At 54.0% G+C, this 138554-nt stretch overlaps 26 protein-coding genes across 26 annotated transcripts in view; 14 read left to right on the forward strand and 12 right to left on the reverse strand.

Annotated features, from left to right (window-relative positions):
- Positions 1-8037: 8037 nt before the first annotated feature.
- On the forward strand, positions 8038-9338 carry CkaCkLH20_12500 (uncharacterized protein; the record flags this gene model as incomplete). The annotated part of the gene is made up of 4 exons (XM_038895213.1): positions 8038-8328; positions 8391-8524; positions 8630-8748; positions 8887-9338. 4 exons carry the CDS (start codon positions 8038-8040, stop codon positions 9336-9338), a joined length of 996 nt encoding a protein of 331 aa, XP_038739481.1.
- A 4950-nt stretch (positions 9339-14288) lies between these two features.
- On the reverse strand, positions 14289-16624 carry CkaCkLH20_12501 (chromatin remodeling complex subunit; the record flags this gene model as incomplete). The annotated part of the gene is made up of 3 exons (XM_038895214.1): positions 14289-15166; positions 15227-16078; positions 16558-16624. 3 exons carry the CDS (start codon positions 16622-16624, stop codon positions 14289-14291), a joined length of 1797 nt encoding a protein of 598 aa, XP_038739482.1.
- A 13844-nt stretch (positions 16625-30468) lies between these two features.
- On the forward strand, positions 30469-33484 carry CkaCkLH20_12502 (uncharacterized protein; the record flags this gene model as incomplete). The annotated part of the gene is made up of 2 exons (XM_038895215.1): positions 30469-30664; positions 30726-33484. 2 exons carry the CDS (start codon positions 30469-30471, stop codon positions 33482-33484), a joined length of 2955 nt encoding a protein of 984 aa, XP_038739483.1.
- A 3598-nt stretch (positions 33485-37082) lies between these two features.
- CkaCkLH20_12503 (uncharacterized protein) lies at positions 37083-40068 on the forward strand (the record flags this gene model as incomplete). The annotated part of the gene is made up of 5 exons (XM_038895216.1): positions 37083-37268; positions 37331-38107; positions 38160-38878; positions 38928-39448; positions 39497-40068. The coding sequence occupies 5 exons, from the start codon at positions 37083-37085 to the stop codon at positions 40066-40068; spliced, it is 2775 nt and encodes a 924-aa protein (XP_038739484.1).
- A 280-nt stretch (positions 40069-40348) lies between these two features.
- On the reverse strand, positions 40349-42308 carry CkaCkLH20_12504 (uncharacterized protein; the record flags this gene model as incomplete). The annotated part of the gene is made up of 2 exons (XM_038895217.1): positions 40349-42075; positions 42131-42308. 2 exons carry the CDS (start codon positions 42306-42308, stop codon positions 40349-40351), a joined length of 1905 nt encoding a protein of 634 aa, XP_038739485.1.
- Positions 42309-42931: 623 nt separating this feature from the next.
- CkaCkLH20_12505 (FF domain-containing protein) lies at positions 42932-45685 on the forward strand (the record flags this gene model as incomplete). Its single annotated transcript, XM_038895218.1, has 7 exons — positions 42932-43075; positions 43138-43286; positions 43335-44430; positions 44481-44597; positions 44649-44976; positions 45037-45428; positions 45485-45685. 7 exons carry the CDS (start codon positions 42932-42934, stop codon positions 45683-45685), a joined length of 2427 nt encoding a protein of 808 aa, XP_038739486.1.
- Positions 45686-46455: 770 nt separating this feature from the next.
- CkaCkLH20_12506 (translation initiation factor rli1) lies at positions 46456-48385 on the reverse strand (the record flags this gene model as incomplete). Its single annotated transcript, XM_038895219.1, has 3 exons — positions 46456-46488; positions 46540-47870; positions 47926-48385. 3 exons carry the CDS (start codon positions 48383-48385, stop codon positions 46456-46458), a joined length of 1824 nt encoding a protein of 607 aa, XP_038739487.1.
- A 2698-nt stretch (positions 48386-51083) lies between these two features.
- On the forward strand, positions 51084-56138 carry CkaCkLH20_12507 (chromo domain-containing protein 1; the record flags this gene model as incomplete). The annotated part of the gene is made up of 5 exons (XM_038895220.1): positions 51084-51497; positions 51551-51577; positions 51635-51722; positions 51792-55926; positions 55976-56138. 5 exons carry the CDS (start codon positions 51084-51086, stop codon positions 56136-56138), a joined length of 4827 nt encoding a protein of 1608 aa, XP_038739488.1.
- Positions 56139-57532: 1394 nt separating this feature from the next.
- On the reverse strand, positions 57533-59596 carry CkaCkLH20_12508 (Sir2 family protein; the record flags this gene model as incomplete). The annotated part of the gene is made up of 1 exon (XM_038895221.1): positions 57533-59596. The coding sequence occupies one exon, from the start codon at positions 59594-59596 to the stop codon at positions 57533-57535; it is 2064 nt and encodes a 687-aa protein (XP_038739489.1).
- Positions 59597-62303: 2707 nt separating this feature from the next.
- CkaCkLH20_12509 (mediator of rna polymerase ii transcription subunit 16) lies at positions 62304-65624 on the forward strand (the record flags this gene model as incomplete). Its single annotated transcript, XM_038895222.1, has 8 exons — positions 62304-62485; positions 62546-62900; positions 62953-63202; positions 63255-63694; positions 63774-63993; positions 64046-64165; positions 64216-64329; positions 64378-65624. 8 exons carry the CDS (start codon positions 62304-62306, stop codon positions 65622-65624), a joined length of 2928 nt encoding a protein of 975 aa, XP_038739490.1.
- A 5272-nt stretch (positions 65625-70896) lies between these two features.
- Positions 70897-72597, forward strand: CkaCkLH20_12510 (ammonium transporter; the record flags this gene model as incomplete). Its single annotated transcript, XM_038895223.1, has 4 exons — positions 70897-71016; positions 71080-71144; positions 71199-71959; positions 72017-72597. 4 exons carry the CDS (start codon positions 70897-70899, stop codon positions 72595-72597), a joined length of 1527 nt encoding a protein of 508 aa, XP_038739491.1.
- A 1042-nt stretch (positions 72598-73639) lies between these two features.
- On the forward strand, positions 73640-76093 carry CkaCkLH20_12511 (DNA polymerase; the record flags this gene model as incomplete). The annotated part of the gene is made up of 1 exon (XM_038895224.1): positions 73640-76093. The coding sequence occupies one exon, from the start codon at positions 73640-73642 to the stop codon at positions 76091-76093; it is 2454 nt and encodes an 817-aa protein (XP_038739492.1).
- Positions 76094-76826: 733 nt separating this feature from the next.
- Positions 76827-78260, forward strand: CkaCkLH20_12512 (hnrnp arginine n-methyltransferase; the record flags this gene model as incomplete). Its single annotated transcript, XM_038895225.1, has 6 exons — positions 76827-76909; positions 76995-77008; positions 77077-77096; positions 77188-77297; positions 77374-77705; positions 77782-78260. The coding sequence occupies 6 exons, from the start codon at positions 76827-76829 to the stop codon at positions 78258-78260; spliced, it is 1038 nt and encodes a 345-aa protein (XP_038739493.1).
- A 1054-nt stretch (positions 78261-79314) lies between these two features.
- On the reverse strand, positions 79315-80685 carry CkaCkLH20_12513 (uncharacterized protein; the record flags this gene model as incomplete). Its single annotated transcript, XM_038895226.1, has 1 exon — positions 79315-80685. The coding sequence occupies one exon, from the start codon at positions 80683-80685 to the stop codon at positions 79315-79317; it is 1371 nt and encodes a 456-aa protein (XP_038739494.1).
- A 7007-nt stretch (positions 80686-87692) lies between these two features.
- CkaCkLH20_12514 (uncharacterized protein) lies at positions 87693-91118 on the forward strand (the record flags this gene model as incomplete). Its single annotated transcript, XM_038895227.1, has 2 exons — positions 87693-88162; positions 88280-91118. 2 exons carry the CDS (start codon positions 87693-87695, stop codon positions 91116-91118), a joined length of 3309 nt encoding a protein of 1102 aa, XP_038739495.1.
- Positions 91119-93274: 2156 nt separating this feature from the next.
- CkaCkLH20_12515 (uncharacterized protein) lies at positions 93275-94946 on the reverse strand (the record flags this gene model as incomplete). The annotated part of the gene is made up of 2 exons (XM_038895228.1): positions 93275-94135; positions 94182-94946. The coding sequence occupies 2 exons, from the start codon at positions 94944-94946 to the stop codon at positions 93275-93277; spliced, it is 1626 nt and encodes a 541-aa protein (XP_038739496.1).
- A 790-nt stretch (positions 94947-95736) lies between these two features.
- CkaCkLH20_12516 (uncharacterized protein) lies at positions 95737-97491 on the forward strand (the record flags this gene model as incomplete). Its single annotated transcript, XM_038895229.1, has 1 exon — positions 95737-97491. The coding sequence occupies one exon, from the start codon at positions 95737-95739 to the stop codon at positions 97489-97491; it is 1755 nt and encodes a 584-aa protein (XP_038739497.1).
- Positions 97492-97611: 120 nt separating this feature from the next.
- Positions 97612-98419, reverse strand: CkaCkLH20_12517 (riboflavin synthase; the record flags this gene model as incomplete). The annotated part of the gene is made up of 2 exons (XM_038895230.1): positions 97612-98282; positions 98365-98419. 2 exons carry the CDS (start codon positions 98417-98419, stop codon positions 97612-97614), a joined length of 726 nt encoding a protein of 241 aa, XP_038739498.1.
- A 4418-nt stretch (positions 98420-102837) lies between these two features.
- Positions 102838-104069, forward strand: CkaCkLH20_12518 (uncharacterized protein; the record flags this gene model as incomplete). The annotated part of the gene is made up of 4 exons (XM_038895231.1): positions 102838-102969; positions 103071-103119; positions 103199-103958; positions 104012-104069. The coding sequence occupies 4 exons, from the start codon at positions 102838-102840 to the stop codon at positions 104067-104069; spliced, it is 999 nt and encodes a 332-aa protein (XP_038739499.1).
- Positions 104070-104452: 383 nt separating this feature from the next.
- CkaCkLH20_12519 (uncharacterized protein) lies at positions 104453-105360 on the reverse strand (the record flags this gene model as incomplete). The annotated part of the gene is made up of 2 exons (XM_038895232.1): positions 104453-105091; positions 105298-105360. 2 exons carry the CDS (start codon positions 105358-105360, stop codon positions 104453-104455), a joined length of 702 nt encoding a protein of 233 aa, XP_038739500.1.
- A 976-nt stretch (positions 105361-106336) lies between these two features.
- On the reverse strand, positions 106337-107233 carry CkaCkLH20_12520 (uncharacterized protein; the record flags this gene model as incomplete). The annotated part of the gene is made up of 5 exons (XM_038895233.1): positions 106337-106601; positions 106665-106760; positions 106817-106954; positions 107006-107043; positions 107096-107233. 5 exons carry the CDS (start codon positions 107231-107233, stop codon positions 106337-106339), a joined length of 675 nt encoding a protein of 224 aa, XP_038739501.1.
- A 1489-nt stretch (positions 107234-108722) lies between these two features.
- Positions 108723-109846, forward strand: CkaCkLH20_12521 (uncharacterized protein; the record flags this gene model as incomplete). Its single annotated transcript, XM_038895234.1, has 4 exons — positions 108723-108789; positions 108842-109035; positions 109095-109159; positions 109210-109846. 4 exons carry the CDS (start codon positions 108723-108725, stop codon positions 109844-109846), a joined length of 963 nt encoding a protein of 320 aa, XP_038739502.1.
- A 1294-nt stretch (positions 109847-111140) lies between these two features.
- Positions 111141-112580, forward strand: CkaCkLH20_12522 (histidine acid phosphatase; the record flags this gene model as incomplete). Its single annotated transcript, XM_038895235.1, has 1 exon — positions 111141-112580. One exon carries the CDS (start codon positions 111141-111143, stop codon positions 112578-112580), a length of 1440 nt encoding a protein of 479 aa, XP_038739503.1.
- A 495-nt stretch (positions 112581-113075) lies between these two features.
- CkaCkLH20_12523 (uncharacterized protein) lies at positions 113076-114392 on the reverse strand (the record flags this gene model as incomplete). Its single annotated transcript, XM_038895236.1, has 5 exons — positions 113076-113119; positions 113175-113660; positions 113710-113763; positions 113823-114186; positions 114240-114392. 5 exons carry the CDS (start codon positions 114390-114392, stop codon positions 113076-113078), a joined length of 1101 nt encoding a protein of 366 aa, XP_038739504.1.
- Positions 114393-129412: 15020 nt separating this feature from the next.
- On the reverse strand, positions 129413-129938 carry CkaCkLH20_12524 (CFEM domain-containing protein; the record flags this gene model as incomplete). The annotated part of the gene is made up of 2 exons (XM_038895237.1): positions 129413-129769; positions 129864-129938. The coding sequence occupies 2 exons, from the start codon at positions 129936-129938 to the stop codon at positions 129413-129415; spliced, it is 432 nt and encodes a 143-aa protein (XP_038739505.1).
- An 8069-nt stretch (positions 129939-138007) lies between these two features.
- Positions 138008-138554, reverse strand: part of CkaCkLH20_12525 (major facilitator superfamily transporter) — a gene marked incomplete at both ends in the record, with an annotated part of 1877 nt that continues 1330 nt past the window's right edge. Inside the window, 2 exons of the mRNA XM_038895238.1 lie at positions 138008-138078; positions 138129-138554. The exon at positions 138129-138554 is cut by the window's right edge and continues 1048 nt beyond it. Coding sequence (XP_038739506.1) covers positions 138008-138078; positions 138129-138554 — 497 coding nt within the window. The remainder of the gene's footprint in view (positions 138079-138128) is intronic.

Here is a 138554-nt window from a genome sequence, read left to right on the forward strand (position 1 = left end):
TGATGGCTAAGATGTCGGAAACGGTCTTGGCCTAGATCACGGCCTGTGTTTTTGTAGCTGTTGCCAATCTCGCAAAACATGAGATTGTGTACCCGGGTTTCAACAAGAGGCCGGAGTCGATGCCAAGTGCAGGCCCAACACCTTATTCATTATTCAGGTGCAGCTGAAGGTGTCAACGAGAGAGCCAGAATTAGCATCATCCAATGCTCCCATCACCGGACCGAGCGGCACGCTGCAAGTTGGGATGCGGTTGCGTGGATGGACAGACGGATATGGATGTTCGTGCTGCACGTTGCATCTTGCTGCATGGCCTGCCCTGCTGCGATGCGTGGTAGAATATGCATGGGATCTACATTTTTCACGTTGCTGCCGGGGTAGTGACACGGGATTGAGTCTTTTCCGAGGGGCGCTGCAGTCAATTAGTTCATCATGAGGTGCTTCGAGGTAGGTAAGGAAGGTAAGGTATGGCGCTTTGGCTGATCCCGCGTATCCACTCTGGTTTCTTTTCTGCGCCAATATTTGTCTCTTTTGTGTTTCCTCGCAATCGGAGAGTTATGGAGACTGGAAATCATTTTGTTGCTAGGTGTAGGTGTCCTGGGCGGCCCGAGAAACGACCACGAACCCGCGGTCAGGAATCAACGCGAGACCACATGGCACCATTCAGACCGCGCAATCCAGACGGCGTTTTCCGGCTCGGGCAGCATCACACAGGAGGTCGACTTCACTTTGGTTTGCCGTCGATAAGAAGTTGGTCGTGTAAGATGAGGCTGCTTACCTCAGGCACTCGGTACGGCTTCTCTACTGGCTGTCAGGTACGACGCTCTAAGCCGGGATGGCAAACATGGTGCCTGGTCTTGGCTGCTGACGCTATGTACAAGGAGGAATAAAGCTCCGAGAGAAGCGAGAAGCCCCTCTCTTTGAGTGTTTCCCCTGGTTGACCCGAAGAAAGAGACCTGTCTCGCCTCCACGTCATGTTGAGCAACAATGGCGGCGATTGTTTCGATGGCCCTCGGTTGATTTCATGTCCATCTCGGGACTCGGAGCGGCGTCTGTGGTGAACTCTAGAATGATTCTTAAGTTGACTCGGGAGTCTTTCATCCATCTCGTTCTCGTCATCGGCATTCAGACGGCAGGTGTGTTGTGCAACCCAAACGCCAAACAGGCGACGGCAGGGAAGAAGACTCAATTACAGCCGAGCTGAGGGTTGCTGGCGGAGGGAGTGACGATACAGTCCCCGGTCCTTGTTCTTAGGGCTCTCTGTCCAGTTGTGCTATTAGTGTAAGACCTATGGTACGCAGGGTTGGGTGCTGTTGCTGTAAGGCCCTGTTCTTACGGGCTTCTCCCGATGCTGCCATGATCCTTCTCTTGTCACACGCACACACACCTCTTGAATGGCTATCGTCGTGTAAATAGGATTCAAACGTCCTTCAGAGAAGACCGTCTTTCCTAGTCCAGCCGGGGCCATTTGAGCCAAGTCAAAAATTAGAAACAGCACCCGTCCGCCAATGACCGCCCGCAACGAGCTCAGGTACGGCAAGACGCCATACGCCATCCCCTCTCACCCCCTCTTCTCCAATTCGTACCCCTGTTTGTGCCTGAGCCTGGGCCTGGGCCTGTGCCTGTGCCTGTGCCTGTGCCTGTGCCTGTGCCTGGCCACGAGTAAGTGACTGATTAGGTGAGTTGCTGTATCTGTGTCCGTACCCAAGGTAGGTAGGTGGTGAGTGAGTGATTGGAGAAGGGAAACCACACCCGAACCAAAACTTCCATTCCAGACCCAACACCAGACTTGGCTCCGCGCAGCTTAACACAGAATAGAAAGAATTAACCCCCCTGCCACCCCCTCCCCTCCTCTCTTCCGCCCCCGGCCGTGGACCCCGACACATCTCAACCTCCGAGGGTCCACTTGGATCCACGTCTCCACTGTCTTGAACTTGCTGCGTGCGCTTCGGTTCGTTCGTTTCTCACAACTGCACACCACAGACCACTTTCTATTCGACCACCTCACACTCACACTCACACTCACCCTCACACTCGCAGACACGACACAGGAACCCGCAACTGGCCACCATCTTTTTTCTCTCGCGACTCTCTCTTCTCCATTCTCTTCTCTCCGCCGCCGTCCCTCGCCGGGAGCTGAGCCAGTCTCTCGCTCTCCCATACAGATTCAGGCACACACTTTCAAATGCATTCTGGAACCATGCCACCCCTCGCTACCCTCCGTACCTTACCTTCCATACTATCTATCTATGTCCCCTGCGGGATTATTCACATGCCGTCTCCCCAAGCGCAAGCGGGTGCACGGTTGTACAGCTTATCCCTACAGAGCACACTACCATAACAGTAGTACATTCGGATGCTTTGTAAGGTGGTGTAGCGTACTGTGGTAGTGAGGTGTGTACTATGGTAGTCTGCACCCTGTTTCCCTCTCACTTCCATGGCTCCATCTGCAGCCAAAGGTGTGTGTGAACGTGTACAAGTGTACATCATACCGACTTGGATCGTTTGGATGGTTGGATGCATGGCTACCAAGTGGTCCAAGGTGCCACCACCCGCCGCCAATCTTTACATCGTTCCCATGTCACTGCTGCCGCAAGTGCCGCATCCAAGAAACATCTCTAGTGTACAGAGTCGTCGTACCTTACACAGTACCTTACCTTTCACACCTTTTCTACACCGCACTGCTGCGCTGCACTTCGTACATAACCTGCCTGCCTCTCTCCACCGCTTCCTTCTTTCCTCTGCGCGAGCCTCCTCTCTCGTCTCCAACCCTTTTCTTTTCCTTTCTCGTGAAGGTCTCCAGTATCAGGCGCCTCCCGACGTCAACCAACGAGTCGTGGAACCTGATCCTGTTCTGTCCTCTCTGCCAACTTGGCCCTGTCACGAGGTCACTTCCTAACCGTTTGTCTCCCATTTTCTTATAATATTTCCTTAGTATCTCTGTTACCCTAGTGGTGTTACCATATACGATATCGAACAGAATTCGACAGGCGCAAGTTGCCCATGGCGAAGGCGTGTACTTGACACCTGGTCCGTAATCTTGTGTGCAGTATTATCCAGAAACCAGACATTCTACCACTACCGGGCTGGCCCATTCAAGGAGGATCGAATCGTAATATCGGACAATGTCGAATAAGAAGGCACTCATGGCCGCGGCCTGGCTCTCGACCTGGTCGACTTACACCGAAGTCGTGGCACTGGGCGAAGAAAACGGAATCGACGGTATCGACAGTACCGATGACGGCGAGGATGGGCACTTTGGCAAAGGCAAGGGCAAAGGGAAAGGCAAGGGTAAGAACAGAGATCAAGGTCCCTCGTTCAACCCCGACTTCGTTGAGCCTCCACCCGCCGAACCCGGAAGAGTCGGCGCACCAATCGACGGAGTCAACAGCATCGGCATGGAAACAGCAAAGGGCGGACCAGGGCGAACAGAAGGTGTGATCTGGAAAAAGCACCCAGCACAGAGCACTCACATGAACGGCCCTATCACCTGTTTGAAATCGCCGTCACTTCATCAAGCAGTCTCTGAATACCTTCATCGACCATCTCACATCATCTCACTCGCAATATCGGGCCGTTCTGGACATTTCATTCCGTCTTAATCTCATCTCATCTACTTGTTTTGAACTTACATGCTAACTTTCTCCAAGGCGTGGCAGCTGAGGAACCACCTCCACCTCCACCGCCAGAGGAACCTCCTCATCAGGAGCCTCCCCCTCCGCCTCCCCCGCCTGAGGAGTTCCCACCACCGCCGCCGCCGCCTCCAACACCGCCGCCTCCTCCTCCAACACCACCACCACCTCCTCCTCCTCCGGAAACCACTCCCCCGGCACCCCCTACTACAACTTCTGTCGAGATCAGACCGTCTTCGACAACGTCTCTCTTTGTTCCCATACTTTCTACTTCAAGACCGGTGGCTTCCTTCGTTTCATCTATTTCAACTCCAAGTCTCCCACGTGCGACACTACCTCCGCCCAAATCTCTTGCTCCTCGCCCAAGCTCAGCACCCGTCTTCTCTGTACCGAGTTTTCCTCAACCACAACCGAAACCTCAGCCTAGTCTACCGCCTCCAAGACCTTCTCCGCAGAGCTCATCCGCCCCGACCTCGTCAGCTTCGGTTGCTGTTCCTATCGTGCCGCCGCCGCCGTCTTCTCCTCCTGCTTCTACTTCGAGTCCTCCCATCCAGACGCCGCCCCCGGTCCAGACAACTGATGCTGGCGGTCGACCACCAATCTCTCCAGCGCCAGCTGCACCGAGCTCGACGACTCTTCCGGTCCCACAACCCGTCATGACTGGCAACAATTCACAGGGCTTCGAGGGCGATCGGAGCCTGGTCATCGCCCTCAGCACTGTCCTCTCTGTTCTCGGCGTGGCGCTCATCGTCTTGACCATCTGTCTCTGCTACCGCTATCGGTATGGCCGTCTGCCGTTGGCAAATCGCTGGAGCCGCCGTGGGCCATTCAGTCAACGCGGTATCACTCCTATCGATGATGAGGAAATTGAGTCTTGGAAGGCCAACCGGACGATCGAGAAGTCAACTACCATTGTGGTCGACAAGCATGAATCTGCTCCCGCAGTTCGCAAGCCACCCAGCGTGATCGTCTATCAGAACCACAACTCGTACCAGTCTCGCACATCATCTGACGTATCACCGCGTTCACTGTACCACAAGCGCAGCATGGATAAGAAGAGTCTTGAGGTGCCGAATACCCCCGTCCTTGCTCGGGCGCCCAATGCCCGCCTCGGCCTCACCGACGACACGATAGAAGGAGACCTTGCTTTCCTTCCCTCACCAAAGCGGCAAAACTCGAGGCTATCGAAGCTGCCGCCGATGTCTCCTCGCCATGGCAGACACCGCAGCTCTCGAAGCAGCGCCAGCGTTGGCAGTTTGCGAGATCACTGGTTCGGCTACCAGACCGACGTCGAGCTTTCTCCCCGTACGTCTACCGATCCTTACGCACACATGCCCTCGTCTGCCCACTCGGACGGCAGGCACCAACGGATTTACTCGGACTCATCGAATCCCCCGCGGCTCTCACTCGACGAGGAGTACCGCATGGGTGGTCTCTCTCCCCGGCCCTACGTCCGGCAATCTGAGATTGGCCTTGCTGTTGGCTGAGGCTCCGATTTGCATTTCTGCCTTCGCCAAGGGTTTCCACCCCTGGCGCTGCGCCGTGTTTTACCACCTACTTTTTACGAACCCCTGCAGACGACATCGCACGCCCCCGCGGATGACAGCTTGCGTCACACGCAAAAACAACCACATTCGTTTCAGCCCTTGCGCTTCTCCCGCGGGTCTGGAAAGTGCGGGGTGCTATCTTGTCTTGTGGACATCTGTTTCACAAACCGATGGATGGGAGCTTATCACACTTCCCATGTGTCTTAACACCACCAACCAACCGCGACTGGTGTGAAGATGTGAACAGCGATCGCCTCCACTCAGAGCGGAAATCAGAGAGAACCATTTGTCACCGTCGACACTACCGAGTCTAGGTGTCTTGCTACAGCCTATGGCATAGCGTAACCGGAAGACTCGGCGAGTGCGCGGAACACCCACACACACAACACACACACAACACACACACAACTCCTCTTGCATATGTTCCTCTTTACTGAACGAGCATACATTATTCCGCCATGGATAGACTCCATGGTGTTGAAGTATCTTGATGTCTCAGATAGACATCTTATTTCCTTACTGTCTTATGGAAACACGGTCTTCGGAACACCACATGTTGGGTTGGAGACGGATATACCCCTATGATGAATGGACTTACCACAGCTGCAACGCAGCCCAGCTTTCTTTTTTTATTGTCAGCATATTCTTGGATACACCTTGGGCATACAGGTTGGATGAGCCCCATATCACAGAATACACCAATACAATCAATCTTGTTCAATCATGTGTCAGCGGCCTCGAGATGTTTGTGACCTCGGCGATGAGGATAGCTTCGGCCGACATTGACGAACGTCGCTTTTGAGTTCTAGCAAGCATGGAAGATCCAACAACAGCTCTCCCGGCGACCACAACATGCATGTCATAGGCTCGCCATATTAGGCACCTCTTGCGTAGGTGCGAGACGATGATTACCTGTCGTCCCAAGTCAGCACACGACTTTGGTACGTCAGCCTCTGTGCTGACACCGGCCGCTCCAGCATCGTTAGTGAAACAAACGTTGGAGGAGGGGGTGGAGCACGATATTGGCTTGTCGGACACTGCCCAGCGTTCGCCAGGAAGGCAATTTTCGATCGCGACCAAGGTTTCTGGAGGCGGCTTGCTCTTTTGGTGTTGGTCCCATGAGGGGAGAGGGGCGGCTAGCCACGCCTACGACAGATGCCATCCCAGCGTGATGGATGCGATGACGGGTGAGATGTGAAACACCGCGCTTCGCCGTCGGATGGGTGCGCGAATGACAGGTCAGAAGCGCGACGAATGACGGGCGGGGTAGACAAGGGTTCAGTTTCTGTCATCACAATCTCTCCGGAGTAAGTTCGCCAAGCTCCGTGAGCGGGATGAGTGAGACGGCGGCAGATCGTTTGCTCTAGTTCAAGGGGTGGGGGAGGAGGGGGGTGGTTGTCGAGCCAAGATTGTCAGGGAAAGTCAGTCGATCAAGTTGGTTCAACGCAGGTCCAGATCGGTCACATCGTCGTCGTCTCTCGTCGACAGGTGCCTCCGAGGTTGAGCTTGCTTTTTTGGCAGGTTTGGACTAGCCGTTTTGGCTTCACCTGACAGTTATTCTTGTTTCTTGGCATGGTCTCTTGACAGGATCTATTTTGACGTTGCCTCCTCACATGCGAGCCCGCGACTTGTTTGCATCTGTTGTTTTGCGACGACGGCGGGGTGCAAGGCCAACGAGCGGCTTCAGGTTGGTTCGTCGGGGAGAAGGTGACGAGTCATGGCTTGCGAGATGCGAGATGCGAGGGCCGCGGAGCGTGATGTGCAGATGTAGATGAGGGGCGAAAGGAGAGATTGCTCCCTCGGGGCCCGCGGCGGCTGTATTTCGCCGTTGTTCGCGGTGAGATGGCGTTGGATGGTATCTCGTTGTCGTTAAGTGCGACGGAGGGATGAGGCAAAGATGAGATGAGCGTCAGTGAGTGAGTGAGCTGATGAGACGTTATGTTATCTCCGAAGTCTCTGTGTTGATTGGGTGGTTCGCAAGTTCAATGAAATCGATCTTGCCTTACGAGGCGAACTGTATCGGCTATTGATAGAAGGAAAAGGGAAATCCGGATACCGAATGAAATTCGAAGTTGAGAAAGTCATGGTTGACTTGACATTGCATCAAGCAGATGAGATGAGTAATAAGACCGCAAGAGGCACTTTACGCGTTTTCCTGTCCGATAGTGGGGCACCAACTCCAAAAAGTCGCGTCCTCAGCGCACACGACGCGCTGTCGTTGGCCAGGTCCAAACGACAGCAGTGCAAGCGCAGTGACCTCTCTCTCTCAATCCTTCTTACCTCAGTCTCCACCGCCACGCTCCACGTCCTCTTAGTCTCACGAACAAGAGCCTCATTCCGCTCATCTCTGAGTGACATCTCACTCTTCAACGCGCTAGGTCGATCACGGAAGCGATATACATGCTTCATTTTTGGACGTCCTCGTTCCCGTAAACTCACATACCCACCTCCAAGACCCCGACTAGCTCACTCACGACAACGACGGCCCATCCCGCTGGGACACCCTTCTTCTCTCCCCTGAGGAGTGGCAGTGTGTGCGGTGGTGCGTGTGTGTGTGTGTGTGAGAGAGAGAGGGAGAAAATCTTCAACGTCTCACCTACGCCTACGCCATACCGCCTCAGCTCGACTACCTCTCACAAGGCGCAGGAACAAACCTCCCCGCATTCAATCGACGCCCCAGAAACTCAATCAACGACAGCCCAGACCGCTTTGGGCTTCCCACGTTACCTTTCCTGGTTCAATCTCAACCACGAAAAAAGCAAAGAAGAAAAAATCAGGGAACATATTCATCCACCGTACAACATCACCCAGAGCAGAAACTCAACCCACCCACACACACACAACACACAGACTGACACAAGATGCCTCCGCGCAAAAGCGACGCCAGCCGCAAGAGCAACGTCTCTACCGCCCGATTCGCCGTAATGGACGAGGAACCGGCCTCCACCCCGACGACCTCGGGACCGACGCCCGCGACTCCTGCCGCCGCCGCCGCCGCCGATACCGTCTCCGCCATGCCCTCCAGCGCGGCTGCGGCTGCGGAGCCGACGCCCGAAACCGGCAAGGCTTCGTCATCAACACCGCTGACCACGACGGAGAAGGCCGAGAAGGTTCACAAGGAGAAGGTCGAAAAGGATATCCTCACCATTGAAGTAAGTCTTCCTGCCCATACCCCTGATGAGGTGAACCAGGCTAAACGTCGGTCGGCCGGTAGGACCTCAACCTACCCAAGTCCATCATCACGAGGCTGGCCAAGGGCGTGCTTGCCCCTAACGCGCAGATCCAAGGCAATGCTGTCCTGGCAATGAGCAAGAGTGCTACGGTCTTTATTAACTACCTTGCATCACAGTGCGTCCTCCTGCTTCCTCGCTAGACATTTGGAAGAAATCCTCTTTTGCACCAAAGCCTAAGAGTCTGTGAAAGGGTATGAGGTATAAAGGCTGACTTCTACAGTGCTAACGAAAACACCATGCTGGCCAACAAGAAGACTGTCAGCGCTGAGGATGTCTTCAAGGCCCTTGATGATATTGAATTTGGCTTCCTGAAAGAGCCACTGCAGCAGGAATTTGCCAGTCAGTCCAGCCCTTCTTGTGATACTCAGCAAATATATGCCCTTCACAGCAACGCATTACTCTTGCGCCATTCTCAACTGCATTCCCATAAAGCCTTCATTCCACCTCCAAGGCTACATCACTGACATATGACCCCAGAGTTCAACCAAATCCAATCCGCAAAACGCTCATCCTACCGCCAAAAGGTGGCCGCGAAGAAGGGCGGCGCAGCAACGGGGGCCGCAGCAGGCGTCGCCGCCGGAGCTGTCGCCGGAGCTGTCGCCGGAGCAGCGGCAGCCTCTGCCGACGACAGCATCCTCACCACGACTTCGTCCGCCGATGGCGACGCACCCCGCACCAAGAAGGCCCGCATGGACGACTCCGCTATGGCCGTCGATGAGGAGGCTGATGATGCTGAGACGGAGCCCGAAGAGGAGGCCAATGAGGATGGAGAAGAAGAGGATGAAGGCGAGGAGGAAGAAGAAGACGACGAGGAAGACGAGGAGAGCGGCGAGAAGAGCGGCGATGAGACGCAGGACGCGCTCGAGGAAAAGGAGGGAGACGACGATGACGAAGTCGATGAGGCTCTCGACGGAGATGAGAGTGACTAGTGTCTCCGCATGCCACCAATAGAGCGGCGTCCAAACCGAGCGGCCTTTGTGAGTTGGTGTCGAGTCGTCATCATAAAACAGCTTCCGTGTTCGTGATCGGGGGACGAGCGTATGAAGGCGTCACGACGTCGAGTTTGTACATGATAGAAAGCAGCGCCCATACATAATAGTCGATATTCGATGTTTTAAAAAAAGGGGCTCTTTGGTCACGGCAGTTGATGCTAATGGTGCTCACGATAGATTGGTAGTGCTAATGATAGGGCAGCACCACCTATGCGTAACAGTCGATGTTCTATGATTTGGAATAAGGAGCTATCCGGCCTCGGTAGTTGATGTAAATCGCGCTCGTGATGGGAAAGTCTCATTCAGACGTAATGGAATAATCCATGTTTGATGTTGTAGGAAAAGGAAAAAGGGTCTCTCCGGTTCCTCCGGTCACGGCGATGATGTCAATTGTGTCCGTGATAGGAGAGCGAGCAGCCTTGTACCGGACATCAACAATGTCCTAGAAAAATAACCTCTGGTAGGGAGATCGAGTTCGTATTCAAGCTGCACATGAATTCCCCATGAGTGTCTTCGGTCTCGCTTCCCATCTGCGTCTGTTCGTCTGGGCCTAGCCACCAACCGAGCAGAGAAAAGCGATACCGAACGCCTGGGACGAAGTTTGGCTGAATAAACATTCACCAGGCGATCTCATCAACCACGTCACGCGTTTCCTCACACGCCCCTCCACCCTCAGTCTGCCTGCCGCATCACCATCACCACATGTCCCATCTCCATCTCCTCGGATATCACGACCAAAGACCGAATGACACGACGGCACTCCCATGCCAGTCCTGTATTAGTTCGTTGCCAAAAGAGCCCATACATACCGAAAATCAGACGCCGGTTTACAGCAAACTTCTCCGTGTGCCGTTCACGCAACTCTGCCGTGCCATGCTTTTGCAATGCGATATCCTTTCGCTACCCACCAGCTCGTGCCATCACCAAACTGAATGAACGAACGCACGCACGCACGCAGTTCAAATACGGCAAGTCGACTTATATAGAATCAAGTCAAAATCTCGGTTAGAAAGACGAAACGTCTCAAGGCCTACCCATGATATCACGACTTCTCCATGCACCAGTCCATCAAAGGAAATGTTGGCCGAATATTGGACAATCATATGGTCCAACACGAACTGGAAGTTCAGCTCTGTTTCCCTTGTTTATTTCGGTTTTTAGGTTCCCCCTCCTGCCTCCTGCCTCCCCCCCCACCTTGTCTGTCCTGTTTCCTCCGAACGTTGGAGAGTCCGTCTCAATCCATTGCAAACGCGGGTATCGCAAAGCGGAAACGATCGTTGTTGGGAAACATCTACTTTTAGCGCCTGTTCGAAGTGTACTACGTAGCACGGCGGCTTAAGCTTCTCCCCATCTGTTCCACCGACGCCACCGAACCGACAGCCGTAGGGCCGCAAAGATTGCACACTCCCTTTACACCAACCACCATTACACTGCTTGGGCAAAAGGGGCTACATGTCAGACACGAACGACATCATCACTCCTCTTCCTTTCTCTCCGCGTCTGACCCCCCAGTCTCGCCCTATTTTGACCCCTAATTTTGGGGGTTCAACAACCACAACATCCACCTCCACCTCCGCCTCCACCGTTGTTTAAGCGTAGTTTTCAGACGAGGCACTGTCCCTACGCCCTACGGCTCTCTGTCTGGATATGGAAACCGGTAACACCGTAAGGCGCGAACGGACTCGTGGACAACAAACTAATGGACAACAAGCTCGTGGACAGCAAACTTCCCCAGCGGAGTGAACGTTTTGACTCCGCGCGCGCCCTATATCGAGAAGCTCGCTTAGAGAAAAAGGGGGAGCAGAAAACACGAAATCAAGAATATGATTTCCGGTCGGATCCGAAGTCTGGACGGCCTCGGATCTAGAACCGAATCGCCCGTCTCATGATCGTCTCCTGTATAAACCACATCCCTAACAGGCCTTGACTCGATATTTGGCCCTTTTCCCCTAAAGCCTCCCCAAGAACCAGCCAGCGTACGTATGGGGACTTGACAAAAGCAGCAACAGTAACACCAAGCTCCTCCCACCGGCTCGGACTCGTTTGCCGGAACGCTCCAAGTCCCGTCTCGTCAACTATCTGAGAGAAGAAAGGGGAAAAATGACACACGGGTATTGACGTTTCTTTTACAGTTCCCTCCCGGGTCGCCGAGCCGCCGACCCAGGGGGAGTCAAAAGCCGGCCATGCCGATTCTCACGAGGTTTCGCGAGCTTTGATCTTCTGCCCGTGCAGACAGATATCCCGGAGATTCAGTCCGACGGACGAGTAAGAAAACAAGTTGAACAGGTCTGAATCATAAGCGATGGCCAAGACACCTCGAGTACATTGTCGTCCGATTCCGTTGCCTATTGGCGCCCCCCAGTCTCCCTCCACGCTCCCTCCATCCATCGCCCACATGCCCAACTCTCGCCTTCGTTTTCTCCTCCGCTTCCGGTTCGGCCTTCATGCTTCGGCCGAGTGTTTCGAAGGGGCACGTACGTAGAACAATACGCGGGTTAATAAAGCAGAGGACACCTGGACCACTTTTGAGCCCGAACACTTGCGAGACAAGAGGCGCCGCCCATGGACCGTCTTATTTCCTCAGTCGTGGACGAAAAGAGGGTGTGCCCCCCAACACGTTCGGGCCAGATATTGATAGAAGACAGAGGAGGAGGACGAGGAGAAGAAGAGGGGGGCCGGGGAGACGAAGGGGGAAAGCAGAAAGTGACGGGGGAAGCTTAACTGAATACCTTAATTTAACATGGTTTTCCGCCCCTTCTTTTGACTCTCCTCCCTCCCACTTCTACCTCCCCTCTCTCCCTCCCTCCCTCCCTCTTCCCACCAAGGCAAACAGAAAAGATTGGCCCAAAAGGCAAAAATAAAGTCCAAGAAGAAGACGAGAAGAAGGAATGGAGAACGCATAGACGGCCGTTTATTACACAGACCCCCACGGGGCCGGGCGCCTAACATAGCCATTCCTGCCACGAACGGACTTTTCGTCCCGATAACGAAGGAAGAAAACCATAAAAGCAAACACTCTCACAAGGACAAGCATTCCCTCTCTCTTATCTCTATTCCAACACCGTCCAGGGGTGAAAAGACGGAAACGAGATACTATGTGATAAACTATCACGACCAGATGGCACATGCGAGGGGAGAGGGAGTCAGAACTACAAGACGTCGGAACGAGTATGCTAATCCCGGGGGATGGCTGACCTTCTCACTACAACACGCATGAGAGTTTTGCGTAGCGCGTACAGTTTTGTATGCGTAGTTTGTTTCCTAAATTGGTGAAAACCAATCAATGAGCTTTTGGTTTCGTTTGGCTTCTCCCGGTTATGAACATGGAACTTGGGAAAGAAACCGTTGCACGTAAACCCAAGGCCACCGGAGTAAAGAAACCAATTCGTTTGCATTAAGTCAAGACTAAAACCATCATAATGGCGAAGGAGGTAGAGAGGGTCCGAGTCCCTCTTACCTCGTCTTTCGCACCCAGATACAGAAACGAACAAGTAAAGCAATGAACGGCCCACCCAGCTGTAGAAACGAGAAACATAAAAAGGTGTTCGATCGACAAGTGGCACGGTTCCCAATGCAACCTAAAAACAACTTCCCTCCGATTGTTCCCATGAAACCGTGTTTCCCCAAAACATGATCAAGAGAGGAAGAAAACCAAAAAAGAAACTTGAGGGAGGAAACAAAGAGAAACACAAACGATTCATACCCTGCCCGACATCAAAGCGCTTTCCCAAGTCAACATGAGGTAAGAACAACGACTACAACAAATAAACAGCAACCCCCGTTGGATGCTGCCGTGTCGGCCGATACAAAGATAAAACAAGGCCAAAATGAATTGGCCGCCAGTGTGCAGATAGGGAAGAGGTCCTCGTCCGTAGAGTGATGGGAAGGGGATTAAACCGTTCCCTTCCTGTCAGGTAGGGTGTATCCCAGGAACGTTTCCAAGGCTTAAACCATATCGTGACTTGTCGCACCCCTCCCCACGGTCCCTTCGCTTTCGTGACATCCTTGACTGATTCGGGGAAGTTCCCGGTCGTTGGCACGGGCCAAATTGATACCCCATACGGCAGGGAGCAAGCTCTTGTCCTCGAAATGTAGACGTCGCCTCGAAGTCGCTGAAGTCGATGAGTATCGCGGTTGGCATCGGAAGCGCCTATCAAGGGTGGATTGGCGCTGAGTGAGAGCGGCCGACGGAGCGGACGTGTAGTGACAGCTCGACTTCGTGGAGAGAAAGCTCGATAAGGCTGCTGAGTCAACCACCGCGAAGTCTGGTACGCGGCTGAGAGAAGGACGCGTGTGCGTAGTGTTCGTATGGTATCGTATTCGAGAGGACGTGGGGAGACTAACTAACACAGCGCGCGAAGCGAATCGGCGACAAAAAGACGATGGTATCAAATTGAAGTCGACAGTGTACGTGTGCCAACGGCGGGAAACAGCAAACGACAGAAGACTGAATGTAAAACATGTTGATGGGGTGTTTGGGACGGTGACGAGAAGGGTAGAAACGCAAACAACGTTGAAAAACAATGCATCCTCCCTGCAATGTCCAAGCCTGATGGAAATAGTAAACGCGATACAGTAATGAACCATTCCCCCCTCTTGGACCTGAGATGTGTTCATGGATCACCTGCGACTCCTCTATCCATCCGTTCTCGGCCAAAATGCTGTACGAAGACTGACAGGCCGGCGGCCCAAAAGCACATAGCCTCCACCTAACTGTATGCTTGGGTATCCTTTAAAAGGCAGCAGAAAGACTGCCAAACCGGCAAAAGCCAGGGAGTCGCCGACGCGTATATAGAAGAAATGAAACTGTAATTGCTGGCGAAGCGCTGCGAGAATGCAAAGTGCGGGAACAAACCAAGCCCTTGACGTCGTGGAATCCGTTCATGATCATTGAGGCTGGTTTGTCCACCACTGCGCCGGCGTCTGTTGGTTGGACCAGGCCTGTGTAACCGCCGGAGAGCCTTGGTTCGGCTGGGGCATGTACTGCCGAGGAGTCTGATCCGCGGAGTACATTCCTTGTCCAGCGTAACTTTGTCCCATACCAGGCATCCCAGAAAACTGCATCGCCGGCTGTACACCGCTCGAGGAGTGTCGAAGCTGAGGTGCTGGCGATTGTTGGTGCGATTGTTGGTTCTGCGTCGTGTACCCCGAGTAGTTATGTTGGGGGGTCTGCTGCTGCGGCTGCTGCTGCTGCTGCTGTTGCTGTTGGGGCCACATTTGGCCAGATGCAGGGTAGTGATAGCCCTGCTGGGCGCCTTGCGGCATGCTGCTCGCGCTCCCTGCTGCAGGCAAAGTCGTTGGCTTGTTGTTCTTTTGGGAAGATGGTTGGGCCATACCTCTCATCGGAGCCTGACTGATCGGGTTCTGCGCATGGATCGATTGGGAGTATGGAGGGGCCGTCATCATCATCTGGGGGCTTTGGTTTGGCACGATGCTGGTTTGCGGCATGCCGCTCGCTGTGGTGTGCGGTGACTGGGTCGCTCGCGTCGTCGGGACTGCAGCGTCACTCGTGGCAACGGCCTGTGTGAGGTTCGATGACTGAGGCTGCTCGTGCGGCCTCCTCCAGATGCCTTGAAGATAGTCACCGCGCATGTCGCGCTGTTGGTTAAGCGAACGGTTGTACTCGGCAGCGTGGTGCGCCTGAGCGTGAACTTCTCCAATCTGGGCGGGGCGTGTCTGGTCCTGGTAGGCCGGGCCGGTGATCTCCTGGCGAGGGCCGCCTTTGAGGATTCCGCTGTAGTCACGGGGTCGGTTGTCACTGAGCTCTGATCCTAGTGTTATCACGGGCATTCTTGTCGTGGTTCCGGTTGGCGCTCCAAGCATACCTGGTTGGACGATTTGAGGTTGAGGGGCGCCGGGGAATTGGCTGGGCGTGTTGCTGTAGACGATTTCTCCATGAGGACCTCCGAGGCCCATGACCTGGTTCTGCGCTTCGGCTTCGGCTGCTCTTTGCTTGGCCGCCCCAGGGCGTTTCTCACCAGCCAGATCGGCCTCGGTAAATCCCTGCTTGCGGGCCTTGGTCTCCCAGTAGTCGTCACGAACTCTTCGGCCGTTTGTGATAACGCGGCTGCCGAACTGACGGAACATGGATCGTGCCGTCACGATGGCAATCTGCCGTGATCGGTAGGAGAACGGCAGAATCTCTTGGCTGACGAGGTCGTCCTTCTCGGGCTGACTGGCGATAATCTTGAAAAGTGATCTGTTCTTGTTGAAGAGGAGGTAAGAGTCGCGGTATCCCAGAACCCTCGCGCATTCCGTAGCCAGCATGAAGAGTTTATCCCCACGGTTGGGAACCAGAAACGTCCGGCATTTGTACTCGCGGCCACCCAGGAGCTGGCCGTTCGGCATCACCTTCTTCTCTCCAAACTCATCGATTTCCCTCGGGAGGTATTCATCACCGGCGGCGTTGAGCTGATCGGTCGTGTGGTCTCTGACGGTCGGCAGGGCCTTCAGCGTGGTCTTGGTCGGGGTGGTCTTCGGCGGAGGAGACGCTTGCGTAGGCGCATACGCGACGGCCTGTCCTCCTGGCAGCGGCGCGGCCTGATTTTGGGGGGTTTGCGGTGGCGGGATAGTTTGAGGCATGTTGGGAACGGGGACCTGGCCGGCGGTCTCGGAGATGCTTCCGGGTGTTCTTCCCTTCAAAGGTTTTCCACGTTTTCTTGGGTTGTTGGAGTCGCCTGCCGAGGAAGCACCAAGTGTCAGCTTGTATCGCGTTGCGCACTGCGGCAAGGACGGAAGATGTGACACGCGCTTTTGCTGGACATGGAGAGCACAAGCACTCCGGGTCCAAAAGGATGAAAATGAGAAAACGTACCAGTATTACCTGCTAGAGCAGTCTCCTGGTAGTTGTCGGGGGATCGGCTTCTTTTGATACCGCGAGAGCTTGCGTTTAGTAGGTCTTATTAATAATCGCAACCGTCAGCACGATGGTCATTGCGAGACAGCAGTATCGAGACAAGCGCAGCCATGGTTCAAGACAAGGAGAGGCGTGAGCGACTGGGGCGGTATTGACTGATACCGCCAGACAAAACCTCGCAGTGGAATGCGATGACGGCTAGCGGACAGGCAGGTATTCGTAGGCAGGCAGGCTGAGGCTGGGCGGAAGGCGGGGGGTGAAAATGGGGAGGGGGGCATTAAGAGCAAATAAGCAACATACCAGAAGAGTTGAGGGCAGCCGGGTTGATTGTCGCACTATCAGCTCCGTTCGGCTGAGTGGAGTACATTGAGCGCGCAAAACGTAGTCTCCCAGCAGCAACGAGGACGATGAGAAGCGGTCCACGAAGACGTGTCTTGATATAGTTGGATTGGGTTTTGCCAGGTCGCGGTCGAGAGCGACGCTGGGTCTGGGGTGTGGTGCACTGGGCGACGCAGGGCAGGCTTATGCGTGCATATGGTTGGCGCAGAGCTCTGAAATGTCCCTGGCGGGAGATGTCGAGTAATAACTGGTAGGGGGAGCGACCTGGGAAGAAGTCGAATGGAAGCTTTCGTGCCTCTTCGTCTTTTTCGCTCTTCTCACCGCAGGGCAGCGAAGGGGGTACGGGGGTGTATGGTTAAGGAAACTCTGAAGTCTAGATGAAAATGCAAAGAGTTGAGTTGCAGCGCCGGTACAACCAAGCCGTAGAACTCAATAAAGTATGGGTAGGGTCTGTGTCCTGGTCCTGGGGTTCTGCGGCGGGAAGATTCCTTCGCCAAACGTCTCTGTGCGGCTGCTATGTAAGTATCAATGTGGTGGCGAGACTATCTTTTTCCCACCCTCCAAAGTGTTCGTCGCGTGGCGATGAATAAACCAGAGACGACGACGACGTCGTCGACGATGAGGAGGAGTAACGGACACAGGAAGAAGAGTAAGACTTGAGGAATGCCCCTCCAGTTGGCGAAGGCGCGAGAAAAGTGTGGTTGAAGAATGGAGAGGTCGTCGTTGGTGGTGGAGATGCGCGCGCGCGTGGTGGTGAAGGAGGGAAGATGACGGATGGTTGGCTGGCGTTCGCAAAGATGCTGCGTGGTAAGGATAAGGTAGATGATGGATGGACGGAGACAAGTGGGCGACTGAGGACGGTAAGGCAAGGTCGGCTTGGTAGCCTGTAGGGTAAGGTCGATGAGGTGTGCCTCCTCTGGTATCTGGCTGGAGGTGGTGCTTGAAGTACCGTAGACAAGTACCAATGTCCTTGTGTCGACGGGTGGAGTCCGTAAGTCCTAAGTACCTTGGGCCAGAGACGCCAGGGACGGTATTCGTAAGGCGGGCAGGCAGGCAGAACGGAGCAGCGGGGTCGGATGCTTGCGCTTGTCAACGTGCAGTTGTATGCCTCTCTGGATGTCTTGCCCAAAGAAGGGTTTGCGCGAGAGTGAGTTGAGCGGAGGGTGTGTGCGAAGAAATGCGACTCAGCAAATGAAATGTTGGAGTTTGAAGTCGATGGGTATCTCGCGAAACCTGTGAGCGAAATGATACGGTCGAGGGCGATGACGATGTGGTGAAGACGATGAATATCTCCGTTGGTGGCAGATGGTTGTTGGAGCTAAGAAGGTTGTCGCGAGGCGAAGCGATGCGACGCGATGGAATACGGGAGTGTCAAGTGAGTACCTAAGTGCTCAGGTATCCAAGGCCGTGGATCAGTTGGTGCAAGGTAGAAGAAACCTGAGATGGAAGCAAGCAGGGTTTTCCGATTTTTCCGAAGACGCGTATCTCTTTCAGTGTCCGCAGCAGTAGCAGTACCCGATAGCTCAAAGACGTGCGATATGCGGCAAACAGTGTCGTCGTTGTGTGTTGGAGTACAGATAGATCTCTGATTACTGAAGTTGGGCGAGACCTGAACGATGCTGGACCCCGCGATAGTCGAGATTCCAGGTTCCGTTGCTTGCGATTGGGAAATGCAGGCGTCGGATAGCGCGCAGCAAACAGGGTCACATCAGCAGGTTCGATGCGAGTTTTTTGGTGAAGGGCTGGAGCTGGCCGATGCTGATGCTGGAGCTAGAGACGCTAGGCCGGGCTGGGCAGGCTAGGTACTTGACCGGGCTGGAGCATGCGCAGAGGAGGTGCAGTTGCAGTTGCAGTTGCAGGCAGGTGCAGATGTCCCGGCGCAGAGCGACGCAGATGCTGAGGGGGAGGGAGGGAGGGGAGGGGAAGGAAAAGAGCTGGGAGAGAGAGGGAGTGGAATGGAATGGATGGATGGATGGATGGATGGGTGGATGAAAGATGATGGATGGATGGGGCCGGACTGGACTGGACCAGGTGGACTGGGACAGGGTCTGCTTGGGCTGGGATTGGAATTGGTGACCGGGACTGGGACTGGGACTGGGACTGGGACTGGGACTGGGAAAGTCTGGGACTGGTAGGAAGTGTGACTGTATGACGGCGACAGGGACAAGGACCAGACGAATCCAAATAGAAGAGAAAAAAAAATCGCAAAAGACCCAAAAGGTGATGATGGCGGCGGCGGCGGCGGCGGCGGACAGATGTTCCTTGAGTGTGGCGAGCAGGCTGCCCTTTTTTTTTTATGAATATTCGTATGTACAGGCCGGAGACGGAGGGTACGCGGAATTCGGCAGAAATCAGTCAAAAAAGGACAAGATAGGATAAGTCGATTAGTCGAAAACCAAAAACATAAGGATTAAATAAAAAATAATTCGATGGGAAAATGACTTTTTTCCCCCTCTTGAGTCTTGTATCTTGTATCCTCATGAAAGATGACAGGGAAGTGGGGAAGACGGACAGAAAAGAATGCTGGGGTATCCTGTCACACGGTTACGAGCACCCAAGGTAGGTACGTACCTGGTCATGACATTTCCCTATGTACGTACCTTGGGCACTCACTTCATCCAAGGTGCTGTCCATCATCGAAATCCAGGAGCATGTATTTTTATTTTATATGGTGGCTGTTGATATTCCTCGCTACCTATGTTCGGACACCTTACTGCGTATGTCAGAAGCGGGCTGCGACCACCTGCTGGTAATCTAAACGCTAGCAGGAGTCATCACTCGCAGAAGGCATGGAAGGTTTCCGGGTTCCATACCATACGGCACAGGCACAGCGAGAAGCAGGAGACAGGACTTCGGCTGGATTCCCGGTTAATAATAAGCCGTAATATATGCAGCCGGCGCAAAAAGATGGAAGACGAGTTGAAATATGGGTCTATCCATCTGGGCACGGGCACAGACACCACACGGACGACGATGGCACCTCAGGAAGGCATCGACACTACAGGACAGGACAGGACACCACAAGACAGGAGACAGGGGTGAAGGACGGCGGACAGTGTGCAAGTGCAGGTGCAGGTGCAGGTGATGCAAGCCCAGGTCGACGATGCTGGAGGCGGCTTCCATTTCCACCCCCCGCTGGTTTGGCGGAATTATTGCCAGTAGCCGCTAACACCGATCGGGCCCGGTCTGACGTTCACTCCTTCGTGACAACGACGGGACCTCACCTTCACCTACTCCTCAGTATACGGAGTAAATACAACATAACAAACGTACAAGTCGATACTTACAAGACCACAAGACCAACTGACATGGGTAGCTATCCGTTCTAGTCATCGTCGTCGCAATCGCACCTGCAGTCGCAGTCACAGTCATGGTTGAAGTCATCATCATCAACATCACCACCATCAGTCAACATCGAAAGTCCAGCCCAGCATTGCCTGCTCTCCTAACTCAACGCCCTGGAGCCTTGCCCGGGCTGCTCTTAACGCCCTGCCCGCCCAGCGCAACCAGGGTCATGATCGGAGACGGGGGAATGGCAGGCATCACCCACGCCGCAAACCATGCCACGGACAGACATCAGCGCCGACGACGAAACACATATCGCTATCCCCAACAGCGCGCAAACAAAGTCGCTCTTAGCTCTAGCTATCGTATGTACCTAACCAGCTAGGAGATTAGCAGAGATACTTTCATGGCTGCTGCATCTTACCTCACTTGGCATCTGCATCCTTACTGACCGGTCAACCTCGGGCTGCAATATGGCAAGAATGGAGTCGCGCCTGTGGTCTGCGGTCTGCGGTCTGCGGTCTGCGTGCCTGCCGTTCACTTTCACTTTCCAGGTTTACACGCGCAGAGTGGAGAACGAGCAACGGTAGGTGCAGCTCACTAACGGTGGCCGATGCAGATGGGCAGGAACGGAAAAGATACGTATCTTTTCTGTAAGTAAGGTAAGGTACCTCCACTTCCCAGGCAAGCACCGGGAAACGACGACCGTTCTTACTTCCATAGGTACGGAGAACCATGTGTTCGAATTTTGAGGTAGGTAGGTACGTGACGACAATCCTTATGCCGCAGTAATCAACACGAAATGACAGAAATCTCACCCATCATTTTGTAGCTAGAGGCAGCTACCTTACTTTTCAACAACACGACGTCCTCGTTTGATCAAATTTTCCAATGATTGTTAGAAATGCCGCCACCATCTTACTCATCCCTCGTGTTAGGCGAGGCTCTCGCTGCAACCGCGTCGTCACACAGCGCTCTTTCGGCCACTGATATCCGGAATCAACGACGACGTCTTCCAATTAAGAGTCCCATCAATGTCGCACTCAACACCGCCAAAGTACACGCGCCTGAAAGAGCCTTGTCAAATGAGCCACTTGCTTGCTTCAAGCCCCTCCGAATGGCCAAAAAGGTCTAGAATCCAGACTGCGCAAACACCTCCTGCATCGCCATATCAGACACTGGCACCAACACCCGGCGTCAATCCAGCGTCTTGGGTCTTGGCTCAACCGCACGTCTTTACTGGGCAACCTCCTCGGACCGCGAACACTTAACAGGCACTCTGTTAACAGCCGTCAGCAGCCTCTTTCCGAGTCCCCTGATCTCGAAGAGCTCGAAAAATTTTTACCGTTGCCCAGAATGACGGATACCGTATTTGCGCTTCTCGTCAACTTCCAGGCCGTCGGCGGAGATTCATTGCGGAGAAAGCTGCCTGCCTACCTGCTTCCCTACCTCCTTCGAGACTTCCGCCACGGCGATCCCGCATCTTGACTCCTGTTCATCTGCCTCATATGCTGCGGGCAAATACTACGTCGAACATCCCCGGAGAGATAGTTGCTGCAAAACAAGCCCAAAGTGGATTTTGCCCGATGACCGCAAATCTTGGATGACGCCAACCGAGGCCCGCTCGCGAAATCACACCTGGAGATTCGATACCAAGGTCGCGCGCCGCGCGACTCGACCATCCAGCGCGTGTCGTTCGTCGGCCACGGCGGAAATCTTGTCTCCAAGGCTCGCCTTGGTAGGTATTCACCACCTGCGGCCCGTCTGGAGTTCTGCCTAACCTAATCGGTCCTCCGACAGGGGCCTCGAGGAGAACCGTCCCCTGTTCCAGTCTCACGACGCTGCATGAGAAAAAGAAAGCGGACCACACTGCTGCGGCAGAGTGGCACCCCGGCTTGTGTAGATGAGGTGCGGGAACGATCACCTAACATTGAACCCCGTAGGAGCAACAGACAGGCGGCAGCGGCAGCGGCAGCGGGCCAAATACGCCCACCACTTCACCAATATGTCCACCACCGCCATCACCCGAAACTCACAACCTTGATCCCAAGCGGTATTCATACTGAGCCGAAGCAGGGTGCATGCTGTGGTGAGCTTCCACATTGTCATACCGGTGTGTGGCCGCCTGGTATGGAATCGAGAGTGGAAAACATTGAACGATGTCAGCCTCGTGGCCGACTTCGACAGAAAGCAAGGCCTCGCTTGATTCCAGAACAAAATTCAGTCCTACCAACGGGGCTACTAAAAGCGATAGGCGGTATTCGAGAATTATCCTTTGCTCCGGCCACTCCGGTATCTTAAGGTAGGCGATATGCGTCAATGGAATCTCAGGCTTCGTCGCCCACATATCCCTCGCCGCTTTTGTATCGGTGAGTGGACATCGGTTCAGATGAAGGCAAACTATGAGCAACCTGATACGACGACAAGGCTTCCTCAAGACAGAGGAATGGCCAGTGCTTTTCGCTGACCGTTACTAGATCACTCCGTGTTGAACCGATATCCCGCTATCCTCACATCTCGAAAAGATTTGGGCCCGAGTTCTCCTGCAGCACTAGTTTCGGCCTAAGAGTGCCTTCACACCTAGCATGAGGCAGTAAATGATTCACTTACCTCCTGATAGTCGACTGCTGTTGGACAGGCTCGACTCATTTGCACGTCGGCATGCAGGGCAATAGTTCGCGACGCCTTCGACCGGAATGCCGGCCTCATTCGGCCATAACTGCGTGTCTCATCGTCTCATCGATCCTTTCGAGGAGAAATGCAACAGACGGGAGACAAACAGAAATTGCAGCTTGACTGGACAAGTAGCAAGTACAGGGCCGAATGAGGAAACCACTGCAACGGGTGGAAACGGTCGATGGACGGTCGAGATCGGCTTACGCTTCTGTTCCCTTTGATGCTTGTCACGGCTTCTGCAAGGCTGCCGCCCTCTGGAGAGAACACACGACCATATCAAGAACATTACACTAGATCACCGAGTCTGTCAGTTCTAAAGCGGCGAGCGTCAACTGGGCTTTTCCGTCTCTGATGGGTTCCCTCTGACTACTGGCCATATCTTCGACACAAGCTTCACTGGACGGCGTGCTAGTCCCAGCAACGATTTCCTGACGTCCAACATCTCAAGAAGAAAGGCTTCGACGTCACGGCGGCAACAACATCCTTGATGAGCGAGATTGTCGTTGTCGTTCAGCTTCCTCCTCTCAGTCCATTTCAAACTCAAACCGGCTGAGATAAGAAGACGTGACGGCCAGTGGAGGCGGGAAAATTCCCGACAGTTTCTAGCCTGACTCGCTCACTAGGGCAGGCCCCGTCACTGTGGCTCTTGGGCCTTTTCTCGCACAGACACCGTTCTTGTCGGCGGGAAGCTGATCTACCAATCGCTCCAGCCAGACTGCTGCCACGGCGAATTGCCATCGGCTGGGACCCCAGCAATGGCGCACGCGCTATCGACGACAATCCCTGTCAACGATACGGTTGAAGGCGGGCGAAACGGACAGGATCAGGGAATGTCTCCGCCAAGCTGCTCTCACTAGGCACGCAGTAATAGCCGAACGTCGTGCGTGTCTGACTTCTGCAAGACGGCGGCCTCGTCCTCGCATATTATTACACGAATCTGGAATCGGCATGCGGTTCAGTCTCGACTCGTGTGTTTTCACTTGATCGCCACGGACGAAATACTAATTTAGACTCAAACCACTGCCTTGAGTTGTCAATAGAGACACAGGCATCGGCCAGGATGAGGACCTGTCGTTGGGGTACCAAACCCCAGGATCTATGACTATTATGCTACTGCAACGGCTTGTAGCTCAGCGAGAAATGTTCAACGGCTACGCCGGGCGACAGAAGAAGTCCAATAACGCACTTGGGGGGCAGTTGTCGTACATCGCTCTGACACAGATGAGGTCAGCCTGCAGCTCCTTTTTCCTCGATTATCCGCGCCTTCCTCTCGCCTAGTAGCAGAGCTCCTGCGGACCGGCCGCTAAACACCGTTCTGATAACATGAGGAATAATGGCCCCGTTTATCCCGTCACGCGCCACTTCAAGAGCGGCCCAAAAACGCCTAGGGTGGTTAGGCAAGAGACATTTCGTCATCCTACTGGCCTCCCGAAAAGATGCTTACCCAAGGCTATTCCCGGCGCTCACCACGTATCACGTATGGTGACTTTCGCCAATATTCAGCGACGGGGCACGTCAGCCCGTTTCTCCCGAGATATTTGCAAGCCCTCCAAAGTCAACTTCATGCCGGCCCGTTTGACCCCGTCACATGGAATATCACAATCTTCAGCAGTCATACAGGTGCAAAATGCGAAATATTAGTTAACCGGAAAGGTAAGGTGGGACAAAGACGATGCAGAACGCTGCAGCCAAGCAAATGAACACTGCTCATTCGCTCAAGCAGGGCCAGGGTCTCGTTGAACGAGAACTCCCTCCTAAGAATGTCCTCCCTCCAGCAGCGCCGCTTCTCGACCTGAGCATAATGGCTCTGCTTGTCACTGTGTGGTCTAGGAAGCAGCAGGGGGTTCAGCTCACTCTCTCCTGAATTCTGCTCTCTAGCTAACACGAGCGCTGAAGGCGAAGATTCGCAGAGTGGAGCGGATCTAGTCATGGGAAGTCACATTGTGTGCCTTCGATTGCCGAATGTGAAGGACCAGCGCGGATCCGACACCTTGGTGATGGCCACCCAACCTACTGCGGTGCGAGACGATCACAGACAGGACGAGGGGAGCTGGCTACACGGCTTATGAGTTGATCTTGCATTGGCCACAAAAGCTTTCTCGACATGCATCTTCTCTCATCAGGCGACAGCGGAGCATGCAGCTGGCAGGTCAAAAGCGCGTCTAGTCGTCGCATGGGTCTCCATCGCTGGATGGCCTCACAGACGTTTCTCAAGTCGACATGTGCGGAAGCTGATTGGTTCACCCGGAAAGATCCTAGCCTGGGCCATATAAGAGAATGCGCCACAGCTGAAACTCGGTGCTAACTGATTGCCCGTCATCGATGATGGCGGCGAGGGAAATGAACCATGTAGCTGACCAAGACCAGCGCTCGCTCTCAGCAAACCAACAGTAATGCCAGCATTGAGATCGCACGATGGCACTTGCACAAGGACGGTGCTTCATTAGCTTCGTCTCGGCCTCTGCTCAATGACAGTATGTTGAAAAGCAAGAGGCCAAAAAGGCTTCTATTAGTCGTGAAGCTTCCTATTACTCATGTCTCTGCAGCGCGCTGCTCCGAGGAAGGATACGTCGAAGGACGAATATGCGTTTCAGCCGACTCGAACTCGAACTGGGATGTGTCGTCCTACGCGAGGAAAATGAGGAGGATTCATTAAAGTGACTCCTCCAGTGCGGCCATGCCTCGGATTCAATTAAGCTACACGTCAGGCGCGAAAAGACGAAGCCATCCGCCTGGTTTCCCCGCTCGTTTCGTATTTGGTCATGACGACTATGCCCTCTCACCGATTCACCTGTCGTCGTCTCGAGCGCGTCGCATTCGCGCCTCGATTGTTTGGTATACGCCCCTGCTGTTAGCAGCCTCCTGCGGCAAAATCTGATTACAGTGCTGCAGCGAACAACGGGATCAAACCAAATGACTGGAGTTCGATATGGTGTCCGGGCCACCCATCTAATTCTGTTGAGCTAGGCACCCAGGGGAGCCAGACAGCACAAATTTGAAAGCCTTGAGCGGGAGGAGTGGAGGACAAACGTGGTCACGACCACGTACTAGGTAAGTTACCAGAGAAAGATGGTGTGCAACTATGAGCTTAGCTTGCAAGACTCGCAAATGGAGGAGCTGTGTGGACACGAATGGACGATGGCAGATGGGTGGCGGCGAAGCTGGGGGGAAGGCGTCGTCAACGGAACAGAACGGAGGACATCTTGGCAGTTGGTTCCCCGAAACGACACGGGCGATTGGTCTCTACCGTCACATCAAGACGAGGGCAACGGTCAGACTGTTAATCATGGGTTTAACGGAGACCCACCCTGGATTTGTGCTGCTTCATGTTCACGCATAGCATGAGCATGGCATGGCCCTGCGGTTGGTCAATCAGGGTGCTGGCCCAGCCCATCTTGGTGATAGAAGAGGTGCCGGTGTGGGCGGCGGCGACGGTAAGGATGAGTCGGGCTCCTTGTCCGCGTTGTTGGGATGACTTGTGACTAACCTCGTTGAGCAGCGTTGTAGGATGGGGAAAGAGGCAGGCGGAAGAGGGTTTCCACACTCGAGACAAGGGACGAAGAGAGTTGGGTATGAGATGGAGGTGTGGTGTACGGATAGGTACGTGCACGCGCCTACAACACCATGTTTCTCTCCGAACGAGCCGTGCCAGACCAAGGTGCAGCCATGGACGGATATTCGGTCGGTTTGAGCAGCGTCTTGGAGGAAGAGCCGCAATCGTTGCTTCGCTGTGCGGATAGGATTCAGCTGCCTGCGTATTCTTGGTATCCGACTGTGGGTACGACGATGGTTGTGCATGGCGCCCTGGACTGAACGACCCGTTTCGTCTTGTCCTATGTACACTTTCCCGGCTGGCCCTTGCGTCCGAGGGCGTTGGGAACAGATGGCCATGTTGCTGGTGAAGGTGGTGGGTGTCCAGTCTATGCCGCCCGCTACTAGCTGTGAAGGGTGGCTGTCAGTCGAAAGGATGCCGCCGCAGCGGCACCCAATGGTCTGAAGGAGAGGAAAGACGACGAGGGGGAAGAGGGGGAGCGCCCTACTCCTTCAGGCAGTAAGAGCTGCCACTGTTGACGTTGAACCGCGGCCGCTACACCTACTCGCAGACGTTAGCCGGCCTAACATAGGTCGGAAGCCCACGTTTTGTCGTGTTCGACAGTTGTTTATTTGCGCTCTCAGAGTCCGTGTGTGGCCGCCCGTGTATGCCATATCCGGCTCTTCGGTTCAGGTTTCGACTATCTGATCGGCTGGGAACGACAGCCACGATGGAGGCTGCCTGCAATAAGACACACAAACGGTCGGGAATGGCTCTAGAACAGACGACGAGTTTGTGGGCGAGGATGAAAGAAGCCCGGGGAGCGACGATCAAGGTCGAACATGAGGCCGAGGGTGTTGTAAGACCACCGGCATGGGAACACCCAGGAAGACGAGTGAGTCTTCACATACATGGGGCGCGGCTACGGATACCTACCTACCTACCGAAGTACTGAAATCTAGATGTTCAGTACCGCGCGCTGGTTGCTGCTGTCCGTACGCAGTCACGCGGTGATTGACTGGGAAGCAGAAGGGGTTTGTCTGTCTGTCTTCACAGGTGAGGAAAAGGAAAAGAAAAGAAAGCTGGGGTTCTTTTTTGGCGATGCGGGAGCTACCCTGGAATCCTTGCTACCCGCTCGTGCAGCAAACCAAACGCTCATCCATTCCCCATTTCCCTTCGCCTTCCCCATACCAAACCATGCCATGCCATGCCATGCCATGCTATGCCCATGTCTGGCTCTAGGGGACACCTGGAACCCTTCCACACTTCACACTTCCCACCCCTTGGATCCCCCCCTCCACACTCCATCTTTCAATCACTGGCCCGCCCTCTATCCACTCCCATCCCCCCCCCCCAGCTTGCAGAAGGCCATCGTCCATCTCGTTTCTTTTTAGGAACCCGTCCAAGACCAGGCCCTTCCGATCTCAGTCGCTTCTCGTTCGCAGCAGCCGCCCGCCGCAGCAGCTAATGTACACTGGCGCGTGTCTTGCCGCTGTGGAGCCGCGGCCAAAGGACCACCACCACCACCACCACCACCAACACCACCACCATCATCGCCGACCACCACCACCACCATCTGGCACCACCCAAGGACCCCCAGCCGGCCCAGCATATTCCTACATATGTAAGTCATTCACAGATCCGCCCCTTACTTGCAATTTGTTCATCGTCCGCGGCCGTGGCCAACAGGATGTCCGGATATAATATGGACTTCTTGTCGTGGGGTTGATTGGTTAATCGGGTGGCTAGTTGTTTAGCTAACCAACTCCTTCGTTTTCATTTATTTGCTCGTTCAACCATGCTCGGATTGTTTGTACCGCACTCTGATACATTCTTCCAGATTCCATGTAACCAAATCTACAACATCACTCACACTCGACGTCATCCATCTATGTCAATGTCTTGCTTCAAAGTCGCTTCTCCTCAGTCACATCACTTGTAGCGCTTCCTTCTTCCGTTGCCTGGTCCTACGGGAGGCCACATGGTCATGCAGCCAGCCGCCCCGGACGTTGCTGTTGGAATCGCTGCCACCCAGCCGGATTCTCTTTCGACCACCCAAATGCCGACCAGTGGCCAGCTATTCGGGACAGGTGGCATGTCTTGGATCCTACTTACACGACACGATGGTAGTCGGAACGACAGATGATTGAACAAGTTGTCGCCTTCCTCGGCACTTAGATACCTGCAATGCCCGTGCAACTCACCACCGACCGACGAGATACCACCTGACGACCACGACCACGACGAAGACATACGTTTCGAAAGCCACATAACACCACAATCGCCGTTGTCGCAGTAAGCCGTCAGTGGTACATTCTTTGAGAATACCCGATAGAGACGAAGTAAAACAAGCAACATCGACTAGCCCTCGAGATTTAGCTCCCGCCTCCGCACAGATGCTCTTGGGTTGTGGCCAAGCCTATGCCTATCCTGACCTGTCTTCGCCCTTCTCACTTGGACCTTATTCGGACGACGGGCACTGCGGGGGCGGCCTTGCAACGCAACGCAGCTAGTTCTTTATGCGCTGACTCGGATGCGGCGAATGCAACGGCTCTCGAGCCTCCCGTCACCTCCTCGACTGATGTTAGTCTTCTGTTGTTAGTCCTCGGGACTGCAGAAAGGTGATATGTCCAAACTTTTAAGGGTCTCCAGTCAGCCACAAACCCCGGTTTTGGCTCTGCAATGCATCGAGTCCGGCTTTCCGGCCGAGAGTGACGCCAGGAGGTTTAATGGCCAAAATGCTATCTGCTTCACGGCCAACGTAGCTTTCCCATGTCGCCGAGTTTCCAGCCCACTGAGAAGTCATGTTTGGACTGACGTCTCATCTCCCCTGCAGCTGGAACACTTATTCCCCTGGATGATGAGAATTTATTTTATTTCCTTTACCTTCCAAACAGGAAACACCTATCTTGTGCCTACCATGTAGACGTAGCCTGATCTCGGGCGGAACGTTCGCTTCTGCTTGTAAGATCTGGAGGAACGGACCACAAGATGCTGCGACGCTGACATGAGAGAGTGCCACTGTTCCCGACAGGCATGGCCTGCTTGCGGCCACCTGGGGCCACGGCATCGGAGGGCGGCCGATCCAGGCCAAGCTCGCTTCAAACAGCAAAATGAGCCGGGCGAAATTCTCATTGCAGATCATGCAATGGGCAGATACCCGATTAATAAGAAGCGGCTGATGATGGGTAAGCAGCAGCTGGAAGAGTATTGAACTGAACTCCTGTATCCGTGGTCAGATTTTTTTTATCCGTCGCCACAGTCCACTGTTTTCCCCTTGGCTGGAACACGGGCACTCTACAGTACCTTGTACGGGCTGCATACCGCGTACGGACGGACTCTGGGGTGGGGGTTCTGCGAAACGGGAGGTTGTTTCTCGATGTGATGGGATGAAGCAAGCCCTTCTTTCTTTTTTCGTTGTTTCCTTTGTGCGACGGGTGAGGTTCCTCTGGGGTAGCACGCGCTCTTCCGCGAGGCGCAGGACGGGAACCGGGGAGAAGGGAGAAACAGATGTTCGGGAACGATGCCGTGCGACGGTACTGGTCGGGGGATAGGGCAGGCAACTTCGGGATCCGGCGAATTCTCGAGTTGCCTTTGGGGTTTGCTTTGGTTACTTTGGCCTTGACGTTAAGGCTTGCTCTGGATGACACTGCGACTTGTCTCGTCTTTTTGGTCTGCAAGGAAGCGATTCCGAGGCAGATGAGATTTCGATGTCCGGCGATCGGGTGTTGAGTGATCCCGTGGCAGCTTCTGCTCACGGGCGAGGATGTGCTTTGTTTGGAAACACGGAGCCGAAGCAAGGCTAGACCGTCAGCGTATTTTCAATATTGATGATGAGGACGGTCTTGGCTGCCTGATCTATAGGAGTATTCGGACCAGCCACACCCGAGGCTCTTGTTCAAATCACAAGATTTCTTTTTTTTTGGTCCCCATGAGGTTGTCATCGCCGAGGAGGTAGCCTTGTTGAGACCATTGTACGTACCAGAATAGTCTCGGTCTCGCACCAAGCTACTGCTGGAAGGCGCACAACGATATTAATTTTTTTTTTGGGATACACGACATGAAGCACAATTCGGGATGGAAAGCAGCTGGAAGTCCGATAGATACGTAGACACTTCAATGTCTCGGCCGCGTGCCGTCGTCATTGGGGTCTTGTTATCGATAAGAGATAAGCAAGACAGAAGAGTTCCGATAAGAAATGCAAGCGCCACAATGGAACGGACGCCTCTGATTCGTTTGTCAGCCGCCCCGCGCCTCACTCAGACCAATTTTCATCATCGAGAAGGGCTTTCTGAAGGGATCTCGACGACAAAGATTCATCGCCCGCAACGCCAATTCACCTTTGCGAATACGGCGATAAGTCGACACGCGAGAACAGAATGACGAGTCTCAAACGCTCGCTCGAGGCGGACCCCTTCGCCGCCAATATCTCGAGCAAAGTCTACGTCCGGTCCACCAGGAAGGGCAAGGTCCAGAAGATTGTGAGAGAGGTCTACCTGCGTCAAGACATCCCCTGCTCGTCCAAGCTATGCCGGAGCTGCCTGCAGACGGCCCCCCGAGATGCGGCCAACAACGGTACGTGACGCACGTCTCGCTTTTTGACAGGAGTCAACGTTCGCTGATAAGATCTGAATAGTCCAACCATTCGTCCTCTCGGACAAGCCCGCCGGAACCAAGGCGTTCCCTCAGGGGCACTATATCGTCCCCGACACCAACGCGCTTTTGAACGCCATGGACCTTTTTGAGCAGAGCACGGCCTTCTACGATGTTGTCATCCTGCAGACGGTGCTCGAGGAGCTCAGAAACCGCTCGTTGCCGCTGTACAACCGCCTCGTCGGCCTGACCAAGAGCGAGGACAAGCGCTTCTACGTCTTCTTCAACGACTTCCGCCTCGAGACGTACGTCAACCGCGAGGCCAACGAGACGGTCAACGACCGCAATGACCGTGCCGTCCGCAAGGCCGTCAAGTGGTACGCGGATCACCTGGCGCAGACCAAGTCCAAGAAGGTCCCTGCCGTCGTCATGCTCAGCGATGACCAGGATTGTCTGAGGAAGGCCAAGGCTGAAGGCGTGGCTGCCATGTCACTTTCCGAGTACGTCGGCGGTCTCGAAGACGGCGAGAGGTTGCTGGACATGGTTGCCGAGTCGAGGAGCTCGGGTTTCTCCAAGAAGCCCGCCGGCCCTCTGTACCCCGAGTACTACACCATGTCCAAGATGATGACTGGCGTCAAGGCCGGTCTGTTGCATCAGGGAAACTTCAACGTCTCTCCGTACAACTATTTGGAAGGCTCCATCAACGTTCCTGCGTTTCCCAAGCCCTTGATCGTTCTTGGAAGAGAGAACATCAACCGTGCCGTCAGCGGTGACGTCGTCGTTGTCGAGGTTCTGCCCAAGGACCAGTGGAAGGAGCCGTCTACGAAGATCATTGAAGAGGAAGCCATCACGCGTGACGAGAACGCTGATGAGGTCGAGGAGACCCAGGATTTCGTATCGGAAAAGGAGCGCAAGGCGCTGCAGGAAGAAGTCAAGAAGACTCAGAGCAAGAGCACCGAAGGTCGCGCGCAACCAACAGCGAAGGTCGTCGGTATCATCAAGCGCAACTGGAGACAGTACGTTGGGCACATCGATCCTTCGTCAGCAAGCAAGGCCGGCGGTCAGGGCCGCAAACAGGACAATGTCTTCCTTATCCCGATGGACAAGCGTATTCCCAAGATCAAACTGCGTTCCAGGCAAGTCTCAGAGCTTCTCGGCAAGCGACTGCTGGTCACTATCGATGCGTGGGAGCGCGACTCCAGGCATCCCGTCGGCCACTTTGTTCGCTCGCTGGGAGAGCTCGAGACCAAGGCGGCGGAGACGGAGGCTCTGCTGCTGGAGTACGATGTGCAGTACCGGCCATTCCCTAAGACTGTACTAGACTGCCTGCCTAAGGAGGGCCATGACTGGAGAGTACCACAAAGCTTGGAAGACCCAGGCTGGAGGGACAGAGAGGATCTTCGCAAGCTCCTCATTTGCAGTATCGACCCCATCGGTTGCCAAGATATCGACGATGCTCTTCACGCAAGGCCACTTCCCAACGGCAACTTTGAGGTCGGTGTTCATATCGCAGACGTGTCTCACTTCGTCAAGCCTGCAAATGCCATGGATCTGGAGGCCAGTCTGCGTGGTACCACTGTCTACCTCGTTGACAAGCGTATTGACATGTTGCCCATGCTGTTGGGTACAGACCTGTGTTCGCTCAAGCCTTACGTTGAGCGCTACGCCTTCTCTTGCATCTGGGAGATGAACGCGGACGCGGACATCGTCAGCGTGCGCTTCACCAAATCTGTCATCCAGTCCAAGGAGGCCTTCAGCTACGAGGCTGCGCAGCTTCGTGTCGACGATGATTCTCAACAGGACGAGCTTACGACCGGCATCAGAACGCTGCTTGCGCTGTCCAAGAAGCTCAAGCAGAAGCGCATGGACGCCGGTGCTCTCAGCCTGTCGTCTCCCGAAGTCAAGGTCCAGATGGAGTCGGAAACATCAGATCCCATCGACGTCAAGACGAAGCAGCACCTCGACACCATGTCCCTGGTCGAAGAGTTCATGTTGCTCGCCAACGTCAGCGTGGCAACGAAGATTTACGAGGCCTTCCCTCAAACCGCCATCCTCCGTCGCCACGGCGCACCCCCCAAGACCAACTTTGACGAGCTCGCGGACCAGCTGCGCGTCAAGAAGGGCCTAGAGCTCCGCGTCGACTCCAGCAAGGCCCTCGCCGACTCCCTCGACACCTGCGTGGACCCCGCCAACCCCTTCTTCAACACCCTCGTCCGCATCATGGCCACCCGCTGCATGATGTCGGCTGAGTACTTCTGCTCCGGCACCCAGGCGTACCCGGAGTTCCGCCACTATGGTCTCGCCTCCGAGATATATACCCACTTCACCTCCCCGATCCGTCGCTACGCCGATCTGGTCGCCCATCGCCAGCTCGCCGCCGCCATCGGCTACGAGGCCATCCATCCGGCGGTCCGCAGTCGCGGCCGCCTGGAGGCCGTGTGCAAGAACATCAACGTGCGGCACCGCAACGCCCAGCTCGCGGGCCGCGCGAGCATCGCGTACTACGTCGGCCAGGCCCTCAAGGGCAAGGTGGCCGAGGAGGAGGCGTTCGTTATGAAGGTCTTCAGCAACGGCTTCGTCGTGCTTGTGCCGAGGTTCGGTATCGAGGGACTCATCCGCCTGCGCGACCTCGCCGAGACGGAGCCCGATAGCGTCTACGACGCGGAGAGCTACACCCTCACGACGACCGGCAGCCGCAAGCTCAAGGTCGAGCTGTTCCAGAAGGTCAAGGTCAAGGTTACGGATGAGAAGGACGAGGCGACTGGCAAGAGAGGTGTCAAGATGGAGCTCGTCAGCGCTTAGGCTGGGACGGAAGGAAAAGGGTGATTAGGTTATCTGGGATTGTTATTCGTAAAATCTGGCATGCATGAGCCATTGGTAGAGGCTCTATACAAAAGGTTTCTTATTTGATATGAAGTTCTGGAGCATGTGTGCGGGTTGGTGACATGGGTTGAATCGTTTATTGACAATAAAAGGAAGCTCTCCTGGAAGCTGAGTGGTTTCCCTCAACGTTACATGCCTTCTTTGTCCCTATGCCATGCTCCGGAAGCCCACCACGGAAACCGACTCTCAGAGCAACCGGCCAAGCAAATGAAGGAATTGATAGAACACGAGAAATGTGAAGCAACGATCTTCGCATGCGACGGTTTCGAGTCGCAGTACCGAGGCTCTGCAATCCATACTGGGATTGTGTTTGCAGAAACCTCTACCCTTGTGTGTTTGGTTTGCAAGCGGTAGAGTAAGTCATGTTCTCGACCCCGGGTTTCTCCTGATCCTCCATGACCGTGGTCGTCTCCCTCTGGCTTCCAGAACCGCGAGCGTCGTGCGACATGACTGACTGTGTTGAAGCTTAACTCGCGGCTTGTCGGCGGCCATCGCGGTTACAAGGAGCACATATTGCATCGTGGGTTAAAACTCGGTATTTCTTCGAGGACGTGGCGGGTTATCGCGTGGTCAGGTCGACGGGCTGCCTCAGGCCTCTGACGAACGCCGGGTCTGGGGCATTTTGAGGCTACCTAGGGTTCATGTCATATCTGGGGTAGTTTCTCTTGCTGCTCAATTGGTTTTCGGAGAAGGAGGCATCGAGAGCAGAGCTGGGGACTTGCCCTCGACACGACTCAGAATGTTACAGGGCGCCTTCTTAAGATGTTGCGGAACTTGTCAACTGCTTCGCCTTTTCAGATGATATAACTTCAGCGTTGACTTCTGATGTTTGATCTGCCGTCAGGGTCTGCAGTTACGTGATCCAATCCAAGGTCTCCGAAGGAGATGCGGACGGACCGTATCGTTCAAGCCCAACCTCTGCGACATCCTTCGTCGTCAGAGAGTCACTCATTGTGAATTAGTGAAATATTTTGGTGAGCTTCCCCGGAGGGACATGGAAACTTCGATCCTCTAATTCAGGGTTTGTCTTCATGTCGCGTATGCGCGCAGTTGGTACCTTTAGACAGGCAAAATGAAGCCATCGTGACCCACTCAAACGGGCGTGGAACCAGCAAAAAACATACAACACCAGGTATTCGCTGGTCGTCACCGACCCAACTACTAATCCGGCCCTCATTGGCTTATCTATGGGAGAGCGGACGGGATCCCGAGTTTTCCAATGGGTATGGTCGTATGTGGCAGATTACCATGGCGAAGCTGTCCTTGTAGGTACGTGGCAAAGGGCGGGGAGCTACGACCGCCCCAAATCTCGTGATGCTTATAATCTATTGCTGGATTGACAGGTTCATCTCGCACCCGCTGTTGTATATCGCATTTTGCTCATTTTCTGCACACTTGACTCTAAGTTTCAGCGCCGCTTAAGACTCACAAGGGCTTGACGCCTGTTGTCCCCCGAATTGAGGATCTTAACAAGAGATAAAGCAAATATGAGACACATGCTAGGTCGAAGCATGGGTCTCTTGTGATTTATCAAATCCTGCCATGTAGGCATCTGTCTTTTACTATGTCCGTTACTCTTTACTGTTGTGTGCTGCCCAGACTTCAGGCAGAAGTACCTGATAGATGGTCAACTGGACATTATGGATAAGAGCCGGGGAAAGGACGGCTAGAATCTTTAGCTATCAAAAGCTCCATTGAATCATAATGGAGTGAGAAAGCACTGAGCTATCTGAGCAACTCCATTTTCTTTAAAATATCTAAACTCACATGACCATAATGACATTAAGGCGGGAGAAAGGTAGATAAAATGAACAAAATTTTATATCTTAGAGGTAATAACCCGCTCCTATTGAAGCTCCTGTAGAGTATAGACAGACTTTAACCGTTTGTCAAAGGCGAATTCTTATCCAATAAGTATAGCATTGGCATTAGGTCTATGTCTTTCTCAGCAGTGGGATGTATTGTATAGCGTATCGTCACTTAAATATCTACTAACTCAGTAAGCCGTCGTTCTATTTTATTCATGTAGCAGTTTCTAATGATATATATATGACCGGGACGCTACTGGGTGAAATACCACATTATGGTTTTTTGGAGTTATACAATTCATGAGATAGAGATCCATCAGCCCATCAGAAATTAACATAATCTCAGCAACTTCTTGCTGTACCTAACAGATGACCTCACCGGCTTTGCCAATGGGCCTCAGCTATAAAACATGCGTGTTGCACGAGCTTGTCAATTCCTCCTAGCAAATTAAATGTTGCTGTTCCTTTAGGTTCTCTAAGACAATGCCCAGCCCCCCTGTTCTTATAGAAATTGGATTGAACTACTTTACATGAGTGTGCGTACTCGTGACGTTTATGTCTGCCCAAATTTTGATGTTCCTGTTGTTCAATTTCACATAGAAGCTATATTGAAAAGAACCACATACTGTGCAAGACGACTTCCCTCATCACGCAACAAAAGGCAGACATTTGGAGCTAGATTTTCCTTCTTCACTGTTCATGGAGTACATGGGACGAGAAATTAGTGGACTGAGTTTCTTGAGTAGCATGTGGAAAAGGCCTGAATCCCTTGGGTAAAGGCTCATCACTGATTTATCGCCACGTTGAGCTCATTAAGGGATCGGGACGCCAAGCAGGCCTCTAATCACAGGTTTCCCTTACAAACGTAATGCAACGCCACGGTTAGGTATCAACGCGAGAAAATAAGATCCATTAAATGGGCAATGTACTAGTGCCGTATGAAGAATCTCCTGGGCCAATCACCTCTTGTTTAGCTTAGGAAGCAGTTACGTCAAAGATGCGAGCATTCACCTAAGTGTGGGCCACGAAAGTCCAGCCCTCATAAGAAACCTCCCGTCCGGTGACCTTCAACGACGAGCAAGGCCACTGGTGAAGACGGTCTAGGGGTGGAATCGTATGCCTAGGTTGGGCAAAGCTCGAGGGTTTGAGTTCGGTGATCCTGCATAATTCTCAAGGCAGCTCGTTGTTATTTTTTGGCCTTTCTTTTTCTTTTTTCAGAAGGACATCACGACTGCTGGGGACATGCTGTTCGCTCCAGTTAGCGTGTGATATGGTACCAATCCGACATTAAAAAGACATAAAGGCAAATCATGGCGCGAGATTACTTGAGTAATACTTGCAAAGCAACGTCTAAAGATGGTGATCGTGAAGTGTCGGCCTACGTTCCATGATTTTAGGTTGGTGTTGTTGTTGGTGGGACCGGGCCGGCCCCTCCAAAATTCTAGCCGCTCCTGGGGTGACACGCTGAAGACCTGGATGACCCCTACCGCGCTGATCCTGGCATTGCAGTGACGCGTGACGCCACACAAGCATTTTCCCATGGAAGTGAAATCACACCTAGGTCTACATCCCACTCCAACCCAACAAACATTACGCTGCATTTCCACCTACTCCCTCCGATATCAGTGCAATGGACTCTGTTTGAGCTTATTGTCATCTTAGAAGAGTACCCTTTCAAGTTTTACCTTTAATTCACCTCCCATGATTACATGTCTTCCTCCAAATTGTTCCCGCCCTCAGACGCGTCGCGTCAAAGATCGGGAATCCTCACCCCTAGTTCCGATGGCTCTCTAAACTCCAAAAATGCGACGCCGCTACCCGAGCCCAGCATGCACAGGAGGCGGAGCGGCTCTCATGCGTTGGTAGACTTGCTTAGGTTTCCAATTGTTGTCAAGGTAAGTCTTTCCTGCACTCGTCGCGTTGTGGAGGTTGGAATTCATCACTTACTGTCGCGTAGGCGTATCCCCCGAGCATGACGGCGAGGCCATGCACCCTGCAACCGCTCATGCTGCTCCCCCGCGAAGACCTCTCCCTCTCCTACCTCGACCTCGGCACGCCCCATAGCGACCTACCCTCCAGCCGCTTCTACGACTCACACATCAAGATTCTCGACCTCGAAGATCGCGTAGCGGACAAGCCGAGCCTCCTCCTCGCACGCAACGAAGCCTCGAAGACACTTTACGCAATCGAACGCGCTGCTGGCTCCCAAAAATCCCTCTATGCCGTTTGTAAACTCGGCTCCTGGGTAGATTTGCTGGAGCTGGCCGAGAAGGCCACTGTCACCGGCAAACATGTCGCGCGCATCAGGCAAGCTGAAGAGATGCGGGAGTTCCAACTTTTGGACAGCCAGCGAGAAAAGCCGCTTGTGACATTTGGACAGAACAAGGGACACACAGACAAGCGCATGGCGATCGAGGCGCTCCAGTCGATTGTGCGCAAAAGAGCGCGCTCCCAGTCGGTATCAACCTTTGACGATGCAGTCAGAGCGGAGAAGCGAACCAAGTCCGATGATGACAACGCTTCGCGCCCGCAGACACCTAGTGGGCTGAACCCCAGCGTCAATCCTGTTCAGACAATCGAGACGAAGCCTGAGCCGATGGAATGGATCGAGACACATCTGGACGCCGTCCAGGCTGCCCCGCAGCCGATTCGTGACCATAACGTCCAACAGACACCTGGTGAGATTATGGAAAACATCAGAACACAATATATGGAGGCGCTATACAAGTCGATGGTAATCCTTACTTGTCTGTTGCGGAAGAGAAAGTTGGCTAAGGCGTTCTCAGGGATCTCTGGCGTATTTTGCAAAAGGACCGCTATCTCGAGCGCGAGCTGCGTTCCATCTCGACTGCGACGGCACTATGAACATGGATGACCTTATCGAATTCCTCAAGAGTCTCGTTATGACCACCGTTCAGATCGACAAGAAATACCGCGAGACGGTACCCGATATAATTTCTAAAATGAAGACCCACGTGGACATCTCCGACGAAGGCAGCAAACTGAAGAAGAGGAAATCCAAGAAGATGAAGCTTGGAAAGGATGGCATGTATCCAGGTGAGGATGATCACGTCCGAAACTGGTGGGATACGAACAAGCCGGAGCTCCAGAACGATGATGTGACCATCACCCCGGCTCAGATCAAGTCTCATGTTTCGCTGCTCAGGACTCGTGAGACCCAGTTGCAAATGATTCTCATTCTAGAGATTCTTGCACTAGAGCCATTGCGGGCAGCTGATGCAGAGGGAGAGAGCCAACTGCCAGGTCTGCCAGTAGACGATGCCGAGAAGGCTTCTGAAATTCAGCCGAAGAAGCGTAGCAAGCATAACTTCCCTGTTCTAGTGGATGTGCACGCCGACCGGTTGTGTATCTGGCAGTCGACAGCTTCTGATGAAATGAGACTACTGGAGGATTCACAGGTGATAGCTCCGGCTGATGGAGGGCCTGCCCAGAAGGCATCGTCGGATCCTTTGAAGGACTTCTGCACCGACATTATCATGCCATTGTAAGTTCTGTTAAGGGCTCACTGCTGCTTCTCCTGCTAATGCAAACAGCTTTGCTGCTCGACTGTCCAAGATTTGCGACTCGATCAACCGCAAGCTTGGTGGCCCTGTTATCATTGCTCCGCCCAAACCCAGAGCGAAGCCTTCTTCCAGCAAGTCTGATTCGAAGCCCGGTGCCGCTGCAAAACGGCCTGCCGCTAAGCCTGCCGCTAAGCCTGCTTCAAGAAACATCGAGAAGGCTCTATTCAAGGAACAATCTCGTCGTAGTGTTTCCAGAGGCCCCGGCAATGCTATTGCATTATTGAGATCCGCAACATCAGCCAGTATCCCTGGGCTCAAGCGGGAGACCAGTGATCTTGATCGCAGGTCATCGGTGGACAGGACGAGCCTGCTCTCCAGGAGTAACAGCCTGACTGCTCTAGACGATGCTAAGGCGCAGAAGAAGGCCATGGTTGAGGCAGAATTGAAGAATGCCATCACGGCCCTGCGGAAGCCGAACCGTGAAATGGCGGGCAAAGCCATCGTTGAAGATGCTGAGAAACGAAGTTCTGGCGGTTTGTCTTCGATTAAGAGTGCGTCTCACTCCTGGTTATGTTCGACAATAGCTAACCTATATGCAGAATCCAAGAAACCGACGAGACACCCTCTCTTTGACCCAGTTCAGGTGAAGGTGACGCCAGCCAACCACCGCTTCCGCGATGCTCTGGCGGCGGAACCGAAGGCCTCTAGCAGTGATGTGATTCCGATGTCGAGCATTCCCCCTTCTAGTGCATCGAGAATACCATCGACCGGGCCACGTAGAGGTCATGTTGATATTGTTGGCCACACACCGTCCTCCGCTATTCAGGTTACACCTGTGAAGCGCAGCGGGCGGTTTGGAGGACCTTCCCCGGATAACGAGCCTGCCATTCCGCCTTCTTCTCCTCTGATGATGAGGAAACCTGCAATCACGCAGCAATTTAGTGTGCCTGCGAGCGTGGTTCGCGAACGGCCTCAGCCGGCACGATCAGTATCGCCAGACGTGGGTCTCCCGGCGACGCCATGCAAACAGAGAACTAGGGATACAATTGGAGATGAGGTTGCGGCCACACCGATGGCGAAGGCCACCCCGCCGCCGCCGCCGCCGCCGCAAGCGAAGCCCAAGTCGATTTACGAACAACTGGGATGGGATGACGACTTTGATGACTTGTAATGATGTGCGATTGCATTGTTAGGCGTGTATGGAATTACCGGCATACAGATACCAAGTGGCATTTTGAAACTTTCGGCAGGGTCATTGAAAGGATTAGGGCAGGAGGAACACACTTGACGAACATGACATACCACAGCACTGCGTGGAGCCTAGTTCTTTGCATCTGGGTAGCATTGCATTGCATTCCCCGAGAGGTTAGCACGTTACAACCAGGAGTAAATTAGGTTTATAAAAGAATAGGGAGCCGTTACACATCAAGCAGGTCCCATCTATTACGTCTTCATTCCGTCTTTTCCTCCTCGGGCCGTTGTCCTACAAACATGATGGGTAAGTCTCTCACATCTACATGCTCCTGAGACCCCAGATCGACCACTCTGATGGCCTCGATGTCTACGATTCCCGTCTTCAATGGCAGGAACCTGAGCTCCACAACATGGCAGGCTCCAGGAGCAAGAGGGCCAACTCTTGTGTCGGCGGTCAAGCAGACGACCTCGGTAGACTCAACAACGGAGTTGCGCTGCATAGCGTGCAGAACGTTATCGTCCAACACCGCGTCCGCAAGCTCCTTGCCATCGACAGCCTTCTTGCTCCTCCCACTCGTCGATGGCGGACGCATGAGGCGTACCTCGTTGCGTCTGCGTTTGGGGATTGCGACGAGGGCAAGCTTGCGCGGCGGCAGGGCTGGGACATTGGGCTTTTCGATGGCACGGTTCACGACGTATACCGTCCATGCGAAGATTTCGCCGGCGTAGATGGGCTCCTGGGGCCCACAGAAGGTCATGGTTATGCCCAACTCCGGCAGGGGCGCTTCGACTGTGCGCGTTGCCGCCTCGAGGGAAGGGAGGGAATCGGGCCTGCTGACTGCCGGCGCCACGAGAGACTGCGCTGCTTCAATACCGCTTATGGAGAGCTGGGAAGGGCGGTGAGAGCGCTGAATGGGCTGCATTGGTTGCATGGCCGCGTTGAAGCCCGGGTTGACAGGGAGTGTGAAATCGAGTGTTGTGGACCAGTTCATGGTCAGCCGAGGGGTGCATAGGCCTGGCTGTCTTTGGACTATAGCCTCGATGTGGATATCGAGATCGCGGCTGGGGTTCTTGGAGGAGGGCAGATCGGGTTGCTGCGGTGGAGAGAGGCGGTAGAGAAAGGTTACGTGATCATGGGGCACGCAGGACATGGGAAGGGAGAGCCCTGAGGATTCTGGTGCGTTGAGGTCTTCGACTAAACCACCGTCAGCGACGGAGAGACGGATACTGGTCAGCTCGACGGGACAGTCGAAGTATGACGTGAAGTCGACTTCGAGCAGGGCTATCAGGGCCGGTGAGGTCGGCATGGTGTTTGGCCGGGAGAAGCGCACGCGGGTGTGGACTGCCGGGAAAATGCGGACGCGGACGCTGTTGAGGGCGCGAAGGGGCCGCGTATGATCCTTGGGTTGGGTGACCGGAGCGACGCGAGAGACGCGCAGGGCAGAGAGACGGGGAGCGATACCTCCGAGTCCCGGGTCTTTGCTGAAAGGCTCCAGGAGGTTGAGGCCTGATGGCACGCCGGATTGGAGATAGCCTCCGCCATGCTTGCTGCGGCCGTTAATGCGTTCCGGGGTGGAGGTTCCGGACGCAGCTCTTGAGGCCGGCTTGAGACCGGCGGAGGCTGAGAAGACTGCAAAGGGCCCTTGAAGGCGAATACGGGGGCGAGCGAGGAACACAGGGAGCTTCCAGACTGCATAGATGTGGGCCGGTTTCTTCTTGATGGCGACGGCGGTCTCTGTCTCGCTCTCATCTTTGTTGCTATTCTCGCTTCCGTCATCGGGTTCGTCTACCACGATGAAGGGATCCGAGGTGTCTTCCACGGTGCCCTGGAAGACGATGTCTGTCGAAGGATGGTCTCGATCTGCGGCATGGCTGTTGACGATTTGGGTTTCTAGTGAGATGACCAGTCGGCTGAAATGTGAGCGCAGCGTCTTTTCATCGACAAGGGGTGCTCTCAAGACGAGAAGAACGTCGACAGTCTCATCTGCGTGTCGTTAACATTGCATAGCTTGGTAGAGTAAGATTACATGAGACTGTACCAAAAAACAGGTTTTCCCGTCGCTCGATGTTGTCAAAGTAGGCCTGCGTATCTTCGACATCTTTGAAGGCTTCCTCGAGGTCGAGGTTTGTTGCTTTCGGGATAATGTATGTGAGAAACGCGTGTTCTATGAAGTCCTCCACTTCGGCAGGCTCTCGTCTGTGCTCGTTTGTAGCCATTATGGGCTACCTGATTTGTTGTGTGATGTTGCGGCTCATGCTCAACTATGAGACTCAGTGAAAGGACAGTTTCACAACCGTGTCCCCTGTCGGCATAAGAGATTATACACCAACTGGTCTTAGGCGGCAATCTGAACTCATCAAATGCTTCAACGCTATGGTATCCGGAACAAAACGGGACAAAACGATAGAGGGACCCGACTGAAGTTGTTGTTCTCAATGGCGATGGATGTAGCGTGGTACAGCTCTCGGTGAGAGCTCCGATGGATTGAGGTGAGTTGCAGACAGTTTGGATTGCAGGGTTCAACGACGCTGGCACAGTGCGTTTGGTCTCCTGCGCGACTTACCTCAGCGGAAAATATCCGTAGCATCCATATGGCTTGACAAGAGAAATATGGGGCATCCCGCACGCTACCCCAGTCCGTGCACCCAAGCGCCAAATTGCTCATTCCGCAAATATTCGCAGCCTCTTCTCGCGTTCCTTGCGCGACGACTGCTCCATTCTCCAACTCGAGAGGTCGTCCACAGCATCTTGGGAGCCTCACCATTTTCGCCGCTGAAGCGCCAAACTACGAATTTCTAGTACTTATACGTCCGTACCATTTTCGATCGACGAATTCGCCATGAACGGTGCTGGTAGCCCATACGGCCAGCCGCCGGCGGCCTGGCAGGAGCACCGCACTCCTGATGGTCGAGCCTACTACTACAACCCTGCGACCAAGGTCACGCAATGGACCAAGCCGGAGGACATGATGTCTCCTGCTGAGGTATGAAACCCCTAAGAACATGCAAACAAAACGCTACAAACCAGATGCTAACTCATCCACAGAGAGCTCTTGCGAACCAGCCGTGGAAGGAGTACACCGCGGAAGGCGGCCGCAAGTACTGGTACAACACCGAGACGAAGACGAGCTCGTGGGAGATGCCGGAGGCGTACAAGGCAGCTTTGGGCGCCACCGGCGGCTCTGCAGCGCCTGCGTATGGATACCAATTCTCACCGTTTGCCGCTCCAGCTAACTGTCATAGTCCCGCATCATCCTACGACCGAGGCGGCCCCCCCGATAGGTATTCCAACTCTGGATACGACTCTTATCGCGGTGATCATCGCGATCGTGATCGTGACCGCGGCGACCGCGACCGCGACCGCGACCGTGATGTATACCCCGAGTCACGCCAGTTGACGTACGGCAACGACACGAATGCCAAGGCCTTCGTTCCTGCGAGCAACGACCCCGAATATGCTACACAGGAGGAGGCCGAGGCCGCTTTCGTCAAGCTTCTCAAACGCAGCGGCGTCCAGTCTGACTGGACTTGGGAGCAGGCGTTGCGTACCATCGCAAAGGATCCTCAGTACAGGGCCATCAAGGATCCGAAGGATCGCAAAGCGGCATTCGAGAAGTACTGTCATGACATGATCGTCCAAGACAAGGAGCGCGCCAAGGAGAGACTGACCAAGCTGCGTACTGACTTCGAGACCATGCTCAAGCGTCATCCTGAGATCAAGCACTACACCCGGTGGAAGACCGCTCGCCCCATGATCGAGGGCGAAACCATTTTCAGATCCACCAACAACGAAAACGAGCGCCGCCAGCTCTTCGAGGAGTACATCATTGAGCTGAAGAAAGCACACGTGGAAAACCAGGCAGCTATGCGCAAGACCGCCATGGACGGCTTGATCGACCTTCTGCCGAAGCTCAGCTTGGAGCCGTACACGCGCTGGTCTGATGCCCAGGGCCTCATTTCGTCCACGACGCCTTTCCAAAACGATGAGAAGTACAAGACCCTTAGCAAGTTTGACATCCTGATTGCATTCCAAAACCATATGAAGGCCTTGGAACGATCTTTCAACGACTCTAAGCAGGAGCAGAAGAACAAGAAGTTCCGCAAGGAGCGCAAGGCGCGCGACGCTTTCCTTTCGCTTCTGAACGAACTCAGAAAGGACGGAAAGATTAATGCCGGTACCAAATGGCGCCAAATCCACCCCCTTATCGAGAACGACGATCGATACAAGAACATGGCCGGCCAAGGTGGCTCAACGCCACAGGAGCTCTTCTGGGATCTCGTCGAGGAGGAAGAGAAGGCCATCCGTGGCCCTAGAAACGACGTTCTGGATGTTCTCGATGTATGTCAACCCAATCCTCATCAAACCACAGCATGCTGACCCAAACACAGGACGAACAGTTTGATGTCACCCCGAAGACAACGTTTGAGGAGTTCCACGCCGTTGTCAAAAAGAACCGACGAACTGCTAACATTGATCGTGACACACTTGTGGTTATCCTTGAACGCGTACGTATCTGGAGCTCGTGCGTATCGATATGAAAGCTAACACATGCGCAGATCAAGGAAAAGCGGTCGTCCAAGCGATCCGAAGACGAGCGACAATCTGAACGACAGCAGCGCAGAGCCGCTGATGATCTCCGTGCTTATTTGAAACGTATGGATCCCCCAATCACTCTGGATGACACGTACGAGAAGGTCAAATCTCGCTTGGCGGACATGCCTGCCTTCCAGGCTGTTACATCCGAAGACGCTCGCATCGCTGCCTTTGACAGACACATGAGGAGGCTACGCGAGAAGGAGGAAGAGGCCGACCGTGACCGTCGTCGCCGACGTGGCCGCGACTCAAGTGAACGCGACTTGTACCGCGAGAGACCCCGATCCAGAGGTGAGCGATCTCATCGTAGCAGTGGCCGTGCTACTAGGCGAAGTCGCAGCCCTGAGGTAGACGCGTACGAGGCGGACAGACGCAAGGCCATCGCCGAGCGTGAGCGCAATCATCGCAAATCGACTATGGCTGAAAGCCTCCTGTCCGAACGCGACCGCGACCGCGACCGCGACCGCCGTTTGTCGCCTCCCCCTCGTCGTGAGAGAGAGCGTGAGAGGGACAGAGACCGTGAGCGCGATCGTGACCGCGACTATGACCGTCATCGTTCCCGCCGCGACGATGATGGCCACTACGACCGCGAGAGGAGGGACAGGGAAGAGGAGCGTGAGCGACTTTATCGCCGGCGCATGGATTCTTATGACGAGCTTCCGTATGGGGATGAGCGTCCTTCTGGATCTCGCCGCCGCCGCGAGGAAGACGAGGATGACCGCCGGGATTCCAGGGACTCAAAGGTACGCCGCATCTCAAAAATCACCACCACCAACCCAGCATACTGACGACAGCGCAGAGAGTCAGAAGAGAGAGAACACCCCGTGAGCGCACCCCCCAACGTGAAACACGTACCAAAAATAGGACTCCTCCTCCCGTGGCAGCGACTGCGACTGCAACTACGACGACGACAACAACGGCGCCGCCGGCTGCCGAGAACAACAAAGACGACGCTGGTGTCCACTCAGGCTCTGAGGAGGGCGAGATTGAGGAAGACTAAGCCGTTTGTCAACTCCATTCACGGGACGGCAGCGGAGACTAGAGTGACTTTCGAGTACGTATCGGAATCACCAGCCGTCGCTGAGAGCATGATGACCGCTGCGCCTACAGAGACTACTGGTCCCATTCCTACATCTTCAGCGCTCTTGCATTCGGCAATATTCTTCACGGCCACTCCGGATGTGGTACCTGGGACCGCTTCGCCATCTGGCATTGCCGGTATCATCGGCTAGTATGTATCTCTCTCGTTTTACTCTAATTGTAGGTGCGTACATCGCAAGTAGTAGTATCGTATCAAGATAAAAAAAGTAGACTGTCTTTTGAACAACGGTCTTCTTCCTTCTTTCTCATTTTGTGATATATCTCGGGCATATTTCTAGTATATCTACGAGTCTTGCTGCAAAATTAGCAGCAAAGACTGACGGCAGTCACCCTGCTTGACCCATTGTCCCTCAATCTATAGAGTCGGGTTGTTCCAAAACCAAGTGTCGCCAAGCGAGAAACGGCCAGGCCCCAACCAGGAAATGTTGAGCTGCGAAAGCCTCCTCCCCGCTCCATAGGACCAGACAACAGGGGATAGACTGCCGTCGCCGTTGTTAACCATCGGCGTCGTCGTCCTCGGACGCGCCGTCCTCCTCTAAACCCAAACCTTGACCTTGACCGCCGGAAGCGCGCCTCCCCAGCTGCCGCTTATGCCCTTTTTGAACGCCCTTAACGCCTTTGTCGAATGCATCGTGACGCGGAGGGAAAACATCTGTATGGATGCCCTCTTTAACTCGTCTTATCGCTGTCGTCCAAGAAGAACTAAATTGCACGTTAAAGAGCTGCACTACAGATGTTTGCGGGAGAACTTACGTAGTTTCCATTCATCTTCTGTTCCTGGTCAAGCTGGGAGTTCAGCTTGTTGATACGAGGACGGTAGTTGGTGGGATCGCGACGGAAGGAGACGTCGAGGTTCTTCAGGAAGGAGTTGCAGCCGGTGAGCAGAGACTCGGGCTTGTTGGCGTGGGCGTCGATACCGGGCTTTCCGTCAAAGACGATGACACGGTCGGCGAGGTAGGTGGCCATGATGAAATCGTGCTCGACGATGAAAGCGGTCTTCTTGGCGTGCATGATGAAACGCTTGATGACGCGGGAAGCAATGATACGCTGTTCGGAGTCGAGGTAGGCGGAGGGCTCGTCGATGAGGTAGATGTCGGCAGGGATACCAAGGGCCAAGACGATGGCAACACGCTGCAATTCACCACCGGACAAGTTCTTGACCTCCTGGTCGATGAAGTCGTCGAGCTTCAAGGGCTTGACAACGTCGGTCTGGAACTGAGGGGACAGGAAAGCGGCCCTGATCTTCTTGAAGAAGAGTTGACGGACGGTACCCTCGAACTTGGGAGTGATGGTCTGAGGCTTCATGGAGATCTTCATCTCGGGAACCTGGGCCTTGCTGTCGGGCTTGAGGGCACCAGCAAGCATGCGGCAGAACGTGGTCTTTCCGGTTCCGTTCTCACCCATCATGACGATGATCTCGGAGTCGGTGAAGTCACCGGACTCGATGCTCAGCTTGAAGTTGCCAAGAGTCTTCTGCATCTTGGGGTACTTGAAGGCACGGCTCTTGTCGGCGTTGAACTCGTCCGCGGCCTCGGCAAGCTTGAAGGTCAAGGACTCGTCACGGAAACGCAGGTTCTCGGTAGGGATGTGACCGTCGAGGAAGATGTTGATACCTTCACGGACGGACTGGGGCAGTGTAACGACACCGTAAACCGCGGGCTGACCGTACAGGACGCAAATAAAGTCTGAGAGGTAGTCCAGGACTGACAAGTCGTGCTCGACGACAATGACGTAGTCGTCGTCGCGGAGGAGGGAGCGGATGATACGGGCGGCAGCCAACCTCTGCTTGACATCGAGGTAGGAGGAAGGCTCGTCGAACATGTACACGTCGGCCTTGCGGACACAAACAGTTCCGATGGCGAAGCGCTGCAGCTCGCCACCGGACAACAGGTTGATCTCACGATCCATGATGTGGTTGAGCTCCAGAACGTCGCAAACCTCCTTCTTGTTGCCGAGAGAGGACTGAGCGTCGATCAAAGCCTCCACGGACTTCATGGGGCCCTTGACGGCGCGGGGAATTTGGTCGACATACTGGGGCTTGACGACAGCCTTGAGGTCGTCCTCCAAGAGCTTGGTGAAGTAGTCTGGCAAAGGGGGGTTAATTGGGGCGAATAAAAGTCGATGTGTGGGAGTACTCACTCTGAAGTTCAGAGCCACGGAAGTACTTGATAACATCCTCCCAGTCAGGGGGGTTGTCGTAGCGACCCAAGTTGGGCTTGAGCTTTCCGGAAAGAATCTTCAGGGCGGTACTCTTTCCAATACCGTTGGTACCGACAAGACCCAGGACGTTACCAGGACGGGGCATAGGCAGACGGTGGAGCTTGAAGCTGTTGGCGGAATATCGGTGGGTGACCTGGGTCTCGAGGTTCGTGGGCAGGTTGATGATGGTAATGGCGCTGAAGGGGCACTTCTTGGGGCAGATACCACAACCGATGCATAGCGACTCGGACAAGAAGGCGATTCGGGACTCAGGGCTGACTTCGATGCAGAGCTTTCCGGAGCGAACGACAGGGCATGACTTCTTGCACTCCTGACGGCACTTCTTGGGCTTGCACTTATCGCTGTTCACGATAGCGACACGGGTGAGTTTGTCGGACATGTTGGTGATGGTGCCCGACTGATCGGGGCGGGGTTAACGATGGAAAGGATGGTGGGGCAGCTTTTTTTTCTGCGCGCGAAGGAAATAAAAATAAGAAAAGAGGAGGAGGGCGTAGCGAGGTAAGAGGAGTCGGTCGGTCGGTCGAGGTTTCGGAAACGAGGAGCGAAAAATTCGCAACAGGACCGGGCAAATCGGCGGAGGATTGTCGAGGCGTCACGACCTGGCCTTCTGGAGGTTGACGGAGGGAAAGGTTTTTGGTGTTTGTCTGAGACGGGAGACTACGGTGCGGCGGCGAAGTGCGCCGGTCATCCAATTTGTGTGCGCCGTCACTGGTTGTGAAATGCCCAGGTTTTGGCGGGGCATTTTCCAATACCCTACCGGCCACCTTACCCCTCCACAGGGCTGCTGGGTCTCGTCCAAGTAGTTATTCACACAAAACACGAGCGATTATACTTGGAAGCAACTTGCAGCACCTGACATCACAACCTGCCTTGTTCTTTTCTTGGTGAGGCCAAACACTTGGCCCTCAGTGGCCTGGAAGCGTCCGATGCCTAGGTATGCCGTCTTTTTGGACGATGCTGACCGCTTCTTGGTTGTCAATTATGAATCTGGGGTTTGAGACCAAAGGGCACTCTCCACTCTTTCCAATGACTTGCAGAATGCACCTTGGCTCGAGTCTCACTCTTGAATTCAGGCATCCGACAATTTTGTTTCGCTGTTGATGTTCTTCGACTGCACACTCGGAACGCTCTGATTCGTGTTCCATCTAGCTACTTGAAATTCAAACATGGACACTCCTCAGTCCAGCCTCCTGACAACTGCAAGATCATGGTCAATTTAATGGCAGCCAATTCTGTTGCCGTTGACGAATATGTTATGGATATTTGCATGGTTGTATTCTGGCTTCCTTCATTCAGTGAAGCGCACAACGGCTACTCAGACCGGTTTCACTCTTCTCCTCAAAGATTACCAGCTAACCCCGACGAACAACAGCCTTTATGCCGAGATCTCATAGTATTAAATGTGAGTCACTGGAATTTAGGGCTACATCCCAGATAAAGAAATATCGATATGTTGCCGACACAAACGCGAAACCAAACAGTATCTACTGAGCTCATCGAAAACCGGTAGACAAAGCACTTGGAACAGATGCAGACCCGTGCTGTTCAATATCTTCACCTCCATATCGTAGTAGACCGATAGTCCCCTACCGTTGGGGCATCTGCTTCATGGCCACATGCGCCTAGATGATGCAAGCCGACAACGAAATATACACGCTGACAATACTCGCAAGCTTGAAATGCGGTTGCCATGATAACCGCGTAGTTTGGGACATTTATCGCGCTTGGAATGGAAAACCACGCGGAGGGTAACTAGTCGGGGATTTACATGCCAGGAAAGGTGGACAGGCGCAAGAAAGAAACCACCATGTACTGCAAAATATTCAGAACTCTCTTGCATAGTTATCAAGCGAAGGGGGAGTATTGAAACCCAGGCGAATATCCGACGCCATGCATCAGAGTAAGGTCACAGCGTGGATCTGAACAAGCAATGTCCGTCGCGCCATTGAATGAAGAAAATGAATTCGCTATTCCGAGGCCTACTAACCGGAAAACAAAAGACAGACCGATTTCGTGCGTTCAATTATGTAATTCTTATGAATCAATTAAGAACTTCGAAATCCAACCATCAACGACCGTTTCCCGTGGCATCGTCGGAGTTGCTGTCGAAGGTGGAGAAACAAGACGGGAGCGGTCAACTCGCGGAGCTAGCGGGGTTCCGAGTCTCGGTGAATAATGGCCGCACGCGGCGGCGCGTGCACCTCACACAGCATCCTTGAGCTGATTGCCCCCACCATTCCTGACCTGACTCTGTCGCTTATTCGTCCATTCACCGGACTTTCCTCAGGGCAGGGCCAGGCCGGCCATCTGGGTGGGGTACGTACCGCCCGCGCGCCCGCGCGCCCTCGAAAGGTAGGCGGCTCGCTGCCTGAGGCCATCACGTGCGACCTCTTTCCTCTGGGGGTGATTCAGTGCGGCTAGCGCTACAACCACCTGTACCTCACCCGTGCATCCACCTCAATTCTTTCCTGCCTCTCCACCAGTACATTTTCCATCCACCACCACCCTTCACCCGCCAGGCTCTGGACAACCCACGCAACGTCACTTGTCCACATCCTTCTTCAATACCTCATCTGATCCTGATAAATGGTACTTGCTGCCTGGAGGCCATTCGTTAATGACTTGTGTAAGTTTCCTTCCTATCCTGCGAACTAGCCTTGCAAGGGCCAGGCCAAGTCTCTGTCGCGAGCCATCAAGTCAGCCTCGAGCTGTCGCGCTCGCAACTTGATTTCCATATCGGGCATGACCTCACCGATCCCTGGAATCGCACGAGCTGATGGAGACGGCTTCTCTGGATGATTCCGATGCTTGAGTGTCACGTCAGAGCGCACCTGCCTCTCCTGACCGACACAATGGCATCGCCATCAATTTTCAGCCTCGTCTCCATCAACCGCGTCCCCGCGATGCGACGAGGGCGATTCCTCCATCTATTTCGGGCGTGCTACCCTTCTTTTATGATGTTCCCAGTCGCCGGAGCTCGGTGGCTACGCGCTTTTGGTGTTGCTTCCTCCCACCTAGGTAATACTGGACTAACGTCGTTTCATCGATAGCAGGCAGCCTCGACTTAGACCATCGTCATGTCTAGCCCCCTCGAACCCGGTCCCACAAACGGGTATCGGTCGCCGCAGGGCGGTTCTCCCTCTCCCATAGTCGCCAGCGGTCACCAAAGCGATAGCGACCTGTCCGATATGCACGATAATGCCGCAGTCCCTGTTTCATCGTCGCCGTCGCCGGATCCCAACGACTCGGCCGCTTATGGCAATGGAGCACCCGACTTCCCCGAAAGCGAGAGTTCTGGTGATGATAACAATGCTTCCGATGATGCCGACTTTGATATGGACGATGACGTGGCATCTGTCGCCCAAAGCGACGGAGCGGCCGACGCCCATTCCAGTTCCAACGAATCTCAGCGTCCGTCCAAGCGAAAGGCTGCGGTCAGAGAGGATGACTACATCAAGGCTAACCCAGAGCTGTACGGACTGAGAAGAAGTGTACGTTCCTAAATACCCCACGAGGTAATACTGTTCACTGACCAAGCTCGCAGTCCCGTCCAACACAACAACGCAAAATGGTGAGCATCGCAAATCATTCATCTTGATGGCCCTGACTGACGATTTCGCGATGGTAGGTTGACTCCTCAGACGACTCGGACGATTCAGATGTTCCTACAAATCGGAGAATAGTGAAAAGGAGACGCGTCGAAACCTCAAGGCAATGTAAGATTCCACTGCTGCCCTCCTTCTTGATGTCCTCGGCGCGACCTATACTGATCTTCATCTCTTCAGCATCGAAAAGAGGCACACCTGCGCGACAGCCGTCGATTGATTCCGATTCCGACTCTGATAACTACGGCGGTGCGCGCGCGAAAAGCTTACAAAAGAAGGCACGCCGCCAGCGGGAAGCGCAGCCAAATGTTGCTCTCACCGAGAAGCGCTGGTCCAGCAGGCGCGCAGCCCAAGTCCAGCAAGGCGCCTATGAGGAGAGCGATGTCGATGACGAAGAGGACGGTTCCGAGCTCACACCCAATTACTACGCCGCAGACGTAGTTGACGATTCACCCTACATCGAGAAAGTACTGAAACACAAGCTGAGAGACGATGAAGACCTCGAACTCAGCCTCCTGTCCCGCAAAGACGACTTTCAATACTACATCAAGTGGCAAGGCAAGTCGCACTTGCACGACACATGGGAGACAATCGACACAATGCGTGGGGTACGAGGACATCGCAGAGTCGACAACTACCACAACAGGGTCGTGGAAAACGAGCTCTACATCCGATTCGGCGAGGATGTTGCACCAGAACTCAAGGAGCAGTTTTTCCTCGAGCGCGAACGGTCCGAAGAAGCATTGGAAGACTTCACCAAAGTTGACAGAGTCGTTGCAGTTCGAGACGGCGAAGAAGAGGACGAGTACCTCGTCAAGTGGAAGGGCTGCTACTACGACGAGTGTACATGGGAAGCTGCGTCTGCAATCAGCACCGAGTTTCAGGACAAGATTGACCAGTTTCTGGACCGCTCCTCTCGCTCCTGGGTGTCTGATCGCAAAGAATCGAACCCGGACACTCGTTCAAGAATGAAGAAGCTGGAGGCACAACCGGAATACATCAAGGGAGGCGAACTTCGTTCGTTCCAATTGAGAGGATTGAACTTCCTCTGTCTCAATTGGACTCGCGCCAACAACGTCATTCTCGCCGACGAAATGGGCCTCGGAAAGACAGTTCAGAGTGTTTCGTTCCTCAGCTGGCTTCGCAACGAACGAGAGCAAGAAGGCCCGTTCCTCATTGTCGCTCCTCTCAGTGTCATTCCCGCATGGGGGGATACCTTCGACAACTGGTCCCCTGACATGAACTATGTTGTATACCTCGGAAACGAGACAGCTCGCACTACCATTCGTGATAACGAACTGATGGTCAACGGCAACCCGAAGAAGCCCAAGTTCAACGCTCTCATCACCTCCTACGAGATGATTCTTCAAGATTGGCAGTTTCTCCAGACAATCAAATGGCAGGCTCTGCTAGTCGACGAAGCCCACCGTCTCAAGAATAAGGAGTCGCAATTGTACCAGAGACTTTTCAGTTTCGGAATTCCGTGCAAAATTTTGATCACCGGCACGCCCATTCAAAACAACCTTGCTGAGCTTTCAGCACTGATGGACTTCCTGAACCCCGGCAAAGTCGTCATCGATGAGGAACTCGAGAGCCTAGCTGGCAATGATGCCCAAGAGAAGTTGCAAGAACTGCATAAATCCATTGCACCGTTTATCCTGCGTCGCACCAAGGAGACAGTGGAATCCGACCTGCCGCCAAAGACTGAGAAGATCATTCGTGTTGAGCTGTCTGATGTGCAGCTGGAGTATTACAAGAATATTCTCACCAGAAACTATGCGGCACTCTCCGACGCGACTGGTCAGAAGAACTCCTTGTTGAATATCATGATGGAGTTGAAGAAAGTCAGCAACCACCCCTACATGTTCGCCGGTGCTGAAGATCGAGTACTAGCCGGCAGCAATCGTCGAGAAGACCAGATCAAAGGTCTGATCGCCAGCAGTGGAAAGATGATGCTTCTCGATCAACTCTTGACGAAACTCAAGAGAGACGGCCATAGAGTTCTCATCTTCAGTCAGATGGTGAAGATGCTTGACATCCTCAGCGACTACATGGCCCTGAGAGGCTACAAGTTCCAGCGCTTGGATGGTACAATTGCCGCAGGCCCCCGACGCATGGCGATTAACCATTTCAACGCCGAGGATAGCGATGATTTCTCCTTTCTTCTGTCCACGAGAGCAGGTGGTCTAGGCATCAACCTGATGACCGCCGATACTGTTGTTATTTTCGATTCCGATTGGAATCCCCAGGCTGACTTGCAAGCCATGGGTCGTGCCCATCGAATCGGTCAGAAGAAGCCAGTCAGCATCTATCGCCTCGTGTCAAAGGAGACCGTCGAGGAAGAAGTTTTGGAACGAGCTCGCAACAAGCTGCTTCTTGAGTATCTCACCATTCAAGCTGGCGTCACCGACGACGGCAAGGCTTTCCGAGAGGAAATGAATAAGAAGGGCATCAGAATGGACGGCCCAAGCTCTGCCGAAGACATCCAGTGGGTCCTCAAGATGAGGTCGCAAAAGATGTTTGAGCAAACCGGAAATCAGGAGCGTCTTGAACAGCTGGACATTGATTCCATCTTGGAAAACGCCGAAATCACCAAGACCAAGGTTGACGACAAGATGAACTTGAGCAGCGGTGGTATCGACTGGGACAATTTCATGCAGTACACCGACGTCAAGGTAGATGACCTCGCCCTGGACTGGGACCAGATTATTCCCGCGGAAGAACTTGCCGTCATCAAAGCAGAGGAGGATCAGCGGAAGAACGAAGAATATCTCGCCAAGGTTGCGGCCGAGAGTGCTCCACGCAGAGCTACGATGAAGAACCGAAATGGCGGCGAGACAGACCGTTCAGATCGCCTGGCAAAGAAGCGGCAGAGAGAAGAACAACACAGACAAGAGGCAGAGGAGCAACGCGCCTTGCTGTCTGATCCGAAGCGGCCCCTCAACGAAAAGGAGACTCGAAATTTGCTGAAAGCTTTCTTCCGATATGGTTCCATGGATGACCGAGGCGATGAGATTATTCAAGAGGCTAGGCTTGGGGGACGTGACCGCGACTTTTTGAAATCAATTTTGGACGATTTCGTCAAGACTTGCGAAGACGCACTCAACGAGAACAGTGCTCGTCTCATGGACGATGAGCGGAAGCTCGGCAAGACATTGACGAAGAAAGACAAGAAGGCAGTCCTGGTTGATTTCGGCGAAGTTCGCAAGATGAACGCTGAGACTGCTATCGAGCGACCGCAACAGCTGCGTCTACTGCGACAAATTTTGCAGAAGAACGGTGACTTCAAGACTTTCCGTCTCAGCGACGCGACAAAGGCAGCTCACTACACGTGTGAATGGGGAGCTCGAGAAGACGGAATGCTGCTTGTTGGTATTGACCGATACGGCTTCGGTGCCTGGACCCAAATTCGAGACGATCCTGAACTGGACATGGGAGACAAGTTCTTCCTTGAAGAGCATCGTATTGAGAAGAAGGAGGAGCGAAATAAGGCCAGCGACAAAGGCGTCAGCTCTCCGGGCGCTGTCCATCTCGTTCGCCGGTCTGAGTACTTGCTTTCTGTGCTCCACGCGAAGCACTCAGCCGATCCACTGGCCCACAGAGCCGTCGAAAATCATCATCGTAACAACAAGAGATTGGCGAATGGCCACCGCCGCAGTGATGTGGGAAGTGGTGCTGCATCTCCTGCGCCGCAAGCGTTGAAGAAAAGCAGCTCTTATCGGGACCGAGAACGCAGCCACAGCGAGCACCATCGCAGCCGCAGCAATGCCGATGAGAGAGGCACTCCGCGTCCAGATTCCAAGAGGAAGCACTCTGGACACGATGAAGGCCGCATCCCCAAGCATCGGAGAATGGATGAGACCCGCCGCGCTAAGAGTAACGGCGAGGAGCAACAATCTCCTAGGGCGGATCAGCGCAGGCACCGCGAGGACGGCGAACGCGGCCACAAACACCGCCGACCCGAAGAACACCGGCAAGATCACCGACACGCAGATGACCGCCGTCGGTCGAGCAACACCCCTAGAACAGGCCAGCCCGACAGCGACCGCCGTAACCAGGCACTGCGCCGACTGGATCAGCTCCGTCGGATGGGCGACAATAAGGAGGAAAGGGAGAGAGATGCAGACGCCATGTTGTGGTATCTCCTCAAGCCAGTCCGAGCGAACTTCGAGGCTATCCTGTGTACGACAAAGGAGAGAGTCAAGTCCAGCAAGGAACGTGCCAGGATTTTTGGCGAGGAGTTGGTGGTGATTGGCAACTTCTTGGATCGCGAGTTCGTAAAGGAACGCGATGACGCGCTGAAGAACCGCTTCTGGTAAGCAGTGCTTCTTCTCACAAGTGAACATCGAGCTAACCATGCGCAGGGAGTTCTTGGCGAATCTTTGGCCCGTTGACAGCACTAGCAATGAGGTGACAGGCGACCGATTGAGCGCCATGTATAGAGTCCTGCGGGACAGAGAGGCGAAGAAGCAAAACGGAGACAAGCCGGCAGCTGCCGCGGCTAATGGCACTGCCGCCACCACCTAGGTGCAAGATCTCACATCATTAAACAACACAGAAAAGCAGACAACTTTTAATCTGCGCACTCTCGATTATTTCATGATTCGTGTTTCATTTCAGCATTGGCCTGGCGTTTCGGTACTAAGGGGGAAGGCATCTTCGTCGAGGCGAGGGAATGATAAACTACAACATACCCGGACTTGCATGGTACAGGACGACCCGTTTTGGAGTTTTGCGAAAGCATCATGTCTTATCTCCTAACTTTTGAGAGAGCCGTTATAGGAGGAGGCAGGATGAGGGCTCGGCACTCGAGCTGGCAGGTGACGCCGGCTGATTCGTGGACGGGACGTGACCTCGGCGCCGCAAGGTGTCGAGGTCGAGGTCGAGGTCAGAGTCACCTGACATCGGCCTTGTCTGTGTTATGAGCTCCGCAGCCCCGTCAGCCGCGTTCCCCCCTACCGCACTTTCATCGATTGGAGTAATGATGCTGGGGAATCATCATGTCAACCTGTTTCCGCTCATGAGATGAGCTTTTTGTCCTTATTACTAAAGTATTTACAAGCGGCGACGGGAGCAGAAAAAAAGGAGCCTGCAAATGTGTCTAGGTATACCTGGTGGACCTGAAGAGGCTTGATTCGTGAGCTACCTTAAGTTAGATGCACGCGCGGACCCGTATGACTGTGGGTTTCGGGGTGGACAAAACGTCCGCTGGCAGCACAGACGCATCGTTGAGAGATTGCGGGATATACACCGCCCTACTTAAAAGCACTTCAATGAATTTCAGAAGTTTGACTGAACACTTGTTGGCCTCTATGCTTCTACTTGTGATATTCGACTGGTATGTGTTGGCTGAAATCGGTGTGTCTGTTCAATTCCCAGGTAGTCGACGCCTGAGGCTCTAACTCTGGCTGATCTCCGAGTACCCAGAGTCTTACCGGCTGCCAACGCGTCGGCGACCGACGGTCAGGGCTCGAATGCAAGGCGCGAAGAGGACACTGTAGGGTCGCTGAACGGGACGGCAAGGCCACGAAATCACATAAGTCAAGTCGATAGCGGGTGAGTACTTTTGCTTCAAGTGGTATAATTACGGTATTGACATTCCATCTCACCCAATAACACCTTTATTCCGCCTTGCCTCTTCCCGTGCGCAAGCCCTCGGCTGCGCCGTCTACACTCATCGTGATGGGCCCTGCGGGCTCATTGGGTGCAGGAACGCGCGTGTGTACAAGGGGCAGACGATATGTACATGTCCAGAAAACGCATAATGACAATCCATGCCAACTCCTTTCGTGATCAAATAACATGCCAATGCTCGTTGCGCGCGGCCCAAACTCTTCGGTGCCGCCATGACGATGCCCTCTATGTGTGCAATAAATATGAACCTTCATCACATGCAATTGTGATTCTTCGCTATTCCGTGTTCAGTCCACTAACGCCTCCATGCCTCTTGGACGCGATGGGGGTGAGATGGTATCGGCCGATTTCCGCCGCTCATGCATGGGCGTGGCTGGTCGTACCTCGGATTTGGTCCTTTCTAACGTGATGCCGGTGCCGGGGGAGGACTTGGGTCGTTCTGTCAAAGTTGGACGCGAAATATTCTGGGTAGGCTTTGACGAGGCCGTGTTCTCTTCCCGTGAGGATTCGACTGTAGGTTTTTCGGGGTAGTAAATGTTTTTCGCCGGCTTCTGACCCTCCGGTCGCAAAGGCGGAAGCGAGCCACTAAGTTTGTCTTCGCCGAATTTGTAGTGCTGGTTGTCCAGCTTGCCGGCCAAGGTCTCCTGAGGCATGTCGGCAAGCTCCCGGTTCTTCTGGGTCTTGAAAGTCTGACTGAGCGCATTTTTGGGAGGCTCGGTCGACTTCTTGACATTGGATTTGCGAGGCTTCTTGGTCGTAGCCTTCTTGACCTTCTTTGCCGACGCGTCGCTCTCCGAGATTTGGCGGCCACTGAAAGGTAGCTTGCTTTGCTTGGGTCTACCGGGCTTCTTTCCGGTGTCGGCAGCCTTGATCTTCGGGCTCGCTGTCGGGGTCGGAATGCCCTGAACTGGGTCGACGAATTTGCGCTTTTTGTTTCCAGCTGCAGAGTCAGACTCGGATTTGGTGGGCGATCCAGGAGGAGGTGAGACGATGTTGACCTGAAGCTCGTCTCGAAGTATCCTGGCCTTGCGCTGCTGCTCGTCCCGCTCGGTTAGATAGGGGTCGCCGCTCTGTGTTGGCTCGTCGAATCGAGGCAATCCAACCCAATGAGCGACATCGTCGCACTTTCCACGAACCACCAAATCCCAGCAATCTTTAAAGTCGTTATGCTGCGGTTCGGAGTCGGTGTTGATCCACGCAGTAAACCCGTCCCTGCGACTGCGGGTCACCTGACACAACTCCTTGACGAGTCTTCTGACACCAGGAATTTTCAGGCTAGTGCCAACAACAATGACCGCATCAGGGCGCGACTTTAGGTCCACACTAGAAACCTTCCCAATCGCCTCCTCATCCGGGTTGAATTCGTTGTAGAGCACCATTCGGGGCCTCAAGCGCCCAATGCCGTGACTTCGCCTGTCATACATGGCCCGTACGTGATCTTGCTCCTCGCACACTGCACATAGTGGAGCCTCGTGACCCACGAAAAGTTCTGTGTTTAGTCGCTTGATCTCGCCGCATTTCGAACAGACCATGTGTTCGACGCTGCCATGTAGCTGGATGGTTTTCGGCCAAGGCCCTTTGGTATTCAAAGGGACAGTTGTCTTCAGAGGTTCCATGTTGGTGTCGATGCAATCAACATTTTGGCTGTAAAGTCGCAGTAGTCGCTTTTCGATGGCCATTGACGCGAGTAGATGGTGAAAGGGAGTGGGCTCGGCAGTATTGACCATGGTGGATAGGTCGCAAATCATTTTGTGAAACTTTTCGGTGGAGGAGTCGTGCTTGTAGACAGACGCGTCGAAAAGATGCTTGCCGGAACCCTTCATCTTGTGTTCGTTGGGTAAAGTCGCGAAAAGACCCGTCTTGGAACGAAAGTCGGGGATGCCGGCAGAAACCGATATGCCAGCACCTGCAATGACGACGATTTTTTTCCTCTTCTTGAGCGCAGAGACCAGACGCGTCAAATTCTCATCGTCCTCGGCGCATGTGTCCAAATCAAGGCGTTGGGTTGTGCGCTCCTTGGGAGGGGTAATTTTGCGGCGCTTCCGCGGGGGTTGGGGTTCGCCGGCGTCGCTGGAGGTGACATTGATGGAGTCAGCTTGGTCGTCGAGCTTGATGGCAGGCACGGAGTTGTCGGGGTTCTCCAGCTTGACGGGAGACTGTGCGCCTGAAGGCATGGAGGAGGTGGGCGACGGGTAACGCTTCGACGCGTCGAGATCGACTTCAGGGGATGACGGTACTGACGGCGACTTCGATAGGACAGACAGAGGCGAGGAAAGCGGCGAATCTGAGGGAGAAGAGGATTGCTGGTGCGCGTCGACGTCCATATTTGAAGGGGAGGATGATGCGTCCATTTCGCCGTCGGTGTCGGTCGGGGAGGGAGGGGAAGAAAAGAAACGACGAATAAAGCTCAAAACCATGGGCAAGAATGTTCTATATCATGGCGATTGTATGTTCTTTCAGTGGGTTGTAAGATCCTTTCTCTGGGGTTGAAAGGGTTTTCGTTGTCCGTGGGAGGTAAGAAGTGTCGTTGAAGAAAGACAAAGTGTGGAGAGAGAGAGAGAGGGGCCGGGCGAGGGTACCTTAACAAGTACCTATCCGCAGTGCTACCGCCTGCAAGCAGACGTACATGGATGGAGCACGGAGGGAGAAGAAGGGGGGGAGGGACGCGGATTGCGGGAGTGGAAGTGGAAGTGGGAGCGGACGTGAGATGGAACGCAAGGCCGGGAAGCGAGACGAAACGGGCCAGTCTGAGGAGCCGTCAATAACAAGTCACTCGATCAGAAGGAGGCGACGGTAATGTATGTGCCTCTCTACGTTAGAGTCTAGAGTAAAGTACTCAAGTACCTTGGTAAGGCAAGGCGAAGAGGGAGAGGAGAGGGGGGGTCGAGCCCGACTACATCCACCCGACATCAGACAGGTTATAGCAAAGTCTGGAAAGAAAGAAAGAAACGGGAGCCGGTGACGGCGCGGCAGCAAATGGGGATGCGGGCGGGCAAGAGTACCCGTAAGGTCTAAGGTGAGATTCGGCGGTGGCTAGTGCGCATTGTTGGTGCGCTTTACGGACACCATACCTCCCTCACCTACTATGTATGTACCTTAGGGAAAATTGGATAAGGTTGAGGTGGTCCCGTCTTGTTTTGGTTCTGGCATACGGATACAAAATGTCGCCTAATTTCCCATTTGACCCCATTTGCCGTCTCTCAACTGAGAGTGTGTGCTTAGAAGAAAACCTCTGCCAATCACCTATATAGCATTGTTGGCTCCTTCCTCCTCTCTGCCGGACCGGGCCTCTCTAACAGGTTCTCCACTATCAAAGGCTGGCTGTTAGTACCTTTCTGCAGCGATCTGCCGGAGAGATACATCAGCTCTTGCAACGAGACCTGCCTTTGTGTTAATGTTCGTCGTTGTCGGTCCGGCTTCCCCCTCTTGTTGTTGTTCTGTCCCCCTCTTTCTTCCACCATCGTTCGCTTTTCATGTCCCTTAGGAATCATGCGACGTCTGGGCGACAATGAGCAACCCCGCTGTTTATTCCTCGTCGCCGACGAAAAATGACTCGATTGATGCCTCAGAGGCGGCTACTGCTTTATCCCGCACAAAGCCATTCTTTTCGCTGCTTTTTTCACGGTCGAGATCATGTCAGGGATGTCCTGGACCTTGAATCCGATGCATAGCTTTGTGATAATTCCGGCGCAACAATCCCTTTCTTCAGACTTTCCCGCCTTGGCCGATGGGTATACAACGTCAAATGGGAGGCAGTTGTGAAGAACCGCGAATTGGAATATGCTTACGGCGGCTGGCGTTCTGGAGCCATCGCGAGTGGCATGTCGATCCAGCGGTGAGCTGCAGCCGACTACACTATTACAATACACAACAGCCCAGATCCAATCCCTTCTGGTCCCGTCTATCCGGATTTTGTCCGTGGAGAAAAACAGTCAATGTTTTGGTCACATCGAGAGCGCGACTCCGACCAGCGTTCGGGTTTCCTTCCATAGATATGACCAACACTACGTCATTTTGGGATGGGCTTAATTGCGATAACGAGACCAACTTCAGTCTCATCAAGCAAAACAGAGTTCCGAAAGAGCCTTTTGATGGGTGCGGATGACGCGGAGTCAAATTATCTTCTGCATTCGAGTCTGCCAGCCGCCATCATCAGCGCCCAAAACCAACGGCCACGATGGTAGGTCGGCTGAAACGCGGCCGAGTCGCGGGCGCCAGAGACGAAAAAAGCGACAACACAAAGCGCTGCAGCCCACACAGGCCACGCCGTCCACGGCCACAGGGCAGGCGAACCGGACGGAGGTGGACGCCCGTTGCTCGGAAACATTGCTGGCCCCCGACTTGTCCCTGTCACAATCGATGGGGGCCGGGCCCTCGTGCTGCAAGGATTATGGGACGGACGTCACGGGTCGTGGTTTTTCCCCACGACGTTGAGATTGGGTGGATTGTTGCAATGCACATCACTCAGGGCGCTCAGGTCCACGGGGCGAGCATCCCGTCACCTAGATTTCCAGTCAACGTGAACGGCGGCCCGGGGCGGGGACAGATAGACTTCAGCCTCAATGTGGCTTGCCCCTGATATGGAGGCCCACTAGACGAGACCTGAGTCCAATCAGCGTCATGGGAATAAATAAGATAAGCGACCCCAGTCTGGCTAGCGCGTCTCGGTCCAAATTGAGGCTGAGGTAAGGTTCTCATGTCAACCAAACCTTGGAGCCCATTGGCCAGCTGCAACTTCTTTGGTTTTCAACCCGCATCTTCCAATCCTCCAGCCACAGCACTCCAATCATCAATTTCCCAAGGCTTAAAGCTACTTTGCTGAACGACGTTCAATCTGTAGTTACGATATTGTATGGGTCGAATTATCAGCACTTCCATCGTGTGACCCGGAAACCATCTGTTCGATTCAATCGGAAGATGAGCGTCCGCCGGCTTATCGTGCCGTCGCCTTAATTTCCGTCAGCCCTTCCCTTCCGCCTTGTTCTACTACTGCATCTCTGCATGCCTTACCCTGAGCAGCCACGCTCATAAACGACGAACTGCGAATCGATTCCATCCATGACTGAAGCGAAAATGCCACTCATGCTAGAAAGTAGCATGAATGGTCCCATGCAGGTTGATCAGCTTGATGTTGATGATCTCTTCGGAGACGGCGTCGGCCTTTCTCTCCAAGCCGCCCGTCCACCATCAAAGCAGCTGCGCCAAAGGATAGACGAGCTAAGAACTCGTGGTTGTTGCCAGTGAGATCCGCGCCCAAACCTTGCCCTATTCCGTTCCGCATGTTCTAACAACATTTACAGGGGAGTTGCTTGGTCAAGATCCGGTGCCATCGCTTCTGTTTCACCGGATGGAAGATATCTGGAGACCAGGTTTCTTCGGTCTCATCCGGACAATGGCGACTGGGGCCTCAGTGAGCCCACCAAGATCGAACACATCACCACGAATCCGTCTAGCCCCATCGTACACCTTGCTTGGGCGTCAACTGCTAGCCCTGAGCTGGCTGTTATCGATGCTACCGGCAGAGTTTCCATCCTCACCTACTCAATCAATCTGAACAGGCCTTTTCTCACACGACGGTGGGACCACGAGCCGTGCGACGACCTTCACGCTGTAGTCGGATGCTACTGGCTAGCCTTGGCACCGCAAAGTAAACAGGTATACGAACGCACCCATTCCCAACGTCTTCGTCAGCTAACACTCTGTCCAGTACTATGTCTGCCATGGACCAGCCGTCAAAGACGGCAATTCGTATCGTTATGAAAGCTCTTTTGTCCATGCCTACGGCCCTTGGCACCCCAATCCATCGAAAAGCGCCCTGCTTTGCGTGACAGCAAACGGCAATCTGAAGATGTTCTGGGCCCAAAATAACAACAAAATCGAGGAAACATCGTTGGAGCTTGAAAGCATCAACTCATCCGACGATTTAATTACACATGCGGCCCTCCACAGCGACAAGAGTCAGTACCCACCGCAGCTTCATTCATTCTGGCATATGCTAATCTTCAAAAGGCGCGCTTTGGGTTGTTCTGGCCACCGCATCGAAGCAGCTCAAGGTTGTGCGAGTCGGTATTCAATGGGGCCTGCCGCAGTCCCAATCCGACAACAAGCCGCCGCCGGGAAGCCAGCCGCTGAATCCAGTCATGCAAGAAAAACACATCGCCGTCTCTACGTGGTTGCCCACCGGACCAACCACCTCACCGGTCGACTCGGCCACGACCCAGCTGACGCATCTCGAGATTCTTCCATCGACGATGGATCTGAGTGGCCAAGGATGGGCTCCGCTGGTCATTCTTGCCGTCCGCACTTACTTGCCAGCCCCAAACACGCCTTACCAAGAGACACAGAGTATCATCGACAAGTGGGAGGTCATCACCGACCATCCCCAGAGTTTACATCCAGCATTTGAGCAGTTGGGGAGCAGGAGAAACGGTGGAGGCTCAGCGCCACCAGTAAGTCAAATTCACCGCTACAGGATGACCCGCGGCAATCCGCCATGCCACACATATGTTCATATCTGACAAGCCCAAGCCCACATGTCGCCTCAAGAAGCACGACCCTGTCGTTATCAACAAGGCGATCATCGGAGTTCACACTCTTCAATTTGGCAGAGTCATCTGTCTAGCATTCAGTGATGGCTCCGTGGAATACCGCGACAGATTCACGCTGCAGGAAGTATACAACGAGATGAACCTAGACAGAGTGATGTCGCTCAACCAAGTCGGCTTCACTTTCCAAGACGACTCGCCTTGTAAGACTAATCTGACGATCTGCATTTGAACATGACTGATGAGATCTTGCAGGCTTGCAGGCGGCCTTCTCTCCGACAAACTGTTCACTGGTCAAAATACAGGACAGCGGAAAAGTCAAATGGAGCAAATTACACCATCCGCTGGGCGACATTGGAAACTCCGACCAAGAAGGTATGGCTCTGCGTCCATGAAGGGGGTAGCATCAAGCTAATGTCACAAAGCCCAATACTCTGCAGTGCTTGCAGGTCTCACAGTAGCCGCATCAACAGCAACATTCAACAACATCAACTATGACGACATCTTGGCGGTTGCTCGGCCGTATGCAGACAAGAAGCGTACGTAAACTCCTTCCCTACTTGTACATCACTCACTCAACCACGCAGGTTTCACCTTCGACTGGATCAACGAGATCGTTCGCATGCTCAAGATCCCAGTGGACTACTCCGAAGACACGCATCACGACAGCCTCGTTAGAAACAGCTCGCTGCAAATGTGTCTGAGCATCCTCAACCACCTCGGATACAAAGGCATGTTCCAACCCAGGTCCTTCGGTGGCAAGTTCGCCATGCTGGCCCTCAACGCCCGTAACGTCGTCATCCTCATCACAATCGCGAGCAACACACCGGTGAACATACGCGAAAAGCTCAGTCCGCTGGACGAGCACGAAGTCGTCGACGCCCTCTCGGGCTGCGCAAAGTGGTCCCTCGACCTCCTCTCCTGGCTCACCGACTCCCTCTTCGCCCTTCTCGACGATCCGCAATTCCTCGGCCTGCTCACCCCGCAGCACTTCTCCGAGATGAGCGGCTACCTGCAGTCCCGCTCCGACGTCTCCCTCCACCTCCTTCTCTGTTCCTCCACGCGCGGCTTCCTCTCGGCCGTCTGCCGCCGCATTCTCCATCTCGAGATTCTATCAAACCGCGCCATCGACTTTTACGAGAGGAAAGCAGCCATCATCAACGTCAACGACCCCTCCGCCCCGAATCCCAAGGGCCAGCACACCGTCCTCTACAAGGCCTACCAGAAGATGCAGCGCGTCACCTCGAGCAGCCTCATCAAGGTCCAGGAGTTCGACCGTCTCCTGACCGTGCTCAACAACGACATCCGCGCCGCCTACCAGACCTCCCTCGCCTCCCTCGCCAGCAAGAACCCCGCCGGCGCCGGCGTGAGCGGCAAGGCCGTCGACGCCCAGATCAAGAACGCCCAGATCCACTGCGAGCTCAACATGCTCCTCGCCCAGTCCCCGCCCCCGGCCTTCCTCCAGGTCCTGCTCAAGTTCTTCAAAACGGACCTCCGCAACTACCGCGCCCAGACCGACCCCTCCAAGCTCTTCTTCGCCGACTTCGACCTCCTCGAGATCGACGACGACCGCCGCTCCCTCTCCACCCGCAAGGCCCGCGGCCGCTACGTCGACGTCTTCAAGCGCGTCGAGCTCGTCGGCCCCCCCGCCCGGTCCGCCAAGGAGGCCGAGGAGATCAAGGCGCCGCAGTGGCGGCGCTGCGTGCGTTGCTCCGCCGTCATGGAGGACGCCTCGGGCTCGCGACCCGGCTTCACGTTCGTCCTGGCGCAGCAGCGGAAGTGTTCCTGCGGAGGACACTGGGCGCTGCTGCCGCGCGGGGCCTTGGTGAGCTGAGAAGGACCCAGATGGGTCATCATATTGAGTGCCGGAAGCAAGGATTTATTGCCGAAAAGTTTGAGAGAGGGGGACAAGACATTTGACTTGCTGAATGAATAGGTCTTGTTGGATGAAGACGGTTGTAACCGAAAAATTGTACATTTCTTTTTTAAGACAGTTTACTGTCGCCTGGATATCGAAGATCCCCCAGTTCCGGGTTTACGATGAGCAACCTTGCGTCACACAACCAAGACCACGCCGTGATGTTAGCCAAGTTAATTTTTAGTAGTCCTACAGAATGCTGTTGTCGTCGCAAACACATTTGAAAGCGTGCGAACCCATCCTTACTAGCAAACAGTGAGCTCCTCGTGGGTCTGTCAATGGCGGTCGAAACGGCTTTCTCCGTCAGACACGGATACAACTACGCTCCAATTTTCAACAGGTTGGAAATGTAGGAACTGGGAAATGGTTGGTCTTCGGCAAAGTTGAGGGGTCTGTGACTGTTGGGAATGCTGGTGACATTTGAGTGAGAACCGGAGCATCTTGGAACCCTCCCCGGATCTTTCAACAACTTAGCATGCTCGCTTTTCTCCTGGGAAGCTCGCTCTATTGCCTACCACGGTCATTCCCTCAGATCCGACATTTCCCATTGAGGCTTCGCCGATGGACGGCCGGATGGAACACCCAACCCCCCTTTTGCAAAATCATCACGTCTCGGAAAACCAAATGAGCCGCTGATGGCCGAGATTTATTCTTCATGCCTCGGTCGCGGGGGACAAGGCTGGATTCGACATCATTGACAGGCCTCAGATCCATTGCGGCTGACTATAACGCGATCCTCCGATTGAAGGAGACCACGAGATCAAGGGTCAAGACTGGGCGGGCGAGACCAATGGAGATTGATGCCGATGGGGCTTAGTTCATGCTAAGGGTAGCGTTGAGCTGCTGGTTGAGCAGACAGGGTGGCAGCTTAATCCAGATCCGAAGCTGCAGGCAATCACTCCGTTGCTTATCCAAGGCTTGAAGATTCAGGGGCCGCCGGCGTGACGGGGGGTCTTTCTGACCTTCCGTTTGGAGGAGGATCTAGTTACACCTCCTGTGTCTGTACGGCGTCTGATCCAGCTGGATGTTCTAGCCATTCAACGGCGCCTGTGCCGATCTGCAGGCATGCGGTTGGGGACACTGTCCTGAGACATGGCTTGCTTTTTATATTGTGCCAAACGATGCTCGATGTTCGAGGGCTTCCTCCGTTGGTGTCCACATGAGATCATAGAGTTTCTCAGACGATGGAAGTCTTCAACGGGGTATGGGCTTCATATTCTCCACCGTTCATATCGTTGCTGACAGGATGATCAGTGATCACCGATCAGCTCGCGTGGGAGCAGAGGGGTGCGCTCCGTATTCAAGCAGTCGGGAGGGCGATGTCCTGGGGCGGATCACAGGCCGTTGTCGAATGACGTGACAGTAGAGTGGGAGATGGTTCCTGGGCCCCTTAACCCGGGGAGATAAATACCCTTGGACATGATTCTATGACGAGAAGATTTGAGCAATACGGTTCTGGGGGTGGACGCCGCTTGGCATCCTTGCCAGTAGAGCACGGCGAGGAAGCCACCACGCGGCCTTCCGTTGAGCCTCTCAAAGTGATTTGAACCGTTGGTTAACAAGACGGGCGACTGACGCACGGTCTCTGAGCTGACCGCGGAAGCAGAGACACCAATGCCGCGTTGCTCGTAGGTCTCAACGATGGCTCGTATGTCAGGCACAGCGCAACGCTAGTTGGCTGGTTGTTTGCCGTAACGAGCTGGACATGCCGATCAAGGAACCGATTCCGGAAGGAAAGTGGTCGGCTTGGATGCCAATGGGAAGACAGGAAAGCAATCCGGAAGGCCTGGTGCATCCGGCGGTCCAAAAGTCCGTGTGGGACAGGTGGTAGGGCAGGACGAAACCCTTGCAGGCCGAGATGAGAGTCCTGATGATTTTCGGTGAGCTGGCTTAATCACCACAGGGCGTAAGCACCGGAGCATTCCTGTTTCAAGCGAAGCTTGCTCTGGCGTGGTATCAGAGAAATTGAAGCTTCAGCCGGCGGGCGAGAGGTAGGAACGGTACCATTGTGGCAGTACCGTTGTCTGGAGACCATGCTGGGTGCTACTTGTTGGAGATGCAGCTGTTGGTTCTGTTAGTGACCACATGCAGCGGGCGTTGTGATATGCTGTGACCGTCACACAGGATCAAACCACCTGTGATCCAACGGTAAAGACAAGAGGAGGTCTTGAAGTTGTTGATGGCCACAGTGACGGACGGAGGGCCAGGAGGGAGTGATGTTGAACATGGATTGGAGGTGGATGTAGATGGAAGATCAGGATTGGTTGCAGGGATTCAGAAAAAGCAAAGAAGGTTCGAAGTTGCAAGTGCAAAGTGCAACTCCACTGCAAGCTGGCCCCCACTGGCACGCCGCACCGCTAACCCAGACCGGGGCACCTGCCGTGCCTCTCTCACCGGGACCATATCGACCAATCAGACTTATTAGGCTTATCATGACAAAGTGAAGTTACTCGGTCACTTCGGCCGGTGCCCATGCCTTCTTTCGTCGTTAGGCTGCCTTTCCGTCTCCCATCAGCTTGGTAGCGGCGGGAGGGGTGCTTGTCATCCTTGTTCGCTTTCCCAAACCGGCGTTAGGGGGTCGGTGTCTACTGAGGTAGCAGATGGGGAGCTCAAAGTCTGTCGAAGCAGTTTCGTTGATCTTTCTTAGCATTGGCTTTGGTTCATCGTTCCAAATGAATTCCAGGAGACGATAAGACGAAGAGGGCGGATGAAAGACATGGAGTCAACCAATTTTGCTGAACAACCGGTCCAAGACATCAGACATCGAGACGCATGTCCTCCAACAGGCGAGTCCTTAATCATGGTATGATGAAATTGCTCACAACCATGACTTTTTTCAACTCCAAAAGTCTATGTCCTGGTGCCACAGGTCAGTCAGGTCCGATTGTGAACGCTTTGAGTTCCCGCCCTGCCGCAAAAGAGTCTTCAGCTCAAATGCGGACTGTTTCAGCAAGAGTTGGGATGACGGCGTGCTGTGCCGTACTTCGTCTCAAAAAAACATGGCCATACACGACACGGTACACACTCTGAACTTCTCCTAAAGCCTAATTTCCTGCCCGTTTTGTCGTGGGTTCCAAAGTTTGGCCAAGAAATTCCACTGAGACGGTGGTCCCTGAATTCCTCTGCTTCCGAAGACCCATCCGAGATTTCTCCTTCGCTCCCGTTGCCGACGTGCTTCCCGTGCCTTCCGTCAGTCTCGTTCGAAAATTGTTGCCGTGTCCGAATGCGTAGTGTAAAACGGCGTCTTTGTCGTGGAACCGACAGGACGGTATCACAGTCGCCCGCAAACAGCTGTTCGTCCGCTGCTGATCTGAGTTGTTGTGCGCCCGCCCTCACGCCTAGTCTCTGTAAAATAGCATGACGTATCTGTATGGACGAGTCGGATACCTGCCATTGCTCCAGCCAGCGTGTTTCTCGGATCCCTTGGATCATCATTCTTGCAACTGGTGGTATTCGTTAGATGTTCGAAACAAAAGAGGCCGAGAGGGAAATGCCAAGCATCGGGACGAGCCCCTAGTCGACTCATGGAAAATCGGATGCCGTATAATCAAGGGTGATTCTCATCATCTCCTCGGCCAATTCAGACGTGGCATCTCGCCGCCTGCAGAAGTCCAGACTGCTGCGTCTCATATGCTCGGAGGAAACACCACGGACAGGAGGTCGGGACGGCGGTGGCCAGATGGTATGTATCATTCTCGGGGCAACGGCTGGCTGGGATATGGCACCTATGAGGGATACATAGGATGAAGGCGGCACCATACGAATGTTCATTCGTGAGTCTTGGCCGTTGATTTGCTCGACAGACAATATGAATTGGCAGCAGTTCTGACCGTTATCTCTGGCGCAGGACCCTTGCTTGATAACAGGCGTTTCCCCGTTCATCCTCTGCCTCTCCATATGGCAATTCCAACCCTTGTACGACAGGGGAGGGCGTGGTCAGATAAATGAAGCACATGCATTTGGATTGCGACTTTCATTCGATTCGGAAAGCTATTCGAGAACCATGGCATACTAGAAGGTGATGAATTGGAAATGCTGTGGTGTTCGTAGACAAGCCATCTGATGACAAGTTGGATCAAGTCAGCAATGGTAAACTCTGAGCTGAGCTGGAGGGATTGAAGACACTCAGACTGGAAAGAGCCGTGGCCGCTAACCGAGGACGGCCATCGGTGTTGTTGGCGCCCCCAGGGTATCAAAGGCCGTTCTCGTTCTGTCTTAAAGTCGTCTGATCAACAAGTCCTTCTGGGCTTTGGCATTGTTGTTCCTTATTGCCTCTTCGACCTCTTCGACGGCATATTGTTTTTCTTTTTTTCCCATCTCCAACTGCACGGATGTGTTGGACACGCAGCTGCCTTTCCACCAGATAGATTCGATATGCACATCGTGCCGTATCGAATCGATTCCTGGTCTCCTTCCTTCCTGAACCCCTGGGACGTCGAGCATTAGGTACCTAGGTAGGTTGGATCTACGTCGCAATCGATAAGCCTCCGCCCCCGTGCCTCACCCCTGCCGATTGGCCCTGGCCTTGATGAAAAAAATCCCTGGCCTGGAGTCGGCTGCAGTGTGAGTGAGCAAGTGAGAGGGCCGGAGCGATGAGTGCCTGCTTTCTTACCAGGGCCTCCCACGACCTCCCACACCCGAAGGCCCCCCCGGGAAAACTTTGGCCACCCCCTAGTCCCTAGTCCGGCAAGCCTTGGCCCTGGGCGGCCAGAAGTCCTTCGTGGGACAGCCCAGCAATGGCAGCGAGTCTGCGACCTTTCCTGTGTGTCCATGTCCAGGTCCTTTCTCTGGCCTCTGAATCCGTCGGGCGATGCCTACCGTCCCGCTAGCTTGCCCGCCACCTTCAGGGCTACTCACTCCGCCGCCCGCAACGCAACTTTGTGTCGGGCGACTGACATCCACATTCATAAGCTTCGCGCATCCCGCGCCCGCTCCTTGCAATCGAGTCTTGAGTCCTCCGTCATGTCGTCTCGCTCCTTGCTGTCCCTCCTGCAACTTACGACGGTCAAAAGCGCTCTCGATCGAGCCTCCGCTCACTCTGGAGCCTGTCGACAGGCTTTTTAATACGAACAGTCGTCGATTGTCGTGACCAGGCCTTCCGGCTGGCCTATCTGCGACCTTCTCCACGGTTCCCGCGCGTGCAGTGCAATTGCCGAATCGGCGTTAAGATACCGAATAACCAGACACAATGGCGTCCCCCCTCGATATCGACGTGAACGACCTCGAATATGTCCACCTCGTGCCATACAATGGCTCTGGCCCGACGGGAGGCGACTCTCTCACGGAGGATCTGAACATTTGGTACGAGGTACGTGATATCCCCCTTAGTCCAGTCTTCAATGTGGTGGAATGCTAACGGTGGGACTCGTAGACGGGTGACATCGCCTGGATGATTACATCGACGGCTCTCGTGCTGCTCATGATTCCAGGTGTTGGGTAAGTCTTCCCCTCGGCGACGACATCGATTCAGCCGATTAACGTGTCCAACAGTTTCTTCTACTCAGGGTTGGCCCGAAGGAAATCCGCCCTGTCTTTGATCTGGCTTTCCGTCATGGCCACCGGTGTCACCAGCTTTCAGTGGTTCTTCTGGGGCTACTCTCTAACTTTCTCACACACAGCCGGTGCCTTCATTGGCGACCTGGCAAATTTCGGCTTCAGAAACGTCCTCGCCCGACCATCCGTAGGCTCCAGCCGCATTCCCGACCTTCTTTTCGCCGTCTACCAGGGCATGTTCTCTTGCATCACCGTTGCTCTTGCTACGGGTGCGGTTGCTGAGCGCGGTCGCATGCTCCCCTGTGTCATCTTCATGTTTATCTGGGCGACCGTTATTTACGATCCTATCGCTTGTTGGACGTGGAACCCTAGTGGCTGGTCTAACAAGATGGGTGGTCTCGACTTCGCGGGAGGAACACCCGTGCACATCGCGTCCGGCACAGCCGCTCTAGCCTACTCCATGATGCTGGGCAAGCGTCGCGGTCACGGAACCCACGAGCTCAACTACCGCCCGCACAACGTCACCCACATTGTTATTGGCACGGTATTTTTGTGGGTTGGATGGTTCGGCTTCAACGCCGGATCAGCTCTCTCTGCCAACTTGCGAGCCGTTCTTGCGGCTGTTGTCACGAACTTGGCTGCGTGTGTCGGCGGTATCACCTGGTGCGTTTTGGACTACAGACTCGAACGCAAGTGGTCTACCGTTGGATTCTGCTCTGGTGTGGTTGCCGGCTTGGTATCCATCACGCCTGGTTCTGGTAGGTGAACTTGTCCCTTGTTTCTCTCTGGACTACTTACTGACTTGCCTGTTCTAGGATACGTCCCTGTTTGGGCTGCCGTTCCTTTCGGCGTTCTCGGCGCGGCCTTCGCCAACTATGCTACCAAGCTCAAATTCATTCTGAGGATCGACGACGCCCTCGACATCTTCGCTGTTCACGGCATCGGCGGTCTCGTTGGCAACGTTTGCACGGCCTTCTTCGCCGCCAACTACATCGCCCATCTGGATGGCGAGTCTGTAATTGACGGCGGTTGGATCAACCACAACTGGATTCAGCTTGGCTACCAGCTGGCCGATTCCTTCACCGGAGGTGCCTATTCCTTCGTCGGCACCTGCATTATCCTTTTCATCATGAACATGATTCCCGGCCTTCGACTACGTGCCTCTGAAGAGGCCGAGATTCTGGGCATCGACGATGCCGAAATTGGCGAGTTTGCCTACGACTACGTTGAGCTCACCAGAGAGGTGCTCAACGATATGGATAACGAGGCTGCCAGTCGCTACTCGAACGACATGGTCTCTTTCCAGCCAATGGAGAAGAACAGCATCCCATTGATGGATGCCCGCAACTTCGCAGGATCATCACAATTCCCACCACAGTTCGGACATGCCCAGTGAAGCACCGGCATCTGACTTGATACTTCGCTCTCGACGAAACGAAACCCCGCGATAGAGGTTCGGCACGCGTCTCGAGCTGTCACAATATCAATCGATCTACGGCGCTCTTGCTGAGGCTTGAGCGACCGCCGATTTAACTCACGCCACAAATATGGTGGCAATATACTGCGGCGCATCACCGCCTGGCGTTTACATATCTACACGGGAATGAGCGATGCAATGTACATATATATATCTTGGATTTGGAATACGGTGATACCATGGGAGGCGGAGGATGTTGGTCCGTCCCTGACCGCTGTACTTGTAATTACTCACGAAAAGCAGGACAGGCCCATGACGACTCTTGGGTGTGATCTTTTTTTGGTAAATAGACCAGGAATGAATTTCTTTGTTCAGTTAAACGGATCCAATGTCTCACTGATGGAATGACGATTCGCAATGTGACGTGGAGGCTCGCAAACACCGTAATAAGTCCATCGATTTTTGCATTCATCCACAACAATGGTATTCTTAGACCCCACGCGGCAAAGTCGACGGCGCTGCTAGCGATGGATGTGGATGGATTTCTCTGCTAGATCCCTTCCTCCCGTGCTGAATCATGCACGTCTTGCTCTGAAGAATTCACATGTTGGCGATCGAATGCAACCTGGAGGCTGGATGGAGCCTATCGGGCGCTCGCACCTCCCTCTTCTCCCTACAGGTGGAGAGCTGTCAGTGCTCAGGCATGCCTTAATTGGATGACTTGCAGCCAGCTAGAGCACTAATGCATCGCTGTTCCCCACGTCATGCACCATTCTGGCCATATTCAGCATCTCTGTCCATGGGTCAACAAAGGCATCCATCCCTTCCATGGACACATCACCTCGACGGGTAACCTGTCATCCTCGGTACCTTATGTCGCTGTCGTTTCGCCCAGCGGTTTTCCCAACTTCCATCACTCCAGCTCCCTTGAGCCCAGGCAGCAGTCCAGATCCGACATGATCTTGGTACAGGCGCGATCAACAAAAGGGTTCATGCGCGCGCCTCTTTGACAACTCCCACCATGGCCGACACCGGCACCCCGTTGAGGGACAAAGAGCGCTTTTTCCATCAGCTGGAAGCCATCGGAAATTTGAGCGACGACGATGAAGACGAGTTTGGAGAGGCTGAGAAACAGCACCGACGACAACTAAAGGCCTTCCAAGCTGCGGCGCAACCTCGACAACCGCTTCAAGAGCGGAGCCAAGAGTCTCTGCGGTCACTCGCTATTTCTCAACACCAACCAAATCCAACTCCCAGAAGGAGTGCTTCGGATCCGATCATCGCGCAACTCGCGGAGCTCAAACGGAAGGACGTCATTGAAAGAACACCACTCGCCGAGATCAAGGGTCCGGGAAGGAAAGATCGCGACGTCGCCCCTCCTGCGGAAACCAGTTTCATTGAAGATACCCCGATTCCGGATACTTCGTTGAGACAACCGCTGCAGCCATTACTTACTCTCACGAGGACCGCTTCTACACCGCTTCCAGTAAAACAGCATTTGACTGCTCATCCGGCGGATCATTCCCCTTCTGTCGCCGCCATGAAGAAGAGAAAGAGGGATGCGAGCGTCAAGGTCGTGCCCGAGGCTCAGCAGGTCTTGCGCGGAAGGCGACACTACTACATCCCGAACGATGATATCGCACCCGCAAGAAGGATGCGCATCAGGAAATCCCTGGAGTACGGAGCCACCTGGGTGCGAAATTTGGAAGAAGCAACGCATGTCGTCGTGGACAAGCACCTGGAGTGGAAGAACATCGAAAAGATCCTGTGCGGTACAGACCATCTCACATTCACCCTTGTCAACGACGAGTATCCCCTTGATTGCGTTCGCTTCAAGACATTGCTCAACTCCGACCAGAAACAGTACAGAATCTTAGGCTGCCCGGAAAAAGCGTCGGCTCCAACAATTGAGCAGCCGCAGCCGCAGCAGGCCCAGCCAAGTGCTCCAACTCTCCAGGACAGGCCGCTTAAGAAGCGCCAAACAAATCCAGGCAAATGGGATTATGCACCTCCACCGTCAACACCGTCACGAAGTCAAGAATCTTCGAGTAGAAGGAGTGATCAGCAACCGGAGCCACCTTCACCATCTGTTCTGAGAGACATCACTTCTATCGTGCAGTCCGAAACGGCGCATGTGCCTTCGAGTCAACTCATCGATAGATCCGACAACGGAGATTCCACTGTGTTGGGAGAAAGACCACTCTCCACGCCGGAAGATGAACTGGAAAGTGTTATATCACAGCTTCAGCAATATAGGGACTTGCCGCTGGAACACGACGAGGACGAGTTGCCCGCGACGTCAGACTCAGTCGGTATGGACTCAGATGAAGAGAACGGTTCAGAAGATGACAGGAGAAGAAAAACGAGAGCAGCCACAAAAGGCAGAGGACGAAAGGACCTAACGTGGGAAGACAAGTTTGCGTGTCACAGGGGAGGCACCAAGGGAGGGGACAAACAGAATCCCAACAGCCGGACCATCGAAATCTTACAGCAAATGTGCGATTATTATACGCGGACAAACGACACATGGCGCCCTATCGCGTATCGAAAAGCTATCACGCAGTTGAAGCGCCAGCCTACAAAGATCACTACGGCCGACGAAGCCATTCGGCTACCTGGTGTCGGTCAAAGACTTGCAGACAAAATCCAGGAGATCGTTACCACAGACCGACTCAAGCGCCTAGAGCATGCCGAGAGCGAACCCATGGACGAGGTTCTCCAGACATTCCTCAAGATATACGGCGTGGGCAGTGTTCAGGCTAGTCTCTGGATTTCCCAAGGTTTCAGGACACTCGAGGATCTCAAGCAGAAGGCCAAGTTGACCACGAACCAACGAATCGGCATCGATCATTATGAAGATCTCAACACTCGCATTCCGCGCCGCGAGATGAAGCTTCTCGGGGCTTTTGTGAGGTCTGCGGCGGCAGAGCTGGATCCGGATGTCGAGCTGATCATCAGCGGTAGTTATCGCAGAGGTGCAGACAGCAGCGGGGATATAGACTTCCTCATCACCAAAAAGGGAACGAAATCAACTTCTGAGCTTGTCTCATTCCTGAACGACCTGGTCAAAATATTGGAAGAGCGCAACTTTCTGGTTGCGAGGTTGGCAAGCTCAAGGGACGAGTTGGACGGCAGCAAATGGCACGGCTGCTGCGCGCTGCCGCCTTTCAACGGATTCAACGACCAGAACTATCGCAAGGTCTGGAGACGTGTCGACTTTCTGCTCGTACCCGAGACGGAGATGGGGGCGGCGCTGATTTATTTCACGGGCAACGACATTTTCAACAGAAGCATTCGTTTACTGGCGTCGAAGAAGGGAATGCGACTCAACCAGAGGGGTTTGTACAAGGATGTCATGAGGGGCCCTGGTCGGGTCAAATTGACCGAGGGAGAGTTGGTTGAGGGCCGGGATGAGAGAAAGATCTTTGAGATCTTGGGAGTTAAGTGGAGAGAGCCACACGAGAGGTGGTGCTAGGTCCGGTGGTCTGAAGATTGCTCTCACGAGTCGCGGCGTCTGAATCGCATAGCAAAGCAGGGCGTTGGCTGGCACTTGTTTGGATCCCTGTGTTTATATCTGATATTATCATCATTTCAGGAAAGCTATCTGCAATCAAAGCTGCGGCCTGACCTTTGCGATCTCTGTGTAACCGAAGAGCAAACAAGCAGCATTGGCCCCTCAACAGCAAATCGACAAGGGGAGCTTTTTTATCCTCCCGTCCCCAGGCATAGCAGGGTCTTATTTCACTCAGAGACGACGAGAACGCGGTGCGGTGGCGAGGAGCGGGCCGGCAATCAGGGTCTGCCAGCTGCTAAAAACCGCGTGGTCTGGCCTAAAGTAGGAGGTGGGGACTGGCCGATGCAGGGTGCAGGCGGTGACAGGCATGAGCGGCGCAATCAGATTTAATTATTATTTTTTTCTTTCCCCTCCAGTCTCGTCCGTCCAGTCCAGTCCAGTCTGCCTGCCCGATCGTGTTGAAAGAGGTCCCCGTTCAAGCCCAGCCCAGCCCCGCCGACCGACCCTTCCTTCTTCACCGCGCGCTTGTCCGTGTTTCTCTTCCTCCTGAAATTTCCTCTTTCACATCTTTGGAGACCAGTGGTAAACAGCAAGTCGATCGACTCGGAGCATCTCGCCTCGCCCTAGAAAACTTCGTTTAAGCTACAAAGCACGCATCTTTCTACCCCTCCACAGTAAAGCTAGAGAAGAAAAAATGTCCAGCGACAAGATGGATGTCGACGCCGCCGAGGCGAAGCTCAAGACCATGGCGCACTCTGAGCAGCACTACTTCAAGAGGTACGATTATGTCCTGTCCTTTCCAAGACGTTGGGCGATGTCCTCCCGGTTGGAATATGGTAGCTAACGTTGGCTTTTTCTGCAGCTACGACCACCATGGTAAGTCCTGTCTTGCGATTCGATCGAGAAAGTAAACAATGTGTCTGACCGGAGGGAATGTGGAACAGGTATTCACGAGGAGATGTTGGTATGCAGACCCCTCCAAAACATGTTGCACAGCTGCCCCTCCAAGGCTGGGATCTGTGGTGAACCCCTCGCTAACCGTCCCGTCCCTGCAGAAAGATGAGGTCCGCACGCGCTCCTACATGAACGCCATTGTCCAGAACAAGCACTTGTTCAAGGACAAGGTCGTTCTCGATGTCGGCTGCGGTACTGCCATCCTTTCCATGTACGATCCCCCCCCCGAAACTGCCCAGCGCAGTTTCGTCTCTCCGAAGAGCCCCTCGGCTTACAACATGATGCAGGTTCGCCGTCAAGGCCGGTGCCAAGCACGTCATTGGTGTCGACATGTCCACCATCATCTTCAAGGCGCGCCAGATCGTCGAGGTCAACGGCATGTCCGACAAGATCACCCTGATCCAGGGCAAGATGGAGGAGGTCGAGCTCCCCTTCCCCAAGGTCGATATCATCATCTCTGAGTGGATGGGTTACTTCCTCCTCTACGAATCCATGCTCGATACCGTTCTGTACGCTCGCGACAGGTACTTGAACCCTGACGGTCTCATCTTCCCCGACAAGGCCACCATCTTTGTTGCCGGTATCGAGGACGGTGACTACAAGGATGAGAAGATTGGATGTGAGTTTGAAGTCCCCTGGCTCCGTTGCTGGAGCCAAGCTAGACAATGAATGAAGCGCTGACCCCCATTCTCCAGTCTGGGACAACGTCTATGGATTCGACTACTCTCCTCTCAAGGCCACAGCTCTGGCCGAGCCCCTTGTCGACACCGTTGAGATGAAGGCTGTCGTCACGGACCCCGCGCCCGTCCTCACTCTGGACCTCTACAAGTGCCAGGTTGCCGACCTTGCTTTTGCCACTAACTTCAAGCTGTCCGCCCGCCGCGACGACTTCATCCACGCCCTCGTCGCTTGGTTCGACATCGACTTCACCGCCGCTCACAAGCCCATCCGCTTCTCCACCGGCCCCCACACCAAGTACACCCACTGGAAGCAGACCGTCTTCTACCTCAAGGACGTTCTTACCATGACCGCCGGTGAGGAAGTCGAGGGCAGCTTGGACGTCAGGCCCAACGATAAGAACCGCCGTGACCTGGACATCAAGATTGCCTACAAGTTCCTCACTGACGACCCCACCCGTGCTGCCGAGGGTGCCGCCGAGTACAAGATGTGCTAAGTGCAGTCGTTGTGAGCTCGCCCCCGCCCGCCTTGGATAGTCGGTCTTGAAAACCTCAAGACCCATACCAAGGCTCGCAGCTTTTCGTCGCGACCGGAGAAACTCAAGGACTGAGCTGTTTCCCTGCGAACACAGTAGCGAAACTACGGAGAACCCCGGCCTCTGCCCTCCGGATCACAAGCGAGACGAGAACCTGCATTTCTATTGCGCCTCAAAAGTTTAAAAGAGAAGAGAACATCCAGCCTGGCTGCGAAACCTGCGCCGGCGAGGAGGCATGGCGCGGCCTCCTTTTCAAGGATGCCCCTTTTCGGTGCCTATTCTGGTTCTTAATATTAACGTAAACCGCCGCCATCGGGCAGACGTGAAGCGGGAGGAAAGACTTAGAGACCATGGCATTTACAATTCTACTGCCTCGAGCAGGGATAGAAGATGATTAATGAACAAAACATGAACCTCCATATTTGTTCCGCATTGTGATTGTTTTCACTGAGATGGCGTACGTTGAGTTTAGATTCTTTGTCAAGACAACTACCCATCTTTGGAGCAAAATCTTTTGCCTCAGCTCCATGGTGACAATTTTATCAGCATCAACGGTCTCGCGTGTATTCTACAGAAAGGAGAAATCGTGCCATGTTCTATTATTTCTACACTCATCTATCCCTTCTAGTTCTCGTCTTCTTTTTCGGCCGTTACCCCAGACCTTCTCCGTTGTGTCCACTATGCCCCTATAGCCCGTCCGTCTGTCTATCTATCCGCCAACGCTATGCATTCCAAAAACCCCCAAGTCTAAAGTTGACAAGTTCTCAAGTCCAATTTTTCTCAATCCGCTATGCTGAAGCTGACGCTGATGCATAAAAAATTCGAGACTCCCCCCTTGTCCCGCCCGAAACGCCGGTCTGGCTGATGTAAAATGCTGGAAAAACCAAGAAGGAAAGAAAGTACTGAAATAAGAAGGGAAGAAGAAGAAGAAGAAACGCTCATGTTCCTTGCGCGTGGAACGAAATGTACGCCAAGCTCTCCGTTGACCGGCTTTTTCTTTTTTTTTTTGTCGTCTTCACATCCCGCCCGGCCCGTGATTCATCCAGTCCTCGATGGCATCCTTCCCCCGGAACACCACGGCGAGCAGGACCGTGAACTCGTCCACCTCCCTGGGGTCCGAGAGCGCGAGGAGGCCGGAGAAGTCCATCCGCCCAACCCACCACGGCGTGTCGCCCTCCCGCGACCGATTCCACCGCTCCACCGTCGTGGCGGCCCATAACCTCGCCTGCGCCGTGAAACCCATGTCCGCGAGCGTGAGAGGGTGGTTGCCGCCGCCGCCGCCGCCGCCGCCGCTCCCTGTACCGCCACTCCCGCCCAGCTTGCCGTACGCGCTGCCCCCGTGCTTTGCGGTGGCGTATACCGCGCGGACGAGGTGTGCCATGACGAGCACCCGACGGATGGACTCCGCCATGAGCCAGCGGCGCCACGACGCCTTGAGCTCCTCCATGGTGGCTCGTCCGGGGGTGTTTGAGCGGGACTGCTCCGGCGACAGCCCCTCGTGTTGGTACGCCGCCGCCGAGGAGGAGGATGACGACTGCGGTTCCGGGAGGACGACGGAGGGCATCGCCTCCTCCGCGGAGAACACGCCGACCCCGACGCGGGACTGCAGGGCGGACGTCCACGCCGCCAGCACCGGCTCGACCGAGTCCGCCAGCACGCGCTGGCGGATGTCGCCGTCGAACCAGCGCATTATCTGGTACATGACCAGCGCCTGCAGCGCGGCGACTTGTTGCGGAAGGGTCCATGTCGCCTGATCCGGGACGTAGAGGAGTGAGGTGGCTTTTGCTTCTACGACGCCCATGACCAACGCGGCGTTTTCCTCGTTCTTGGCGGCGTACGCCGCGCATGCGCAGAAGCAGTCCTGCAGGACGGGCGGTAGGCCATCGGCGCCGGTGGTTGTGGGGAGATAGAGGGCCGGGTGAATGAAAGGGGCCACGCCGTTGTGGCCGACCCAGCGGCGGGGATAGTTCCGGAACTGCTCGCTGCAGTAGAGGACGGCGTCCCGCGAGATGAACTCGCTGCTTGGCGGAGGAGGAGGAGGGAGTATTGACGGTGAAGGCGTGGGAGCAGCTGCTGTGGCGCCAGGGTTCGTGTAGAACATGGGCCACGGGTTCTCCACTTCCGGCACGACTGGCACCGGCATCATGTTATGTAGCGAGTCGGGCGTCGCCGCGGAGCCGCTGAGGACATCGGTGAAGAAGTTAAAGTCCGCAGCGGCGACAGCGGCTTCGAGGGACGGATAGTTGCAGTCGTCGAGCCCCTTTTGTGTGCACCGGCCGCATCGAGGCAGCCGCTGGTCGCAGCGTCGCTTGGCCTGCTGACAGGCGGTGCAGGCGCGGCGCCTGGTTGAGATGAGGGGTGATGAGGAGTTTGACGGGGCCGACATGGCGTCTATGATAGCGTGGCAGCCCGCGAGACCACTTGTTTGGTGCGAGGCGTTCCGATGGAGGTGTTGGGAAATGGTGGTGCCGCTCTCTTGGCGCCGATAGGTGTGCTCGGCAGGCCGTGTAAGTCAGTTTGGTATGTCTTGGTGTGATTTCTCGCGTCGGTGATTTCGCGGTGTTGGGATGACCCAAACCCAAGCTAATGCGATCCAGCTAGAAGATCAACGAGAAAACAAATCGGCAGGTTTCACGGCGGTACTCCACCGCGTACAATGTCTTTCTCGATGTCTCTCTCCCACTGTCGCGGCTGGGCTCTCGTCCTGGTCGCTAACAATTCACAACCAGACGGATCAGCTAGTTTGCGCGCGCCAATGGGGATCCTCGGTGCCGTGCGAACGGAGATGAGTGGTTGCGCGCCGGTCCGGAGCGGTAGCGGGAGCGGTAACGGAAGCGGTTGCGGCTCTCCGCTTTTGGCGTCGGTGGAACTCCGCAACGGGCGACGGGCTTCCGCGTCTTGAGTTTTGTCTGTTGGTCGCGATCGCCCCGAGTCTTCTCTTGTCTTTTGATTCGGGCGGTACTCTGGAAATACTTGCTGGACATATTGAAAAGATCCGGAGAGGTGTGCCGCAAAGCCTACTGCCGGCACCCCTCCTTATATGTGGGTGGGATGGCGTTGGCTTTGGCTTTGGGGGGAGATGCGGCCTCCGTGGTATGCTCTACCCGACCTCACGAGCTCGCTAGCTCACACGAGCCACACGAAAGAGGCGCTGGATGAATCGAGAAGAAACGATTGTGGCCCAATCCAGAAATGGAGTAAGCAGCTGTTCAGAAAGCCACCATCGAGGGTGTTGGCCTTGACGGTTAGGTCATCGAACACCGGCCGTGAGTAAGCGTTCGTAAGTGAGTGATGAAGGTGAGAATATCGGCCTCCGGGGAGGACAAGATGTAGAAGAATACAGAGACTCGGAGCAAAACGATTGTGAAATCACAGTACCAACGAACAAGACGTGTGTCGTGCGTGAAAAGTTGCCCTGATCCTCGGGTTCCCACCCCAAGATGGCGGGCCCTTTGGGGGGTGGTGTGTCAGCTAGGCCGGGCTTGGGACCAGGAGGCAAGATCTTGTCTAATGGGGCATGCAGCTGAATTTGAGTTGTCGTGCATCGTTTCCATCGTCATGGCCGGCATCGAGTTCGCGGTGTGTGTGCGCTCCAGCCAACGGCTTCTCTACGGTATAGAGTCAAGTCAGTGCTAAGAGCCGTGTTAAGACTGGCTTCCAAATAGGGTATTATTCCAAGTCGACGCCTCTGAGAGGACAACTCACCTCGTAAGTGTGAACTGGTCGTCTTCTTTGCGCCATGAAAACAGGTTGGCTTATCTGCATAGGCTTTGCCTAAAGGCATATGCAACCACCACCACCGCTTTGCTCCGAAGCCAGTACCAATCCAGGCACTCCCATGCCTTTGAGCAAACGAGCGGACGAACGAGAGGACAGACTGCTGATCCGACCCCCGTCTGCAGACACGAGGTCTGGCATGCCTCTTCTCTCCCCCGGTATTCCCCATCTGGACCCTATTGCGTCACATGCGTAATCCCCTGGTTACTTTCACCCAAGCATCTTGTAAGCAGTTTAGAAACGCCGTGTCAGCTTCACCAGCTCAGCCTTATGAAGCAACGGTTCTCGGTTCGTTTCAACGGCCGATCCGCCTTTTGCTCGATAATCTTTCAGAGTCGCAAAGCGCCATCACTTGATAGGTAATATCCGCGCGCCAAATACATTCTCTGACACGCCGTGATCGTCGGGTGAGGGAGACGGCGGGTTGGCAATCATCCAGCTCACCCCGCTTCATGTCGTCTTCATGCCTTCTGCAACCTCATGTTGAACCCCGACTTGTCGGTGAACGAGACAATAGCGCCAACGCCATCAGCGGCGGCCAAGCCCGAATCGCATCATGATTCACTCCGACACGGGGAAATGTGACGTGGGTGAAGCTATTCCAGCTAAAGACCTCGTGTGCGGTTACCAGCCACCGTCCAGGGTCTCCCACAACAACCTCGTATTCAGTTTTAGAGCCCTAACAGCCCCCGAAAACCCGGCACCGGCTCAGGCAGCGACAATAAAAATCAGGAAAAACTTTGAAGAATATCCATTGTTCTGTATGCGATTGCTGACTAGCGCGCCGCCGAACATGCGATACCACAGCAAGCTTCAACCGTTATCATGGCCAAATCCCGGAGGCTGGCTGAAGTCGACTAAACCATGCACGGTGCCGGGTTCTTTAAAAATAGAGGCGACAGTCGCGCTATTGCAGATCAGACTACTCATCAACTTGAAGAGAAGACTCCACGATCATATCATTGCCCGCACAATACGGCAGAGTTGTCCAACTCGGACCCCAAGTTGCGAAGGGCTATGTTTAGAAACAACACAACGCTTGAAGTGTGGGACTTCCGCATGACTTCAATTGAACTCCGCACCACAGGTGGGCATCACCGTTCTAGTAAAGACAAAAGAAAGCGAAAAGTCTTCAAATGAGAATCGACATTGACGTGAACTTGCATTTGTATCGCTGGTCTCGTCGTTGTCGAATATACCAATTCTCTGGTTGGAGACGCAACGTCGAAGTTGTTGTCATGTTTGTCTACGAGCCGATTGGGGCACTTGTGTCGGAGAATTTGCTTCCCATCGACGAAAGCACGAGGAAGGACTTCCTGTGAGGCTGCGCTGTGTGCGAACCCTCTTTTCTGACCGGTACAGGGTATTGACCGAAAAGATAACGAGTCTATTCGGTTTGTTCGTCAAGAAGAAAAGTCGGGATGCAAAAGAAGAGGGTTGCGCACTCAGCTGCGAATGTTCGTGGTTCCATGGATAGACCAACTTTTAGTTGGTCAGTATGTGAAGAGATTCGAGACGAAGTGCGGATACTGGGACGCAGGTCTGCGTTTGAGACAGAAACGAGAACGATCAGGTCTCAAGTCGAACAGATCGCTCGCTCGACTTGCCATGCCTCTATCTCGACGGCAAGCGATGCTTCGCGGTTCAGTGATGACTCGAGCAGCATACAACCAATGGCCCCGCAAGACCCAGAGCCAGAGGAGGTCTGCTGTCGGATTCGTTGAAAATTCGTTCGGAACGTGAATTGAGTTTGCGATATTCAAGTTGGGTTGTGTGCGGAGCTCCGAGTCCGCCGGGGCGTAGCTGGTGCTATCGAGGACCTATCAACAACGACCAAGCGCTCGTTCCATGAGTGTTTGGATGGCCTCGTCGCGTCCTCCGACACGAGCTACATATGCCTCGTGATCACGCTTCGACATGTCGCCGAAGACAAGAACGGCGACCGCCGGATCTGGAGACCCCACTTGCCGAGGGCGTCGACGACGAAGTATTACGAGCTGAGTGCATCCTGGGGCTCGAGAATTCGTAAATCACGACCTGGCTCTGAGAAACGAGTACGGAGGGACGTTGGTTGCCTCAAGTTGTCCGTTCCTATTCCGGACGAGGCTTCCGGACAGGCGAGTTAAAGTTATTTCCGATCAAGAGGTCCCGCGAGGCGGTGCTGCCCACTGCAATATTGGTAGATGACACAGGCCAGGAGCTTACTATGCGCACTCATTTGGCATCTTGATGAGCTGAACGCTCACGGCACCATTGCAGGAGCTTCAAGACCAGGAGTTCCATGAGGCATGGCGTCCGAAAATAATAAACGCTAGCATGGTCGTGGTCAGCAGGACTTCATCGGTCGACAATACGCGCGGGTCGAAATTGAATTCATTGTAGAAAACCCCGCCAGAGCCGCGCCAAATGACGCCAGCAGGGTTCTGGCATCGCCTCGTTGATCATTGCCTGGCATCCCGCATGGATGAAGAAGACTGCCAAAGATCAACGGCGACCTGGCATCCGTTCTCATCCATCCATCGCGGAGATGGTAATTAACGCCCCTTGCTGTTCAGTGCAGATTCATCCGCATCGGGCTGATGTGCACATCTGTCAGATACGGCAGACAGGGGAACGCTGACCACCTGTTTCTCGTCAGGTGCCTATGTTTTGACATTGCGAGGAGAGTCTCTCGGCTGCGATGATGACGAACACCATGATAGCTCCAGTGATTGTCCGATCTGTCGATTTGCAACAAAGCGCGTGATTCGCGACGACGAGCAACTTCACGGCCGTCGGCAAGTACGTCTTGGCCGGTGGGAGGTACCATTGTGATGGCCCCCATGTTCTCATCCAAAGAGCAAATGATCTTCGGGTGCGTACCCTAGGAAGTACGAATCGACATGATTCTGGCCAGGGGTGGGCACACCTCAAGATGTCGTCCCTGGCGCTATGCCTCTTTCGGACGGAATGGTTCCTGACCTGGCGGCCAATGGAGAGATTGCGACCACAAGCGGCTTCAGGGGAGAATTTGGGCGCAAACCCCAATCACGATGTATCTACGGATACTCCGTACGGATACAATTCGCGGGGGCTTGTCGCGTGGAATCTTTAGGAGATCTTGGGGACAGCACGGGAGCCAATCGCTGCTCCAGGTATCTGGCGCCGAACTCAGAGTTCCATTGCTTTTTGTCGAGGGCGCGAAACAGTAGAAACCAACTTGGTCGCCGGTTGGACGATTCCGTCGAGGTAGATAGAATGTGTAACGGCTGAACGTGCGGGCGTCTCGCTCTCGTGATTAGTCGCGACAAATTTCTTGGCGATATTGCGAGGCGAAAGCCATTTTGCCAGCTCGGGCCTGCGATGAGAAGGACGAGCTGTTGCGTGTTATTTGGGCAACAGATGCGTTGACGTTGCGACCCGATTGTTTGGCCAGAGTTTGGAGGCAAATTCTGTAGACAGACAGTTTGTACCCGGAACACTAAAAGCAAGCTTGGTGGCTCAGCGTACGGATAGCATGTGTTCGAACGAATCGGTGAGCGCGTCTGTGCATCGAGAGCTGCGAAGCAGTTGCTGGGTTGGGTCGAGTAGGAGTGAAGCAAGCGACTGCCGACGTTGACTTTTGACGGGAACCCAAACTCGATGGCCATTCCGGGTTTGGAAAGCATTAAGTCGACAGCTCAAGCATTGATGTCTGTCGATGCCGATTCCCTGCTGGGGATGGAGGTGACATGCAATGCCAGGAACAGGTTAAACTTTCGAAGGAGGGAAGTCCCGCGCAGTCTTTAAGAAACCAGATGAGGCTCGCCGGGGTGAAGTCAGAAGGACTAGGAGTCAGTCAAGCAGCAAGCTCACATCGCAGGGCGGAGATGAGGCTGGCAGGATTGACAAGGCAAGGGCAATGACAGTGACAGTGACGGGAGTGACGAGGAGGCTCCCAGCTGTCATGTCATGGCGTCTGATGGTTTCAACGTTTCGACGACACGCACGAAACATTGGCAGAAAAAGCCAAGACCAAGTAAGGTCAGGTCGGGTCAGGTCGTTTTCTTTTTGTTTATTCGGAGCGGCATCGGCAGTGGCAAGCTGAGAGTGAGTTCGGGTTCTTTGCCGGCGTTTGAGGCGGGAAGGCTAAGTTTCCTTGTTGATATCGGTGTCGGTATTTGGCTTTCTTGTCTTTGTATCGGGATAGCGGAACGAAACACAGGACGAGTGGACAAAGATAGCAGCGGCGCCGGGACGACATGTGGTTTTTTGGCAGGTGATGGGCGTGACAGCAGCATCAGGATCAGGATCGGGCGTCCGCGGGGGAATGGTGGTGGCTGCGGGAGAGGCGAGGGTGAAGTTGGAAGCGCTGAGCTGGATGGATGCATGATATTGGTAAGATGGCTTCATCACATCTTGGTCAGAGTTGATAATACTGCGTAATGCATGCATGCAGAACGAAAGGTACGGCGGACAGACAAAAAAAGTTTCTCGCACAGGCGGGAAGGCGTGGAATGCTACGATGCATGGAAGGCCTGGTGCTATAGGTAAGGAAGGTGAAGTATTCCAATGGAAGGCACACGGAGGGCAGGTAGGGACGGTCCTCGGAAGTGACAGCTGTGCTTACTGTGCAGACTGCAGATGGCAGCAAGCAGGTGCAAGGCAAGTGCAAGTGCAAGGCGAGAGGCTATCATGGTCGAAAGCAGGAGGTGCAGGGTAGGCGCTCGGCGGGATGCATGGACGAGGGGAGAACGCCAAAGACTGGCACGCTAAAACAGGTTCTGATTGGATATTTCCTTCTCCATACGCTAAAATTGCACCAGTTCGAATTCGTCGAAAAACGGTTGTCTCACCCCTGCCGCCAGCAGCCAGCAGGGAACGCTAGTGCAAGGTACCAACGGGCTCCCTGCTGCTCATTGCGTTTGGATGTCGTGGCTGGGCCTTTCTTTCTGGAAAATTGTGCCTGGGCATGTTGTTTGTATGTGCAAGCACTTTAGAGTCTAAACTCTTGATGATTAACCGTACTCTTGGGAATAACGCCCTTAGTCTTTTGGCGACCAGTCACATTCTTCCCGTCGGCCCCCTCCCGACGGATACTCACCGTCTCCGTTGATGAATATCTTTGTGTGTCATCCAGCAGATCCTGATCAACCGCACAAGACCGGCGACATATCGCGCTTCCTGCTTCGTTTCGGCCCCGGCACGCATCGTATCATGGATGTCTGGTACAGGCGCATCGCCAGTGGCCCGGGGTTGCTTGGGGGAACCACACCCAAGCGCCTAAACGGGAAATGGCGCCAAAGCACTTCAGAGGAGGAGTAGCGCTTGCAACTCCAACTCCCTCCACTCTTTCACACTCTCCACTCCATCTCCAAGGGTCTTTGCGCGCGAACATGGCCCCTTTTCGACCAGTCGCCGTCGCCAATCCCACCCTACGGCCTCTTCCATCCTCTGCTCCTCAATTAACCCCCCGACGCTACGGATACCTCCCATTTCCTCTTTTTGTGTCGCTCTTTTTTCCAATCGATATGGACCGTCACCTTAATCTTGGTTCAGAGAATATCTCACCCTTTCAGTCCATGGTTCCAACTTCTCCCTGTGAGATAAGACCGACTCATAGAGACAGCCACCGCCGCTCAGATCTCGACCGAAGCCATGGCTCAACGCGATCCCCATCCCCGTCCCGCTCATCTCGACCTTTCGCTCGAACGCCAGAGGCCTGTCGTGGGAGACCCTCCATATTCTGAGACTCTCAACGCTTCATCTGATGTCTCTAGGGGCCGTCCACCCTACCGCGATTCCCACCACGCTGCAACCTCGACCTCGCCCTCACCAGGACGCACCAGATCGCAGACCCTTCCTGTCGTAACCCCGACTTTCTATCCCGCCAAGCCCATCAAGCGCAAGCCTCTATCTTCTACCGCCTCCCAAATAGCTGCCAGTTACGCCTCTGGTTCTAGTTCACCATCCGTCCTGTCACCCGGGGACTTGCCCATGCCTGACACGCGCTTCTCGAGGTCCTATTCCGTCGACAGTCCTACTCTCTACGAGTATCCCGACAAGTACTCCGACAACGTCCGACCTCTGTTCGCACCGCCTGCTGCTCACCAGAAGCTTGACATCCTGTGAGTCCGAACCCTCCAATGGCTTTCGTCCAACATTTTGACCTTGCTGCCGGGTCCTCGCCTGCCTGGAAGCAACCTTCGTAAAGCTCTGGCTAACAGACATTGTCTTTCCGCAAGCAGTCCCCCACCTACCGACGCGGCAGACGACGCGGCTCACTCTGTCTCACGAAACATCCCAAGCACCACCCTTGCAGCTGCTCAAACAAAACCTTCAGACGGCCTGTCAGAACCTGCCTACCTGACCGCAGACGTCACCTCAACCTTCTCCCCGAAGTTGCCGAAAGCGACTCCTCAGCCGATCATTGAAGAGGAGGAGGACACGGACGAAGATTCCGAGTCAACTTACAGTCACAACACTAATGAGAACTCTATCATGTCCATACCCGCTACCAAACCTACTCCTCCTCATCTGAACTTATCGCAGAACCGAAAGGATTCATCGCAAACAGTCACTACTGTATTAGAAGCTCCGCTGTCCCTGACTCCTACAACGTCAACGACGCCGACACCGTCGCTCAACAAGCCTCTACCCAAGTCACCGGGTTCTTCCAAGCTTGCCAATTTCTTTGGCTGGGGAGGATCACCGTCTCCTTCGACGACAGAGTTCTCGTCGCTCTCATCACCTTTCGCATCCCCACGACGTGCCACGCTGACAGATGACACTCCACTCACCACCGGAGTACCGTCTCTGCTGCCAGAACCAACAAAAAGGAATGCCACACCAATCAACGCTCTTGGCTACTGCGAATCACACCTGCACACCCCACCGTCTTCCTCCCTAGCCCCATCGATACAAATCGAGGAGATGGAGGACGAGCTGAAGGCCATCAGCGCCGAGCTGGCCTCGTCCATTCGACGAGAAATGGACCTCGAAGACTTGGTCGACAGACTGCAGTCCGAGATTAACAATCCCCAAGCTCCTGGCAAGAGAACCAGTGATTACTTTTCCGACTCGGGCTACAGCTCCGCCAAGTTCAGCGAGTATGATCAGAACAAGGAGGAAATCGAGAAGATCCAGCGGCGCGCCGAGCAAGACAAAGCCTCCATGCGCCTTGAGCTGACGACTAAGTTGCAAGAAGAACGAACGAGGAGAGGCGAGTTGGACCAGCAAATCAAGGAACTTGCCGAGAAAGCGTCACAAGTCGACATTGCACAGATCAATAGCGAAGACACGAACAACCGTCTCAAGGACCTGGAACACACATGCGAGGACCTGCGACGCAGACTCGGCGAAGAGATCCAGGTCAAGTCTAACTTCGAAGACCTTCTCTCCGTCTTGAAGGTCGAACTCCAGAGCGCCACTAATGAGCGTGACAACCTCCGCGATGAGATTGTGCCTCAACTCAAGGCGAAGCTCGAGGGCCTCGAAGCTGAGGCATCCGAATACGCCAACCTGACCTACGAATCCTCCAAGATGCAACAAGAACTGGAGGCCTTGAAGCAGGAAAATAAAACGCTCAAGGCTTCTGGCCAACCCCCCCAAGCAGACACGCGTTCCCGAAGTTCCACCATGCGTTCCGCACCTCGATTGTCGAGGTCCAGTTCCGTTACCGCTGCTTCCCCCTTCGTCTTGCAGAAAGCCCCCATGGGTCTCACGCGGTCGAACACTGTTAAGTCTGGTGTGACGGAGTCCCGTGAGCAGCTCTCTGAACGTCTCAAGGACGTCGAGGCTCAACGAGACGCGCTTCATAACGCCCTGAAGAGTCTCCTCGACAGACAAGAGTTCCAGAACCGAGAGAACGACAAGAAAATCAAGGGTTTGGAAGTGGAACGAGACCGTCTCATGGCCTCATCTCCCCGAAACGCTGGGTTCGAGAAGGACATCTCCAATCTTCGCGTCGAGATTAACGTCCTTCGTCGTCGAGCTGAGGAGGCATCGGAACAGAAGTGGCAAGTCGAAAAGGGTCTCGCTGGCCTTAAGATGGATCTCGACCGTGCCGAAGAGGAAGTTGCTGCCCTTCGCGGCTTATTGAAGGAGCAGGACATTCTCATCCCGCCGTCGATGGCCCGGTCAAGCGTCGACCGCCGCTCGGCACTGACTGTGCCTGTCACATCCGATTCCCTGGAAGCGGCGTTCAAGGACCTGCAGCTTGCATACAAGGAATCTCTCGACAAGATTAAGGAACTTGAGGCTCATGGGCCCATTCTTGGGCAGGACGAGTCCACGCAACTTGCCATGCAGCGACTCGAGCAGTCTCTTTCATCTGCCGTCTTCGAACGTGACGCGGCAAAGGAGGAAGCATCGGCATACAAGGATCAGCTGGAAAGCCTTGCCAGCAGCGAAGTTGCCCATCTCGAGAGCGAGCGTGCACTTGCAGACGAGCTTCGCAGCTCTGCCCAGCGTGTTGAAGAACTCGCGGCACAAGTCCAGAAGCAGCTCTCCTTGAACACAGACTTGCGCCAGCGTCTGGCTGAGGCGGTCGCTCGCGGAGACGCGGATCGCAAGGCCAACGCAGACCGCATCACGCGTCTGCAAAGCCGTCTCAAGAACCTTGAGGAGCAACTGCAGGCTGCTCAAGTTGCGTCTGAGGAACGTGTGATGCGACATGAGGAGCAACTTAGGGAGCTCAAGGACGCACAGAACACACAGCTGCGCCGGATGACCCCGTCCCCTGTCGGAAATGGACTGCGGTCATCTCGCAAGTCCGGCCTCAGCCCGATGCCGTCGCCGCTGTTCCCTCGCTCGCCTCGACTCCCGCCTAAGTCTGTCGAAGATGAGACCCAAATTGAGAGGTTGCGCGTCAAGGTCGTGGAACTGGAGACGGCACTGACGAACGCCGATTCGGAGATGCAAGATGTCATTGCTCGTATGAGTTCGGCGCAAATCGAGGTCTTGACCTTGCAGGAAGAGCGCGAGGCCGCGAGGCGCGAAACTCGGCGCATTCAGCAAGAGCTGGAGAAGGAGAAGATGAAGTCCTTCGAAGACCGGTTCAAATCGCTCAGCGGCAACGTCTAACGATTTAAACCAGCGAAGTCGCCTGGCCGAATAGGGGTTTGTGCCACGGCATAAGACAGCTTGTATACCCGTCACCAGTATGCGGCGCGCCTCGTTTCAGACTGAGCACCTGGGCCAGGTCGGTCCCTAAACAACAAAAGGCCCTCACACAATTCTCTACCAACTTCACACTGCAATTTTGAAGTACAGGCCACCATTTCGGTGGCAACGCTGGTATATCGAAAGCCGGCGAACCATGCATTGGGAAAGCGAAGGGCGCACGCGATCAGCTTTTTTTCTCGGTTTTTATTTTGGACATCCGGAGCATCATCCCTGGGAAGGCAGCACTGCCACTTTGTTCCCCACAGATTGGTCTTTGGGACCACAACAGCAGACTACCATTGACGGCCGAACAACTACAGTACATGATTTTTTGTCTATCTGCCAGACTGCAGATTCCCTATACCCCATATATACTTACTGGGCGGACAAGCACCGAAAGTGTTTGCTTAATGTATTATCTAGTTTTGGTTTTCCTCTTTGTTTGCTGGCTCTTGGCCAGTCCCGTCACGGGCAGGCTCTGGGTTCGCTTGCTTGGGCGAGACTATTGTATAAAAAGCAAAAAAGTATTGGTGGATGTATTCAAGAAGTCGAAGGATTGTGGTCTTCGACGAAAGGGGCGGGAACTCCGTCTACATAAGGCGGGGGTTCTGTATGATAGAGAAGAATTGACGATATGAACTACACACTCCACTTCCCCGTCTCTCGGATTTGGCCGCGAAACTTTGCATGGACGGCTAAATCAAGAAGTATGTTAGCTGCCGTACATTCCCGGGTCTGTAGAAGACGGGGTCGTTCCAGCGGCTGGCCTTCTAGAAGTCGTCGTAGCCAGCCCCAACGATGAGCACAGTTTGCTCGACTCAGCAGAATGGACGGATCGACGTGGCCCCGGGTGATCGGATAAGTGTGCCACACCTTCCTTCGGACGGGCCGCAAAGAAGCTCTTGTCAGACCCGGCACGGGCGGTGGAAACAGGGAGATCCCCCGACGGGATTGCGACATCTCACTTCCCGACTCAACATTCCGCGAAAGCGTGCCACTGATTCTCGATGGCCTGGGAATTTCAGTGTCGGCTTTGTTTTACCGCATCAAGTCGTTTCGGCGTATAGCATGGTTGGAGATAATGTCAGTTATAGTCGAAGTCTGGTCACTCCACACAACTGAGCGGGCCATGCTGGACTGTTCTACTGTCAGTCTGTTACCAGGTAGGATAGAGGTATCGTCGTTGACAGGGCGTCTTACTTTAGTCGCCAACTTTAGGATAATGTCCGGCATCCTCACGCCATAGGGTACATTTTGGAGCCGCCGGTCTCGTTGGAAGTGTCCGGTCACTGCATCAGAGTCCTAGTGGTAAGAGAGCTCCCGCAAGGTATCGTGTTCACCGTCATATAATATTGCTGCTCTGCAAAGCTTTTGTTCTTGAACAAAGCGAAAGCCCCCATACCACGCGGGATCCCTGGTCTATGATCATTGGTATCTTATGGCGCCTCCCAGCAGGTTGATGTCTCTCACTTGTAGCTCGTGCGTTGAATAATGAAGAACAGAATTAGTAGAGTTATGGACGAGAGAGGACACACAACATAACGAGGTGATGAACGACGATGACGGGAACGTCGACGATAAACGATGGCAACAAGAATAGCGACGAGGGCGGAAATGGCAAGGAACGAGGACGGCGGAGGACGGGAGAGGACGACTGTGGTGAACAACGATGATAGCAACGATAACAAGGTTAGTGACAATGGATGCTACAGAGGGACGGCGACAACGACGAACGACGGTGAGAGACGACGACGGTAAGGGATGACGACGGTGAGGGATGTCAATGGCGAACGACGATGGGGGACGACGGTGACAGATGACAGTCATAGACGACAACAATCAACAACAGTAACACACGATGCTGACGGACGACGGCAATAGCAACAACAACAGCACTGGTAACACCGACAGTTGCAGCTGTAGGTAGCTATAGATATCAAATGTCTCTTTTGTTGACTTTTATGAGCTCTTCTTGAGTCTCGACCAAATCTGGCTTTTAGAACCCCTGCCTAAACATATTGCAGACCGTTATAATTGATGATCCTCACTCCGCGCGACATCTCGGTTTGCCTCGCCTACAAGCCACCGTACTGCCTCACGATGCCTGCGACCTTGTTGGCGAGCTCATCAGCCTCGGAACGGGTCGCCGCCTCAGCATACACACGACAGGCATTCTCCGTGCCGCTGGCGCGGGCGAAAGAACGACCACTGGTGTACTTCCTAACGCACCCATCAATCTCGTCCTGGGCGCCCTCGGGGTGGCTGAGGCGACGCTCGGCGTCGGTGGTCTGGAAAGCGTCCTTGTTGCCGACCTCGACGCGGACGAGGCGGTTGGGAAGGTCCGAGTAAGTAGATGCCCAGTCCTTGAGAGTCCAGCCCTTGTGGGCAAGGATCACCTCGACCATCAGCATATCGGAAAGGGCGTCACCGACTGTCTGGTTGATAAGGTCGCCCACAGCGGCAAGGGTCTCGAGAGCGTCCTTCTGAGCGGGCGACTGGGGCTTGGTCTCGCGGAAGGCGCGCATAGCCTCTTGGCTGAACACCACAGTACCGTGTCCATTAGCCTCGAAGTAGGGGCCAATGTCAAACTTGAGAGCAGCATGGTGCAAGTGCTTGACACCAGTAGGAGTGCACACAACGGGCAGTCCGAGGTGCTTCTCGATGTAGTTGGTGCTAGCACCGTTGGCGTAGGCGGTCTGCACAACGCCGATGTTGAGATCGCGCTCCAGACCAGCGCCTCGGACGAGGTCGCCGATGAAAGAAGCAGCCAGCGTAGATATCCGGTCGCCGTCCAGCATGAAGAATCCGGTATCAGGGTCGGTGTAGTAGTAGATCAGGCGGTCGGCGTCGCCATCGAAGGAGCAGTAACGGGCGCCGGGGACGGGCTTGGGGGAAGCGGGTGCACGCTGCTTGGTCTTGACGAAGTCTGCTCCGCACTGAGGATGTTAGTTAGAGTGGCTGTTGGAGTATGGGAGCACTCACGTCGAGGTTGAGGACCTCTGGGCGGAGGACATCGTCGTTGACGACCTTGACGTCGAAGCCAGTGACGTCCTTAGGAACGTGCTTCAGGAACTCGACGAGCTTGGGGCCGCCAACACCATTGGAGCAGTCGACGGTCAATTGACCGTCGACCTTGCGACCCTTCAGGGCCTTGACGAAAGCATCGGCAAACTTCTTGTAGTAGCCGGTCTCGCTCACTTCGCCGTACGAGAGGGGCGTACCCTCGGTGTTGACGCAGCGGGTGAGGTAGTGGAGCTGAGGAGTGGTGAGGATCTTGTAGTCGGTGTACTCGACGTTGGTGGCCTCGAAGGAGTCGGCAAGGGCAGCGACGAGCTTGTGGCCGGAGGGACGGGTGTCCCGACCGTAAACGACGCGGGCCGGAGCTGAGAGGTCGATGCGCAGCTGGGAGGCCAGTGCCTTGTAGTTCTCGACGAGCTCCTGGTCAGAGGAGCTGTTGACGAGCTTGGTGGCGTATGCCTCCCACTCCTGCTCGAGCATATCACCCATAGGGTCAACAATCTTGACTCCATTGTCTGGGGCAGGGTTGTGGCTGGCCGTGATCATGACACCAATCGCCTGGCCGCTGAGCTTGCGGCTGCGCAGGCCAGACAAGAGACCGACACGGAAGGTAACTCCGTCCAAGAGGTCGGCCTTCATTCGAAACCCCGCAGTGCCATACTTAAAAGTACCGACGTGACCGGGCACAATGGGGTGCTTCTGCGAAGCGGCGATGATCTTGTCGTCCATGGCGGTAGGATTGACGATGGAGAGAATACAGCGAGGGTGAATACTCTGGGGATGGTGACGAGAAACAGTGGAGAAAGAGACGACGACGACAGAGGCAGAAACGACGACAGAAATGACGGTGGCCAGATTATTACGGTCGCTGGCTTGACGGGGAGGCCGCCATTCGAGCGTCCTCTTTTTGAGACCTTCTAGTTCCCTCCACAGGACCCCTCCTTGCCTACCTTACCTTACGTACCTTACTGCCTCCTGCTTCCCACGCGGTCACTCCTCACCTCAGCAGTGGCTCCTTCAGCTCCCCGCCATCAGGTATCTTTCAGTCCATTCATTCCATTGTTGAGCTCCAACAAGCGGGTCCCGCCAGCTGACACTTATTGACCGTGATGCAATCATGCAAGTCAGCTCAGACACTGATGAATGCGGGCAGCGGCACACCGCAACTGGAAGGAGAGCCCCTCTATTAGCCCCTCATCTAGGGCACTCAGACCAGCCAAAGGCCCGCGCACAGGGGGGCCGTATACGACGGAGGTCACGTGCCTTCGCGACCTCAATCTAACTTGTCTCGAGTTTGCGCCCGGCCGCGTCGCGTCATTCATTGTCATTGTCGTCGCCTTCACCCTCGGCCTTCTTTTCTTGCTCTTCCCGACAACCGAGTCGTTGTGCATCCATTCCAGACTCAGAATTGCATTCGGAAAGCATATCGCATTCCTCAATCCCGAAAATGCTGCAGACAGACGGCATTCGGTGATGACCCGCCAGGAACAAATCAGCACTCCTCCATCACGTCAGCACAATGGCCGGCGAACACGAGCAATACGCCAATCCCCTGCTCCTCGACTGGGTCAAGGAGTGGCTGGACACTGCGAGGGAACGAGGCATGAAAAGTGTAACGACATACAGAAATGCGTACGAATCACTCAAAGCATGCCCCATTACCTTCAAGCACCCTCGTCAGTTAGTCCAACTGAAGGGCTTCGGAGACAAACTTTCTTCCCGCCTCACGGACAAGCTGAAAGAACACTGCGAGACCAACGGCCTGCCTATGCCTAAGAATCCCAGGTTGTCCAAAGAAGACCGCGCATCTCTCGGAGGAGCTGATGACGACGATGAGCCCGCTCCTCCTCCCAAGAAGGCACGAAAAGCAAAGCCGTACGTTCCGACGTACCGATCCGGTCCTTACGCTCTTATCTTGGCCCTCGCCACTCTCGATGAAGAGACATCTCTCGGAATGACCAAACCAAAACTCATTGAGCTTGCGCAAGAGAACTGCGACTCGTCCTTCACGGCGCCGAGCGATCCCACCAAGTTTTATACGGCGTGGAATTCAATGAAAACGCTGGTTGATAAAGATCTTGTATGCGAGAAGGGACGCCCTCAGAGACGATACTCTCTTACCGACGATGGCTGGGAGGTCGCAAAGCGTATCAAAAAGACGACTGAGCCAAGTGGTGAAGCCGATGACGTCGTAGCAGGACCAAGCTCCCGAGCAGAGCATGCAAGGCCGGATCCGGTCGATAGAGAAGCATCTCTTTCCGTTGAACCGGTGGAGCAGCCAAAACCCACTTCGGTCTACGAAAGTGTCGTTGCAAATGGCCCAGAGGTCTCGGATAATTCCTCGCTTCCAAAATTCACACCGATCCGCTTGCCGCCAGGATCTTTCACAGTGCATCTCGCTCTAGACAACCGCGAAGTCCGAGCACTGAAGGACAGAGACTACATACAAGACGAATTGACGAAGAAGGGCGTGAAGCCAATAGTGCGAGCATTGGAGATCGGAGACGCCCAATGGATTGCCAAATGCAACGACCCGGCCGCTCTATCTCGCCATGGCGGAGAAGGAGACGAAGTCGTACTCGATTGGATTGTTGAGCGCAAACGACTTGATGACTTGGTCGGCAGTGTCAAAGACGGCCGATTCCACGAGCAGAAATTCCGCCTTCGAAAGTCAGGTGTCAAGAACGTCATCTACATTGTTGAAGAGATCTCCATGGACTCGGGTTATTTTCAGAAGGTGGAGGAGATGGTCCAGTCGTCTATCGCGTCGACCCAAGTGGTTAATGGCTACTTTCTTAAGAAGACACAAAAGGTGGACGACACGATCCGGTACCTGGCTAGGATGACTTTCATGCTGAAGAAGATGTACGAGCGCAAGGCATTGTTGGTGATCCCGACTACGGTCTTGACGGCACAAAACTACCTGCCACTCCTGAAGCATCTCAGAGAGAAGGAACCTTCGTCGGGCTACTACATCACATACCCAGCCTTTGCGTCGCTGGCATCCAAGTCAGACATGATGACTTTACGAGATATTTATCTGAAGATGCTCATGACAACAAGAGGCATCACAGGAGAGAAGGCATTGGAGATACAGAAACGATGGAAAACGCCTCATGATTTCATCAAGGCGTTCGAAGAGTGTGGCTCGGGCGAGCAGGGAACCAAGAGGAAACGCGAGATGGTCATAAGTGGACTGCCCAACCTCGTTGGTCGAAAGAAGATCCCCAAAGCCGTCAGCCAGCGACTAGCGGAAGTTTGGGGCGACGCATGAAGAAATTCATCTCTTGCGATGGCACAAAGTATCTTGTATAACTCGAACATGTTATGGCTACTGCAAAACTAGCTCAGGCAAATAGCTCAGAAAATGAATCAGATGAATAATACCCAACGCTCAAGACTTTCCTCCCAAACCCTCGGCCACGATACGCTCCACCATCTTCTCCAACGGAACACCTCCAGAGCCGCTCAAGTAGCCCGCCAAGCTCTTCTCGGCGTACTTGGCCATCATATCGACCTCAACATTCACAGTCTCGCCAGGCTTCTTGCCGGCGACAACGACCTTCTCCTGGGTGTAGCTAATAAGCATGACCTCCCACCAACCCTCCTCGTCATTCACCTTGGTTACGGTCAAGCTAGTGCCATCGAGCGCCACGTAGCCCTTGTAGACGATGTAGCGCAGCACGGCAACATCGCGCGGCGCGAAGCGGAACGTCAGCGCGTTGCCGTCCGGGGTCACGGCGAGGATGGCAGCGGTGGTGTCGACGTGGCCCTGGACGAAGTGGCCGCCCATGCGGGTGTCGGCGCGGACGGCGCGCTCGAGGTTGACGCGCGAGTCCTTCTCCAGGGAGCCCAGGTTGGTGATGCGCAGCGTCTCGGGGGCAACGCCGACCTTGAACCGGGGCGCCGGGTCCCCGGTCTCGAACTGCGTCACCGTCAGGCAGACGCCGTTGATGGCGATGGAGTCGCCGAGGTGGCAGTCCGAGAGCAGGGTCGAGACCGCGGGGAGAGAGATCGTGAGCGAGGTGCCGCCCGTCTCGTCGTTGGGGTTCAGCTCGGAGACGACTGGTGTGCGTGTTAGTTGAGTGAGAGTGAGGTTGAGGGTGAGGGGCGCGAGTGAGTCAAGAGGATTGAGAGGGGTGCAGACCTCCGATTTCTTCGACGATGCCTGTGAACATGGCTGTAGCTTTGTTCTTGAACAACGATGGCTTATTGATTGGTTGTGGTGATTGAGTTGGACCTGAAGGTGAGGGTGTGATGAAGATGCGTTGTAAGATGAGATGTTGTATGAAGCTTCGGCAGCTCTGGGGAGCTATCGTAGATGCAGTCTACCCCTCCAAAAAACACAACCCCCACTTTCTGCAACGGGGGCCGCGCCCACTGAAAGTCGTCACCACAACGACCCTGAATTCCAGTTTTCCTTCCTTTCCTCTCTCGTCGTCCAATTCTCAGCAAAACTTCGTCCGAACTCCGATGTAGCGCAGTGGCTTATTTGCCTCAGATCGACGCCGTCATTACTCTAGGCACCGAAGTCCCTGGTTCCTTGAACGTGCGACTCTAAGATGTTCTATGTTGATTAGTACGAATTACTAAGCTTCCGTGAACCCGCCGAACCGCTCGGGGTCTTGTGGGTCCTTTCCGCACCACCATCGGGCACCCGCGCGGCTCGGACATTGTGGGGATATGTATCATCACGTCAGATGGGGCAGAGATACAAGCATGAGAACATCGGGCGACGTCAAAGAAGCAGGCCATGTAGATATCCGGTCGTCGTCATGGAACTCATGCATTGTTGTCGGGGTCATGTTCGAGCAAGTCTTGTTATCGAATTACTCGGGTGTAAGTCAGAAGTGAGTGAATAATGCCGTCCATTTCTCAAGTTCCTGCCTTATTCATTATGTGAATATTTGCAAATACTTAAAAGATTCTATTGTCACTGTAAACTTGGAAGTTATTATACTATTGAGGAGGAAAGGGGAGTGAGGGAGGTTATGAGATAACTGATGGAAGTCCTAGCAATAGTGAAACTTGTGAACTTCATTCTGTCGGAAGATTGAATTCGGAAACAACTGTGATGCTTGGAGTGAGTAAAAAGATCGGTATTCACAATATGAATATAAGCCAATGCTCGCGATCTGGCGACAGTCTTGCACCATAGACATCTATTTTCCAATATAAGACTAGAAGGATAGCTAGGGCTCGTGTGGCAGACAAGCAATCTGTATTTGTGTATTAGATATTAATGAGATGCAGTAAAGTACATGTATCGCGATGCTCTAGCTTAGCGGTCAGCACCTCATGGCGCGTCCTGTGCACCATCTGCTGGATTTCGAAAAGATAACTGATGTTCGTCACTCCACTTATCTGCGAGGTATATCAACGATAAAAAGATGAATCATAGGGAGCCTCGTATTGGAATTCAGCTGCATAAGTCATCGTCGAGCTGCGATATGTCGCTTGCCCAAGATCGATCATACACCGCCGGAGAGAATATGACTTGAAACACGCCCGTTCTTAACACGAAATATCTTGAATCCAGTTTTGTGGTGAATCGAAGCTAATGTAAGCGTGGGAACGTGGGAAAAAGTCGTTGGTCGCCTCCTCAATTACATCTGAGGCTTGTTAGGAACTCCCACCACACGCCCGTCAACTTTCTCTTATTGGGTGCCTTCTCAATCTCACAGAAGTCCCTAGAACAAAACATTCTCTCTTATATTCCATTTTAATTGAGTCTTTCAAAGTCTTTAGATGATTTTCTTGAGAATTAAATCAAAGTTCGAGGTCCTCCTGATCCCAACAGCCATCTTCTTCTTCTAGGCGTGTGTTCAAACTTATGTCTCTCACACTCCCTTCCTGTAACAATGTATAACGCTGTAGAAAAGAGAGAAGTTTACATCGGCGGAACTTTTCAAAGACGTCTGCGGAAGTCGGCATCTACGCCATGAATGCCGCACACCTGTCGAAAAACGAGTACATCAGCGGCTTATGAGGTCTTTTTTCCTGGTGTTAACGTTCAGAATTGGCTTCTTACCCATGAACATGCTTGTTATATTGACACGGTTTGGTTCCAATTTACTTTGGTTGCAGAACACGGAATTGTGAGCTTGTGGAGACCCTCATAGGGGCGTCACGAACGGGCGCCTATCGGTTTGGAAGCAAGCTGCGACGCGGAAGTTGTTACCTCGATGTCCGAATTGAAGCTTCATAGACAGACATAATCAGTCATTGGTCACAGGTTCCTCAGGCAGAATTTTCACGTCTACAAATTTGCGTCGGTTCTTCCTCCCATAGCAACGGTGATTTGAACTTTGGATTCCAGCACAATTCGAGTTCACCATGTCACTGCGCCGAATCTTTGCCGTGACGAGATGTTTCTCAACGCAAGCTACATGTCCAAGGAAGAGTACTTTCATGATGGCAACTCTTCCAGGCGAAGCTGTGCGCTAAAAATCATTATCACCATGGCGAACACACGCCATTTCCTTCAACAAATTTCATTGGACATACGGGCCTGAACCAACATTGCCTAAGAATTTCCTCACACATGGTTTCCGCGTCTTCATGACAGAGTAATCAGGCAGAATGGGTACTACCTGATCGATGAGTTCTACCTCATCCGTCTCGGAGAAGTAGTTCTGGACCGCTATCAAGTTGTTGCACTACAGTGGCACGACGACTACTCAACAACATGGTTGGCTCGGGATCCAAGGTACGAATCTATTCCATCAGAATCTAGTATCAAGTTCTGACATCTTCCAAGCGAATCCGAATTGTGTCCTTGAAGATATTCGCCAAGAATGTACCATCGCTCAATAATTCACTCAACGAAGTCCTCCACTACATGCTCAAGGGACCAAGTTTGGCTGCGAGCAGACATCCGGGACGAAGGCATATAAGGCTTTTTAGGAACATGTCTACCATCACTTCCCAATGTGGCAGTCACATTGTTATTATTCTGGATCCAGCACAACTGAACCTGAAGGACGTTCAGGACTTCATGGCCAAGCCCAAAGGACGTCGTAGGTTCCACGACGACACTGTCAAAGCAGCAACGCGTGAGCTTCTGTTAGCTCTTGACTTCCTACACAGAGACGCAGAAATCTTAAAAACTGGTAAGTGCCCACCCATGGAATATAGTGTGGGCGACATGGTGATGCATGTGCCAAGTACTTATATGAGAGGGCAAGAGTATTGCAAGGCCTTTGGGCACGGCGCCGAGTGGTTTCAGTCATCGTCACAAGGCTCTGCCAACCATGCCGGTGCTATATTATTATTCAAACTATCAAAACATCAGGCTAATGACGCATCCAGGCATACATGCAGACAGTATTTTCCTGGGGGTCGACGAAAGATCCAGAGAGGTCTTTCAAGAGGTTGCCGACACAGAGTTGGCGAGTTCTGTACCACGAACAACCGTCTCGTCCAAGCGATCGCTTTATTCTCCTCGCCTTGCTCAGTTTGATACTGTTCCAATACTGCTGTTAGACTTCACTCACGCTAAGCCAGGCGAAATACAGCTGGGCGACGCCATGCGCGACAACTATTGCGCTCCAGAGATAGTGATGCATCACTGCTAGGGCTACCCGGTTGATATCTGGAGTGTCGGGCTTGTGGTAGGAACCCCCAATTACCGATAGTGTCTCGTATACTACTTTGACTAATGGCTTTCTACTGGTGTAGGTATGGGATCTGCTCGGGCTCGAGCATCCTTTTAGGCCACTCAGGAATCATGTCCACGTAACTGAGACGCACTACGATGCTGCACACCTAGCAGAGATTATCCACCTTCTAGGTCCACCATCTCTGAAGGTTTTGTTTGGAAATGCGGCAAGAAGCCTGGAGTTTCGGGGCCACATGGTAAACGCTCGATCTTGTCACGCGATCCATGTCGTTATATCTCGTATGTTTGATTGTTGTTGCTAACGATGATCCAAAATAAAGAACCTGAATAGTACTGAACCCTCGATCACCAATTGAATATTTTACACGAGACCACGTTATGGATCCGTCAGGGTTTGCGAGATTTCTCAGACGGGCTCTGACGTGGGATCCAGAGGAGACGGCAACTGCAAGACAGCTTTTAGAGGATCCATGGCTTGTTCCAAGCTCTCGAGAGTCAGAACCCCAGTCGGACGGAGAGAAAAGCGGAGAGAGATAATTGTAAATAGCCCCCTCACAGAAGCAGAGTAGAAATCTCCAAACTTTGTAAAATATCAAAGAGCTCGTCATCAGCACTGCTAATGCTTGAGATGTCTCGAATACGAGGTGAAGATCATCGAAAGATTCGGCCAGGAGCTCCTGGACAGAGATCGGATAATTACCTTGCACTAGCTGAACCCCACGTCGTAGATTGCCCCAGAAAGTCAGACCAATCACAAACCCGAATTCTCTGCTAGCTACCTATGACCAGGCATTCAATAAGCAGTGACAACCTGGAAGCAACACAAGCAAGCGCCCGAGACCTCCGAACCCGTGTGTCCCGTTCCCTCAAGGCATCCATCCGTACCTACCTGGGCTTTACCTCATCTCGAACTCCGACCGCCCTTTCCCGCAGCACGCGACACCGTCTCCCGACGAAGACATCTGCACAAGACGACCGAAAGTGATAGATGCTCGCGTCATGAAGCTTCCACGAGCGGGGAGACGACTGCAGTCTCCTCTGTTCCTAGTCCTCTTCGCCGCCCTCGTCTTCGCGACAACAGTCGAGGCCTCGTACGGCGACCGTCTGCCAGAGTTCAGAGAATGCGTCCAAGTTGGTTGCCCACCACATGCACACTCGCGCGCACGCTTCCAAACCAAGCTTTCCCGACCTCCATAGACTGACATGCTCTCCGTCGTTTCCCCGCGATCCAGGTCTGCCACAATGAGAACTGCGCTCCTGACAAAGAAGCAACACCAATCCGTACGTTCATGTTCACCCCTTGCTACATTACCCCTTCACAACCCAGACACACAAGAGCTGACACTCCCGCGCCCGCCAGCCCTCCACCGCCGCCTCCTCCTCTGGTCCTGTACCTCCGAATGCGACTATACCTGCCAGCACATAATCACGAAGAAGCGCGTCACCGCCGGCGACCGCGTCGTCCAGTTCCACGGCAAATGGCCCTTCCACCGCGTCCTCGGCTGCCAGGAGCCCTTCAGCACAATCTTTAGCCTGGGCAACCTCTGGGCGCACTACGACGGCCTGCGCAAGTTCCGCGCCGCCGTCCCGGCCTCGTACCCGCTCATGCCGTGGTATACCTGGCTCGCCGGCGTGGGCGTCGCATCGTGGACCTTCAGCGCCATCTTCCACACGCGCGACTTCGCCGCCACGGAGCAGCTCGACTACTTCGCCGCCGGCGCCAACGTGCTGTATGGGCTGTACTATACTGTGGTACGCATCATGCGCCTCGATCGCCCGACCCCGCGCCGCAGGTCCGTCCTCAGGGCTTGGACGCTGCTATGCGTGGTGCTGTACGCGGGGCACGTCGCGTACTTGAAGGGTGTGCGGTGGGATTACACGTATAACATGGCCGCCAACGTCGTTGTCGGGGTCATCCAAAACCTGCTGTGGTTGTGGTTCAGTTACAAAAAGTACCGGCAGACGCGCAGGGTGTGGGCCATCTGGCCCAGTATTGTCGTGGCTTGCATTGTGACCGTCATGAGTCTCGAGCTTTTTGACTTCCCGCCTCTGTGGGGCGCTCTTGACGCGCACAGCCTCTGGCATCTGGGCACGATCCCTCCGACGATACTGATGTACAGGTGAGTCATGCAACCCAGGTCGAAGACGGAAGATAGAACTGACAGCCCTATAGGTTCCTGATTAAGGATGCTCAGGACGATATGGCTGGAAGCGAGAGACTCAAATCTTGAGTCACTAGAAAGCTGCAGGTCTTAGTCGAAGAGGGACGTAATGCCAGCAATAAAAAAAACAAACGGGATATCACATGCCTGGCCTGCTTGGGCTGAAATGCGAACCATAATTCCTCTGTGTAATTTCATTCGTGAACTCTAGACGATGCAGAGTGATGACGGGATCATTATCGTCAATTTGGTTCCAATGATCTATTTTGCCATGTTTTCCGACTCTTATTAGTCGGGGTGGGTAGAGAAAAAATATGTAAAGAATACGACAGTTCCCCGTAGTAGCGGCAGTAGTAGTGGTAATAGTATGGCATCGTGTTCCGTGGCCTCTCAATCTCATGACTCCTATGAACAAACAACCAGACGTCTGTCTTCGTGGCCCATCCCACATCTTATACACCAACAATGACAGTCTCGGTCTGGAAGACCTGGATGGCACCGTCGCCCCAAATTCCGATAACAGACATCAGGAAGCCGACCGAAGCGATGGCGGTCTGCACAATCTGCGTCTTCCTGAAGCTCTCAACCTCGCCGCGGACCTCCTCGCCGTTCAGAGCCCTCTCCTCCTCTGCAGCAGCAGCCGCCGCAGCCGACTCTCCCTCGCTCGCGGCGTCGCTGTGGCTGTCGCCGAGGACCTCGTAACTGGCCTCCATGCGGGCCTCCTGGCGCGCGAGACGGGCAGACTGGCGCTCTCGCTCGCGCTCACGAGCGGCCTCCCGAGCAACCCAGCGACGGGCGGCGATACCCTCCTTGGAGGACTCCCAGGAGCTCTTCAGGACATAGGGGGTGATTTGCTCGGCGAGGCCGGAGGTCAGGCAGAGGACGGAAGCGTAGACGAGGTAGGGATGGCGGAAGGCGCGCGGGGAGAGGAAGAAGGCGACGAGGAAGGATGCGGCGGAGACGCCGGTCAGCACGCGCAGCCGGTTCGTGGCGGTCGGGTAGAGGTTCTGGAAGGTGCGGAGGGCGTCTGATGAGGAGGGGAGGGAGAGGATCGACGGGATCGTGACGGTCGAGAGAGAGTAGGAAAGGCCCTGTTTGCGAAGAACGTTAGCTTTTGATGCGATGCGATACTGGGTCGTCGCGCGCGGCAATGGAGCCCATCGTCGGGTGTCCAGGTTCAGGGTATGAGTGCGGGGAGGTGGAGGGGAATGGGAATAGTGGCGTCACTGGTGATCCGATGACAGGCCAAGTCGGTCGGTGCGTTCGGGAGCGGGAGGGAGCAGGGGCGGCAACGTACAGTCAGAAGGCCGAGGGAAACGGTTCCCACGAACTTCAGGAGCGAAACTCCTTTGGAAGTCATGGTGGCGGGTGCGGTTCGAAGATATCAGTGGGTTGTGTGTGGAAGGGAAGTTGTAGAGGCTCTGTCACTGTTGTTGTAGAATGCGAAAGTCAAAGAGATCCTAGGGTCGGCATCTGATGACTTGCTGGAGGGTCGAGTGGTGGTTCGGTCGGTTGGTTCGCTGATGGAGGGGGTGTTCGGTTGGTGCCCTGTCCCTTTGTTCAACCTGATCTGACCCAAACTTGGCTAGACCTGGCCACTGAGGTGTCGAGAGAAGGTAAGGCACGGCAAGGCACAGGTGAGGAAAGCGTCTTGAGGATGGGGTCGTGGCGGGAATGATTGACGCTTTCTGACGACGCTCCCGCCTTGCCGCCTGCCGCTCGCACGAGACGGGAATAGCAAACAGAGAGGGGTTGTTTCGCTGTGTTTTGGTTGGCTGCTTGGCGGTGGGTACCTGATGTGGAGCTTCCACATGGGGTAAGCTGAGCTTAATGTGAAATTATCCGTGCTCTTGTTTGCACTCTCGAGCTTACACCGAGGTTGCAAATGCTGCATAATTCTCTGCATTAGATACATGAGTTGCAGAACACCATCTTCGAACACTTGTTGAGACGAGAATCTCAATGAGATATGGCCCTAATGATCATTATGTCGCTAAATAAAAGACCTGTTTTCTGCTGTTGGAGACATCTCAATTTACATTCAGGCAGCCAAGTAAACATTCTGAGAACACATCGTTTTTAACCCTCTAGAAGCAAGCCAACACTCTCTAGAACTGCAAAACAAAAATGAATATACCCCCACGTGTACGTTGTGATTTGAAGTTTTCTCGTGCTTGAATACCGGCCATGTCTTGATAGCTCAATCCCAGTCTTGCACCTGCTAACAAGAAGTCATTGGCTTTCTTCCATGGATAATGTAGCTGTCTTTGGTCAGAATATTGCCGAGAATGCCATTGCGGGTGGAGAAAAGCAGTAACGCAGGGGAAACCCCCGACTTACATCGGAAGATACGCATGTATGTGAACGTCACTCAATTCCTTTCGCACCTCTTCGAGAAGCGCCAAGACTGCCTCTGGCGTCCATCCGAGCGCTCTGGTCAGAGGAGCTAGGGTCCACGCTTCAATGCCCTCATGGAAGTTCTCTTCAGTCCATACACCCATGAGCTTATAATGGTTTCCCTTAGCCCATGGATTGAGAGGCCACTTGAACTTGAACATTTTGACGTCAATAAAACCAGCCTGCTCGATCACCCTTACGAGACTAGGGCAATCTACAAATGGGCGATTGAATCTAGCGCTGGCTTCTTCTAGATGGTCAACCCACTTGGAAATCGCATGATCCCTCGTAAGCGTCCCATCGTCACAGTCTGGTCTCATGTGACCCTCCTGCAACTCGAGATACCCGCCGGGTTCGAGGTGCCTGGACGATTCAGTCAGCTTAGATTGTCGCGAAGTGAGATTGAGTAATTGACGCACTCGAAACATGAATCAAAGAACTTCCTCCAATCAGAGATGCTGGACGTCATTCCACGCACGTGGATGTAATCAAAGGGACGACTGTATGTCCACTGTTCTTCGACATCGTCGATCTCGAATGTCGCATTGGGCGGAACACTGACAAATGTCAGTCAGAATGATCAAACGGCTGATGCTGCTCTCACATACTACATTGTCTGAACTGGCGAAAGATCCACGCCAAGAACCTAGAGCACATGTTAGAGGTATGGTTTCCACGGATGATAAGCATCTAGGTACCTCAGCTTCAGGATGTTCATCTGCAAAGTCCATAGCCCACATTCCTGTACCAGTTCCGACATCAAGGACATGCTTGACATTTGAGTTCGGTTCGTTGGGTGGGCATAGACCTAGCTTGTCGTGCAAGGTGAGAAGCATCAGGTTGTGCTGCAGATCTGGCATATCCTTTAAGAGAGTGCCAGTGAATGGGGTAGCATAGTGGTCACCTACCTAATCTCTTGTTCTCCTGCTCATCATTGGGATAGCTGTATTCTGTGCATGTCAGTCTCACCCACCATGTACAGCAAAAAGATCAAATTGACTGACTGCCATCCCTATACGATTGGTACGTCCTGCCATTTTCAGTGCGGAACCTGAGTATTGAGCTGGGAATACTGTGGCTCGACGTCGCGATGCTCTGAGGAACAATGGTAAGCCGAATCCAGCATGCACGTTGGAAATTTCATGCTCACCGTTCCGAGATCCGACGAACTGTCGTCTGTGGCCTACTCGATAAGTGTCAGTCATAGGATGCCAGTTAGTTTTTCTTGTAGATCCTACACTGTCGTTTGAATCAATCACCGGTTCGTCGTGATCGAGAGAGTCTTCGCACATGATAGGCAGCTCTACGGTACGAAAGATGCAGGTACCTTAATGTCGAGTATTCAAGGACGCAGATTTGTTCGTCTGCTCAAGTGGCACCACAGGCTACCCCTCTCCTCGGCCGTGGGCAAATATGCGAGCTGGTGACATGGATGTGATGTGTGCTGGTTGTTGGTTCTCGAACAGGCATGGCAGGCCGGTTGGTGGTTAAACGGATCTTTTGTGCAGAGTGTCCAATCATGTGTCGACGTCAAAACGTCAATCGAGCTTGATGCATGAGCTTACAGAGTCTTGGGAAGATAGACCATCCTTTCTGCTGTAGAATCCTGGCGGTGTGGTTTTGCTCAGAAGCTCACGACCACTCTCGCTCTCTTCTTATCGCCATCGAAGACAAGACGGTCGCATAAGGCTGTTGATCTTGTTCAACATGATCGAACTCAACTCAGCTTGAGCCGTCATACCAACCAACGTTGGGTGCTGGAGTAAGGTATCTCACATGGAGAGAAGTTAAGACAGTATGGCTCCAGGGAGCATGCGCGCTAAATTAGAGCCCGTCGTGGCGGAGGAAACTGTCTCTTCACGCTGTTTCCTCTCAGAGCCCAGTAGACAGCTGCACCCAGGTGGTGACAGCTCCAGCATCTCGACGTGGGTTCCTTGGCCCTCTCGGTAACGAGCTCGATGACATAAGCAAAATCAACGACTAATCACTGTCGTCTCTCACCGTGAAGAGCTCCGCCCTCCGAACTTACCGAGGTCCGTCGCGTCACTGCCGTCCGCGATCTGAGCTGCACTCTGCCGTCCGACGTCCAAAACCATCTGCAGCTCCAGCCGGATTCTTTTTCGTTTCTTCTTCTTGTGCGACATAGATCGGTATACTATCCGACATTCTGTACAACCATCGGATCCACTGAGTTCCTTTGTCGGAGTTCTCTGCATTCGCAGCTTATTCTGCCGTATCTCGTCGAAAGAAAGGTCCCACCCGCCATTTATATCTGGGGTAGACATCATCTTCGCCATCATACTTCACAAAAGACATCTTGCAAACATGCCTGTTCCCGAGTCCGAGTATTTGAGTCCGGTATGGAAGGGCGGTATCTTCAGTACGGTCACCCGTGCCACCATTGTGCTCCCGCAAAACACGGTGAGATTAACATGTGCTTCCAGATGACAGAGTTGCCTTTGTAACCGGCGGCGCTGGTACCATTTGCAGCGCGCAAACACGCGCTTTGGTCCGTCTCGGTGCGAACGCCTGTATCATTGGCCGAAATGTCGAAAAAACCGAAGCCATGGCTAAGGACCTGATGACTGCGAGGCCGGGAGCCAAGGTCATTGGCATCGGAGGTTGCGACGTCAGAAATGTATGCAGCGATTCCACTGCCGCTGGAGAGACATCAAAAACTGACATGTCGCCGTTCAGCCCCAGAATCTGCAGGATGCGGCAGACAGATGCGCCAAGGAGCTTGGTAGCATCGACTTCGTCATGTAAGTTCCGATTTTCAATGGGTCCGGCTCCGATACTGACGGTCCGGCAGCGCGGGAGCCGCCGGCAACTTCATTGCACCTCTGTCCGGCATGAGCCCCAACGCCTTCAAGGCCGTCATGGATATTGATGTCCTGGGCACTTTCAACACGCTCAAAGCTACTCTTCCTTACCTGGTTGAATCGGCAAAGAAGAACCCGACACCCAGCGCGGACGCCAGAACAGGTGGTCGTATCATTTTCGTGTCGGCAACATTCCACTACACCGGTATGCCGCTGCAAGCACATGTATCCGCCGCCAAGGCAGCTGTCGATGCTCTCATGGCTTCCGTGACGCTGGAGTACGGCCCGTTCGGAGTCACGAGCAATGTCATCGCGCCTGGTCCGATCAGGGACACCGAGGGCATGGAGCGGCTGTCCAGCAGCAAGATGGACCAGTCCAAGGCCGACGCCGTGGTTCCCCAGGGCCGGTGGGGCTACGTCCGGGACATCGCCGATTCCACCGTCTACCTCTTCAGCGACGCCGGCAGCTTCGTCAACGGCCAGACAATTCCTGTCGACGGCGGCGCATGGAGGCGACAAGGCGCTTTGGGCGTCGGGATGGATGAGGACATGAGGTATCCTGATTTTCTCTTGAAAGGAGAAATCTCCAAGAACGTGAAGAGCGGGCGTAAGACGTCGAAGTTGTGAATGGGCTGTTGCTGTGGGTCCGAATTGCATGGGAGCTCTTAATTCCAGCAAGTCCGCGGACATTTTGACTAACGACCGGGGTTCAAAGACTGTAAGTTCGATATAGCGCGGGCGGCTGCTGATCCGCCCTGCATGTTAGATACTGGAAATGCGGGAAATCAAACAATTTGAACATTCCAACCGTCACCTTTTCCCGTCAGAGACATGGGTTCACTCATCACGTTTATCAATCATCGGCTGTCGGCACTATGAAGCCCAATCCTACTCTAACCCTACCCGCCCGATAACCCGACGCCGTGCCGCGGAGCGGAGATGCAGCAACACACTCTGCTCAAGCCCGGGGGGCCTTTTGTCACCAAGTCAACTGATTAGCGGCTCTGAAATAGGCCGGCCGCGTGCGGCGCAACTCAAGCTTTTGGGCCAAGCCGGCATCCACTTCCCTCGACCTGCAGGTGATAGCTTGCAGCTTGAGTGGGGACGCTGTCGAACTTTTGACTAATTGGCCACAGGAATTGCCCTTTCAGCGTATCCTCCCCCATTCCCGACCGGACACAATTCCCTCTCATAGTTGGCTTTTGATTGTCCCTGATAGGGTGTGGCCGGTGATGAGTTGCAATGACTACCTACCTTGCTTGCCTTGCCGTCCCTAGTGGCTTGCTTCTCTCTTACCCCTCCTTTATCGCGAACCATCGACTGGTTCGGAGCTAGGAAGCGGGTCGACGACCCTCGATGGTGGAGAGACAGCGCTACTGCGGTGATGGAGATGGTGCCTCGGGACTGTGGACTGAAGGGAATTCGTTGGTCTGGACATGGCTACACGCGCCCTTCCGCCAGTCAACATGTGCGGAGGCCGACGGTCGGTGATGGATAAAGAGCCGGCGATGCCCGTCTTGAGGTGTAGGGTTGACTCGCCTTGAACGTGCCAGACTCCTCTCCATTTCCCAGGTCATTCAATCACCTCGACGGTGCCTTCGTCTTCAAGTCCAAGACTGGAACAACGAGCCGGCTGGAACTGCGTCTCTATTGTTGTTGCCACGATCTAGCACTTTACTGTGTTGATCACAAGCTAATCGGTGATACCCACCAATACACGGAACTAAGTAGGTACACCAAATCGAATCCATCATCAACTACAGTCCGGAACTGCACTCCCATTGTTGTCGCGACCTCAAACGTCAAGGTCGAGGATTATTCAGAAGGAAACGCAGAAGACAACTTCGACACCTCACGAACAAAATGCAACTAGAAGCAAAGTCAACTAACACTCAGCCAGAGCCCAATCCACGCAGCCAACATGGAACTCAAGCTCCTCCTGGCCCTAGGCCTGCCCATCGTCCCGGCCGCCGCCGAGACTGTCCTCGGCATCTACGTCTTCCACCGCCACGGCGACCGCACCGCCAAAAAGTGGCCCCCGGTCCGCTTCACCGACCTCGGCGCCTCAGAGGTCTACACCTCCGGCCTCTACTACGGCGAGCGCTACGTCCGCTCAAACGCCTCGGCCCAGATCCGCTCTATGAGCACCGACGACGTCCGACCCGAGCAGTTGGCCGTCACCTCTCCCACCGACGTCGTCCTCCAGTCCTCCGCCTACGCCTGGCTCCAGGGCTTCTACCCGCCCTCGGGCTCCGCGAACACCCTCGCCAACGGCACCAGCGTCGAGGCGCCCCTCGGAGGATACCAGTACGTCCCCGTCAACGCTGTCAGCACCGCCGCCACCTCCCAGGACGCCGAGAACAGCGAGTGGCTCCAGGGCGGCTCCGGCTGCGGCAACGCCGTCGTCAGCTCCAACAACTACTTCTCCTCCCCCGAGTACCGCTCCGTCAGCGACGACTCGGCCGCCTTCTACCAGGACCTGCTCCCCGTCATCAACGGCACTTTTGCTGCTAAGCAGGCCACCTTCGAGAACGCCTACACCATCTTCGACCTCGTCAACGTCGCCACCATCCACAACGACTCCATCTCCTCCGACAACCTCCTGACCAACGACACCCTCCGCCAGCTCAAGTCCTACGCCGACGTCCACGAGTGGAACCTGGCCTACAACGAGTCCGACCCCATCCGCGCCATCGCCGGCAAGGTCCTCGCGGGCCAGGTCCTCCAGGGCCTCAACGCGACCCTCAAGTCCGCCTCCAAGGCCGGCTCCACGAAGGCCAACATCCAGTTCGGCGCCTACGCCACCTTCGCCTCCTTCTTCGGCCTCGCCCAGCTGCAAAAGGTCTCGTCCGACTTCGAGGCCGTCGTCGACTACGCCTCGTCCATGGTCTTCGAGCTCGTCACCAACGCCTCGACCGCGACCCCCGCCGAGGACGACGTCGCCGTCCGCTTCCGCTTCGCGCAGGGCGCCGCCGGCATCAACCCGCTGACCGAGTACCCCCTCTTCGGCCAGTCCGAGACGCTCCTGCCCTGGAACACCTTCGTCTCCGAGATGGAGAAGTTCGCCGTCAAGGACACCAAGGCCTGGTGCACCGCCTGCGGCAACTCGACCGGCACCTGCGCCTCTGCGCTCGGCCTGGACGGCACCACCGATGCCACCGGCGACAAGTCCAGCAAGGACGGCAACGGCATCTCCACGCCCGTCGCTGGCGTCATTGGTGCTCTCGTTGCCCTAGTCGTCGTCCTCGGTATCGAGGGCCTTGTCATGCTTGTCGGTGGCCTTCGTATGGTCAAGAAGTCTAAGCTCGCGAAGGATGTCCCTGCCGGGTCTGCCGCTGAGACGACTGGCGCCAAGAACTAAGGGGATGTGCCGGTATCTCAAAAGTTTTGGTGAATTATTTCGGAGCAGGTGGAGGTTAATGAGTTATGAAGAATGTGCTTCAGGTATGATAAAAGTTTACAAATGGATGGCATGATCAGAGTAGTAATGGAAGGTCAATACCATTGAAACAAGTCGTAAAATGTGCTTAGGAACGCGTCTCAATAGGTGATTAATCATTCCAGCTGGACTGCCAGTTGGCGCACCGAGAATCAAGAGCTTCTGGTGTAGTATCAGATAAGTAGGCTTACACCTCTATTCCATGGACTAAACGTCTTGTGCACGATGATTATGGTGACAAATGCGCTGTGATAGGTGTTCCCCTTCCCGCCTTTGAGTGTGCAGCATCTACTCCAGCGATTGTCCGAGTCTCCGTTGAAGCAGCTTGATTCCCGAAATCTCTCAGTTCGATTCCATCCGCCGGCTCAGTTGCCTCCAGCCTTCCAGGTTCTGTGGATTCAGTTGAATCCGAAATTGTCAACGCATGGAGCCTTCTATTGTTTGGCCGAGGAGATGTATCTCTGTTAACGTTGGTCGATGGAACGTTTGTGCTCTGGACTATAGGATAACCCTTACGAGACAATCGCAAGCGCCAACTCGATAACGAGGTTTCGTTGACTCCATAGATGACGGCATCAACGAAGCCTTGAATGACGATACTGGCTTTGTCAAGGGTTTGCAATGCGAATGGTGCTGGCTTTTTTTCCGTGGCGTTGTAGATTCGAATGGCAGTTGGGAGGGACCAGATGATTGCGTATGCGAGCGGGTAGAGCAGCATCAGACGCGCGATCTGCACGATGTGAGTCAATGTCCATCTGATCAATACGAGGCTTGCATTCATCACCTTCTTGAGTCTGCGGACAGAGCCAGATGAGCGGCCCTCGAGATCGCCTCGGAAGCTGCTACCTTGGAAGCTGCTCGGCTGGCTCACGATCGGGGTTGCATTTCCGGAAACAAGATTCTCAGGAGAGACTGCCTCTACCGAGCTCAATCGGTTGTGCGCCTTGTAAAGGATGGTCCACAAGTAGGCATACAAGAGAAACATAGTCACTATGATGACCCCTAGAACACGTGTCAGCGGTGCGACATGGTAGTGAACCTGACGACTTACACCGAGGGAAGAAGTTGACAGCCAGACGGATCCAATCCGAACCGAACCAACACCCTTTGATGACAGACCAAAGATCAGGATACGGATTCGCAGAGAGCAAGTACAGCACTTACAAGCACCTATATCTTCGTAACCAACTATAGCAAGGCCGAGTGACGCCCAGAGCGTGGAAAAGAACCAGGGTATTGCCCAAATGATAACGCCATGGTCCTGAACCCAGCTAGACGGCCGTTTGTGACCTGCGAGGACAAAGTACGTGCAAACGGCGATAGTGAGCACCCAATAGTCGGTCTGAATGACGAAGACCTGTGTGATGAAGCCGTTAAAGCTGCAGAAGGCCGTGTTCTCGGGATGGTCGATGAAACGACCGGCAATATTCATCGTTGTTGAGAAAAGAAAGTTGAGAGCCATGATGAAGTCGCTAATAGCAAGACCGAGAATGAGTCGGTGGCGGAAGGAACGTAAGTTGGGAAACACCTGTGTAATTCTTAGCAATGGAAATTCTTGAGGGTTGGGTGTGCTGAGCGAACCCAGAAACTGAGCATGATCCATCCAGCTCCAAGGATTGAAAGAATAGCAACGACAAGTATGACAATACTTTGAAGGCGAATCTGGGCTTCTCTCGTTGGTCTTGCGAGAGCATCGTCTCCTTCCTTTCTTGGAAAGACTGCGAGGGCGCACATGGCGATCGGTCTGTTCAGAATTATCCACATAATACTTCGATGTGTTCACGTCGCGGCTTCAATACGCTCTGATGCGAACCAAGAGGTAAACACGCACTTGGTGATGCCGCTGCTACATTCATACTCTTGGTGCAGCACTGTGACGCAAAGCGGAAAAACACGAAGTAAGGTAGTTGGATGAGGCAGATCGCCCACAGCATGTAAGAAGTAGGTGCAAGGGATATTGGCACTTTGAACAAACCATGGAGGAAGTTGCTACGGAACGGTCGTCATAGGCAAACCGGCCTCAATTGCTTCTTACGTATGAAAACACCGTCGCTCGTACCCCCTGGAGTCTCAATCACTTGACACTCTCAAAGAAAGTGCAAGACGTAAGAACAAGACGGTGCTGCGAACACCTGTAGGGAGTGTGGAAGGGAGCCATTGGTGCGAAGTCAGTCGACTGAGATTCTTCACATCTTGACAAAAGCCGCGCGGCGGCCGAGAAAACATGAGCTCGTGGCATGCAGACTGGAGGAAATCATCGGAAACGGTTCTATCCCTCTGGTACGCCACTGATTCCACGCATAATATCCCTGATAGCTGGAATAACTTCATAGCATGCTCAGCCACGGTTTTCCTCAAGAAAGGAAAACAAGGGTGCTACGAGCGAGATCTCAACCTGGTGTCTGCTCCAGACAGTGTATCGGCCGGAACGTCTAGGGTTCTACAAGACCACTCACTAGGTACCCGCGAATACTTACAGGCACCTTAAGTCAGGTGCTGACGGCAAGGTGCCTGAATTTTCCTTCCCCTCCATCGGCTATAAGATAAGATCGAATCGAGTACTCCTGCCCTTGTCAAATGTCGAAATACTGGTGAGAGGGGGGTGTAGCTACCCAATACAGAAAGAATAGAGAACTTGGGAGTCGCTCCTCAGTATTGCTTCCATTAATATGCCTATCCTAGTCAGACGATTATCACTTGTTCGTGCAATTACATCTTAACTCCCCGTCTACCTTGAACAATACGGACAGCAAACTCAAAACTACGACCGCCTTGTAAGATTTTGCCTCTCCACCGTCGGCGATGGCGATATCGCGTACGCGGTCGAGCCTCTTTCAGCTTTGACGTGGTATCCGCTTCTTATCCCGCGAGGCCACTCCGTTACTGATCCCCTGTTTGACCGCCAAGTTGGGTTCTCCTTCTTCGAGCAATCTCTGCGCGGGTATCGTAGCCGGCTTCGACTCGCTCGACTCGTTCAACCCCCCGGTTCCAATCGACAAGCAGACAAACTTCCGGTGAGGCAAGCGTTGATCTTCTAGAAGCCAAGTCGGGCAAGAGTTCTGTCATTTCTCCATCGTGGAATGGATCTCGAAAACCCCAGCCATGGGTCAAAGCGATCACAATGTCCTGCTGTCGCACGTGTGCAGTAACTTTATCGATCGCCGGTCAAGTTGTCAGCTAGAATCTGGCGCTTGAAGCGGTGAGGCGGATGACTGCTCATTATGATAGGTATTTCGGGTCAAACAACGACATCCAAGGTCCAGGCTCTCGGTAAAAGTTCGTCCAACATGTAACCATCTGGCAGACGTGTTTGTTGTCTCGTCTAATTAAGGTATAGAACGAGCGGAGTCAAACCGGGGCACACGGCTCCTTGGCGTACCCATGACAACTGCTGTCGGCCGCTCCCTTGTGTGTTTTCAGGGGCCGGATCGAGCCAGAACGGCGTCGACGAACGCGAACGTCTCGCTGTCTCGGTTTCTTGGAGCCGACGCGTCGGCAGGGGAACGTGGAGATGGCGTCGAGACCGTTCTATCAGCCTTCATTAACATGCAGCATATGGCCTGCAAGAGAACATCATCCGGCCTGCGGCATCCTACCTGACATCATCCCACTGACTCGCAGGCGTCGTACGACGAGCTCTTGGTCCCTTTTCCTTTTCCCTTCGCTTCGCCGTTTTGACGGGGTGCGGAGCGTTGTATTCGGCGCCGCTATGTCGACGGGGATGACGAGGCGGCGGAGACGGGCCAGGAACAGGCCGGCACATAACCCCGGTTTTGAGCCTCTAGGGGAAACTGACAGGAAATGGGGAATAGCAAGCTGTCATTGTCATGTCCATCATCCCCGCCGGACGAGGCCTTAGCGTCAAGGACCAGGGTAGTTGGCGGTAGAACGGCAGAACAAATGCCATGAGAGAAAGGAAGGATATTTCCCATTCATATTCCAGCTCCGGTCTCGAAGTCCACAAACATCGGAAAGCAAGGCCGGAGAACATGGACGAGGGAGATTCCGGGCGTCGGGTCAAGGCGACTTGACTCGCTGGGGTGCGACGGCAACGTACGATGTTCCACAAGAAAACGAACGGACGACCAGGAACCCCGTGTTCAAGTCGGAAGCCGCCGTCGGCTACATTTTTGGCCGTAGCAGTCGGAGTCAGCGGAAAGCTTCGTAGAGTGCTCCGGAGGTGGTGACTGGTGACGGGACCGGAGGGCCGGGACGATCAAATGCAGGTCTAGGAACGCCCTTGGAGGAAGTGCGTAGGGCAGCAGTTGTCAGACCATGGTACCCGGCGTACCGTATCGGCAATGTAACGCTGAGAGAATGCGGCGGCCGGAGACGGCGCCGTTTTTGGACGTAGGCCCCAACTACGGGCGGCCGCTCCATCGGCACCGAACACACGGGCCGGACGAGGATATGTTTCGGGGAAAGGAAAGTCCACAGTTACCCACGGAATCAGTTGACTTTGACGAAACAGACAAAACCTGTTTCTAAAACCAGGACTGAGCAGAGCAAGAACAGGGTTGGAGCTTGGATCAGCCAACGGTCCCTTTCGTCTGGTGGTTATTATTTCCGGATCTCACTACACTACACTACGGATACGCACACGGATTACGGGATATCTATTGCCGTAGCACATAGGCCGGTACGGATAGGTACGAGTACATACCGATGGCCCAACTCCGTAACCCCCACTTATTGTCAAAAGTCAATTCGACCCGCTTCGCCATGACCGCCCAGGCGCTTCTTTCTCCATTTCCATTTCAGCATCGCCTCATTTTTTGCCCACTTGGTCAAAACTTTCAGACACGCCCGTCACTGAAGCTGTCACGCTGATCAACCCTCGACTCGACCCTTATCTGCGCTGTGGGACAATACGACATGTCTCCAGCTGTCAAAACCTAACCTAGCCGACCTCGTCCGGTTTAAGCAAATGCAGTTGAATGATCAACGCCCATGATCCATCACGAGTGGTCATGTTCGCTCAGAGGCCCACAACCTCCGTCTCTCGATCTGGCCCCTCCTCGCAAACTGCAACGCCGAACGACGCCTTTCATCGGAAGCCGGCTCAAGACACGTTACCCGCGCGCGCTCGAAATCTCCTCGCTGGCATCGAGAAAGCAACATTAAGACGAAAGGCTTCATAGATGACTCGATGTGGCCAGCTTCACAATCGCCGTCCCGGGATTGTAACGTAGTGCTTAAGTATGGCGCTTCTTGCAACCCTGGCATCGGCATCTATCCGCCTGTTGCGTCACGTTTGCGTCTGCATGTGTGAGATTGACTTGATTTTTTGACGGGGTTGCAGGAGAAGTTGCTGTAACCGGAGGAGCGGCTTACGGGCAAGCGGAGCATAGCAACCCCAACACCGACACGCCTCTCAACCATCTCTATCGCAACACCAATGTCCATGACCAAGAGTTTGGCCGCCCGAGGAACGAATCGAGCTTCGTGCATGCAGAGAACCGAATCGCAATGGCATGCGGCGCTGCAGCCCAGCTGTCGTGACCGTCGCATATTTCGTCGATCAGGCCATGGGCCAATCCCCGGTCAGCCCCGTTTTCCACCCATTATGCGCTGCATGGAAAGTACAAGGCTCCAAAAACATCACGAGAATCTGGAACGGCCTCGGAGGGGTGCGCTGGGCGATACAAGTCTCGACCTTAGCGAACCCCCAATGAAAATATTCCGGCTCGCACGCAGTTTCCCTCCCCGGCATGCTGTGAACGTGTCAGCCTGAGGTACGGACGTATCGCGGCCGGCGTGCTTCTCGCGTGGGCCGGCTGCAGTGACGTTGACTTACACGACCCCACCCGGCAACCGTCAATTGCGGGAGTTCTGTTAACAACGACCAAAAACGCATAATCGCGATGCATTTCTCGGTTCCGCGAATCACGAGCGCCCTGCGCCGGGTTCAGAAACGGCTCATAGCTCCCGATCCAACCGCCAATAATGCAGGCGTTTCCCCAACCAAAACCTCTTGACGCCCGGCACGTTCGCGGCTGCGAGAGGGAGGGAGGGGGCAGGAGGCAGGGCGGACAGGGCCATTGACACGGAAGCGAGAGGGGTTTCTGAGGCGGCGCAGAAACGTGGGGAGCGAACGTGAGCCACGAACTCGCATGAAGACAAAACAAAACTGCAGGCTCGTGTCAGCAGGAGGGTATATCGCAGCTCTGTTATATACCACCACCAACCGTCCTGCAAAAGGGCTTGCGGGCTGGCCCTATACCACGGCCGCTATCAACGACGTGCCCCGCCGCAGCCGTTTTCTATTACCGGTCGATAGGTAGCAGCGAGCTGCATGGTCGTGTAATGCTCAATGCTCTGGGCGTCGTCGATGCTGCTCAGCAGACTGCGTGTGAAGTATTCTCGTGCGATGCGTTGACCCAGCTCGCTCCGGCTCGCCATGGCCCGGTTGCCGGATGAGGAAGAAGACTCTTGGCTGTGATGCTGTGAGATACACCGGTGCCCATGCACACGACGAAAAAGAAGATGGAGGGGAGGCCATTCTGGCTGATGTGTTCGAGTATGTAGTGTGAGCAACCCATGGTACGCTCGTGTCATAATTGATGAGAAAGTTTGGAACCGCATTATATGCCCCTTGTGAGAGTAGTACAGAGAGATGACAGCTTTGTGCCCATGATCCGACTCGCGCCATCCCATCCCAGAACGCCGTAATGCCCGCTGTGCCAGCCCGTCCAAAGTAGAGCCATACACGCTGACTGCTTTGCTATGCTGGTGAAGGGAAGAGAAAAAGAAACAGAAATGTGGAGAAATGAGGTGAGAGAAAAGACGTATGAAAACACAACCGATGAGACAGGTAACGTAAAGTAAGAGCAGACAGACAGACGCAACGCAATGCTCGCTTGCTATGCTTCTTGCTTTTTTTCACTTTCGCTCTCCAACACTCCTGATCCTGCGTGCGCCCATTCCCGCATGCCATCATCCTCTTGCTGCTTGCCGACTCATCCGCGGCTTTCCAAGTCATCCCGTCTCGTTTGACTTCTCCAGGTGGACCTCGTACGTACGCTCCGTGTCCTCCGTCATATATCCACTCAGCCGGTGCTAGTGAATGTCGGAACACACAGCTGCTGTGGCCATCGTGAGCCATGAATTCATCGGCATCTGTCGCCTAGATAGACTGGCGATGGGCTCTCCTGTGATGGATGGGCTCTCCTGTGATGGATGGGCTCTCAAGTACCATGAGTACCCCGCGATCCCAAAACGCCTTGCCGTACCGTCGTGAGATGTGCCGCCTTTCGATATGAGAACGTCTGGTAAGAAATAGATGTACGAGATGGCAACAGATGATCGAATCTCTGAACATAGTCGCCTCGTCCGAAGGTTGCTTTCATCGGTTAATGAGAGAGTTGAAGCCGTATCGTCTTCTTGAATTAGCCACTGCAAAGCGGGCAGTGACCAGGTACGACGATGTAACGCTCATGGGGCCCCTTGCCGCAGGTCCTATTCCGGTTGCCGTCCACCGAGGTGCGGAAGAAGTGGGCGCCCGGGTCGATACATGATGTGTAGATGTAATAGTTTTTGGTGAAATCGCACATGATGGCGAATGCGGGCTGGTGAGTGAGTTAGCTTCTTCCTAGGCTTGAGAATCGCGAGTCTATCTCTTACAGGATGTCTGTGAGAATATTATATGAAGCGGATAAAAGGAGTTCGTGTCGGCTAGCCCAAGTTGACGGTTGTTTAGGCTTCACTTGTCGTTCAAGTTGACGGCATGCCTCGGGCTTATATGTAGACGCAAGAGCGGGAGGCGTCAAGCTGATGGAGGACTTTGTCGAAGAATCCCGGCGTTGTACAGACGGATAGATGCAGACTAGATGGCAGGCGTGATGAGAAGCGTCGGGCGTAAGCCGTCTTAAGGGTGCATCTGAGGCCTGGCCGAGTTTTGTATTTAGGCACTTGGAAATCTGGTTCCAGAAAGTATGCGCATGATCAGTCGAGGCTGGATGAGATATATATGAGTGAGACGAGAGACGGAGGGCCAGGGCGCGCGGTAGGGTAAGTACCTTGAGGGAAAAGGAGAGCTGTACGCAAAGCATTGGTTTTGAGCAGAAAGTGAACGGATTTGAGCTACCCTGTCCATGTCTGAGAGCCATGACGGAAGCGCTTGCATCGAAAAAACAAAAAAACGGTCGTTAGGACGGACGGTCGACGAGGTCCAGGGTTGAGGTCTCTCCGCTTCGCAAGGTCCAGGTCTGTGACAGTGGGTACAGGTGGGAAAAAAGGTGGGAAATTCCCCCATCAGGCGATGAAGGGCTTTGACAGTGGACGGGGGCATGGGGACGAAAGAGAATACATGGAAGAGAGGTATCAGGACCCCTGGTCTTAACTGCACACCTCGTGGCATCTGCAAGGTAAATCCGCTATAGCCACGCCCTTTGCCGACGGCGGAGAGCCTTCAAGTGCGAGCTGCGGTTCAGGGACAGCCTGTAATACCCAAGGGATTGATCAAGCTCTGGTTCTGGTGTTCGCGAGGAGAGCTATGTGAAATGGTGATTTGATTGATTGATCCGGCCTGCTTGCCAGGGATTCGACCTGTGAGGAACATTTGACGTGGGTTCCACGGTGGAGCGAGGCTCGACGGACATTGGCAAATGTAGACCTCCGTGTCTATCAATTGTCATGAACTCGTGCCCAGGCTTTGTGGCAGTACGTCCGCTGGGCATCAAGATGGTCCTGTCTTTGCGGCGTGGGGCACTTTCGATGACAAGAAGAAAGGCAGAATTGATTTCGAGATTCCAGGGAAGCCATCGTTGGCGGCGGCCGCCCGTGGGATTTGTCTAGGTCCAACCTCGCTCGTACGTCAGAGGTTGAAATGCTGAGGAAACGGACAATTTGCGGCTAGATTTGTGACACCTGGGCTGCTGCGAGAACAGACGTCGACACTATCGAGTGACCCTTGTTCGAGATATTTTTCTTTTTCCCAATTTTCTTTCCCCTCGTAGCGTGTGTTGCGTAGCGCAGACACGTCCTGTAGTGATGGACGACAGTTGGTCCCAAGAAATGATGAGAGCGGTCGCTGAATCTGCAGGATACATCCTGGAGTGAATCCCTGCCAACGCACCGACTTCACCAAGGCAGGTCTGTCTTTGCAGCGAGATGTCAGGGCGGGAGGTCTTTGTCGGCGGCCGAGACAGCAATAGTAAGGCGCCGGCTGCCAGGCCAGAGACGATAAATTTCTCATGTCTCCAGTAGCTCGGCTCATGTCTCCCCCAAAGCCTGTGATGCTGCGTGTTGCCTCACTTTGCTTTGGGCAGGCAGTGTATTGATAGACGGCGAACAAGATCGGGGATGCCGAATGCGTGACCCGAGCGGCGTGGTTGTGCTATGCGTTGCCTGAATGCCATGATGGGAATTGTGTGAATCAATCATAGCCAACGATGCGCATAAGTGTTGTGTCAAGATAAATAGAAGGAACAGGTAGCTTGGTGGTTGGTGCTTGCCATTGCTTCGACAGTGAGCGCTTAGGCGTTGAAGCGTTGAATGCACCGCTTCTGAGTGAGTCGACTGAAGCAGCGGTAGCAGCGAAGGTAGCAGCCAGCACAGCGGGCAGCACCTGGGGTCGAATCGCGCCCTGATGAATAGGCGCCCAGGCGGAAGCTCATGTGCTGTTTGAGGGGTTGGACAGCTCCAAGCAGCGCACCATTCTGCAGCGCACTGTACCGCACCGCACCGCATGCAACCAACCTCACCTCACCTCATCTACGGGGTAAGCTAAGCCCGGTATGAGGTAAGAATAGGTAAGGGTAGTTGAGGTCCGGAATGCAACCGGGGACGCAATATCGGGAAGCTGAAAATCTGGTATCCATACGCAGCCGGGGTGCCATGGAACACGTCGAGGGGGTGTTTCCGGCTGTCACGTCAGATGCTGAGATGGTTGGATGTTCGTTGACAGAGTGTACCTTATGGTCAGGTGTCGGTAAGTCGGTAAGGCGTCACCGAGTAGGTATGCGTCGAGACAAGCTAGCATCGCCGAATGGTAGGGTGCCTGTGTTGCGGGAAGAGTGGAAGTACGGATACGGTATGACGGTCGTAGAAGTCGAGCGACTGGGCGCCATCGTTCGGCGCCGGCGTTGGCAGTTGGGTGTCAGCGTAGGGTGTCAGTCGGCTTGGGTTGTCTGAAGGAAAGAAAGGGTCGTTGCGCTGGTGAGGCCGCAGGGTTCGGAAGACAGGTGCCAGGCGGTCGAGACGAGGCGAGGCGAGGCGATGCAAGGAGACAGCGGGGAAGGACCAGCACGCTCAGTCGAGTAAGATAAAGGCAAACCCCCTCTGAACCATGAACCAAACGAGAAGTGAGGTTGGACGAGACGAGGCGAGATGGGGTGATGACGGCGACCGCAGCAGCGAGGAAAGACACGATGGCGAGAGCACCTTGCTTGTTTGATGCGCCCAGATGAGTGGTGATTCTCTGAGGTGTAAGGACAGTGAAGGTACCTTAGAACGGATGCCGGTAGCCTGTGCCGATGCAGCGAAGGGACATTGGCGAGGACGTGCTCTGCATCAATACCAACAGGTCGATGAATTCCATCATCAATACCAGCTGCAAGTATTTAGAGCTGTCGTCCGCGCATCCCTGTCCACCACTGTTGTTAGCCTTACTGCGTAGGGCAATGTCCGGTACTCTTACTGTTCTTGATCAGCCTGCAGGTACCTGAAGATCAGCATGTTTGTGTCTTCAGCAAGATGGAGTTCCCTAGAAGCCCAAAAGAAATGATAAGAAGGGAATTTTGGTATCCGGACTTCAAAGATGGCTCCTGTCTTGCTTTGCCTCATTTTCTGGCTCGATTTTATTTTTTGAGTAGGGCTTGTAGTTCGTGAGGCGGAGTATTCTCGACAGTCACCAAACCATTGGCGTATGGCTACGGGAGGAAAGAATAACTGAGATGCAAAAGAAAAGAAGCGGAAACAATGCAGCCCGCCCCTTCATTCTCCTTCTGTTTCCATCCAGATTGCCAAAATGAATTGATTCCATTTCCACGAAATCGAAGGAAGGAACCCCCGTACTCAATCCATCCTCACCTTTGCACCTTCCCAGCAGAGGTAAAAAAATTCATGGTTGAGCATGTGGTTGGAAGTGGAAGGTACGATCGATGGAGGCACCTCCTTCCGCATTTTGTGCATTGCAGATTTTTGAGGCAGAGGCAGAAGATCCATGTGCCGGCATCAAGGTCTGAGATGACAGGTCAGATCTTAATGGAAGGTGCCCAGGAAAACACCGCCCACCACACCGAGATACCCCGGTCCTTCGCCGCAATCATCGCCGGCTTTCTCGTCATCTATCTCCTTCAACTGCCCACTGCTCCCTCCCATCACCATCCACAAGTCGAGGACCCAGCCTCACTGTCCCGAGGTCCAAGCACAACCACGACCACAACCACATATTGTCTTCCCACGCTAGGTGTTTTTCCTCCATTCATTTTGCCTGCAACCCAGACCTTCAGATCCGTCTAAACAAACCCCTCGCCATTTCGTTGCCTCATTTGAACAAGTGTCGTTACCAACAACAACTTTGCTCGACGTCGACACTACTGCGGTATCTCTCACTTCTGGTTTGCTCCCAACCGAACCTGTTTGCCGTCCATCCCTATCCCTGTTCTTGGATGGCGATGGACGGCTTCACGCAAGCCCAGGCCCATGCGTGCCCAAAGCAATCCGAGCACACTCGCCATGACCGATCTTGCTGTTTTCTCCTCAGTCTTACGGATAGCCTCCGCTCCTGTTGCACACATCGGGCTGGGAAGCCTTTCACAGCCAGCATCAGCCTAGTTCTTGTGCGACAGAATCGTCAGACAATCTCGATTAGCCATAACAACACCAAGTATGGCCATCTTCACGACCCCAAAACTTGACCGCTGTTGTCCTTTCGCCTACCCAGTGCCGCCATGTCACGCTGCCAATCGCACACACCAATCCAACAGACTGGGCATCGGACCCTGATCCGGCATATGCTGCATCCAATGGCTCCATTTTGAACCAATCCCGCCCAACGCACAGGATAGAACGTTGTCAAGCATCGACAAAAGCAGCACGATGACACCAGAGAATACCTACTTGTCCAAAGATTCCAGTCGGACATTTGGCATCGAGGCAAGCGTAGTCTGCAGATGCCAGATTCTACCGCAATGACCGTCCATCTGCGACAGATGCACCTCGAATGCTCGTTCCTCGGTTCCAGTCAGCAGTTCTGCCATGCTTGACCCTGCCACGACACCCATTCGCCTAGCAGCATGACATGAGGTGCCATTCGATGGGCCGTGCCTATCAGCAAAGATCGACTTGTGCGACAATGCTGAGGTTTCTGCTTTTCTTCTTCTTCATTGGGCCGACATCAGCTTCTCCTGGAGACTTCGCAATCCCTGCTAGACGCCCTCTCGACACTCGCGCCAACGTCTGGCTATTTTCAGCACAACCCTTTCCTGCTCGGCTGATGCCACGGCTCGGAAGCGACCTCCGGCACCCAAGAGGTCCACTTGATTGATATTCAGCATGCGGCTCATATGGATGGTGACGTGGGGTCTGGTGTTGACATTTAGTCAATATGTGGACCAAAGGCCCGGGGCGTGTGAATGCGGTTAAGGAGAGAGCCGCGGCCGCCTCACGTCGACGACCAAAGACAGGCGTTAAATGCCCCGAACAGCAGTCAATACTATCGAGCCGTCCGAGCTGACTTCGCTTGGTAACCGCTTAAGCTTGAGGCGCACTCGACGTCTTGGATGTGCTCGCAGATGATCGGACCAGAAATTCGCCAACCCCCACGAAAGCCTGCCGCACGAGAGTCTGACGAAACGTCACTCTTCCCGTCCTCAAAAAGCTACTGCATCTGAACGAAAGAGCATGTCCTTGCAAGCTATTCTCTTTTCGGTAAACAACACGGCGAGACAGGATGGCATTCCTTGTGGCCTGCGAGTTGAGATGACACTACACGCCTCGTACCTGAATAACGGAGGTAGGCTGCTGTCGTCAACAGGGCGATTGTTCTTCCACCTTCCCGCCGGGGTTATTCCCGCCATGGCCAAGCCTAGATCACAAACACGAGCAGCTGGTCATTGGGATTCAATATGGATAGCCCATCTGTTGCAACCTGAACAGGGGTGAAGATTGGTGTCTTTTACTCAGCCTGGATGTGACAGGAAAACTGGCCAGCCGGGGTGCGTCGCCTGTCATGCAAGTCGATCTCATCATGGGAAGATCGGAGATGACCAGGAAAAGAAAACGAGGTTGGTCAGACAAGTGGCCGCTGTGTCTCAGAAACACGCAAAGCACACTACACACCACCAACTCGGGATGGCCCACGACATTGATTGCAGTGGGTGGGTTCTTCGCAGACTCGACGACCGTCGACGCTTCTTTGATGCATGTCTGACCGCACACAGACAGCACCAACTTCATGGGACGGTTTCTGGCTTGCGTGGGGACGATCGCAACATGTCACCTTGTGCCGGAGCGACAGCCAGCATCCAGCGGCATTACCGAGCTCTTAGACGGCCTGCCAAATCTTAAGCGTTTGGCGCCAAATCCAGACGTGCAGAATCAGTATCCAACGAGAGTGCATCTAACACTTTTTGACAGGATGGCGACCCTGCAGAATGTTGTTCCCACCAGCTGTTCTCTCGATCCCATCCCATCTATCCATGAGGGCGGTGCTAAGCGCCGTATTGAACCGCAAAAGCCGTTCTTTTGGCTCAAGATCCATTTTTCTCCCTCGGATATTAGGTTTCGTGGGACGAAGCACATCGATTTTCAAACTGCACTTCCTGAAGCGTCCATTCTGCGAGATGAAAGGGTTCACTCACTACCAGACTAAGCGTCTCGCCAAGCTAAAAAGATCGGAACAATACCACGCAGCCTACCCTGGCATCTTTCTCTGAGGATGGAAGTCAGTTGAAAGATTCCAAACCGCCGCTGCGTGTCTACGCTCATACATATGCCCCGATTCAACGCTTCACGATCCCTGATGGAACAGCGCCGGGCACTTACAACACGATGCCAAATAGTCGACGACGACGTCTACGAACTTGGCCGGGAATATTTCGAAGTTCTGAAATAATCATGCCCATCAGTGGTACCTGGATAGCTCAGCACAGGCACGACGTTGTTGATCCTGCCCGATACAAGCCGCAGAGTGACCTGAGCAAGAAGCCAGCTACCCCCGGTTTTCTTCAATAAGAAGAAAGTCAACTTTTGCCAAGGCGCAACAAAATGAGGCATCGTGATGCGCAGACCTGAGATGTAACGACTCAAGCGTACCACCCAGCTGACAACTCCTGAGTCTTGCTCGCAAGGCCAACGACTATACATGGGTGACTCAGAAGCGTTGGTAACGCCTGTTGCTGACCAAACAAGCGCCGTCACCCGATTTACGACGAATTGTCTTTGCTCGCTCGCCTCGCCGAGCGGCGAGTTGGTGTTCTCTTCCTTGGAGGGCCGGACAGGACAGCGGGAGCGTGTAATGTCAAAGCGTTCGCAGACAAATCCACCGTCAAGTTTCACACCAGACTTCAAAATGGTCAAAGCGCCGTCCAACTCTGCTGCGTCTTTGGAGACCGAAAAGAGGCACCCTGGCAACCCCAAGTTCCTCATCTGATCTCCTAGTCCCTGGTCCCTGTCAAATACCCTGCACGGCGGCTGACAGAGGTGAATGATCGCATCAATCGGATTTGGAGCGAATCATGTCGATTGGAAACCCTGTCTGACAGGTACCCGACGAGAGAGTACTCAACTCCCTTGCTCGCAACGAGCAACGGAAGGGGCATGTATTGTCAAGCACACGCTACCTGGGCACCTAGCAAACTCTGACAGATGGTCGGAAGTCTTGCAAGAACGGCAAGGCGCTGAAGAGCCTTGTTTGCCTTGCGGGTACTCTGTACAGAGAGAGACAACAGGGGAACTGTCTCCATTCCGCCTAACCCTCTGGAAGAGCGCTGAATGTCCGGAATACGAAACCTTGTGTCGATATAACACTTCTAGGCGATGGGCGAAAGTGGGCAGTCAGCGCACTGTCGTGAAAATGACATGCCACGCGGAGAGATGAGCCCAGTCGACGACTTTGATAGTAGTACCCTTTCGTTTTGGGCACGCTACACGTCCGCACGTACTTCCCAATTCACGCACACCCCTCCCCATCCACACCGAGTCGGGATGGTCAACGATTTTGACGTTTGCACCCGCATGCTGTGCGTCTTACTCCGTCCCGTCGGCCTGCTGGAAAGAGGTTGCGTGGCAGCGCGGCTCTTGCAACTGTATGCGTCTGCAGCCTTCTGACCGACGGCGTCTGCCAGCCCTTTTGGTGGACCAGCAAGTTGACCTTTGAGCCGGATCGGTCAATTTGGCGAGGTGCCACATCCGCCAGAAGTTCCTCATCCACATTATCACCGTCAGACTGTCAAGCAGCGCCAAGAATCGCGGCATTTCAAGATGACAGGTGATGATTGGTCGTCTCCACCCGGTCGGCGTCGACGGACGGTAATGATACTGACCAGCCATGATATTGTCCTCAGCTTTGCTCTGAAGCCATGTCAAACTATACGGTGGACGTGAGCAATGTACGAGCCTGTCATGCTTTGGGGATGTAGTTACTGGGAAGTGCCGATCCATTTCAACGGTTCCTACCGTTCCATCCCAAATCCCGCGCTACATCTCAACCATCTAACGAACGACGGAGACGGCGGCCAAGGTACCGTCGATTTTGCAGACGGGGTTTCCCGGTCTTAGCAAGAGCCTCATGGCAAATGACGCGGCTATCAATCCCATCCCGCTCTCTGCTATTGCGGCTTCAGGTAGCATTGCCAAAGTGCGGAGACAACCTCGAAACGGACACATCCGTCCATCTGTGACAAACCAGCGAAGTTTACCACGTGCCATCGTCGGCAGTCATCTTTGCCCGGTGTCAACTCTTCATTAGTCCTCGGCTTCTTCTATCGCGGGTGGTTGCATGCTCCTCTAGCAGAGAAGCAAACTTCTGGTCCTCCGATTTGACAGCGGGACATTGAAGACTTCCTTCAGACTCCGGCCGGGCGGTATTGTGCAGAAGACGTACTAGCTTTCGTTAATCTTGCGCTCACTGATCCCCTCCCGCACCCCCTCCGGCTACCCTGCAGAGGCCCGAGGCCGTTTGGGCGAAGTCCAGGATCCCTTCGCAGATGCAAGAGAAGGTTTGTCGAAAAACTTAATATGCCTTCACGGCAGCTCACCCTGGGATCTGCGAACTGGCGGTCTGAGACTCACAGACACACATCATCTGCACGCCGAGTATGTCGGCAGAGATGGATGATGTAGTCAGGGTCCACGAGACCGATTGTTCGACTGATAGTCTAGTATGTTTACCCGCAATTTCCCCGAGATTCAGTCTTTCGACGCCTACTGGAGTCGAGTCTGCTCGGTTTCGGAATCATCGTGGCGCGCGCCTTGACCACGATACCGACCCTGCAGCCGACACGCCACATTTCCCCAAGTCGTCAACGATTAACCGCGCAGGAACGCACGCCTTACATCGTGTGTAGGCTAGGAGTTGGTGAATACACATTTTCACTATCTTCCAAGTCATCGTTACAGCCGTTGATAACCCTTGACGCCCCTTTCACCACAGCCCTCCGCCGGCCTTGATCATTAAATCTCATAATTTGAATACATCCAGATAACCAACCGAGATACGAGAGCGCGTACGGCATCGCCCTCGATTGTCTACCGTTGACAGCGAAAATAAAAAGCCGGATGAGCGGCCAGATCAGCAGACCTTCCCAGGTCTAAAACACAGCCAGAGCCGCAATGATTCCTCCAAGCAACGCAACTGGTCCCATGGAGGACGCGACATTGGGTGTGCCCGTGGCAGCGGGCGCCGCGGTCTGACTGGCGCCAGTCTGCGCACCGCCAGAAGTTGTCACGTTCTTGCACACGACTTGATCGGGTACGGTGACACCGGCACCGGTGCAGATGTTCTTGGCAAACTTGACGGCCGTGTCCTGGTCGGCCTTGGGGCACGCAGCAGCCAGACAGCAGGCGATGCCGTCCAGGAAGCCAGAGTTGGAGCAGATACACTTGATGTCGAGGTTGCTGCAACCAGCAATGGCGGTTCCCGACGTGTACTGGTTCACACAACCTTGCTGTGTAGTCGAGAAAGTCAGCCGTCTGAGGTTACAGTTGCTACTCAGGTGCTAGCATCACGACATCACGAGAGAAGTGAGAGTGGGAACATACTGCGCACGTAGGAAGCTGCGTGTCCTGCGCGCCGGCAATGCCGGCGAGAGCGAGCACGACGACAGTGAACTTCATGTTGACTGATTGCGGTATGCGGTGCTTGGTGCGAGACGCTCGGGTTCGACAAGGGAGCAACAGCAAATGTGCTTTCTGGCAGAGTCTAAGCGTTGATGAAGCTGGTTTACAACGGTTGAGATGAGAGAGGTGAAGTCTTTTCCTGCAGGACGAAGAATGAAGCGCCACCCAGCTGCGGATGAACGTGGGATGAGAGAGGAGAACTCCTCAGCACCCGATGGTATGCTAAAGCACCTGCTTACCCCGATTCGAACTATCGAGTCGACGGCGCCACCAATCCTTATTTTGTTTTTGTCTTTCTTTGACAGGGCCCCCAGGTCAAAGACGCTTTTTGGTGAAATCACACCAATCACAGGGTCACATCGCCGGCGTCATTGACGGTCCCAATTGGCCAGCATCATGCCCCTTTAGGCTCAATAGACTTTTGACTTTTCTGGTTCTGGAGCTTGTTGGAGAACTCATTTTGGGTGGGAAGGGCAATGATTAGCATGCGAGCTAACGGCGGGCTGGCAGGGTCGACCAGGTCCCCCGAGAAACGACCTCAACCACCCCCGGAAGACTCGGAGGCGGTGCCCTTGCGTTCACGTTCCTCAGGAAGTCTGGGGGAGGGCGGAGGGCCACTCAACGGTCCGGGGAGGTCCCATCCATCTAGGATGCCCGTCCGGGGCGCCGGGGAGGCCGGAGCCTCCGTGTTTACTTTTGCTTTTGTTTCTTCCTGACCGCCTTCTTCCTTCTTTCTTCCGCTTCCACGCTCCCGTTGTTTGGGTTACCGCCGATGTCTGACCGCGAAGGACACTGAAACATCGTCCAAATTCCTCACAGGTCGCGGCCGCGTGGCGCTCGCCTCTTCTCTTCTTTGATCCAGACGGATGGCTTCTATCTCGTTACGGATGACCCAAGACTTCTCTTTTGCCATTTGTCTTCTACGGACGACAACACATTCGACGGCTCTTCTGCTCCGAGATGAGGCGGAATAAGGCTGCGACCAAACATCAAGGCTGACTGACCATGACCAGACTGGACGGAAAATGTTGGATCGATGCCAAAAACGCCCGGTCCCCCCTCTCTCCTCTCGCTCAGCTCTTCCGTACTTTTCTTTTTTCCAAGCTCACCTCCGGTTCCAGGGATTCGGGATCGTGAGAGACAAGAGGGCGTCAATCGATGCGCGTTCTTGGGCGCCAATAGACCCAAGACACACATGCATCGCAGACACAGCTCGAGCGTTGCCCGCTTCATTTTGGTTTGCCCAGAGAGGCTTAGACTTGCCGCGCACTAACGTAGTAGACCACCTTCATGCTACGGTTCCATCCCTTTGCTGCTCGGGCCGCTTTCTCGACTTCGCTCCCATATCGATCAGAGACAGACGCAAACGGGGAAGGGCACGCGGGGCGCCCGTCAGAGACAGACGCAGCGAGCGCGGTCATCGTCTGATCTCATCCCACAATGCCACATGATATGCCGTTCTTTCCTACTACACGCTACGCTCTTGGACTTGCTGTGGGGGTTACTGCTTGGACCAGAAGCCCGCATTTTCATTGTGAACGATGTTCCGCGGGATGGTCTGCCTTTGTCCGCCGCGATTGAGACAATATGTTCCTCTCGACGATCTATCCCCCATAGCCTCCGTTGCACAAGGAACGTCAGGCAATGTTAGGCTCCTCGATCTTATGATCTCGTTCTCTGGAAAGAAGCTCCCGATGGCCACAATCAACTTGCCGAGCCGGGCCAAGAGCCGCCCGAGAAAGCTTGACTGGCAGCGGAGCACAGGAAGACGTGGGAGACGTCACGTTGCCCCGCCGCACCGGAGCACACGTCCGGGGTGCTGTATTCAACAGTTGGGAATACCTAGTTAGATTCGGACCCCTTGTCTGACCGAGAACTGGGCAGCAACTTCGACTTACACCATCATCGATGGTGCTCGGCATACCTGCCTTTCCAAAAAACGAAACCGAGAGCTTTGGACCTCTCTATAGTCTGCAAGAGAACCGATATATTGCTATCGGACAAGACGCATGTCTCAGTGTGTGTATACGAACATGGCAAGCCACATGACGCGCCGGATTGGTGCGGCGTCTCAACTCATCATCAGCAAGTAGGCTCCGTCCAGGCGGTCCATCTGCGGCAGCTCACTTCGGTACCTTGACTGCTCAATTCATCTGCCGATATGCGTATCTATCGACCCGTGTCACGTTTGACAGCTATGAGTGTTCTTATTCACCTTCTCGACAGAATAGGGATACGAAAGGGGAGAGAGAAGCCCCGGGCTGAGCACCGGGCCGCGCCCGTTCTGCCGCCGCGACCCAAAAGTGCACGCATATACTTTCGATAGCGGCGCCCGGCTGAGCCCCGTCTTATGCATATTTTCTTGCCAGCGAACCTAGCGCCGGTTCGCACAACCGTTGGTCCCCATCGTCTCCTCGTCCCCCTTTTATTAACCTCGTATTATGGCATTGAGACGCAGTTCTCAGCTCGTACGTTGCGAAAAGGAGTATTGTTTGGGCCGTTCGTTTCCCAGAGAACAAAGAGTAAATCAAACTTACCATCAAGCCCACGTTGCTTGGTGGCATATCGACTGGATACACACTGCCTAAGTACCGTCTTAAGCCATAGACGACAGCCACGGCGTCTACCGACAGGAGTTTGCGAAGTGCCTCAGCAGCCACGGAACAACGGCAGGCAAAGCGGAAAAGGACCCTGGAAAAGATTGGGAGTGGGCGTTCGTGTTTACGGTCTTGGATCAGAGAAAAGACGCCCAGACGCTATGAGGACCACTAGACGTGCACGGCTCCGTCCGTTGACGTCTTGTCTTTGACTTTGCATGTCATGTCTTTGACGTGCGAAGGAATCTCGTGGGGACCGGGTGACATCTCAGAAGAGAAGAGAAATAGGCTGAATCCGAGCACCTGTCTGTCCAGCAACTTCAAGCCAATGCCGCTTTGGCATATTCCCTTTTCCCCCTCCCTTTACCAGCCTCTCATACACGCCCCCGTACCTCTCACACGCCCCCTATTTCGACGGTCTCTTGTCAAGCACTTTTACACACGCCCCTGCGATGCAGACTAGCCGCACAACCGCGACCCACGGGTCCGGGGGAATCCAGCAGGCGACGGACGGCTCGTCTGCATTCCATGTGGAGGCACGTCGTTTGCTCGCTCGCCTTGCCTTGCTTCTGCCGCACCACTAGTTCGTTCCTCTCGAACGCGGTGGCGTGCGCCAGATTTATGTGACCCACCGATCTGTGGTCTCTCGGTTCTGGTTCCCGGTTTTCCCACGCGTCAGGGGGGGCTGGGCTGGGCAATGTGGCTTGCGCTTGAGCTGTTTTGACGTCGCTTCTCGGATGCTTTGGTCTTGCTGTCGAGGCACGTGTACATCGAGGAAGGGAGAGGCGCCGGGTAAGTGTTGAGAGTCGGATAGATCGAGACGGAACGGTAGTTCGGGCCGAGATGAGGGCGGATTGGACTCGGATGGACTCTAAGTGATATAATAAGGACCATAATATAGGACTGTAGTTGAATGTTGCGGCTTATCTCATTTCACGCACGCAGACGCCAGTAGTGGAGCTGCGAGCGTACCATGAGAAGATCAGGTTCCTGCAAGCCTGTACATATCAACAGTCCGTAGTCGAGCTTTTTTGCGAGGTGCAAAACAGTTTGTCGTTCTTCAAATCATTGTTCCTCCACGTAACAGACACCCGAGGACACAGAACTGTCCTGTGCTGCCTCCGCGCGAAGCGGTATGTCTGTCCTGAATGACGTGTCTTCTCGAGAGTCATGTGAGTTTTTCGGAAGTATTCAAACAGAATGATTTGACGGTGAAGGTCAGCGACGGAAGACGGAAACTTAAGTGGTTTGTGGTTTTGGAAAAAGACATCATGTGTGTCTAATTACGAATTTGTCTGCTTCAGACGTTAAATACCCTTATCGGCTACTTACGATTAGTCCGAGCATGGGACTTACCGATGGCGAGCACTTGAAAGTCTCGACATGTGCTCATGGTTTGAAATCCTATCATAACTACTGTCACTGTGGGTATATATTGATGCCCTTTTCCCATCGAGAAACTACACACATGCATGCCTTGAACTGGACAGGTGCGCTTTCGAATCGAATGACTCCTAGTCGGTACCGCTGACTTGATCGAGTACCCTGACCATGCTGCGCACGACATGCTGATATGCGTTTGTGTTTGTCTTGTTTTGTTCTGCATTCGTGTTCCTGATGAGCATTCGGAAACGAATAGACGAGGGGCGACAGTAATAGTGAGAAGAGACGAGTATATATGTGCTAAGCTGGATATGGGATGTTTCCATTCACAATGTTCTCCTCGGAGACTTCAATGACGTTGACAGAGATCTTCAGAAGCTTGACAACGACCATTTCCTCCCAAAGTCCTTGCTGATCAACAGAGTACAATGACTTTGTACGTAGGACATAATATACCTGACACCAGCTCCTCAGAGAAGTCGGCATGTTCAAGGCTATGACTTGGATAAATAGCATATTGTAGACCGGACGTGTGGTCCAAAGGATGCCAACGCTTTGAATGCGCACGATGTCGCAACGTCATGTGATCCGGAAGATACGCCGATATATCACAGAGGTCTTCTGACTGCATAACGAGCATGGTTCCTTCAGAGTTGGTGCCCGTCTGGTCACGCATCAACGAAGACTCATCACCATCACGTCGCGGGTGGGTGCTTGGCTAGACAAGAAACTCCAAAGCTGAGGTCAGCGATACCACTTAAATCATTTTAATCGCACTGCTTCAGCGCTTTCACATGCATTGTCAAGACGGCAAGTGCTTCGCACGAACTGGGGTGGCAGCGGTGAATTCTGATCCATTCTGAGCCGTATCTTAGGACAGAACAATCATTTGCAGATTGAACGCTTCAATTCGCCTTATTATACATACCATACTTCGCTCCTTTTGATAGGGAGGTGTCATATCCTGCGGCTGGGATACTTGGTATGTCGGGAGTTGGTTTATTGTCATCAAACCCCACTACATATACTATGCGGTTGAGTATTGGCCAGTATCAGGATTAGTAGGAGACACCGGAGCACATTCTATACGACAAAAGCTGATCATTCATTGGCTAGTAGGCAGTAGAGATTTGTCGGGCAGATAGTAAATGCGGATAGTAAACGCCATGAGTACCTTGCTGGAACGCTCCTATCAAGAGCAACTAGGCGTAAATATTAAGCTTTCAGCCACTGCTCTCAAATTCGGATAATCTAAATAGCCTGTCGTAGTAACCGGCGTGAAGTGTTTGAGCGTGAGAAAACGTCTATACGATGGACCATCCTCTCATGTGGCTGCGTTGGTACTTAGTAACGGCCCACCAACGAAGAATCATATGATTTGCAGCAAATCCCCCGTCGGGCTTCTTGACATGAGTGAGGACAGTCTACTGAGAGACAAAACATAAATGAAGTCTTTTCCATGCAATATAGATAAACTAGCATAGAACGGAGGAGCTAGGGGCGCCATACACTGAACATTCAGGTTCCGCCTCATCCTTGACCGTCTCCGGAGATGATGAACACACAACAGTGCCGTCGAAGTTCTCTCGCCGCATGCCTGCTATTTACAACACATAGCACGAGTTGCGTCCTCGCTATTCTTCTTCCTGAGATTCCCTTCGCAGACCTTCTATCGTCGTGATGTTGAGATGGTCGTCCTTCGGTGTGCATTCTTCCAAGCTTTTCCCTTGAGAGTGCTTCCAGGACTTCTCGGCTTGTGATGAGGGGTCATCCATCATGTTTTTGTAAGTTGAACTACTACCTACGCGACAGAAATATCGGGAAGAATATGAAGCAAAATTTCTTGATATTTTCTCAGACGACCGAGGCCTGATGCGATTGGTATTACCCATGGGTACCCAAAATTACCCAAACCCCCATGGGTTACCCAAGATACCCACGCGTTACCCAAACTACCCAGATGCCCATGGGTTACCCAACTACTCACGGGTTTTCCAAGTACCCAGATATCCATAAACCAGATACGCATAGATTATTCAAACGCTCCAAACGCAAACAGTCTCCGACCCAAAAGAAGTCCCTGACTAACCCGACCTATTTATTACCCAAACACCCAAAAACTGACAGGTTACCCAATCTATACAAAAACTCATGAGTTGCCCAGATGTACACGGGTTACACAGATATCTAAATACCTCTAAGTTACCTGAAATACCGACGGGTTATTCAAAATACCCACGAATTACCCACGATACCCACGAATTACCCAAACTACCCATGGGTTACCCAAACTGCCCATGGGTTACCCAAACTGCCCACGAATTACCCACGATACCCACGATACCCACGAATTACCCAAACTACCCACGACAAACTACCCATAGGTTACCGCTACCCATGGGTCACCCAAGCTATCCACGGTTTTCATCAGTACCCACGTTTTATCTAAATATAGCATGTTTTGTCGGTGGACTTGGCGAGAGCTCGAATAGATTGAAAAGAGAAGGTGAGCTGCATTGTACGGCGCGGCGAATTGTCGTTTTTGCCAGATACTCAAAAGCCAACGGGTTTCCCAGATACCCATGGGTTACCCAAATACCCACGGGTTACCCAAATATCCACGGATTGCTCAACTCCCCACCGGTTACCCAGATACCCCTGAGCTAACCAACTACCCACGGGTTACCCAATTACCCATGGGTACCCATGGGCCGGGTGGTTCCAAGACTTGGGCCACCTGGGGAAGCTGCACAGTTATATGTGCCATTCTTTTGCGATACGACTGGTGTAGAAGGTGTCGAGAAGCAACACTATGCCGAGTCACATGAGACCATGAGAGACGGAACATTCAAGGCGAGGAGGACAGTAGCGTCCCTTCGTTTAGTTGCTAAAATGGCAGCGCTTGAACACGACAACAGATAAATCTCGCCTTGAGTCCGGATGTTCAGTCCCAACTAAGTATCCTCTCTCGGCCAGGGATGTCTGAGGATTCCACGGCTATTGAGTGAGAATGAGACCGATTAGTTCTGGAAACGTTTCTTCAAGATCTATATGGCACGTTGCCGACCAATCGCCTCCTTGTTTTGAACACGGCCGTCCGGCGACATCTAGCAGAGCTGACTTTCCTCGGTGGATCGTGATCTTCACCCGACAACGACTCCCTCCTGCGCTCCTGTTCCGGCATCACGAAGAGGGACGGGTCTTAACGAGGTCGCCGGTCAAGTCGGCAAGCTTCCTATCAGATGTGTGTCTTCTCACGAGTGGTGTGTCAGCCCTGACGTCTCTCCATCAACCACGCTTTTTGGCCACCTACGAAGGAGCTTGCTATTTCAGCGTTCACATCATTGAAACAGGTCGCCTTCATGTGGAGAAGTGGCGACGGCTTGGATGTTCGCCCAGTGCAATCCGTCTCCCATTTGAAACCGATTTGGCTGGACACCACAAGTGAGAGAGATAATCTTTGATATTAGCCGTTTAAGTAAAGCACGGAGCCCAGTGTTGACACAGACCATGGCACATCCTGAGTCCACTTGATGCGTCTCCCAGCTTCTCTCATAATATGAGACGAAGACAACCCAATTGGCCACAAGTTGCCTGCGGAGCTGCGGGAACTCATATTGTCTCGGGCAAGACGTAAGGCTGGCTACACGTGTACGACATGCACTGCAAAACTCGCTTGTGTCATGGTTCATGGCTCTCGGAACGGAGCGGGCCTTGTTACTATATCGGGAGAAAGCGGACAGATCGTCGTGCGGGGTATCAAACTCTCTTCTGTGCGACGAAACTTGTTCCTTGTGATCGCCGAGGTTGTTCGTACGACGGTACGGTGCAGTTTGTGAACTTCTGACGTTTATGGTTCCTCCACCGGCAACAAGATCACACTCGGAAATAGGCAGCTTTGTTGAACTAGCATTACTATGGCTTAGATACGATTAGTGTTCCAACGCTCAATGGCGTGAAATTGTCCACTGAAGGTTCCCAGGAGAGCACATTCTCGCCCTACGAGACCCTGAGCCACGAACAAGTATCCAGTAGAGATAGACAAATATGTAGTTAAAATAGTGACAATGAAAGAAGGTATGAAGTCTAGCGGAGCCGAGTCAGCTCGAGTAAGTCGTGCTGATGGAAATACGCGCGAACGCGCTTGCCATAGATGTCTGCAAGTGAATTAGTTTGGGTGTAGCTAGTTCTTTGGAAGGTGACTTACACATAGGAATGCTCAAAGCGCAGACCACAACCTGGATACTGGCGATGGCAATCATTGTGGGCTTGATACCGCCGTCGATGATCCAGTCGTAGGCGCTGTAAGTCAGGCCGAAGCTGAAAATGTTCTTGAAAATGATCATACAGGTGAAGCCTTCGATGGCGAGGTCACGATAGGCGTCAACAATGTATAAAGAGCTTGCGACGGCACCGATCACCATACCCGCGACTTCGAAACCGAAGAAGACAAGCGGAACGCTGTAGTGGAAGTGCCTATCGATAAGACCGGCCGCAGTGATTCCGAAACCATAGAGACCGATGGAGCCGATGATGAACATGGGAATCACCATGACGATGCGGAATTCGGGCTCGTAAACGCCGTTGTTACGACGGGTCAAGAACTTGGCGCTCCAGTCGGAAAACGCACCGG

The sequence above is a fragment of the Colletotrichum karsti genome, assembly GCF_011947395.1.
Source record: "Colletotrichum karsti strain CkLH20 chromosome Unknown Scaffold60, whole genome shotgun sequence".
Lineage (NCBI taxonomy): Eukaryota > Fungi > Ascomycota > Sordariomycetes > Glomerellales > Glomerellaceae > Colletotrichum > Colletotrichum karsti.